A 121,896-nucleotide genomic window follows, 5' to 3' on the forward strand; every position below is an offset into this window, starting at 1 on the left:
TTTTTTTCTCATTTTTTTATTCAAGATTTCCATCTCCTCCCCCTTCCCTCCCCTCCCTTCCACCCATACCCCCACTCCACCCCTCTCGAAAGACAAAGAGCCATCAGGGTTCCCTTCACTATGTTAAGTCCAAGGTCCTCCCTGCTCCCCCTAAGTCCAGGAAGGTGAGCAACCAAACTGACAAGGCTCACAGTGAGCCCGTCCATGCTGTAGAGTTCATGCTCATTGCCATTGTCCTTGGTTTCTCAGTCCTCCTCCACCGTCAGCCACATTCAGAGAGTCCAGTTTGGTCCCCTGTTCCATCAGTCCCATTCCAACTGGACTTGGTGGTTTCCCGTTAGATCTGTTCCACCGTCTCAATGGGTAAAAGCACTCCTCGCGGTCCTGGCTTCCTTGCTCATGATCTCCCTCCTTTTGCTCCTCATCAGGACCTTGGGAGCTCAGTCCGGTGCTCCTACGTGGGGCTCTGTCATTTTCTCCATCCAATGCCAGGTGAAGGTTCTATGGTGATATGCAAGATATTCATGAGTATGACAATAGGATCTGGACATTTCTGGCACCCTCTCCTCAGCTGCCCTAGGAACTAGCTGGGGTCGTCTTCCTGGACACCTGGGAACCCCTCTAGAGTCAAGTCTCTGCCAACCCTAGAATGGCTCCCTTAACTAAGATATATAGTTCCTTATTCCCATATCCACCCTTCCTATACCCCAACCATCCTATTCCCCCAAGCTCTTCCCATCCTCCACTTCACCCTTTTCTCTCCCCATCCCCCCATCCCCCCATCCCACCCCACCCCCATGTTCCCATTTTTTGTCCGGCAATCTTGTCTACTTCCAATAACCAGGAGGATAACTATATGTTTTTCTTTGGGTTCACCTTCTTATATAGCTTCTCTAGGATTTTTTTACGAATTATAGGCTCGATGTCCTTTATTTATGGCTAGAAACCAATTATGAGTGAGTACATCCCATGTTCCTCTTTTTGGGCCTGGGTTACCTCGCTCAGGATGGTGTTTTCTATTTCCATCCATTTGCATGCAAAATTCAAGATGTCATTGTTTTTTACCGCCGAGTAGTACTCTAATATGTATATATTCCACACTTTCTTCATCCATTCTTCCACTGAAGGGCATCTAGGTTGTTTCCAGGTTCTGGCTATTACAAATAATGCTGCTATAAACATTATTTGCATTTATTGATGGCTAAGGATGTTGAGCATTTCCTTAAGTGTCTTTCAGCCATTTTAGATTCTTCTGTTGAGAGTTTTCTGTTTATGTCTGTACTCCATTTTTATTGGATTGTTTGTTCTTTAGATGACCAATTTCTTGAGTTCTTTGTATATTGTGGAGATCAGTCCTCTGTCTGATGTGGGGTTAGTGAAGATCTTTTCCCATCCTGTAGGCTGCTGTTTTGTCTTGTTGATCGTGTCCTTTGCTTTACAGAAGCTTTTCAGTTTCAGGAGGTCCCATTTTTAATTGTTTCTCTCAGTGTCTGTGCTACTGGGGTTATGTTTAGGAAGTCGTCTCCCATGTCAATGTGTTCAAGTGTACTTCCCACTTTCCCTTATATGAGGTTTAGTGTGGCTGACTTTATGTTAATGTCTTTGATCCACTTGGACATGAGTTTTGTACATGGTGATAGATATGGATCTATTTTCGTTCTTCTACATGCTGATATCCTATTATGACAGCACCATTTGTTAAGTATGCTTTCCTTTTTCCATTTTGTATTTTTTATTACTTACCAAAATTAAATTAAGACCAGATAAGCAAATTAAATAGACCTATAACTGCTAAAGAAAAAGAAACGGTCAGAAAAAGTCTCCCAACCAAAAAAAGTCAGGACCCGATGGTTTCAGCTCAGACACAACAGCCACTATGATCAAGTTGGCTTCATTCCAGAGATGCAGGGATGGTCCAACATATAAAAATCTGTCAAATAAAACTGAAAAATGAAAACCACATGATCAATTTATTAGATGCTGAAAAACTTTCAAAAATACAACATCCCTTCATGATAAAGGTCTTGGACAGAGCAGGGATACAAGGAACATACCTAAACATAATAAAGGCAATATACAGCAAGTCAACAGCCAACATCAAACTAAATGGAGAAAAACTCACAGCAATCCCACTGAAATTAGGAACAAGACAAGGTTGTCCACTCTCTCCATATCTATTCAATATAGTTCTTGAGGTTCTAGCTAAAGCAAAAGGACAACAAAAAGATACAAATTGGAAAAGAAGTCAAACTCTCACTATTTGCTGATGATATGATAGATAACATATATGACCCCAAAAATTCTGCCAAAAAGCTTCTACAACTCATAAATACTTTCAGTAATGTAGCAAGATACAAGATTAACTCAAAAAAATCAGTAGCCCTCCTTTACACAAATAATAAATGGACTAAGAAAGAAATCAGAGAAACATCACTCTTTACAGTAACCACAAACAGCATAAAATACCTCAAAGTAACTCTAACCAAACAAGTGGAAGACCTGTATAACAAGAACTTCAAGTCTTTAAAGAAAGAAATTTAAAAAGGCACCAGAAAGTGGAACGATCTCACATGCTCTTAATAGGTAGAATTAACAGAGGAAAAAAATGGCAATCTTACCAAAAACAATCTACAGATTTAATACAATGCCCATCAAAATCCCAGCAAAATTCTTCATAGACCTCAAAAGAATGGTACTCAACTTATATGGAAAAGCAAAAACCCAGGATAGCTAAAACAATACTGTACAGTAAAGGAACTTCTGGAGGCATCACAATCCCTTACTTCATACTCTACTACAGAGCTACAGTACTAAAAACAGCCTGGTTTTGGCATAAAAACAGACAAAAGGACAAATAGAACCAAATCGAAGATCCAGATATTAATCCACACATGTATAAACAACTGATTTTTGACAAAGAAGATTTTTTAAATTATTTTATTGATTTTTATTGAGGTCTACATTTTCTCTGCTCCCCTTCCTGTCTCTCCCCTCCCCTTCAACCCCCTCCCACAGTCCCCATGCTCCAAATTTACTCAGGAGATCTTGTCTTTTTCTATTTCCCATATAGAACATATCCTCATTGTTGTCTAGGTTCTCTGGGATTATGATTTTTGGGCTGGTTTTCTTTGCTTTATGTTTAAAATCCACTTATGAGTGAGTACATGTTCCACAGTTGTCATTGCTTCTTGCTTAGGTAGTCATTCTGGTACAGATTCATAGAAATAACAAATAGTAGCATGGGAACAAACTGAAATTTCAATCTCTAGTACTGGTTTTTAAACCTTGCTAATCTTAATATACTTTCTCTTGTTTTCATCAGTTATTACTTTGACACTTTAGAGACAAATATTTTGATGATTTCATGTCACGAAGAACAGTTAAAAACTAAAATTATTTCCAGTAACAAAACTTAGGACCAGCAAACTAAAGCTTTTGCTATTGTCATTGAAATAAATTAAGTCAAGGACAATTTTAACTAGAATTTCACAACACTCATTAAACTTATTCATGGAAAAAAGAAAGAGGCTAAGCTATTTAATATTGAGAATTCAAAGTACCCATCTTATGAAAAATTATGTTTTAAACTTCTTTTGTAATCAAAATTATGAATGCTTGGTTTAAATATATGTGGTAGAGTGTGAGAATTGATTAATAAGGAAAATGAAGTTTCCACATTACAATAATATGAAAAATAATTTCTTACTATTCTACTTTTTTGTTCTTCTGTTTCCTAGTTAATTTATAATTATAATACAAATAACGATATAAAATTATATCCAGCAAATTAGGGCCATAGTCTATACTATTATTAAGAAATTTAACAAAAATGAGTTTTATAAATTCTCATTATTAAAATGTCAATTATGCACTTTAGATTTGTATAGTATACATTTAGATGTAGTATTTTCTACATAAATTATCGATATGTATTTCTTTCTCACAGAAATATAAAATCAAGTTGACTACAATAATGCTCTCTTCTTTTTAAACAGGAAAATGTTTCATCTAGTAAATTATATTCTTTTGTGTTTTCTCAGAAAAAGAATAAAGTCTGCAAATAATTAAAGATACTTTTAGGAAAAATTCATATATATATGCATATTTAAATATGCACTCCGTAAAATACTAGTTGGCATAATCAATATAGAAATCCAAGTCTTCACATGTGCATCTCAAATACAGATCTAAGGAAGAAGTTTACATGTAGAAGTCATAAAATTATTGGTTGTTGTAATACTAACCAAAGATTTGACTCTAGTGAAAACAAGCCTTCAATATTTCATTGTCCACAATCCCTTTGTGTAGGCTCTGATCCTCAATCTGATGGACCTTCATCTTCCTCCACAACATCACTAGATAAGAACCAACATGAGAATGTCACTTAATCTTCTTCACCAGGTTCTACTGACTTTAGAGACGAGTTGGAGTTGATTTTCTCTTTTTTCTAGAGAGACTATCCTCCTTCTCCTACCTCACAACTCTTCCATCAGTGATTGCTGATTCTTCTCAGTTAGTGGGCCACAAGTGTCTGTAGCTCCTGCTGCTTTCTCTAACCAACTCTTTTCTCTAGTGTCATGTGTAATCTCTTTTACCGACCTTTAACTATATCTGGCAAATTAATGAATTTAGTATTTAGGTCCCCCATGAGAGATGCATAACTTCCCACTTGGGCAAGAACCCATTAGACAGTACTATGCAAGTAGTGTCTCGTCCATGGTTCTATTACTGCTCTCATAGTTCATGCCTTTACTTATACTTCTGCATTACAAGGCAACCATAAACCCATAGAGATAAGGAACAACACAGGCACCATTTAGCAAGCATCCTGAGGCATGTTGGGTTCTAAATACATGTTTAGTGAGAAAGAGAAAGTGCAAAACTTTTAAGCAGAGAATCCCACAGGGGTTTCCTGTAGTGTGAAGCAGCGGGGCTGTGTCCCGCCACCGGCCGCCGGCTAGCTTTTTACCCGAAATAATTACACGGAAACTGTATTTTTTTAAACACTGCCTGGCCCATAGTTTTAGCCTCTTATTGGTTAATTCTCACATCTTCCTTTAACCCATATTTAGTAATCTGGGTAGCACCACGAGGTGTGGCTTACCAGGAGAGATCTTAACCTGCGTCCATCTCGGAGAGGAGCAGCATGGAGACTCCTATGGCGACTGTCTGAAGCGTCTCCCCCACTCTACTTCCTTGTTCCCACAATTCTGTTCTGTCTACTCCACCTACCTAATTTTCTGTCTCTTAAAGGGCCAAGGCAGTTTTCTTTATTAATTAACCAATGAAAGAAACATAGGCAGATAACTCTCCTCCATCAGTTTCCATTTAGAAAATAAGCAGGAAGAACTGAGTTCTTGTGGAAATTGTGTGTGTGGTAGTTTTTAAACCAACGAGTACAGAATGAGAGGGAAGTTGGACACTGAGGCTCCATCTGGCTATTCAATATCAATAATTTCCCTTCTGTACTTCCCATACTTAAGTCAAACGACTTTCTAGGGCCTTACTACATTAGACTAGTTTACATGCATAATATTTTCATAATATTTGCTTAAATTGACTCACACTTTCATTAAACTTACTATAAAAAGACTTTTGTATCTTTACTATCTAGAGAAAATTCAGGTTTGTCTCAAGAGCGCAAATTATACATAAGGATAATGGGTGTTTGGTTTTAGCTAATTCCACAGTAGGTAATTAGGACTAATCCTCCCACAAAAAAACAACTAGGAAAGCTAAAGAGGATATTTTTAAAAGTAGTTTTAACACATTGGAGATCTCCCAAGGCTAGGACAAAATAAAGAGAAAAATCTTGGAGAATACAGGACAAGGGTTGAATCTCACGCCAGACTAACCCCCTCCAAACCCCTTCCCCCTGTAAACCCCAGTTCTGATACGTTTTCTTTGTCAGATGTTGATGTCTAATGAAGACAAATTAATTCCAAGCCTTCCATTTCTCCTTCATTGCTGTGATGAAGACCATAGCAAAGAATAACTTGTGACGAAAAGGGCTTATTTCAGCTCACATGTCCAGACCACAGTTCATCACCGAGGGGGCAACACAGGGAATGAATTCAAGACAGGAACCTGGAGGCCCGGTGTGAAGAAGTGTCAAGGAAGGTTGCTGCTTGCTGTCTTGTTCTTGGCTTGCTCAGTTTGCTTTGTTGTACCACCCAGGACAACGTGCCCAGAAAGTGGCACTGCTGATAGTGGTTGAAACTGCCAGTATTAATCAGTAATAAAGAAAATGCCCCGTAGACTTGCCTACAGGCCATGTGGTAGAGGCCATTCCTGAATTAAGGATTCCTCTTAGCTCTTCAGCGTGTGCCGAGTTGAAGAAAATAAACAGCACCCAGGCTGTTTTAGGAATGGAATCCACGGCAACTACAAGCTTTTACAATAGAGCCTTCCTCATAGAGAAATTACCTAGAGTCGCCCAAATTAAAGCACAGCCTTATTTGGAATGGTGCTTTCTTCCTTTGTCTGCATAGAGTCTCTCACGGGTTCTCTCACTTTCTCCTGTGTGTTCATACGCTAACAGCTTCCTGGCTCTCACGGATCCTTCTTCAGTAAAGATAACGTAGAACCACAGGGGTGCCATGGAGATGGTTTCGGATCTAACAGTTCTACAGCTGGGCCGAGTTCTAGAACTTAAATGAGAAACAACGTTCTGTTTCACATCAGTGCCAACCCTGGGATATGTTGATTCATTAAGAATCTCAGTCAAGTTAATCTGTCAGAAAGAGGATAAAATTAATAAATTGATTTCAGAGCTTTAAAAATATACAGCTATAGTTTTATAGAGATTAAAACATTGCTCGTGCTTATCTTTTGCCAGTGTTTTGTCAATGTTTTCCTGGAGTATTTTCAATTTTCAGTTATTAAATTAAGATTTCCTATTGATTTTTCCATTTTTGTTTATTCGGGGTGAGGAAAATATGACCAAGTTTCAGTCATCTATACGTAGAAATGCAGCTTTCCGTCACCATTTGTTAAAGATATCGTTTTTTCACCACAATATATGTATTTTTTCTATCTTTATTGAAAATTAGATGTTTGTAACCATGTGGACTTACTTCTTCTAGACATTCTATTTCTTTCTGCTGGTCTATATGATTGCTTTGGGCCAATAACAAAAAGTCTTTGGGTCTGCAGTATAACTTGCAGGGAGGTATTATAATGACTCTCGCATTGCTTTTTCTGCTTCTGATTACTCTAGTACTTTATAGCCAGTTGTTGGTCCATTTGAATCGAATTTTTTTCTTGTCGTGTGAAAAATGCAATTGAAATTTTGGTAAAAACTGTTTTGAATCTGAAATTTACCTTCAAACTATAGCTATTTTATAAAATTAATCATGTTAATCCATACACAGGGAAGATTTTTTTCTTCTCCGGTGTCATTTTATTTGTCATCTTAATTTTTTAATAGTACACACATTTTTATCTCCTTGGTAATGTTTTTTTCCTAGGTATTTTATTATTTTTGTAGCTATTGTGAATGAGATTTTTAAACCAATTTTGTATTTTTATATGGGATGATTACTGAATTTTGAAAGTTGATTATGTGTCCTGCTACTATGCTGAAATTGTTTGGGTCTAAGACTGTTCTGATGTAGCTTTTTGTACTTTTATGCAAATGATCATGTCCTCTAAATAGGAGTAATCTAACTCCCTACTTTCCTATTTGTATCTCCTTTTACCCCTTTCTCTTATTGTTCATCTCATACTTTGAGTACTTTATTTGATAGGATTAGAATAACAAGCAAGGGATTTTTGAAGAGAAATGCAATAAGTATTAGAAAAAAATCTCAAGCATTGAAAAATTGGATTTCATTAATTAAAATTTGGATTACTTCTTTTGGAGTTGTTGATCAGTAAAGTTCCAAAGATTACCAAACATTAGAGGCTATTGAGATGCTCATGGCTTTGTTGCTGAAGATACAACGTAATTGAGTCATAAAATATGGAGGAATTAATCCTGTACTGATCAAGAAGCTCCATTTATACTGGCAGCTTTCAAAAGTGCTCAAAGGTGTTAGACATTTTACTATAATTGAAATGTAATCATTAATCTTACCCAGTCATGATTGCTTTGAGCTACAATAATGACTTGTGTTGCAAGACACATTCATTGATATTATAGTGTCATGAACACCATAGGAAGTACCTAACTTCTTTCTGATTAGATTTACATTCTACTCCACAAATGAAACCTATAATAGGTACCATTATTGGGTCAAGAATATATGAGTAGACAGGTCATAAACATACTATTATTTGCCAAATTGCCACATTATTAAAACCAATTCTAATGATTTACTGTTATAATATACTATTATATATTAATACATCTCACAGCCCTCATTAGAGAAACTACTTTTTAGTAGATAATGATTAACACAGATATCCCCAACTGACCAAAGTACATAGAATAGGGGATTATAGAATGCTTAGCTCTAATTGGAATGTATATACCACAGTCTCTTCTCCAAAGTCTCAAATATAATTGTACAGGAGGGGAGGGGTAGAGCCAGAACTGGTGAAGGACTACAAGGAAACAGTGTCTTCAGGACACAATAGACATAGGCTCACAGCAGTTGTAGAAACCTTAGCCAGACCAAATCTCAGCATGGAAAGGAGAATTGGGCATGGAACTCCACCTCTAAATGAGGGGCTATTGGCAATTATCAACTAGCTTCTGGTAGAAGGAAGGCGAGATTTCTTTAATAGGGTGATCCCTGATAAGTGAACTGTGCATGCAAGACTGGAGCTGCACAAATTAGTCTTTATGGTAATACAGAACAGAGGTAGAGTTGGGTGGGTATAAAAGGAAGAATGTATCTGTGAGGAGTTGGAAGAGGGAGAAAGAATACTATCAAAAACGTATTTTATAAAATAGTCAAAGAACAAAGAATATGTATATTATCTTTTAATTAATTTTTTAAAAAAATTGACTGCATTTTAATGACACAGTGATTCAAATTTAGTCCAATATACTACAACTGAATTTAAATACATTAAAACTAGCAGTGAATAATATTTATTATAAAATATTATTCTGGAAATAATTCTATCTACACACAAAAAGCAATTACAATGTTGTCATACTATTTCTTTAAAAAATTCTATACTTGCATATGTATAAGTATAAGTATACACATATATACACATACACATATAAGTATACACATATATAGTATTTTTGGGGGCATCAACATACAGCTGTGTCAATGAATGCTAAATAAAAGTGATAAACTAAATTGTACATATGAATTTTTTATATACTTTGTTGTTTTTATCCGTTACACAATACAATTACAGCTTATGTTTCAATGTTAGTATACCATATCAAAAAATGAAAGTATTAATCATAGCAGAAACTATATAGATGATGTGGGATTATTTGTATGAGTGAGGAGAACACCTACTTTCATTTTCTAGGTGAAATATGCAGTGGTGAATTTTTTTTTTAACCATTGTTTAATAGAGAAAATGCTTTGGCCTATGGCAGGGCAGAATATAGCAATTCAGGAAATCCAAGCAGAGACAGAGGAGAAAAGAAGGCGGAGTCAGAGAAACACCATGTAATTGCCAAAGGAGATAGATGTCAGAACCTTATTGGTAGGCCAGAGCCTCGTAGTGATACATAAGTTAAGAGAAATTTTTTAACTTAAGATGTAATAGCTAGCTATAAATATTCCTTAGCCATCAGGAATTGATATAGTTGTAATTAATATAATTTCTGTGTGATTATTTAGGTCTGGCAGCCAAAAAATAAAAAAGCAGTCTCTCATTACATATAGGAAAATGAAAATTATGATATTATTATAGATACAAGAAAAATGGCTTGTGTTTGACTGCATATTTCACCTAGAAAATGAAAGTAGGTGTTCTCCTCACTCATACAAATATTTTTTTCACAGTTGTTTGATACTGTGCTTGCATTCTCCTTTTTACTGTACTTTTAGGTTGTTTTAAATAAAGCAGCAAAAAGCTCCACTTAGAAATATATATAATTTTCAACGTGTGTCATGTTAACCTTTGTACATTAAGTAGTACATGAAGAAGCCAACCCAAAACTCATTGAGTGTCTGATTAATATAAGTCCAATAATGTTTTTGATAATACCTTTCCTAATTCAAGTCCAAGATTCATTGAAATGCAACTACAATACTATCTTTTAATGTCGACAGTGATTGATGTTTCTAGGAGGGCTTTGGGATAATGATAAAATCAGTTCATTTAAGGATTGGAAATGGTTATTTTTACTTTAGATTTTATTTAATGCAAGATAATTTAAAACTCTTTTGTCTACCAAAAATGGGCATTTTAAAAAAACATCCACCAAACCAAAATAGATGAGCCTTCTAGATTACACATAAGTAGCTTGCATGTCATATTTGGTGATTATGTTCTTTCTAAACTGAAAATAGGCCTACTCATACTCACATGAAGACTTATATTAGGTACAACATTCAATTATATATTTAAGAAAAAGCAATTTTGCATTTAACTAGTTGATGATAATCACACAACTTGTCGTAAAAGTGCAAGAAGAGCATCATCTCTGAGATTCAAGGGACAGCACAAAATCAGGGATTCCTGTCAGTAACTATTAGGACTTTCTCTTGTTTTTTCTTAATATCTCACTTCCCCCAGCTTTTTATCTTTCTGTACTAACATATTTTTTTTGTTGTTGATGATAATGAAAAGAAAGAAAAGATGAGCTATTCAATGCAGTCACATGGAAAGTGAGACAGGAGATCAGGTGACTCATTGGGAAGAGGAAAATTGAGATCAAGTCCTTTTTTGGGATCTTAATATGCACGGTTAAGTACTAGAGTTAACTAATTTTTACATCTGAAATTAGCTCATAATTCTTGTCTGTTTTAGCCATGTGGCTTGGTACCTTTTATCAATGAGGCATTCTCATCTTGCTTCCTCTAGGTCTGGATGACAAATGAAGAGTGATCCTTTCTTCTTCCCAGAATTTTCCTATTTTGGTTGCTCTGCCTATATACTTGCTGCCTGGTCACCCCATCTATACTTCCTGACTGACTACTGGCCAATTAGTGTTTTAATAAATCAATACAAGTGACAAATCTTCACAGGGTACAAGACCATTGTTCCACAGCAACTCTCAGGCAAGTCATACATGGAGTTTCATTCGTCCTATGGGTGTTATTTTAAATATAATGTTCAAGTTTCTTTATCAGAGGTTACGTTTCTGTAGAATATTAACACACACATTGAAAAAAAAACGCCAATAAGAAAAACTAAGGAAGTGTTCTTTCTCTTTCTGTTTTTTTTTCCTTCAAATAATTTAAGAACTATTAGTTGCATATTTTTTGTGAAATTCCGAAAGACTTGTGGTATTAATGCATATGGGCCTGTGCTGTTTTCAGCTAGAAGAAATGCTATTATTTAAAACTAACTTAAAACTTAAATATTGCTTTACAGAATTAGCAAAGTTCAATATCATTTAATTATCAGGAGGCACTGCCTGGGGTTCTTGGTGTTAGAGATTGCTTAGTTATCTTTGCTGATGACAATAGTCATAATACCACTAGGAATACATAAACACAATGCCTCGAGAAGGTTAGCAACATTAATAATCCTAATTTAGAAGATGCAATTTCTGAACAATGTTTTCTTAAGCTTTGTATAATGCAGGATTATATAGTGCATATCACAAAAGAGCCAACAACAATTAATCTCAGTATGTAGAATTACACATATTTGTATATGTTTAATAAGCTTCAGTGACTGAAGTAAAGTCATAATCATTTTTAGATTTAAATATATTACAAGTTTTAAAAAAATTGGTGGAAATTTCATATATAGTTGCTGTATTTATATATTTTCTCTTTCCTCCCTTATCCCTACCCACACCCCTCTCAAACTCATGGTCTCTTTTTAAAATAGACTATATATATATACATATATGTTTATATATGTGTGTGTGTGAGAGAGAAAGAGAGAGAGATCTACTGAATCCATTTTATGCTATATGCATTTTAATGCTTTAGCACTGTCCACTTGGTATTGAGTAACTAATTAAAGGGCCTATTCCTGGGGCAAGCTGATTCTCCCTCTCTTAACAGAATCTTTAATAGGGTTACAGCATTTGCAAACCCAAAAGATTTTAGTATCTTTTGATGGATCATTATTAGCTATTATAAACTGGTTAGTTACAAGTCTGGCTTATACAAATAATAACAAAATATTTATTTTATTACAGAAAATAGATATATACCAAGATTTTTATAACAAAATTGTCTAAACACCAGATTCCTTACTTGAACACTTTTTGTCTGGAAGATACTAAGAGGGTGGCATTGTATCATGCATGTAATTAAACCTTCCCACAGAGGGTTCGCTCCATCTCTGAAGTCCCATCATTATCTAATTTAAGTAGACACCTGCTGGTTTCAAGAGTTAATAGCTAAAGGAACTAAAGAAGAATGTTTGCAAGGTCTAAAACAATATAAAAAACTTAAATTGTCTCAATTGTTCCTTTATAAAAGCAAAGTTGGGTACAATCCCTGGTCATTCTTTATACCTTTCTATAAATTGTCCCTTTTCTCTCCAAGGATGACACCATCAAGCTTCCTTCTACTTCTCCATTTTCAGTATAGTTAGTTCAAGATATTCATTCTGACCCAGGTCCAAGGGGAAGCAGAGTTATTGTTTGCCCTGCTTAGTTCATTGATCAGGCTTACTCTGGCAGTAAACACCATTATTGCCTCTTTCTTAGACATTCCTGCTTGTTTAGAAGAACTTGTGGTAAACAATGACATGTACCAGTTACAGTTACTTTACATGCAACCTTATATGCCTCTTAATTTTTAAACAGTTTATGATAAAGTTTAGATTCTGAGATATATATCATGGATAATATATATGACTTTAAAATGGTTCCTTAAAAGCTAGTTATTTAAAAGATATTAACACAAGCAGATACACAAATAAACTTTGACTTTGTTAAGGTAATTTTTTCCAGTAGCTCAAAATTTGAACATAAACACCATAGAATATCATAAATTTTCTCATAACAAAACATAAAATCTTGTATTTTAACTATAAAATATTAATAAGAAGAAAACAATATCTGTACTCAAGTTTAAAATGTCACAAGATGGATACAGCTATTAATTAATTAATGCAGATTACCTTACATCTTCTCCAGATTACCAACAGGTCAATAAACAAGACACAGAAATTATAAGTTTACTATCTATATTTAACCACTTCATGTTTTAATAGTGAAGAAATGAGCAATCAACTCTCAACATCTTCCTTCTTCGAACTAGTTAACAGATGACAAGGGTCAGATTTTCTCAAGAATCAAAACAAAGTCTAAAGGTTCACTTTTCTTCTAAATGGAGTTAACAAGCAATTGATGCTCAATGGAGTAGTAAGATATAAAAATGTACATGTAATGAAATTATTCCAGCAACTTCTGAGACCTTCTAATCTTTATTTCCACTCTAAGGTCACCTTCTGGCAGGTAGTAGGTACCACAAATGTGCTTTTCAGTCCCCTTATGTTCATCGTGATTGTTGCAGGACTAGGATCGTAACCTGCACTCCAATAATCCAGGTTTAGGTATGCCTCATCTATAAGATAATTAAAACAACAAATTTGATAATGAATAGCAGGAAAGATCTATTTTACTCACTGTGACCACATTGGGAAGAGAGACAGAGATATAATGACCCATAAGCTCATCTTCCTCTGTAATGATGCTTAATAAGTCCTCTTCTATTTTGTATATTTCCAATAGAGTTTTCACATTAACTTTTATTTGCATAAGATAATGAACTTGGAACCACTTGGAACAATGAGCCAATCCCAAGTTGATCTTTGATGGCTGTGATTATCCTGCATCTTAGGTCCTTGTGAGCTATGAAAGATTCTGTTACTCTCAGTAGAAGCAGCAGATACAGTGTAAGATATATTTCAAGGAACTGGTTTATGTCATAATCAATGTCAAATGGGAAAGACCAAAAATTGTTTGCCAGGTTATCAAAAAGGACAAGTGGCGCCGGGCGGTGGTGGTGCACACCTTTAATCCCAGCACTCGGGAGGCAGAGGCAGGCGGATCTCTGAGTTCGAGGCCAGCCTGGTCTACAAGAGCTAGTTCCAGGACAGGCTCTAGAAACTACAGGGAAACACTGTCTCGAAAAACCAAAAAAAAAAAAAAAAAAAAAAAAAAGGACAAGTGGGAACACTTTGGCTCATGGCAAAGTTGCTGTTTAGTGGCTATATCTTCTTTATCACAAGTTTTCGAATATCATTCAGTAGATTTAATTGGGTCTGCTCATGTCATCTAAAATATCTCTATTTCTTGAATTCAGTTTTATTGTGACAGCAATGACAGCTGCAAAATGTCTTTAAGGCAGCATTCACTTTTCAATTTGTAGCCCAGCCAAGCTAAGCTATCAATAGACACTAGGCTATATATTGTACATTAAAGATGGCACAGATACCACACTTACAATTGAAGTAAACACAATAGGTACAGCAGTCAATACCACATACATTTGTCTAAAATATAATCTCATATATTTGCCTTCTCTCATGGCCTTTATTCACATATGGTCCAGTCTCTACATGTTTGAACTGTCAACGACTGGAGTGTAATATTCATAACAGTTCCTGCTGAGAAGTTCTAACTGATACAGTATCTAAAGATAATTATCTTTCCCTAAAATGATAAATTACACTTTCAGAATACTTCCTTTGAAGTCCGAAGAGTTCTATCATCTTTTATACATTAAAGTAATAAGCCTGAATCTTAAGATTTGGGTGAATAAAGAGTGTACCATGACTGATCAATAATATAAAGATGCATTATTAAAAATATTAAAGGATGCTCTCTACCTTCATTCCTGTAACAGTAAAAGGATATTCCAACACTACACAGCATGATACTGCAACAGTCTTTTTTCCTGGAAGGGACTATTTCCACAGCAAATTCAATTGTGTTAAAGGCAAAATTGTGAAGTACCTTTAACATATTTCATATCAATTCATTTTGCTCTATAATCTTGTTTGGTCTCTGTTATGTTCCAAATAGTCCAACAGAAAGATTTTAAATCAGTTTCTTCACTAACAGTGGTTCATTTTTCCAGGAAATGTCTTTTCTGTCTCTTATCATTATAAAAGAAATTACCAGCTATTCCACCAGCAATTTTCAGTGTCCTTTGAAACAAACTCGGTGACTTCTTTTCAATAAAGATCTAGAGAAATTCACGTGCATTCTGAAAACAAATTTATCTAAACTAATTTTTGAAAGGAAAAAAATGCCGGTTTCCTAATTTAATCATATTATATAGAAAGCTGTCAAAAATATAATAGAAACAAGCCATATTTAAACAAATAAGGAATTTAAAATCAGATCCTACACAGCAAATAAGAGACAGGACATGATTTTTAAAATTCAGTAATAATTATTTAACAGGAAATATTTTCTTCCTACACCCAACATTGTTGGCTATTCTTGTATTACATTTTCCTTTACTGTCATTGTCAAAAATTAAATGCAAAACCTTCCTTCTGTAAAATTGGTTTCTAGGAATCACTGGTTTAAATGGACTTTTTATACTTGACCTCAAAGTACTTGTGGGAGGAAACTGTGTGTATTCAATTGGATTGTTTGTCTTCTGTGTTTGAAAGCACTGGGTGGAGTTTCCTGTCTCTGAAAGAGACTGATGAGACGCTAGCTAGAGTCTGTAAGAGGGCACTGCATTTGTCCTTGTCTCTAAGATAGCCATTCCAAAGATGGGTGAGGTGAACCAAGATGTCTCTATAATTCTTTACAGCCTGCAAATATCTTCTTGTCATATTGTACTATTTAAATGCTTAAGCATGATTTTCATGTTACTCCTCATGATTTTAAGTAGCTGAAGATTTCAGAGATTGAATCCAGTGTCCTAGAGCACTTAGTTACATTTCTGACTCTGAATCACACAGATCTTTATAGAAATGAATTTATGTCTCAAATTATATGTCATATTTATATATTACCTATTTATATATAATTTATATATCTACCAGAATGCTCAACCCTAGAGAAGACTGATTCTTCCTCTCAGCAGCCATTTATTGCCTGTAGTTCTTTATTTGGTAGTGTTTGGACCTGGGAGATCTCTCCCAGCAATGTAAGCATATCAGCTGTATTGTTACAGTTCAGGCCATGTTTAGACAACCATACTGTTAAGATATGAGGAACAATAAACTTGGTCATCAGTATTTGTGTGTGTATATGTGTGTGTGTGTGAGAGAGAGAGTGTACTGTCAGTATATATTTGTAAATCAGTAATTTTTTCATCAGTTTATATATATATATGTGTGTGTGTACATATATAAGCAAAAATAATAAAAAAATCATAAATTTGAGGCAAAATGGGGAAAACATGATGTGGTAGGATTTGGAGGGAGAGAAAAAGGTAGAGAGAAATGATACAAATATAGTATTCATGAATGATACATTTTAGGAAACAGGTTATATAAGTAAAGTTATATAAGTCCTGAGAAAGAATCAAAAATTCTCTAATCTAAATAAAAAGCGAATTTTCAGGTTTCATGGATTGTAGAGGTCTGAAGAAAATTAATTTTGTAGACAAATATAGATGCAGAAAAAAAGCTAGCACATTAATATAAAGAACTAAATAATGGAAGAATTAAGACTAGACATAGGTTCTTCTGATATTCATAGTAGTGCTGTAACCATTAAGCCACGTGCATCTTACAGTGGATTTATCACGATAAATATTAAAATAATATCCCAAAGTCTCTAAAAACCTAATTATGTAAAGAGCGAAGGCGTGTAAAGAAACTGAGAATAGAGGAAGAGAGATGTAAAATCACAATGAAATGCTATGTAACAGCAAATACACTGTGGGAGAAATGAAGCCCATCAGTGACAGTTCAGAAGATGCAGTACACGGCATCAGCGAGTAAGGGAAGAGAGCTTGGGAATAGCTCTTAAGGCATCTAACATCTTGCTGCCTCTCGGCCTCTACTGAGAGCTTCTTCCCAAAGCTAAAAGTCACAGAGGTACTGTTATCCCCTTTGTGCACTCTGTCTTGGTCTTACTTCCAAACCTCTTACCACATAGAAGTGCCTGCTACTATTATTTCCCTTATATAATGCAGTTGTCTTGATTCACATCTTTGGCCATATTTCATTTATATTTTAGGAGTTAAGGTATGAATACTACCTTATTTCTATATGGAGGTAAATTTTATGACTGTAAATGTATTATTTACTTCCACTTATTTTTTAATAAAATATATTTTATCAAATCCTTTCTCAACCCCTACTTCCCTCAGATTGTTTTCACCTCCCTAGCTATCCAATTTCCTGTTCTGTGCATAAAAATAAATAATCAAAACAAATAAACTTTCTTTATTATTATTATTATTATTTTTGAAAATTTTCACCTTCTCCCATTTCCCTCTCCCGCCCCCCATTCCCCCTCCCCATCCCTTTAAAGTTCAAAGAGCAGTAAGGGTTCCCTGTCCTGCAGGAAGTCCAAGATCCTCCTCCCTCCATCCAGGTCTTGGAAGGTGAGCATCCAAACAGACTAGGTCCTCACAAAGCCAGTACATGCAGTAGAATCAAAACCCAGTGCCATTGTCCTTGGCTTCTCAGTCAGCCCTCCTTATCAGCCACATTCAGAGAGTCCAGCTTGATCACATGCTCAGTCAGTCCCAGTCCAGCTGGCCTTGGTGAATTCCCATCAGATCAGCCCCACCGTCACAGTGGGTGGGAGCACCCCTCGTGGTCCTGACTTCCTTGCTCATGTTCTCTCTCCTTCTGCTCCTCATTTGGACCTTGCGAGCCCAGTCCAGTGCTCCAATGTGGGCAAACAGCAACAGAGTCTGCTTTTTTTTTTTTTTTTCTGACCAACAACTCTGGCCATGGACCCTGTCCTGGAGTGTGGCTGCTATACCCAGAGACAATCCATCAGAGAAAACGTGATTTTCCTTTTCCCCGTATGTACCAAGTGCAAACAGTGTCTTGGTTAAGAGTAGGACTTGGTTATGTCTCAGGCACTCAAAATTCACAATGGTGACTTTTGGTCACCAGAGGGCACTGCCTACACAAGGTTAGTGTTCTAGTGATATCACCTGAAACACATCTAAAGTGCCTTGACTTTTAAACCGCAACTGAAAGCAATGATTGGTCTCTCTGACATCAGTAGTGCAGATGATCCTGGCTGAACCCAGTGAAACTAATAAGAAAGAAGAAGGAAGGAAGGAAGGTGGGAGGAAGGGAGGGAGGGAGGGAGGGAGGGAAGAAAGAATGGAGGAAGGAAGGAAAGGCAACTAAGTAGAGCAATACTCACCAGAATCAGTACTCTCTCTCTCTGTGTGTGTGTGTGTGTGTGTATCTCTGTGTGTGTGTGTCTGTGTATAAGTAAATCTAGTATAGAAAAAGAGGTCATGAATTCAAAAGGATGTGGTTGGTAGGGATACAGAAGAAGTTATAGGGCAAAGATGGTTGGGAATAATGCAAATACAGTATAACTATATTCAAAACGTGAAGAGTTTATAAAAGAAGTCATGAGTGTGCAAGGAGATTTGTAAAGAGGAAGGGAGATAGTGAGTTGTGTGTGGGAGAGAAAGATAGGGGTTTTAATAATCAAAGTACACATACATGGATGAAATTGCCAAGGAAAATACTTAATAAAAGCTTCAAATGTATATACTATTGTGTATATTTTGCACAAACAATCATTTAGAAACCTAGAGATATCTATGGATTAGGCAAATAAAGTCTCCCACATTGGGTTTCTAGGATTTCACTTTGAAATATGATTTGAAATAACCATATCTGGTTAGGCTTTTAGAGTCTAATTTGGCTGGGTCATTTCCAGTGAGGGAAACAAGTTTCATTCTGGTCTCCTTCAGCCACTTGGCCAAAAGGTGTTTGTCAAAATCCTGCTATGTATCACATTGGGTTTGTCATTCATGCAATATAGAAAATGAGAAGAAATATACACACACAGTTTTAGATACCTATTTGTAACCAATGATGATTAGCTAAATTACACGGAGAAGTCACAGTGCACAAAAGTATGAACTAATAATCCTTTTTTAGAGTTTAGGAGCAGCTACCTTGAGGTGGCAAAATAAGCAAAACACCATCATAGCTAATCCAAAGTAAGTAAAGAATAATTTGGTAAAGGATTTCTAAGAAAACACCCCAGATGGAAGAAATTAAAAATATCCCCATGAAGTACAACATGATAGATAACAGGAAGAGGGAAAGGAATGTTTAGACTTAGAGTTTAGTCTAAAAGAATAGCTATGTGGGTGGTTATGCTAATCATTTGCATTCTTTTGAGATATATACCTGATATTCAGGCACTTGATTCAGTGTAACCCAGCCTATGACAGCTGTAATATCAATCTAGAGCCATATTGATATGTAACATGACCTAGAGAGTTACCACAAAAACGTGATAATATTCATTGAATTTAATTAAATTAAGACTTTGTCTTTGTGATGGTTTGAATAAGAATGAGATATGAGGATAATATTATGTCATAGACTGAAATGTTTGAATACTTGGTCTCCAGTATATGGAACTGTTTGGGATGTGATAGAAGGTATGGCCTTTTTGGAGGATGAGTGTCATTGGAGCATGGGCTTCAAAAAGACACCTGCCATTCCCAATGTGCTCTCTGCTTCTTTGCTGCTGGTCTGCATCTGGCTGTTTGCTATCTTTGCTCTTCCATAACAAACTCTATCCCTTTGGAACTGTAAGTTTGTGTGTGTGTGTGTGTGTGTGTGTGTGTGTGTTATAGTTTTACATTAAAAACAGACCTAAGAGATTTCTACCCATATCAGTGTTATGTCTCTGTCTTAAACGTAATGTTTTATTAAAATAAAATACGTTTTCATGTTTGTCCTTCTAAGAAAATAATTTTAAAACTAAAGAAAATACAAAGAACATGACTTAAAGGAGCAGGAGAAATAGTAGAATAGCAAAAAGACTAAGACATAAATAAAATGACTTTCAAAACAGTACTACCAACTCCATTTGTCCTGAAAAATTCTTGTTTTCCTACCCTTGTACACCCAAAAGTTCACAAATGATAGACTACTATTTGCTATCCAGTACTTAAATAAAAAATGCAAGAAGGTATAAGGGTTTTCAAAGACTATAACATTAAAAATAAAACTAGCTTTAGGATTTAAAGGTTTAAGTACAAATGATCATGTTTCTTTAATGATTAAGGTAGACAGCAACAAAGACCAAAAGCAACATCATTATATGTTACAGAATTGGGAGAGACTGGAGATGGCTCCTTAACTTAGCTGAGGCTAAGGCTAAGAATTCATAATTAATAATGTCTCCTTGTCTTTATTTGGGAGCTAGTTGGCAGTCCAGAAAAATTCCAACTACAAAGTACAGTTATAGGGCTTTGTCTGCCATGCACAAGGACCTAGGCTCAATTTGAGAGAGAGAGAGAGAGAGAGAGAGAGAGAGAGAGAGAGAGAGAGAGAGAGAGAGAGAGAGAGAGAGAGAGAGAGGGAAAAGTAGAACAAGAAGAGGAGGAGAAGGGGAAGAAGAGAAATAAGGAAGAGGAGACAGGGGAGGGGAGGAGTAAGGATGACCTAGATTCAAATTTGTATATAACCTCCTGTGTAACATGAGGACCGTCTTGCTCGTTGGGGTTCAGTCCCACCCCATACCCCACAGCTGGCAAGCCCTAAAGAAAATCACACAGAGATCTCCATAAGTTATCTCTGAGTTCGAGGCCAGCCTGATCTACAAGAGCTAGTTCCAGGACAGACTCTAGAAACTACAGGAAAACCCTGTCTCGAAAAACCAAAAAAGAGAAAACAAAAACAAAAACAAACAAAACAAAACAAAAAAAAACCTGATTGGCCCATTAGCTAAGGCATTTGTTAACTATTGCAGCTTATATTAACCCATTATTCTATGTTAACCACAAGGCTCAGTACCTTTCTCAGCGGGCAGTTTCTATCTTGCTTCTTCAGAGTCTGGGCAGGAGTGGGAGGAACGGGTTTTCTCCTTTCTAGCATTTTCCTGCTCATCGCTCCGCTTCTACTTCCTGTCTGGTTGACCCACCTATACTTCCTGCCTGTCCAATCAGCTTTTATTTAAAACATGATTGACAGAATACAGACAATTCTCCCACACCACTTATGTAGACTTAGATTCAAATTTGTAGAAAAGTAGGGTGAATTTATGTTTCATGCTAACTTTTTTCATTTTCCTTTTTTTAAAATTTTACCAAACTTAATCCATTTTTATGTTTTTTCGCCTTAAACATGAAACTCTGCAAACTTTACCCAATTTATGTATAAGTATAGTATAAATAAATAGAAATTTTTCTACTGATACGTTTATATTTTATAAAAGATAATATAAAATTTGTTATCATACATAATAAAATATTATATTTCACTATATTTGAGATTACTAAGACTATATCATTATAACCTTTGTGGCATCCCAAAGACTTTTTAACTCAGAATTAAAGCTAGATAGTATATGGAACATATATATTTTATATTGTACTCTTGTCTTCTGTATAATCTTTTACTCAATAAATGTACTGTATGTGAAATGTTTATAATAAAATGTTATATTTGTGTTAGTGTATGTAAATTGTATGTCTCTAAGTGTGTGTATATGCATTTGTGTTGTTTATATATATATATATGCATATGTTGTGAGAAATATAAAAAATTTTATAATTTTCTACTATGATGAGAATATGAATCTGATGCTTGTGCTTTTGTTCTTATTGGGCTAATGCATGTCTTAACAACTTGCATTAAATAGGAAGTCTCTTGCACTGCAATAATGGCACTGTCCTCATCAACAATGACCCAGAGAAGAAAGAATATTTCCTTAACTTAGTCCTCAGCCATTACTAGAAATGTGAGCCATTATTGTGTGGAATTTGTGTATTCAATATTTATAATTACAGATTTCTTGTTGCGTTAGAGAGGAATTATAGATAAGTAATAGGGGGCTAAAATAACCTACATGGAGATATATAGAGCTAGTGACATCAATGGCAATGCATTCTAAATTACTATAGTCTCAACTAGGTATACATTAAAATATGTACAGGTCTATGTGCACAACAAACACATAGTTTTATGTTATAGTTCATATAAACAAAAGTTATATGAAAACATAAAACTTGCTTTAACTGCTCCAAGGGCCTACGCATGGCCTACAAACCAGGGGCCATGAGTACAATGCTCACATCTAATGATTATTGAAGAATCAGCTGACTATAATACTGGATGTCATGTAAGGTGCAGCAAGAGCATCTTAGTGGCTGACAGTAAGAAACCTTTGGGGAAGAAAAGGCAAAGTGAACAATCCTATTGTTGGAGTATGTTGAAGAGACACAGAAGCCAGCTGATAACACTGTAAATTGACAAAGATGAAACAGTTTGAGTGACAAAATTAATAAGAATTTAATTACAACCCAAAGTATCAATTCGGACATACATAGATGGCATATAATAGTCACAATTTTCATATAGTAGCATTCAAATTGTTATTTTATCCTCAGGAGTGGGAAGTGTTTTGTAAATGTTAGGAGTTACATTTACTCTTCCTAGTGTTTATCCATTGCAGATTTATTTGCCAGTACTTCAGAATGTGACTTTACTTGAAAACAGAGTCTTTGCAGGTAGAATTAATTATGGCAAGATCACAGAAGAAGGAATCTCTATTGCAATCTGACTGATATCTAGAAAACATAGATACATATACAAATATAGTTGCCATGTAAGCAGGAAAATAAGTAATTTATCTACAAGCCAATAAATTCCAAAGCCTGGTAGCGAATTTCCCAAAGCCAGGTGAAAGTTCTAAAGTAGAACTCTTTCACCAATCTCACAAGCCATCAGTACCACTGACACTTTAGTCTTGGCCTTCAAGCCCAAGTATGCATCTACAAGATTTTCCAAAGGCTCACGGGGTTAATATTTCTTCTCAGCTTGGTAGGATTGGCAAAGATAAAACCTTTATGAGCTAGCACCTAGTAAAAGGAAGCTAGGTCATTAGGATTTTGCTGTTGAATGATATATGGGGATTTTGACTTCGCTTTTTCTCTCATTTCTGGGACTGTATCTGTGAACAGCTTTGCTCCAGACTTCCCATACCATACCAGAATGTTCAATGGTTATTGGTCAACCCATCATGAACTAAAACATCAGAAACCAGGAGCCAAAATAAGCCATTTCTCCTTAAAAGTAATGATCTCAGGGATTTTGTCACAATGCTGAGAAGTTGAATAATATCTCATTAAGATGAGGTGATAAATTTTTGAAAGCTACTTATAATGTGGTAATTTCTTATATCAGCTCCAGCTAACTAATACATTCACTTCAAAAAGTTCTAGTAGGAAAAGAGACACAAACAAATAAATAAATAAACAAATAAATAAAAACTGCATGGTAGAAAAACCTGTTGTATTAGTTTGAATAAGAATGGCACCCATAGGCTCATATTTTTGAATGCTTGATCACTTAATCTTTGAAATGATTAGGTGATGTGGTCTTGTTAGAGGAAGTTTGTCACTGAAGGTGGGCTTTAAGACTAAGCCAAGCCCAGTGATTCTCTCTTCCTGCTGCCTGTGAGTCAAGATGCAGAAATCTCAGCTACTTCTCCAACACCATGACGGCCTGAATGCCACCATGCTTCCTGTCATGATTCCAATGGACTAAACTTCTGAAACTATAAGAAAGCCCCAGTTAAATGCTTTCCTTTATAAAACTTGTCATGGACATGGTGTCTCTTCATAGCAATAGAATACTAAGACACCAGGCAAATACTTCTCAGCAAGGCTGCATGGTAATTACCATAGGGATGTGTCAATCAGAAAGCATGCATCCTTAATGTGATGTGGTAGCAGAGGAGTTTAGCTATAGCCCTCTGTAGATATTTCCAACTCAAAGGAGGGGAGAGCCTTATAATAGCCAAATATCTAATCTACAAAATCTGGTAGCTTATGAATCACAACAATGGTAAACTCCTTCCTCAAATATATATAAGTACTAATGACTGCTGAAAAGAGGAGACAGTCCCATGGAGCTGAATGTGAGTTACACAGACAGCTCGAAGTTTAGTGGTTTTGGAGGACCTCACTCATGTGGGGGTAGGCCTTTGTGTGATGTAGCTGTCTTAGCTCAGTCATGTTCCTGTGAGTAATCCCTCACTCATAATCTTGTAAGTACATCCTCTCCCATATTCATGTAAATAACATCTTATGTTAGAAGTCATTTACCATGGTCCTGTAAATAACACCAATAAACCCACGAGATAACTAGAGAAGGGTGGAATTCTTTATTTGGTCTGTTGTCAATATCCTGTCTGGGATGAATAAACATTTGTTTGTGTCACCCCAGAAAAAAAAAAACAGATTGATCTCACAAATGCTACAATACAATTTTTGTTGTAATAAATGTATGAGACACGTTTAAAAACATTCTACAAAATACCTGATGAGTATTTCCCACAACTGTCAAGTCATGAAAATATAGAAAAGTCTGGGGGACTATTGGAGATATAAAAAGAAGATAGGGTAACTGAATAAATTTTTTTCTAACTAGAGTCTAGGAATAGAAAATAAACATTAGGTTAAAAAGTAGTTATGTCTCAGTAAATAGGATACAGTTACTAATAGGTGAATATTGATTAATGTGTTATACTAATATAATGCATTAATAACAGAAAACTAGATGTGGAATGCATAAGAATTCTCTGGTTTAGCTTCTCAAATTTTATGTAAATCTAAATATATTTTATAATGATAAATTATTTTAAAATACATTTTAAAAGTGTGAGCTGCACATAAAATATTCTAAACACATAAGACAGTCTATTTAAAATTTAGGTATATTTATATGAAATACAGTTTCTAAAAATTTCAACATACTCATGAAAGTTAATGTGTATATTTAATAAAAAATAATATGATCATAAATAACTCACTCAAGTCATAGTGTTTGTTGAAGAATGTATATTTTTATCTTTTTGAAACCACAATGAGTAAATTTTCTAGGCACATAACAATCTTTGTTATACTATCCTTAGACAACTAAGTAAACAATTCATGCTTCATTAATTTCATTTGAGCAGTATTTCATGTTCTACAGTAATGAAAGAAAACAGACACATCAAAATTTCATCACTAGGCTTCATCTAATGTATTACAAGCAAAATCAAAATTGCCCATGTGTCTGGCACTGAATAGCCCTGTCATACCTCCCCGAGGACTTGTCAAACTATCACTTCTTAATCAATTGAAGTCAGTGTTTACAGAAACATTTGAGGCATTAAAATTCCACGTCATGTTTGGATGTTGTCAGTACGTGTGATGTTCTTATGATGTTCTTAGTTAGGCTTTCTATCGCTGCAATGGAACACCACGGCCAAGACTAATTTGGGGAGAAAAGGGTTTCTTTCTCTTAGACTTCAGCATGGCTGTTCATCACTGAAGGAAGTCATGACAGGAACTCAAACAGGGCAGGATGCTGGAGGCCTGAGCTAATGCAGAGGCCTTGAAGAGGTGCTGCTTACTGGCTTGCTTACCCTGGCTTGCTCAACCGACCCTTTTATAGAATGCAGGGACAAGCCACCATGGGCTGGACCATACCCCATTGAACACTAAATGAGAAAATGCCTTACAGCTGGATCGCATGGAGGCTTTTCCTCAACTAAAAATCCTTTCACTGATAGCTTTAGCTTGTGCACACACACACACAAAAAAAACAGCCGGTACAGATTACTAGTCTCGTTTGTCAATTTAACTGCATCTGGGATTAACTAAAACTCAAAAATGGAAGGGACACCTGTGAAGGATTTTTGCTTAATTTGAAATAGGAAGATCCTCTTCTGATGTGAATCTTTGAGGTAGGAACACACGCCTTAAATTCAGATCTTTTGATCTGGGAAAACACTTTCATCCAGATCATTTGAGCTGGAAAAACCCCCTCTAATCTGGGCCACACCTTCTGCTGGAAGCCCATATAAAGACATGGAAGAAGCCCGGCAGTGGTGGCGCACGCCTTTAATCCCAGCACTCAGGAGGCAGAGGCAGGATCTCTGAGTTCGAGGCCAGCCTAGTCTACAAGAGCTAGTTCCAGGACAGGCTCTAGAAACTACAGGGAAACCCTGTCTCGAAAAACCAAAATAAATAAATAAATAAATAAATAAATAAATAAATAAATAAATAAATAAATAAAGACATGGAAGAAAGATTTTGCTCTTTGTCTGTTTCCTCTTGCCTCATTAACAAATCCATTCAGTCACTGGCATCAGAGTCTACTTCTTTGGCATTCTAGCATACTGAAGACCACCTGTGTGTTTGTGTATGTGTGAGAGAGAGTGTATGAGCGCGCACGAGCGAGAGAGAGAGAGAGAGAGAGAGAGAGAGAGAGAGAGAGAGAGAGAGAGAGAGAGAGAGAAAGGTTCTTTCTAAAAGCTCTGTTACTTTAGAGAACCCTGACTATTACATTAGATAAACTCTTCTTTAAAAGAAATTAGGCCGGGCGGCGGTGGCGCACGCCTTTAATCCCAGCACTCGGGAGGCAGAGGCAGGCGGATCTCTGTGAGTTCGAGGCCAGCCTGGTCTACAAGAGCTAGTTCCAGGACAGGCTCCAAAGCCACAGAGAAACCCTGTCTCGAAAAACCAAAAAAAAAAAAAAAAAAAAAAGAAATTAGGAATGTTTTAAATTGCAATTATATAAATTCTGTCTGGTAATAATTAACACATCGAATCCCATTTCTCCAACTATTAGCACTCTTGTTTTGCTGATGAGTCAACCAAAGTCCTATCACTAAAGAGGTATCCGTCTAAAAGTTAGAGGAGAAGAAATTAGCCCAGGAAATAGACTGCACAATAGCAGGGAGTATGGGGCCAGAAAATAGACTCCATCAGTGATGGAGTATCAAGGCATGTCCTGCCAGATTCAGACAGTGAACTCCAAATGACAGGCATATGGAAAGCCAGTAGTATCCCCAGGTAGTCGTGATGAGCAGCTCCAAATGTTAGAGAAATTAATGAACACCAAGTGAGGCATCTGTGACCATCTCCCTAACATGTAAGTTTGTGGAAAACGTTTAATAGAATAATGGGCCTTCTCAAATATCTGTCTTCCAAATTCAAATGAATACTTCTAGTCAGCACTGATTTTGAAGAATACAGAGAAAGGCAGCTCTCAGGCAGAATCAGCTTAACCCCAAAAAGTACTATGTGCACATCCAGGAAGTGCTACAGTCCTTGAACTTGACATCACCATCCATCCTAATCTGTGTGGAGCTCTGTAATCATCTGACAATTAGAGGATGCTTTATTACACAGCTGAAAACAATATTTTAGAATTATTTACAAACTAAAGATCACCTATGATGCTGAATAAGATGTACCTTTACAAGAAATGTAGAAAACAAAATAGAGAGTGTCAATGATGTTTTATTAGTGTGTCTGTCTGGACTGAATAAGAGGATACATCATATCTGGAGGCCAGATTTGTTATGGGGTAGAAACACCTCAGGAAAAATCCAAGGTAACAAAAGCAAGATGGTGGCCTGGAGTTGATGACGTAGGGCCAAGGATTTCACAGAACATAAATGAGCATAGCAGGAGACTGCACAAACACCTCTCACAGCAGGCATCAGACCACAAGACCTCTAAGCCATGGAAGACTGGAGCAGGAGACAGCATTCACCACTGGTGCCCTGCATCAGGAATTCAATATTTCTAAGCCGTATCCATCTCATCCTGTAATTTCAACTACTTCACAACAGAGAAACCATTTCAAATGCTGAGAAATATTATTATTAATGTAATTATATGAATTAAATTAAAATTGATGACATAATAATAATAATAATAATAATAAACATGGCTATGAGACTATGAAAATTGAGCACACTCTCCAGAGCACAACAGCAACCCCAGAGAGTTTATGTGCAGTGATTTTTAAAAATCTCTTGTTCTAGTGACTCAGTTCCTGATCTTGATTACTAGCCTTTAAGACAAATTAAATTATTAATTACTGGCAGGTAATTGTATTGTGTTTATATATATTAGGATAAAATTATACCTTGCATGGTATTCAAAACATATATTAATACATTCATCTGATTTGTTGGTCTCAGCTATTATCCATAAATACCCTACGCTCAAAATATTTTAGAAAGTTAGATTTGCTGACTTCCCAATATTCTAGAACTCTTGAAAGCTTGGGTGTAGTATCAGGAATTAGTGTTTTCTGAGATGTTCTTTTCTCAACAGCAATTTTTGTCCTTATAACTCTTCACATGAATGCCCTTTTAAAGGTTTTTAGTGATCTCCTTTGATTTTTATTTCTGGCCTTGAGCATTGTACCATAACTTTGCAGAACAAAATTCTCTAATTTTCCAGAATTACTTTTCAACACTAAAAGTCATATGTCATTTTTGCATCTTATTTATTTTTCTCCTTAGCTTCTAGACACAGCAAATGCCACTGTTGTTTCACATAACCTTTGCAGTACCTTGCATATAAAGTGAGGGTGTAAAATGTGTCCTTTTAAAGGCTAAGCCATCTCTAAATTCTAGGGTGAATGTCAATATCCTCTCCTTGCTTCTCTAAGGGCATCTGTGGTGACCTTGTTTGTCCTATAGACTTAATAAATTGAACAAATTAAAATGTACAGGCCTCAGACCAATCCGTTGATAATTTGATTTTTTATTTAATCACATAAGATGCTTTATTGAGTGTTTAGATTGAGTTTTTCTTGCAGAGATTATGCTGTTAAATATATTGATTTTTATAGCTGAGAGCAGGTGATAAGGGCAGGTAAAAAAAGAAAAGAAACTCATATCAAATATAGCAAATCAAGCCCCTAAAGTTAGATAAGAGGACAGAAGCTGTAAAGATATGTCCTATATTCAGATAACTCAAATTCATAAGTATGTCCAGCATATGAGAGGTAGAAAATTATCAACCACTTTCATCTTCTCCTTTTTAACATCATAATTCTCTTTATTTTCAGGAGATAAGTTCTAGAATCTGATGATTGGGATTAAAACCTGGATAACTACCTATAAGTAATATATCATTGGAGGATTTATGTCACTTTTTAGCTCATCACTGACACATCTATAAAGTGTGGATAATCATTCACCTATCAAAACAATCACAGTGTAACTAAGCACACTTTGTTAGAAAGTATGCTACTGCATTTCCTCTGTATTAGTGGCTTTTCTGTTGCTGTGAGGCAAGACCATGATCATTGCAACTTATAAAAGTAAGTGTATAAACCAGGTGGTGGTGGTGCACGCCTTTAATTTCAGCATTCAAGAGGCACAGGCAGGCAGATCTCTGTGAGTTCAAGGCCAGCCTGGTCTTCAAGAGCTAGTTCCAGGACATGCTCCAAAGCTACAGAGAATCCCCATCTAGAAAACCAAAAAACAAGAGAAAGAGAGAGGGAGAGAGAGAGAGAGAGAGAGAGAGAGAGAGAGAGAGAGAGAGAGAGAGAGAGAGACAGAGACAGAGAGTTTATTTACAATTATAGTTCTAGAAGATTAGACTCCATGACAGCAGAGGGAATGCATGGCAGCAGGAACAGGAAGCGGAGGGCTCATATTTTAAACAGCAAGTACAAAAATAAGACAAAGGGCATGGTGTGAGTCTTCAAACTCTAAAAGCCCACTCCCAGTGACAAACTTCCTCCCCAAAATCATATCTCAACCTACACTGGTGGAGTCTGAAACTGAGGACCAAGTATTCAAATTCCAATGAATATGGGGAATATGGGAAATTTTTCATTTAAACCCCCACAGAGTAGGTGACTGTTTCTAAAACCAACTGCAAAGATAGAACCTGATAATAGCTATTTTTAGTGACACACTTTGGTAAAAAGTACGGTATAGAATGACAGTCGTCATTAGACACCAGAGGTAACTTTAGGGGATAAAAAGTGCCAAACAAAATAAGACAGATTTATATAATATGTAAGGGGGAACTTATAAAACTTTGGGAGGAGATCTACAGTTCCTGAAGCTATTTGCTGAGGGATCTCAGATTATGGTTGCTTGTGATGTGAGCTTTCCCTCTGTATGCTGTGATTACCATTAATGGATAAAGAATCTGTTTTGGACCTATAGCAAGGCAGAATTTAGGTAGGCGGGAAAAGCTAAACTGAATGTTGGGAGAAAGAAAGGCAGAGTCAGAGGGAAACCATTGAGATGACGTAGACAGATGCCAGTTAGAATCTTGCCGGTAAGCCACAGCCATGTGGCAATACACAGATTACTATAAATGGGTTAAATTAAGATGTAAGAGTTGGCCAATAAGAAGCTAGAGCTAATGGTCCAAGCAGTGATTTAATTAATACAGTTTCTGTGTGATTATTTTGGGTCTAAGCTAGCCAGGTGTCTGGGAACCAACAAGTGTCCTTCTACATGCTTGTGTGTTCAAAAACCATAACCATACCAGAGATATAGAGAACTTCAGAGTACTGGGGCTATCATTTTAGTTTAATCAAGAATTAGTTATAGCTGGGTCTAGTGGTGTAGTTCTGCAATCTCAGCTACTCTGTGGTTTGAGACTGTGGACCCCAAGTTCCATAACTACCTGGGGAACTTGGTGAGATCTTGTCTCAAAAACCAAAACTGAACAGAAGGCTGAGAACACAGTTTAGTTGTAGAACACACCTTTTGTATGCCTGAGGCTTTAATATCAGTTCACAATAGAAAAAAAAGATAATTATTTATGAACAAGACTAAGTCATTGCAGTAAAGAACAGAAAAACTATAAATTGTGATTGGTGCTCTTGAACACCAAGTGTCTTCTGAGTAGAGAGGTTCCAAACGGAATGCCTGATGAAACAGTTAGAACAAGTATTCAAATACGAGAAGGAAGAAGACAGGAAGAAACCAAAAGAATAACATACTAGGCAGAGTTCTTTCTCCCCCAAGATATTTTTATCCAGTCCCATGGACTTAAATTTATTGTATATTATGATGTGTCTCAATTTTACAATCCATAGCTAAGACTTCCACTCTGAATTTCAGAGAATACAACTGTCTATTTGCATCTTGTGCTTGGAAATTAACATCCAAAAGCCATAGTTCCCTCTGACAGCTCTATGTCTTAAAAAAGAGAGCTCCATTTCTGCAAATAGCAACTATTTTGTTTCTGAAACTTACTAATTTGTAAGTAGAGATTTCCTGTCCTGGCAGCTGCTTCCAAATTATCTCACTGAGGTTTATATTATTTATAAATGCTTGGCTCTTACAATTTAAATCAACCCATTTCTATTAATCTACACCCTGCCACGTTGTTCTGTCATCCTACATCAAATTTTGGGCATGCCTAATGTACTCCATTATGAAAGCATATTCAGAGATGAACTATTTATTGCCTTCACTGCAACTACCCCTCCTAAAAATACTATTATTTCTCCCCATTGCTTTGTACCCTTTAGTTTTTAATTCTTCTAAGTTCATGGTATCATCAACCACCAAAGAAATTGAAGATCATCACAACACACATTGATAACTTCTCAGTAACTTTCCTTTAAAGTAGAAATACAGACAAAAGTGATTTTTCTATAGTTCCTAGCCCTTACATCATTTGATATCATCTGAAAATACTAATTTCTTATTTAACTTTGCACCACTCATAGTGTAAACGCTGTTCTAACATTTTATCCTCTTGATGCCTAGATGATGCTTCATCTAGACTCATACTGCTAGTTCACAGATTGTCTACGGGCTGTCATCAGCCTGCAAATAGAAACCACATTAGGCATTTTAGAGAAGAAGATTCAGTGTGGAACTGGCTGTTGAAGGATGTTGACAGGAGGTGTTGAGGGATGGTAACAGTCCTAGGAAGCATAACAGTGAATGTGAAATAGTAAATGCAGGAAACAGCTATCACCTTTAAAAACAGAGAAATTTTAGAAAGGGTGTGAGGTTGTCAGAAGATTATGGTTCAGAAAACTGTGATTCGAAGATTTAAGCCTGGGCTATGCCCACTTGGTGGTGGAATCCGGGGAACCTGGGGGTGTTTTGGACTTGTTTTTGTTGCCTGTTGTGTGATTCCCATTTTCCAGGTGAGAAGATGTGGAAGCAATGATACAGACTGTGAGAGATTCCAAAGTAAAGGTTTGGCTGGGTGGTGGTGGTGCACACCTTTAATCCCAGCATTTGGGAGGCAGAGGCAGGAGGATCTCTGAAAGTTCGAGGCCAGCCTGATCTACAAGTGCTAGTTCCAGAACAGGCTCCAAAGCTACAAAGAAACCCTGTCTCAAAAAAATAATCCAATGTAAAGGTTTTTTATTCCAAAAGGGTCGGGAATTTTTGTGGGGTTAGGGTAATTAAGTTGCCACAAAAATGTTTTTGGTTGGTCCTTTTGAAACTAGCAGTCACTGATGGCATGTTATGATTGGCTAGGAGTGAGTGTGCATCATTAGTTACTGTGCTTTTTGTCCACTGAGTGGCTGTTTTGGCTAGTGTTGCTTATTCGTTGTGAGTTTGCATGCACTTGCTTGTGCTTGCTCTATTGCCCTGACTCACTGAAGGAAAAGCCCTATAAAATTTGTTGTCACATCCAGAAGAAGTCGGTTATGAAAAAAATAGTGTGTTTGTCAAAATTCACATATCAAAATCCCTAATGAGACTGTATATCAAGATGGGATACGCAAAAAGGCAACTAAGAATATACTAAAAATAAAGCATGAGGGTGGAGCCCTGAAGCAATATGACTGATCAGAAGCAGGTTATATGCACATAGAACAACAGGTTTGGGTAGCAATGGCAAGACAGTGGCTATTACAGGCTGCTGCAAAGGCAGTCCTCCAAAAATTCCTTGGTCTTGAACTTCTAGACCCCAGCATTATAGCAATCAAATCTTCATCCTCAAAGTCATCCAGCCTGTTGTGTTCTATTATGACAGTCAGAGACATTTAATAAGATCACCACCTGTCAGAGCCAGTGCCTCAGGAAATCAAATGAGGAGTTTGGAGGTGTAGGTATAAAATTCAGAGGGAGAATTCCATTAATTCAAACTTTACAACAAAAGCTGAGAACTGAGGTCATCTCTTGAAGAGTGAAAGGACCGGTCTCTAGAGTGGTGCCAACAGAAGCAAAACGTGGACAGAAGGAAGAGCTTTCTCTGCTCCACCAGCTTCCAGCCTCCATGTGCTGAATTCTCCAGTGCAACTGAACTAAACACTGAACAATAAAAATTAAACACAAAATCCCAGGAATTATAGACAAAATACTTCATCAGAGTCATTTGATTCCCATGCTCCTTGAAAGGAAATGAGTCTAAAAGGCTCAGGGAAATACCAGGCATGGGTGTCCACTCAATTCTGGAGACCATTTGTAGGGCGCCTCTGACCTAAAATGAAGGCCTTGTGTAGGTGGAGTTTTTATTGGACCATTGGCTCCAGAATAAACCACAGAGATTTATTATTATTATAAATGCTCAGTTGATACCTTAGGCTTTTCACTAACTAGCTCTTGCACTTAAAATTAACCCATATTCTAACTATATTTTGTCATGTGGCTCATGGCTTGTTACCTCTATATGTCCTGCTTCCTTGGCAGCTGGCTCTCATCTCTACTGACTCTGCCCTTTTTCCTTCCAGCATTCTCAGTTTCCCTATCCCAACCGTATTTTTTTTTGGCCTGGCTACCAGCCAATCAGTGTTTTATCAAACCAATTCAAGTGGCAGTGTACAGAGTGAGTATTCCATAGCAGATTCTCTCTAACTCTGAATGCAAAGTAATACTTAACAGCCTAAATATTTGCACATTACAATCCTTATCTGCTTAGGAAAGCCCATTTTTCTTCCATAATTGTTTTCTAAAAACCAGGTATGAACTGTGTGTTTTGCAATATATTTGATAAAAATGCCCCTCAGAAGTATTAGATGAAAATGATATACTGTCCTTTGTTCAGACACACTGGGTGAAAAGCTGGGTATTACAAAACTAAATATTGAGTCTCATGATATCTAGCATAACGTTCAAGACCTGCAAGACAAATATAACAGCATTGATGCAACATATGGGTAACATGAAGATTGGGATTGATAGAGCTGTAAGCAAAGCTAGGCATAGTTTAGTACTTAAATAAAGTAAACAAAGTAGGTGTCCATGTAGAAAATCCCCATCATAGGACAGCCTGACATGTAAGTTGTCCAGTAAGATATGAGCAGAATCAGACCAGACTCAGATTTTGTATGCAATCGAGGAAACAAGTATATTTAATTAGCAAATTTAGTAGTAAATAGTAATGATTTTTAGTTGGAGGCATTGAATCATACATCTTTATTATTTACTTAAAAATACTCTAAATAATTTATCAAAGGGACAAAGCCAGTGTCAGTGAAGGAGGCTCTAAACCTACTCTGCCCTCTGCGTATAGGAACAGCACAATCACTAAAAAAGATTAGCCAAACCCATGAGGTTCTGTAGTAAGGAGGGGTGCTTGTTTGTTCCCAGCTGTTCAGCCCCAAAATAATCAAACAGAAACTGTATTAATTAAATCACTGCTTGCCTCATTAGCTCTATCTTCTTATTGGCTAACTCTTACATATTAATTTAACCCATTTCTATTAATCTGTGTATAACCACATGGATGTAGCTTACGGGCTAAAGTTCTGGTGTCTGTCTCCAGCAGGACTACATGGCTTCTCTTTGATTCTGCCTTCATTCTCTCAGCATTCAGCTTAGTTTTTCCCACCTAGGTCTGTTTGCCAGATCTTTTTTTTGGGGGGGGGCTGGTTTCTTTGTCTATCCAGCCACATTAGTCTGGAATGAATCCACAAGTTTTTATTCTCTGTGGAAACAAAAGAAAAACCTCTTTTCAAAAGCAACATACCCTTAGACCCAAATTTTGAAATCATGATACCTTTAAAATATCTATGCTGTCTTAGCTTAGCAGTTCATACAATGAAATATCTCTCTGTACTTAGCTCCTTCACAGTCAAAAAGTTTAAAAGAAACACAATAATATACATAATCCAGACTCTCTGTGTCATTACATGGCTCATTTGCTTTAAATACATTACTTTTTAATATTTCTTTTATTATCTTTACTCCTTTAATCTATGACTCACAATATTTTTTATATTACATTCACTGTTTCTTTACTCTTTTTCTTTTAACTCTCTAACCTACATACATTTTTTTAAACATACTATGTCTTATTTAGAGGTCTTTTATGTCTGAATCTATCCTTATTGCATATTTTCTGAACAGGATGGCTTCTTAAAACACTAAGTGCTTCTTAAAAATCCAATTGGCAATGTTGCTAGGTCAAACACGGCCCTGCCTGCTTGCTCTGCCCAGTCCAACATGGCAGAAGTTCATTTATGGCCTCTGAGACTGTCCAGTAGGAGTTGAGATTCATCACCTCAACTTTGGTAACCAGTTGGCCCATTCTGCGACCAAGTAACTTGTGGCATACTTCCTATAACCCCATTCAAGTCATTGGCCTCCTGAAAGAGGCAGAATTTGTGCTGGCAGCACAGCCCAGGAAGTCACCCATGCATCTTTTTTGTTGTTGTTGTTGTTGTTGGTTTTTTTTTTTTTTTTTTTTGCTGAATCAGGAAGACCTCTCTTAAAGGAGCTACAGCATGCTGCCAGCAAGCAGAGCCCATCCGAAAATAAAATGTGGCTTAACTTTGTTTTTTTGTGTCTAGAATTCCTTTCCAAACCCTCTCAGGTTTTATGTGAATTTAGCTAGTACACATTGGAGTGCCAATTCTGGCCACCCAGATACCCAAAACAACCACTCAGAAACTATATTAGCTAAATCACTGCTTGGCCAATCACTCAAGTGTATTGCTATCTAGCTCTTACATCTAGAATTAACCAATTCCCATTGTTTTATATTTTATCACAAGATTCATAGCCTACTGGCAAGGTTCTAGATGCCAGCTTGTGTTTTCCTCTTCTGGTGCCTCCATGGTATCTCCTGACTCTCCCTCATTTCTCCCAGTATTCATTGTTTTTCCCACCTACTTCTATTCTGCACTACCAGATTCTTCATTCATTAACCAATAAAAGCAACACATATATAGAAGTATATATCAAAGTAGACATGGCCCACATCACCTGGCCATGTCTACTTTGTTGCCCCCTGTGTTAAAATATAAACTTTTATTAAACTTGTAATTTATTCACAATGACAAAGCTTGTTTTGCTGGAAAGATCCTGTGAGAATTTCCCCCTGAATTTCATACTCTGCTCCACTGACAATAATAGGCAGAGAAGAAACACATGTACTGGACTTCACATGACATCTGGTGGCTAAGTATGTGCATGGTAAACACCTTGGTTGTTTTTCTTCAAATACATAAACATAGAGCTTCCCAAGCCCACCTGCATGAGGACAGTTCCTCAAAAGCTTTCTTCTTTAAATAAGATTTCACTTTGTATAACCAAGAAATTCTAGAGTGAACAATAGTCCACTTGAAGCCTTTAAACTTTTTTCTATCCTGTATTTTATTAGCCTTGGAGATATAAAGTATGCTTCTCAAAACACTTTAACCAGGTACAGCATGAAAATGAAATGGCTTAGAAGATTTTGATTGATGTAAAGCAGGAACATATTTTAATAACATGAAAGGTTTGAGCTAGGGTTAGCAGCTTGTAGCAGCTTTATAGTCAACTTAAAGGAAAACATCATCATCTAAAAATATATCTTAACATTTTCTTAAAATTCATGTTAGAAGATTTTGCATTAATTTAGATAGTTCCCTAACGCTGAATATTGAAATAGTGAAGTGTTTCCTTCTGAATCATTATTTGAATATGTTTCATTTTGAAAACTTCTTATATACATCCTATCTCAGCTTTACTCACTGCAATGTTGGCCTAGGTCACCCAGGTTTGTGTTGGGAGCAGTGAGACCCCAGATCCTGAATTTCTTGTAATCGCCTGATCTGAGTGCCTACAGCTGCTCTGAGCATGAGACCTTCAGGAGTTCCTGATGGCAGGAGAGTGGTTTCTGGTGGGTTTGGCTGGGGCGTGGCTATCTCTATATAATCTGCCCCTGAACACAATAAAGGGGGCATTCTTGGGGAATTCAAGGATGACCCGTGTCGCTGTCTCTCTGTCTGTGTGTGTCTTGTGTATTTTAACCTCCAGCCCCCTTGCCTGAAGCTCAGTAACTGGGTAATAGTGTACAGAGCGCAGACACGGGGGAGCAGTGCGTGGCAGGTTTGCTTCTGGGTTGTTCTTAGATTAAATGGCCAATGGGAAGCAATGTAAGAAGTTGAGATACAGTGTAAGTCTTGTTCATGTCTCTCCTGCTCAAAGCTGTGTCTCTCAAATGAGACAAGTGTCTTCATGACTAAGGTTTCTATATAGGCTCTATCTAGGTCTAGCACTTTCTTCTGCTCTAGAACTTTCTTTGTATAGGTCTAGAAATTCTGTCTGTTGAGGAATTTGTTGATAGTTTCTAAGTGCTTCTGCAACCTTTTTTTGAGGTTAACTTTTGCTATGTCTTTTGAAAAATGGCTTCAAAAACCAATCCTCATTTAAACCTTCTGTGTACTTGATGAGACTTTTGAGGATATCTTTCTAGACATGAAACTATTTACATAAGGGGAAAAACATAAAAGATATAGCATAAAAAGAAAGAACAGTAAAAGGCCAGAAAGCAATAAGACTGGATGCCATGTGTTTTAAGTAAACACAAACTTCTTCAAAGTAACACATTTAGGTTCAGGAAGCCCCTAACCTGAAAATAGTATTATTTGTTTGGATAGGGGATGTTATATATTGTTTCTTTAAAATTTGACTTCCTGAAAGGGTGATATTAATATTGTTTATAGCTAATACTTGCCTCTTTAGTCTATCAATATCCAAATGTCTAGAACTTAAAATGCAACCACTACTTAATAAATATATTTTCAAATTGAAGAGGTGTGAGAGTCTTTACTTAAAGATTACACATTAACAGACAATTGAGTCAATGGTTTAATTTGTGGATTGGTAGATGAATGAACAAAAAGCCCTTAACTATTTTATTTAAATCAGCTTTGAAACATTGAATCTGATTTTGATTATTTCTCAAAAATCCAGTGAGGTATATTAAGAGAAACTCAGGAAAGATTAGCAGAAAAAGCATGCTGTAATTGAGATGGTTGCTACCAAGTATTCTGTTGCCAAAAAATTGCCCGAATTATATTTCCAGTTTTTTAAGTACACCATGACCAAAGCAACCTGGGGAGGAAAGGATTTATTTCTTATTAAAGTTTGTGAACCATCATGAAAAGAAGTCAAGGCAGAAAGTCAAGGGAGTACCCTGGAGGCTGATACTGAAGCCATGCTAGAAAGCTGTTTACTGGCTTGATCTTGGACTTATGTTCAGTTCAGCTACTTTTCCTATGTCTCCCAACATCAACTTCCCAGGTATAGCAAGCACTACCTACAGTGGCCTGGATACTCCCAATTCAATCACCAATCTGAAAACCGCCTTATAGGCTTGCATTCATGTAAATCTGATGTAAGCATTTTCTCCATTGAAGTTCCCTCTTCCTAGCCGAGCCTACCTTGTGTTATGTTCACGAAAAAGGATAAAAATCTAAAAACATGTTTATGTTATTTTGTCTTTTCTTTTTTTATTAACCGAAACCGAGGACTGAACCCAGGGTCTTTGTCTTGCTAGGCAAGTGCTCTACCATTGAGCTAAATTTAGAGGACTTCAGATTTACTTGTAAACTCATGAAAATTTGAATATAGGAGAGTGAGGTGTTGCCAATAGGAATTTTTCTCATAGATAATTTAAGTTTTCAGTCTGTTTATTTGATAAAGGATATAGTATAAAAGTCAGGTGCTAGCAACAGACAAAATCTGAGCCCGGTGAGCTTTATACATTGCTAGACAGGGACTGGGGTGTTTACACCTATTTTTTTAATTTGTTATCAGTAATTTTCCTGTTTCTTCTCTCCAATGTATATTGTCATGCATTGAAATAGGAAGATGTGTGAGCAGTGTGACGTTTTCATAGAATCACAGCACTATTTTCCGAGGCCAGTAGTCACATTCGAGACCACTCTTCCAGACTGTACTCCTCTTTTAGTCAGACTTGTTTGTAAAAATGTAGACTTTGAATTGATTCTTTATGATTGTATATGATCCACAGAAGACCTCATTTGTGAAATTTTATACTAAATTAAAAATGAAAAACATTCTAATGTTTTAATTACCACAAATATTTTATGAAACAACTGAATTCCATTTCATCCTATTTTATTCTCCATATTTCTATTTCCTTATAACTTTTATTAGAAAACACCATAATGAAATGATATGAGTACATGCTGGAATATACTAAATGTCTCCAATGGAAAAAATACCTCATTTACGACATTTGCTGATTTTGTGGTATAAATTCTGCCGGTACTCTCATTCATTGCGAAGTTGCTCATAGTGAAAGACATCCTTCTTAGACTGCATCTCTGATCATGCTCCTACTTTCACATCATTTTTTCTGCCCATAGGTGGGAAAGGGTCTCCACCAATAAGATCTCATTGATGGGAATACGTCTGTCTGCCTAAACCAATAACATTAACCAGCTCAAGGTCTCTTTCTGTCAAGATATCTTCAAAGTCCCCTTTGCCAGAAAAAGTAACGTAGCTACAAGTTTTGGATACTCAAAGATGCATTTTTTTCAAAATGAGATTTAATAACATAGATAATACAAGTAACTATGAAATATAAAAAGTCAATAGATGTTAACTACAGTTTTCATGATCGTTTAAAACATTTTTAAGTTAGATGTTAAAATAACAAGGAAGCTAAGCTGTAAATCCCCATACCAATAGTGATCAAATATTTAGAAAGCTCAAAGCTCATATTTTTCTCCAAGGCACTGTGATTTATGTTCCCAATGATTGTTATAAAGTGTATCAGCAGGATCATAGGCCTTCTGAAACTTCAAAGACAGATGAAATTGATCTGCTGTGTTATTGTTACTTCTACTCTGTACTAGCCAATTTCCTATGTGCTGTAATTGGAATTTTCTTATGAGTACAATATCAATTTTTAATAAGGAAAAGTGCCCTAAAATTTAAGAGTAAGGTGACTTTGGATACAGGGAAAATAATAACTCATGTTAGGAACATATTCTGTTCAATAACAATGTGAGTGAAACAAGAACCTAGGAGCCAGGCAAGAAATTTCCTCTAAGTTCAATAGGATTCTGACAGTGTATTTTGTCTTGAACACCTGTTTCCTTCTTACTCGAACAGGAAGTGAAAAGAGCAAGATATGAACCTGCCAAGCTCAGCATCCCCAAAAACTCATTTACCATGACCTGGTTCCTGTAGCATTATACCACCTCAGTTTTAGAACTTCACAAAACAGAGCTTCTGTTTGGGGATTAAACTTCTAACCATGAGCATATGGAGGGTACCACATATTCAAAACACAATCTGGGTATGTCTAGTCTTACCAATCACCTCCGTTCACTAGGAAATAAACATCATTTAGGCCTTGGAATCACAGGATAGATTTCCAGGCAGTAATCAGTAAGAGATTTGGATACATGTAAAATAATCCTCTGTTGTTTTCCCACTTCTATACAGATTTTCTCAGAGATGGTAGAGATCAAAATATTCACACTCATTTATCTCAATATAAGACAATTTCTATTATCACAGAAAAAGTCTCTTTGACAATTGTATTATTATTGAGAATGTTAAGTGGTTCAAATAAAAGGATCATCTTTCCCTCACATCTCCAACATACTTGATTTTCCCCGTTATCAACATCTTTAGTTGATGTGATGTATTTATTATCATCAATGAACCAAGAGTGACATAATGTTGACCTATAATTATGTAGAATAATACCAAGGCTCCACATATTACATTTAGTCATTATGTGATCCTGGACTTTTGTTTTCTAAGATGACTGCTCAGTTTAATTTTGATGTCAGGTTTCTTCATGTATTTCCAACAATGCCTCTTATCTGGGATTTGATTAATGTTTCTACATTACTAGACTGTGTACTGGGTTTTAGAAGGAAAACCCCAGATAAATAATCCCCTCATGACATCATATCATTGTACATATGATCAAGAGGACTTATCATTTTATAATTAATATTTCTTTTTCTCCTCTACATGACAATTTTGGTGAACTGTTGGTGTTTTGTGATACATTTTCACTGTCTTTTTTCTTTGGATTTCAGTGTGGAGAATGCATGCTGACCTAGCTCCAACTGTACCTATCTTTCTTCAGTCATGTCAAGTTCACTGAGAAGGAAGATGTTATTCTTCATCTTCATCACTGTTCTTTGGTTTCTGTTTGATTTCCTTTTTTAATTTTTTTTTATTTAAAAAATTTCCATCTCCTCCCCTCTTCCTCCCCCTTCCCTCCCTTCCTCTCCCTCCATACCCTCCCTTCCTCCCTTTTCAGGCCAAGGAGCCATCGGGGTTCCCTACTCTATGTTAAGACCAAGGTCCTCCCAACTCCCCCCAGGTCCAGGAAGGTGAGCAACCAAGCTGAGAAGTCTCCCACAGAGCCTGTCCATGCAGAAGAGTCAAAGATCAGCGCCTTTGTCCTTGGCTTCTCTGTCAGCCTCCACCGTCGGCCACATTCAGAGAGTCTGGTTTGGTCTCGTGTTCCATCAGTCCCAATTCAACTGGAGTTGGTGATCTCCTGTTAGTTCTGTCCCACCGTCTCCATGGGTGAATGCACCCCTCACAGTCCTGACTTTCTTTCTCATGTTCTCTCTCCTTCTGCTCCTCATCATGACCTTTCCATATTTGCTGAAATCCTCCATCCGTCCACCCATATGTCCCAACTTTTCCTAGTGAGTCTTACAATATCACCAACAAATATTCTCTGTTGCTTCCTACGTCTTTACCATAATTGAGCTTCGCTTTGTGTGTTGCTTTCCTTGTTCTGCAAGATTTTCCTTCCCTGACAAATTCCTTGGCACTTGCTATGATATTGTTAGTAGCTGATGGTGACAGATAGAAGTAGGGTTTCTGAAGTAAACTAGCATCACTGAATCCCGGGCTTTCTAAATGATCTCTGTCTTACTGGTTGTAGAACTCACGTGATCTGATTCAGATTTTCTGCTCATTCCATAGTGCAATACTGCATTTGCCTTTCCCTAGCCTCAATATGCCTTGGTCTATGTTCAGTGTATTGTGAGGTTTACTGCAGGTAACTAAAAGCTGTTTTCCAAGAAAGAAGCATAAGGTGGACATCTTGATCTTCCCTCAACAGGGATTTCTTCCATTTTCCAGGCGTTACTAGTGAGAAGCTGTTCTGTCTTGTTGCACCAGCCATTACCCTTTCTTGTAAGTTCCCAGTGGAGAGTCACAGAGACCATCTATCAGAAGGGTACAAATTGCTCTTTTGTGTCCAGTTGCATCAAGTTTTATATTCTCACACTTTAACCCATTCCACTTTTAACAATTTTTCCTTAAAATTTTGACTTTAACTCTTCCCACAACTTGCTACACAACCCTATGTCCAATCTGTGACCTTTTGTGCATACTGTTGGATATGGCTTGTATATTTTCCTTATAAATAACTGTCCTTTCTTCAATTTCAGCTCAGTTTATAACATAAAATCTATGTTACACTCAGGAATATTTATAATTTTATTCTGGCTTTTTGGATGTAAATAATGTCTTTCCCTACGCTTTATCCCTAAGCAGAAGTAAAAAAAAAAAAAAAGTCTTGTTAATGTTTAAGTAGATTTAAAGACCTTTATTTTTCACTTAAAATATCTGAGTTTATTATGAGGATTCTATACTGGATGGGGTGGGGAAGACTGTGAACAGATTTCACGAAGCCTGGACTGAAGCCAGTTAATTATGTGAAATGTTATTCCAATGATAGGGACTTTATTATCTACAAAAGGGAAAATATTTCTCTTATTTTCTCAAGACTCTCCATAATTTTCTTCAGTAGTAGTTTACAATTGTTAGCAAAACGCATATTTTCAAAGGCTTTTAAGTTCATGTCTCAATTTTATGTAAAGGAGGATTGAAATTAAAACCCAGAGATACATATTTTTTTGGCAGCAAATTCAGTCCTGATCAATTACACAAGATGCGATTACTTAGGAAGTGGTGCTGAAAGCCCTGAAAATTACCTGAGCTTCACTGGGTATTAACTCAACAGCTTATCAAGTCTCTTAACAAAGTGTAGAATAGCCTTTCTATAAATAGCACCCATAGACTTAGAATCCCAAAATTTTAATAGGAAGTGGAATTTTTATTTCACAAGAAGTGACTTCAGCTTTATTTGTTGGTTTTCTTTTTCTAAATGTGTTTTTAACTAATAGAATCATATAACTTTCCACCCTCCATCCAGATCCTCCAAACTACCCTGACTATAACGCATAAACATTCATACAACTCTCTCATAGATTCTTTCTTATATTATTATTGTTTATATACACATGTGTATGTATACAAAATATGTAAATACAGCCTGCTACATCCATTTTTTTGTTTGTGTGTATATATTTTCAAGAATGATCCTTTCCATTGGATCAATAAGTTGGTTTTATCCCTGGAACAGGATAATTCTTGTTCTAGCAGTTGTTAGTTGCCTTTAGTACTTTGTCTATAGTTGGGAGACCACAAAATTTTCTCACTTTGATGCTATCATCCCACTGATCCTGGCTTTTGCTCCAATCTTTCTTCTGCAGCTATTTCCAGGAGAGATTGTTTCAGAGCAAACTTTCTGGCATTTGCAATTGTTATGTTCCTTCTTCCTCAGTGACCCTTAGCCATAGATACTGGAGCTGTGATGTAAATGTACTGAGCTGTGATGGGCTCCTGGTAATCCACTGACTTCTGCATTATTCCCAGTTTTGATTTTCTTTGATAGTTTCCACTTGTCAAGAGAATTCTCTTTGATTAAGGGTTATAGCTACACTTATTTTTGTGTATAAGGATAAGAATTAAAATCTAGTAAGCTATTTGCTGGTCTAGCAAAGTGATAGTAGTGGGTCTTTTTTCTAAGGCTCATGAACTCATTATCCCTTGGAAGCTGGCTAGATTTCCAGTACAGGGTTTTATTTTTAACCTCTTGAGTAAGCCTTTTTTGATTAAACACCATGACCAAGACAACGTCTAGAAGTCTAGAAGAATGAGTTTATTTGGGCTTATAGTTCCAGAGGGTTGTGCCCATGATAGCAGAGCAAGAACATGGCAAAAGCAGAAAACTCTTGCCAAAGTCTGTGTGTTTCTGATTGTATGGCTGGTGTCCCATTGATTTTTTTTAGCTGTCATTTCTGGGAACATTGAAACTTGTGCTATAAAAAAAAAATATATATATAGCCGGGCGGTGGTGGCACACGCCTTTAATCCCAGCACTCGGGAGGCAGAGGCAGGCGGATCTCTGTGAGTTCGAGACCAGCCTGGTCTACAAGAGCTAGTTCCAGGACAGGCTCCAAAGCCACAGAGAAACCCTGTCTCGAAAAAACAAAAAAAAAAAAAAAACAAAAAAAAAAAGAAACTTGTGCTATGCATCCCCCTCTGTCTCAGGAATGGAGACAGTTCCTCCCCTGGAGTCTCTGTGTTCCAAATTTCTCTCCCTGCTCCTGCTGAAACAAACCAAATAAAGTTAATAAGTCATTACCAATAGTATAGTCTTATTTTAGATTTAATTCTGCTACACAACAGAAAAATAAGTGAAGTTCAACATGTTCAGAATATAAACTATAAATAATTTATGACAAGAAATTGTGAAATCTTGGGGATAATTATAGAAATCTGTCTACCACAGAATATTATGGACTGGAGAGAAAACAAGATTTGGAATAAGAGATAGAGAAACTTAAAAAAATATAATCTAATAATTTGAATGAAAAAAGCTATTTAATATTTATTTATTTATTTAACCATGAATGAGAGACTAAGTAAACAAATAAGAAAAGAATGTGCAAATGAAAAAAAACTGAGCATTTCAAAACCTACTTATCATGTCAAAAAGATAAATAATAACATCAAATATAAGGATACCTAAGAGAATGAAATGAGCTTATATATTAAAAGCCTATGGCATGTAACTGGCACTCAATTAGTTGCTACCTATTATTAATCATTTATAGTGGGAGTATTTGGACATACCATTCATTCCAGTAGCAATTTATTTCCAGTCCTGCAAAAGATTTGAATCTTTGCATGTTCCTTCCATTTGTCTTACTTTTAAAGCCCAGGTGTTTGCTCCCTTGTTCAACATTTCTTAAAATCTGATAGCCTTAACAGACAAAGTATGGTTGTCTTCCCTATGCTTGATAAAAGAATCCAACTGATAATGACAAGCTACAACGACAAAGATGTTTTCACACATTCTCTAATATATTTCCTATATATAGGGGGTCTCTTCCAGCCTTAGCTCCAGGTCCGTGAAACATCCTTTATAGAAATGGTGCTGTTATCAGAGCAGGAAGAAAAGGCAGAACCACTTAGTGATCTTAAAATTCTCACTCAAATGTGATTTTGTATATCGTTGCACACTTTGAAATATATAACAAAGCAGGACCTCAGTCAGCAAGAATAGATCACCAACCATCAGTAAGGAAGAAGAAACGCTCAAACACAACCACTGTGTTGCAGTAGTCCTTAGAGTAAAACAGTTGTTGCAGGTATTATTCTGTTTTACTTTCTTCTCAGGAATATCTGACATCATGGCATTGGTTTATATTTTTGAGATGCACTATGAAAGGAACACTAACTAAAAATAATAAGCTAAAAATTACATGGTCTAACAAAAATGACTTTATAATAAGAAATATATTTTAGTGTATAGATGTTAGCCAATTATATTTATTGCTAAACCATAATAACAGGTTATAATTCAGAATATTTTAAAAAATTAGAAATTAATTCTTGATTCCTTGGGATCAAATCAGTTTATTGACCAAATTTGTAAACATTTACTAGAAATTGAATGGAGTTCAGAGTCTATTTGTTCCTTAGTTGTTGTGGGATTCCCCTCTGTATGATCTGAATACCATTGGTTAATAAAGAAACTGTTTTGGGCCTGTGCAGGGAATAGAAGTAGGCTGGGAAAACTAAACTGAATACTGGGAAGAAGGAAGAAGAGTAAGAGAGAAGCCATGGAGCCTCTACCAGAGATAGATGCTGGGAACTTTACCTGGTAAGCCACAGTCACATGGCAATACACAGATTACTAGAAATGGGTTAAATTGCGATATGAGTTAGCCAGAAATATGCTTAAGCCATTGGCCAAACAATATTACAAACAATATAGGTTCTGTGTGATTATTTTGGGTCTGAGCTGCTGAGCAGCCGGGAACCAACAAGCAGCCTCCTACTACAAATTGGCTTCCACATGGCCAACTAAAATCCACTTAAAACCTGAGAGGGCTTGCAAAGGAATTCTAGATACTAGCAAAAAAGTTTAGCCACATTTTTTCTCCAAATGGTCTTTACTTGCTGGCATCATGCTATGGCTCCTTTAAAAGATGTTTTCCTGATTCAGCCATAGCATAAAAAAGCCATGGCTTTCTGGGCCATGCTGCCAACATGACTTCTAGCTCTTTAAAGAGACCGAGCATTTGAATGGGATTCATGAGCAACATGCTACAGCTTGCTTGGTTGCAACATGGACCCACTGTGTGCCTAGAGATGTGGCAGTGTGCATGGCTCTCTGAGGTGGCAAGCAGCTGTGCCATGCCAGGCTGTGAGGGGCAAGCAGGAAGTACTGTATTTCACCTAGCAATGACACAGCTTAATTTTTAAGATGCACTTAGCATTTTAAGAAGCGCTCCTGGACAGTAAAGAATTACAGATACACAATAGGACGATTCAGACATAAAAAACTTCTAAATGGGTCACAGTTTTGGATAAATGTTCATAGGCTTTGGAGAGAGAAGAAAAAATAAAGTATAGACAGTTATAAAGGAAGTAAATGGTTTTAAAAAATAAAACAATGTCTTTAAAGATAGATGAAAGGAGTAACAATAATAAAATAAATATTAAAAAGTAATAGATTTAAAACAAATAAGCCACATAAAGATGGAGAACACATAGAAAATCTGGATTATGTATAATATTGTGTTTTCTTTGAATTTTTTGACTGTGAAGAAGCTAAGTACAGAGAGACATTTGATTATATGTACTCCTAAGCTAAACCAGCATGTATATTATAAAAGTATCTTGAATTTGAGTTTAAGAATATGTTGCTTTGGAAAAGAGGTTCTTCTTTTGTTTCCACAGAGGATGAGAACTTATGGAATCCTTCCAGACTGATGTGGTTTGATGCACCAAAAACTTCTGATAGGTTGCTGTTAACACCCCCCCCCCAAAAATTACTCTGCCCAACTGCTGACTGAGATAAACCTAGCACACAGAATACACCATGAAATATCTGATTAACAGCGTCCCCAATCAGCATGAAGTAGTCTAGAGAATTATGCCCAAAATTCTCTAAATGATTGTTTATAAATGTTTGTTTGCATTTAAAGGGGGATATGCTATAGAGATTAGCATTGGCATGGATCTTGGTTTGTTGATACACATTAACAGTCAATTTTGCTTGTATATATTTATTACATTTATTTCTGCTCTTGATTAAGGTATTGTGACTGTATAGCTCATTTGAAAATGTAATGCATAATTAAGAAATATAGGTTAATAAATATAATGTTATCATCTATAATAGTCAAGCTTGTAACCATGTTAGGTTTTCTAGATTTACAGAAATGTATTTCAGATGGATAGGCATTCTTCAAATCTTTCAAAGACTACAGAATATAGCATTTCATGAACATAGGACTTTTCATGACACTGAGACACATCTGCTCCTTACAGCACCAATCTACTTCAAGAGGAAGATGGGCATTGAAGAGGCTCCTCATGGAATTGGTTAGTCATTTTGTCAAGAAACTGCTCTTGTTTGGACTACTTGAGGAACTGGTCATTCAGGACCCACAGAGAAATGACTATTGAACTTGCCTAAATGTGAGATGATCCTTCAGGGTCCCTGCTTGATGAAAGAGTTTGCCAGATATTCTGAATGACACAGAAGAAAGAGACTGACAAACTGCTAATATAGGCAAAACTGTCTTTGAAATTTTCTGCTTCATTGAAAAGTCTGCTAGATACTATGGGCCTGTATACTAAAGATGGATGCCCCCATGGTACAGAAGAACTTTGGGTGACTGTCCATGCATTGAGATGTCTCTGTCAATTCTAGGGTTTTGGAAATTGCTTACAATGTACTTTCTGGTTACTTAGGTAATATTATATCCTTCTGGAGTCTTTGATGGAGTTGAAGAATTTGTAGTTAGAGTTTTCCTTAGTTATGATAAAAGATAAAGTAGACATAAATATTGTAACTGTAATTCTTGCTTGATACATGTTTCTTTATATCTAATTTTACTATGTTAAGGTTTACTTCCTTTTTATTTAAAACAGAAAAGGAGAAGTGATATGGGATTCCCCTCTGTATGCTGTAAATACCATTGGTTGATAAAGAAGCTGTCTTGGGCCTGCACAGGGAATAGAGGTAGGCAGGGAAAACTAAACTGAATGCTGGGCGGAAGGAGGCAGAGTCAGAGAGAAGCCATGGAGCCCCCAACAGAGACAGACGCTTGGAACTTTACCCGGTAAGCTACAGCCACATGGTGATGCAAAGATTACTAAAATTGGGTTAAATCAAGATGTAAGAGTTATCCAGAAATATGCTTAAGCTATTGGCCAAACAATATTGCAAATAATATAGTTTGTGTGTGATTATTTCACATCTGAGCTGCCGAGCAGCCCTTCTCCTACACTTAGTGTCATCAATAATATTCGTATTTGCCGTTACTAGAAAATTTCCAAAAGTTACACATTGTTCCTATAACCAGTCCTACATTACATCAACAATACATTGCTTTGGTTAAAGAAACTAGAAATGTAAAGCACTGTACAGCAGTTTCTTTATGCTTTGTTTTGTCGTACCAAATGAGTGTGAGACTTTCGAGATAATCATTACTACTAGAACTGAATTTAGCAAAAAAAAAATTACATTTGTAGTATATTGACTGTATGTCACATTCTTCCTTTTATTCTAAAATATTATTACTTAAGTCCTATGCAAAATGTTTTTCTCAATATATAAAGGAATTTCTTCGTAAGCTCTTGCTGCTTGCTATTGTCCTCGATTTTGTGTGAGACGTGGGGTCCCTCTTGTGGTTCTTTCGATGCATTTGCACTGCCCGTTTGAAAAGGAAAGTCTCTGAATGTGATATAGACAGCGAATTAAGGCTGGGATCACTTCATGGTGGAGGCCCTCGGTGTCTGTACAAATGACCCCAAATGAGTCTAAATAGAAGGATAAAAATAGTGCATTCTACTTTAAGTCTTTTAGTGTGCAGAATGCTGGAGTATAATTTTATCATTGAAAATGGAACAATCAAAAGTGAATTCACATCAGCTATACAATAAGTGGCTTCCTGAGGAGTCAGCCCCTAGGCATGACCACAGTCAGCTCTTCTCATTTCAACACTGCTGACCTGAGTTTCTTTCTTCCTGGAGGGACTGGGTGAGGGGTGCTTCCCCTGCTCCACCCTCTTATCTTGGCTCTGGGCTCCACTCTGCTCAGCCTTGTGAACAGATAAATCTTCTCAAATGACATCTCCAAGGGAAAAACTCTTTGTAGTCAGCATAGACAGAGTTTTCTCTGTTCTCTTTCTTCCCTCCTATTACTCTTGGCACAGTGCTGAGTACAAAAGTTAAAAATTGCAAGAGTGCTTTGGGCAGGACATAGAACACAGTGAACACTGCCCTTCAACTTTATGAGCAAAAACATGACCTGAGGAACTTGGTGACTATCCATAGTACAAAAGTGATTTAGAGGGCTGAGTTCTCATTGTATGAAACTGATTTTAACAACCATTCCACATGCGTTAGAGTCTTTTTTTCCCAGAAAAGAAATCATTCTTAACCTGGCTGCCTGTGAAGGACTGCCATTGTGCTTTCTAGGGCCTACCTGGGGCTGAATCAAGCAAGATTTTACTAGAACTAGCCACAGATTTATATTGACTTAATATACAACTGTTTTGAAAATTACTATGTTATACAGGAGGATCATACAGATAACACAGATTGGGAAGGACCACCAGGGACACATCTGGAACACAAACAATTGGGTTTACTTATTCAGTTCAACAAAGGAGGTTGCACAACAAAGGGATGGCCAGTGTCTCATTACATGAATTAAAGAGTTATTTGAGTACATGGCTGTAAGTTTTTTGTTTTAATGGGCACAAATCAAAACAGAACTACACATGCAGAGGTCAGCATCAGGTCTCCTGGGCAAAGTGGACCTCTCTAGTAACATTAAATCTGAGATGGATATGCAGTAGTAGGTCTATAGGCCTTTTATCTGGACAAAACCTGGGTCCTCAGCTTGTAAATCAAGAATGCTTTTCTGTGTCAAAATGGCTTCAATGCTCTAGGCAAGCAAGAGATTTCTTCGTGACTGATACAATTTCAAGTGACAAATTCTTCTTACATTGGATAATTTGGAGAACAAAGTTTCTCTCTGTGTAAAGTATCTGCTGTCTCTTGCAGGGGATGCTTCAGAGCCATGATATGTGGGGCAGTAGTGATTCCTATTAAATCTGTGTTCAGCTTTACCTATGGCTTGTGACTTGTAGGGATAACTGTTAAAATCCACATACCTTTTTCTCTTTTCAGACACAATATTTTCCCCACAAAGATAACTTGGGGAGAAAGATGGAGCAGTTAAGAGTCCAGATGGCCTCTCAGTGTGTTCATGTGTACTTGCCTATTCATTAACTTGTTAAAAATACTTTTGAGTGCTTATTGTATGCCATGTCCTTTGCAAAACTCTGGGACCCCAGCAATGGACAAAGGCAAGGAATTGTGCTCAAGAAAGCTAAAAGGTGACTGGGAGAAAGTATGTATCAATACACAACTGTAATAGTGTACAGACAGTCTGCAGCTGTACTTGCAGGTAAGGTTCAATGGACATTAACCCTATCCTGGGAATTCAGGAAACAGAAACACATTGTCAAATTTATATGCTCTAGAAGACTGATAAGCAGGTAGGGGACTAGCTCAGGGTAGAAGTAAAAGGACTTTGGAACAGAATCTTCTAGGGTTTTGGCTATTGTTTCTGTTTGTTTTGGATTTTGAGGCAGGGTCAGTTAAAAGCACTGCCTGCTCTTCTAAAGGTCTTGAGTTCAATTCTCAGTAACCACATGGTGGCTCATAATCATCTGTAATGAGATCTGGTGCCCTCTGGAGGAAGAGACCTGGTCAGTCATCCTCATCAACTTAAACCATGAAACCAATACTGACAAGTTCAACAGAATCACCATATATGGGCAGCTTATGCATGCTTAAGCATTGTCAGGACATAAACTCCAATTTTGAAATTTCTTCTTATATTGCTCAGGCTGGCCTTGAACTTGATGTCCTGCAGTCTCAGCCTCCAGATTACTTGCAGTGATGGAGCTGTGGGCTGCATTCCCGCCTGGCTCCTGGCTGCCTGGCTAGCTTATGCCCTGAAATAATTACATGGAAACTGTATTCTTTTAAACACTGCCTGGCCCATTAGTTTCAGCCTCTTATTAGCAAATTCTCACATATCTTGCTTTAACCCATATCTAATAATCTATGTAGCACCACGAGGTAGTGGCTTACCAGGAAGATTCTAGCGTACGTCCCTCTTGGGCCAGAGCTTCATCGCATCTGACCCAGAGAGAAAAGGCATGGCAATTGCCTGAGGCATCTCCCTCACTCCCAGCATCCTGTTCTGTCTACTACACCCACCTATGTTATGACCTATCAGGCCAAGCAGTTTCTTTATTAATTAACCAATGAAATCATCAGATAGATAGAAGACACACCTACATCAGTTACTGGCATTGAGCACAGTTGCCACCACAGCCAGCTGAGTCCTGGTGTTAGAGTTCTGTGTAAATAGGAGTATCCAAGTGAGCAGGAGACAAGCTCCTGGTCTTTGTGTATGTGCACAGAAGAGGGTGCTGACTCACAAAATGTAAACAATGGTAAAACGTGAGTAAGCTATTTAATGTGCTAGATAATAAACTAAAGAAGATTGAACGAGGTAGTGAGTCAAAGATCAAATGACTGTCATGACATCTCTGAAAATGTGCAGAACATACTGTGACTTTCTTTGGGGTTAGATTACAGAAGCGATGCTTGGTTAAGCTGCTGGGAATCCCCTAGCCTACATCTGCCCTGACATTGACCTCACCCACTATTTCCTTCTGTTGCCTTTTTAATTTGAGGGGACACGGCCTTCAATAAATCTCTCACTCCACAACAGATCTGGATTCCTCACTGATAAAAAATCTGTCTGAACAAAAACAGTTTCTTGAAGACACCAATAGTAGCTGGAAAGTTTAACTTGGAGCCTTCAGAACTTAAATATTTTAGGTTTTCCTTGGCCTGCCCATACTTTACATCAAACCAAAGGTTGAGTCAAGTACTTACTTCTTACCACATTCACCTTCTCACTCACCCACCCCTGTCCTTATGGGGTAAAACCTTGTGGAAACCATGTTACTAGTCATAGGATCTAGGGGATCTTCAACCACTTGGTGTGGAGAGAGGTTTAATGTCCTGAATTCATGAACCAGTTGAATTAAGTATTTTTTTTAATTTCTTCTCTCATATATTATATCCCAGTTGCAGTTTTTCATCTTCTCTTTCCTCCTAGCCCTGCCCCCCATTCACTCTTCTTCCATTTCCCTTCAGAAAAAGGCAGGTCTCCCAGGGAAATCAACCAAACATGGTAAATCAAGTTACAATAAAACTAGGCAGGCTCTTTTACTGGGACCCGTCAACATGGGCCGCGTCTGCACCAAGACCGTGAAGAAGGTGGCCCAGGTCATCATCGAGAAGGACTACACTCGCCGGGGCAATGACCTCCACACCAACAAGCGCGTGTGCGAGGAGATCGCTATCATCCCCAGCAAGAAACTCCGCAACAAGATAGCCAGCTATGTCACGCATCTGATGAAGAGGATTCAGAGAGGCCCTTTCAGGGGTATCTCTATCAAACTGCAGGAGGAAGAGCGAGAAAGGAGGGATAATTACGTTCCTGAGGTCTCAGCCCTGGATCAGGAGATCATTGAGGTAGATCCTGACACCAAGGAGATGCTGAAGCTTCTGGACTTCGGCAGTCTCTCCAACCTGCAGGTCACTCAGCCTAGAGTGGGGATGAATTTCAAAACACCGCGTGGAGCCATTTGAGTCTGTTCTGTCATTTTCAATAAACCTGGAAACAGCAACAACAACAACAACAAAAACTAGGCAGTTCCCATCATATCAAGACTGGAGGAGGCAACCCACTAGGAGTAAAGGGGTCCCAAAAGCAGGAAACAGAGTCAGAGATATCGCATGCTCCCCCTATTAGGAGACCCACAAGAAGACCAAGCTACAAAACTATAGCATATATGTATAGAGCCTAGGTTAGAGTCAAGAAATTTCCATGATTTTTGGTTCCGTTTCAATGGGCTGCTATGAGTCCAGGTTTGTTGATTCTGTGTGGTTTCTTGTGGCAACCTTGATCCTTCTGGCTCCTACAATCCTTCCCTCTTCCTCTGCCCTTCCACAAAATTAACTGAGCTCAACCCACCATCTGGTTGTGGGATTCTGCACATCTGTTCCCATCAGTTAATGAATGAAGGCTCACTGGTGATCATTCTGACAGGCTACTGTTTCTGAGTATAGCAGAGTATCATTAGTATGATTTTTTTTTTGCCAACCTGTTTGGTTCTATCCTAGATCTCTGAGCTGTCTGGTCTCTGGTTCCTGGCCCTCCAGGCAGTATCTGTGGTGGGCTCCCTCTTGTGGCATGGGTCTCTAGTAGTATCAGTCTTTGGTTGGCCACTCCCACAGTTTATGTGCCATCAGGTTAGTTCTTTCTTTATGAAACACCTTGAATTTTGTACACCAGATACAACCACCTAATCAAAATGACTATGGTTAAGCACCATAGGTTTTGTTAGCTTGAATAATAAATGTTGATTTTATCTAATTTGTAAAACAAGGTGCTCAATATTTAGCAAAATGATGCTGGTAATAGGCTTTTCACTAGTGAAGCTGGTGACTAATGTAAATGGTAAAGCATCCCCAACCATGAGTCATATAAAACAAGCATTAAGGATAAATTAACTTTTCCAGCCTACTTTTTACTCTCACTCTTAGGTAGAGGAAAGAATACATATGCTTAAAAGTATGCTAAAATAAAAATGTATGCCTATATATGCTGAAAGTATGCAAAGAATTTTCATATTAGCACTGTATATGACAACCTGAAAATAGAGTTCATTTCAGTGCCAATCTACAATAGAATATATGAATAATTTGCTGGGTGGTGGTGGTGTGTGCCTTTAATCCCAACATTTGGGAGACAGAGGCTGGCGGATCTCTATGACTCTGATGCCAGCCTGATCAACAGAGCAAGTTCCAGGACAGCCAGGGTTACACAGAGAAACACTGTCTTGAAAAACCAAAAAATAAAAATTAATAAAAAGAATATGTGCATAATTTTATTTTTCCATAATGAAATATTGGATGATTATGCAAATGACCAAACCATGGCCATACACAGCAAAATGAGTGCATTTCGCCAGCATAAAATTGAAATAAAACTCAGACATCATGTTACATTTCTCAATTTAAATATTTTGTAAAATTAATGATGATATGCTATCATTCATGTAAAACACTTAAAGGAATTGAAAACACACATAATTAAATAAGACATTAATATTTGAAACTATGAACTGTATACAAAATATATGCCTCCCCTTGTAAATATACACTGACATGTTTCTAGAATGGAAGGTGAGGTTGAGATTTCAATAAGAAAGAAGTGGGATAATTGAGTAGACACAATTAAAGGAGCCTTGTCTTAAAAGAAAAGGGAATGCATGGAAAGCTGATATGGGATTCCCATATGTATGCTGTGAATATGTTTTATTGTCATTGGTTAATAAAGAAGCTGCTTTTGGCTAATGGCTTAACAGAATACAGTCAGACTGGAAAAGATATATATAGAGAGAGTAGACAGATTCAGAGAAGACACCATGTCACCACTGCAGGAGACAGATGCTGGATACGAGACAGAACCTTTCCTGTAGAGCACAACCACGTGGAGATACACAGATTAATAGAAATGCGTTAATTTAAGATCTAAGAGATAGCTAGGAACATGCTAGAATCATTGGCCAAGCAGTGTTGCAATTATATAGTTTCAGTGTGATTACTTCGGGTCTGGGAAGCCAGGAAATGAACAAGCAGCCTCTGTCTACAGGAAGCAGAAGCAATAGTTCAGCTGTTCCTCACAAGGAAGCTGGTGTAAGCTCCAGACCTAAAGAAAGTAGCAAAGCTGTTACCAAAACCCAAGGCAGTGTGGTTTCCTGGGGAGGAGTTTAGATGAGAGACAGAGCTTTATAACCATAATCACAGGGAGGAAAACTGGGACATTGTGTAACCAGCTCCCTCTCTCCAGGCTTTTGCTAGGTCTCACCAGTAGGCAAACCCAATTGGGAACGAGGGGTTCTACTAATGTGATCCAGTAGATTAGCACATCAGACAGAAGGCAGCAGCATAGGACTAGGGTGTGGCTGTAGGGAGTTCTGGAACATTTTTATGTGTTTCCTTATTGTTTTAATGTTACAATAATATGAGAAATGCTTTAACACTGAAAAAACAATGTCAACATATGCTAAGGGATGTATGCATGTATTTCCTTTTTAAATGAGTATTTAAAAGTATGTGAGAGAAAAAGAGGTAGAGGAAGAGTAGACTTTGTAAGAGAATGTATGAAACATAAGTGTGCAGGTACAGATTTTTTGTGTGTATGTTTGTGTGTATGCATGTGCTTGAGGATATACATGTTGAATATGTATATGAGACATGGGAATAGGATGCATATGGCAGAATATGCCTGTGAGTCTATGTGAAAGTATCCAAGTAGATTCGATAGTATACGCATGTGTATATATGTGATTATGTATATGAAAATGTGTTTGAATAGGTGAATATATTAGTGGTATGTTGCTTACAGTATTCAGATACACATGATGTACAAAGATAGGTGTAAGATGATGAAGTAAAAGGTATGTTAGACAGTGAGATTTTGAGAGGGGTTAAAAAATTGTGCTTGTTATTGTTTTTTTTTTTTTTTTTACTCTTTTGGCTCTTTTGGGGGGCCCCACCAAGCTCCCAAATAATCACAGAGGTATATTCTTACTTGTGAATGCCTGGCCTTACCTTGGTTTGTTTCTAGCCAGCTTTTCTTAACTTAAATTATCCTGTCTACCTTTAGCCTCCAAACATTTATCTTTCCTAATCTATATACCTTTCTTTACACCTTACTTTGTGGCTTGCTGTGTAGCTGAGTGGCTGGTCCCTGCCATCCTCCTTTTCTCCTTTTGTTCACGTATCTTTCTGCTCTTCTTCTCTTCCTATTTGTTGTCTCTGCCTGACAATCCACCCATACTTTCTCCTGCTTATTGGTCATTCAGCTCTTTATTAGACCATCAGGTGTTTTAGGAAGGCAAAGTACCACAGCTTCACAGAGTTAAACAAATGTAACATAAAAGTGGCAGAATAAAAGAAACATTAAATCTTTCTGCAGTTAGAAAGGCACTAAATATTTTACTTTGTTCTCTTCACTTCAAGAACATAAGAAAATATGCATTGTACCTTTTGGATGCTCTGTAAAAGTATTTTTTGACTATTAAAATGTAAGCCAGTCCATTGTAACTGTCTTAGAGAAGTTCTCAATATGCTGTCTGTGTAGCTTTCATTCTGAGAATTTCTCTTCTCTTTTAACCCTCATGTTGATGCCTATATTAAAATATCTTTAGCTAACGCCACCTCTGCTTAAAGCTGACTAGTTATGAACTTCTTTTCTGCGTTGAAGCCACTAACCCCAGTTTGACCTGAGTTCAGGTCCCTAATAAAGAGAACATCTCAGCCTGTAGTATTGTGCCTCCTTCTCTGGCCTAAACCCCAATGTTTATGTAATAATATTTCTTTTAACTGTGTAATAAACAACCTCTATAAGGAATTGAAAGAGACCTTGGGTTACTGTACACAACTTCATATTTTTGTGTATTGCTTCATTTCCCTGATAATGGATATGAAAAGCCACCAATTCTAAGCAATCTTGTTATGAAAGAGCTTTTGGTAGTAAGTGGCTGAAATATTTTATACTTTTAACTTATTTTAAGAGCTTCAGTTTCCTAAATTTAACATGTTACTGCCTATGATTGGTACCAATTATTTCACATTGTCATATGTGGGCCTCTGTCATCATGTAACTGGAATTGATTGCCTGGAGTCATGAACACTTAGTTTAATTTTATATAACAATTTTTAAAAGTCATTCTCTATATCATATATTTACTTCACACTTAGTAAACAACCTTATCTATTAAACTGCAAACTGGTTGTTGTGATTTGCAAGTGAATGGCCCCCAAAGTGTGTGGCACTCTTAGGAGTTATGGTCTTGTAGTACACGTGGGCTTGCTGGAGGGAAGTATGTCACTATGAAGGCAGACTTTGAGATTTTATATGTGTTCAAGCCATGCCCAGGGTCTCAAATCATTTCCTATTTCCACTGACCTGTAAGTCAAGATGTTGAACCCCCAGCTACTTCTCCTGTATCATGTCTGCTTGCCCACTATCAAGTCGCATCATGATGATAATGGACTAAACTTCTGTAAAAGTAAGCCAATCCATTTAAATGCTTTCCTTTATAACAGTTCCCATGCTCATGGTGTCTCTTCACAGACACAGAAACCCTAAGACACTGGGAAAACTCTGCTGCAAATGCCTGTAAGCTTAGTTGAACTCCTGGTGTTATTGGTTACAGAAAACATGTCAGTCATCGTTGAAGGTGCAGACGCCCAGAGATGCCTTTAGTTGTTTGAGGAGTCTCCTTTGTTTCCTCCAATCACTTCAATATCAAGTCGACTCACTTCAAACTGTCTTAGTAACTGGAAAAAGTGAACACCCAGTCTTTAAAATCCATGAGTCATTCTCCAGGATAAAAGAAGAATCAACACACCTTTAATCGGCCGCCACATCCAACCAGGGCTGACGTTCCGTGAACACCTTATGCTCCCACTTGAACTTGAGCTCTTCTGCAAGATCTCCCCGGCCTAGCTTGCGGAGATGGCGAGCCAGGAGGCGAATTTTGTCCATGGAAGTTGGGAGTGATCGTTTCCAGAAGCAAAGCAGGTCGTGGATCTGCTCTGTCAGATCATCTGGGTGCTTGAGTTTGATGAGCTGAACTGTGCTGCGGCGCAGAGGAAGCGATGCGGTGAGGATCTCGACACCTTCTTCCGAGAGCTCCTCTGCCAACCAGTGAAGTAAATTATCCCAAAGAGCCTCTGTAAGGACACATGTAAGGTTAGGTGAGGTTAGCGAGGTTAGGATTCTTATTTAGTCACTTGCTGATTTAACCCTCCTCACCAGGTCATGTGAAATCTATCTGTTCTCAGGTCTAGCCTCCGAGAATGGAAACTATGAGACAACCCAGGGAGGCTGCCGAATGTCTGCCAGTACTGAGGTCATCTGAGGGTACCAGCTACTGCAGAGGCTTAGCAATGCTATCATCCCTAGGAACCAGAAGGGCTTGTTAAAATGATTTTTATACCCCATCCATATAATGGTCTAGCAGTAAGTACTAGGGTAAGAAGGGCAGGTGGTGTTTTTAATGAGCTTTCAGTAGATGCTGATGCTGAAGTCCAGACCGCTGCTTGAATAGTACTGTGTTGGAGGATGTTTTCCAGGTACAAGCAGATACTTTTTTTAGTACTAATATGATGAATAACTACGTCAGCTAGTTACTTTTCACAGGGATATAACTACACATATATCCACAAAAGCCAGAGTACCTGGAATGCATTTCTATGGAAAGTCCTTTAACAAAAATTTCCAATGACCTCTGCACAATATAGACCTGCAAACATCTTGAGTAGATTTGGTATGATCAACACAGCTCTGACCAAGTCTGGAAACCTGTTCGTCTCTTGCATTTCTGATTCCACTTTGCAGTCATTACTGGTTGTGGGGTGTAATTTAGACCATCTGCTTCATAGTCAATGAGATTGCTTCCTCCTATGTGGTCTAAATTCTCAACATTATTACTTTCCTCTACACACTAGACTTCCACAGCTCCAGCTCCTCTGCTCCTGTGTAGTAAGCATGTCCCTCCATCACTAGTAGCTATCCGCCATTCACTCTCTTGTCAATGGAGAGTCCTACCTTATCCCAGCGCTGCTCTCAAGGCTCACCTCTCTATATCCATTCTGGTCTTAGAATCAACCTAAACTGTGCTTCCTCTTTCTCTTCATTGTTTCCTAGTTCCCAACCTTAATCCTGCTTTCTTAACATTTTCCAAACTACTTGGGCTTCCCAGAGACATGAAAAATATGTTGAATGCAACAAGCTATGCTACTTTTTATCAAACATCTTATCTGAGATATTGACAAATGCACTTAGAAGTCTTATTGCTCTAAAGTCAATTTAAAATTTTCTATACCAATGAACAGCAAATTCTTTCTTCTGTCCTAAGCCTACTCAAACTGTCCTAGAGACATTTGGTTACTATTTACAGCCACTGGCTCTTGGTCTGCATCTTCCATGACACCCATTGACCATGTCATCATCATTATTATTATTATTATTATTATCATCATTATTATTATATGCAGTAGCAGTATTTCATGGCTTCCTTCTTTTCTCTTTTTCCTTAGTTCACTCATCTCCCCTGTGTAACTCTTTGTAATCTTCCTGTGTCAGTTCATTTGAATTTTTTAAAAAAACATATTTTTCTAAATCTAATTTTTATTCAATATTTATATATATGTATGTGACTATGGTTTACATATGAGAATGTGGATGTACATACGACATAGTGTTTATTTGTAGGTTAGAAGATAACTGGAATATGGAGTCAGTTCTCTCTAGCTGTGGAGTACAGGGATTGAACTCGGGTCTTTAGGCTTATATGGAGAGCACTTCTACCTGCCAAGCCAACTTGCCAACCCCAGATATTCAATTTCTTATGTCTCCCCCCAATGAAATCATATAATCTTACTTACCTCTCTCTTACAGGTAACATACCTCAATCTACTATAGATTCATCTTTAGCTTTGTTTTTCTTGAACATACTCTAGAACTGAAATATTTGCCTCTTTGTGAGTGATGAACTTATCTATATGGCTATAGAACAGACAATTGAGATACCATATTTATAAATCTGAAGCTATCAACCTTTGGCCTTTTCTTCTTTCCTGCTGCCTGGGTCTTGATTCCATTTGTTTGCTTCTTTGATTTTTTTATTGTGGTAGTTTGGCTGAGTAAGCTTAAACACTGCTATTATTCAAATTTCTCAAAGCACATGTCACATACTCTTATGTCTAAATACTCTCTCAACTTTACAGATTTCAAGTGTTTCTTCTGATTTCCAGCCATATTGACACCCTATTAACCATTCTTTCTGTAGTTGGGATCTTAAATATTTTACTCAAAAGACCCATGTTTCTTGGCCAGTGGTATTATTTGGAGATGGAGTGATTTTTTGAAGGTGGAGCCTGGTGAGAAGTTAGGTCATTGGGCTTTTCTTGTTGGGGGAGCACTATGACCCTGAGGTCTTCCTGTTTCTCTCCATTTTTTCCTGATGGGATGAGATGAACAAAACTCCTCTGCCATATCCTTCCACCACAGTGTACTCCACTGCCAGAAAGTCATGGTGAAACCGAGCCAAAACAAGATTTTCTCATTTTAAATATTTTTGAAATTTATTTGTTTTGTTTCACATGTGTTTGTGTTTTGACTGTGTGTATGGCATACCATGTGCATGCAGTACTAACACGGGCCAAAAGAGGTCATCATGTTCCCTGTAACTGGAGTTACAGATAGTTGTTAGCCACCATGTGGATACTGGGAATCAAATGAGTTCCTCTGCATAAGCAACAAGTACTCTTAACCACTGCGCCATTTCTCTAGGCCCCTTTCCCATTTGAAAATTGATTTCCTCGGTTTCCTGTCACAGAATTGAAAGACTGACCACGGCAAAGTTCTATCTTCTGGCTGAAAGGAATTAAAGTTCTCATTCTTGCTATTAATTTTGGCTTGCTTTTGAATTTGACACAGCTAACAAGAATTGGAGACTTGATCTGCTCTTGTGAATCACCTTTTATAAATCTATTGAAAGGCAGTCCTATTGTCTAAGCTTTTTAATTTGAGTATTTTAAGCATTTAATAAGTTTCTTTTTGTGCAGGAAAGCTGTGAGCTCACTGTGCACTGTGGATAGGACAGAGTGCAGAATATTCTTCCCACAAGGTGGCCTTCTAGGAAGAATCGCATCAAGTTTGATAAGTGAATGCACTGGAAAGCAAGGTCATGGAGGGATTGCCCTGGTCTGTTCTCATTAACCCCATGACATGGACCAGATGATAAGGCACAACACCAGGTGTAAGCACTTGTATTATCTACCTGTAAACATCACCCTATCCTTTGTTTGCCTTAATAAAATTGAGAACTGTTTTGTTCATACTACTCTATTAGAATTCTGAAGCCTGGGGTCCCCTAGTTTGTCTCCATTCAGATATTTAGAATATATCCTTTTGTCTTTCAGACTTAGCCTTGCTGGTCATGGGACAGGTCAACAACCCAAGTCTAATTCCATCTACGATCCTTCTTCCATTTGAAGCTTGATGATACCCGGAACTTCCTAATACACATAATGAGGAGTGCCATATTTTTGTACAATCTGATGGGCATTGACAACAACAACTATTGTGTTTTTATTTAACCATTAAATGTCTTTAAAAATTAACATCGTTAAACTTTCTGAGATTTCACTCACTTCAACTATGAAAACTTCACCTGCTCTCTTTTAAAATATATTTCTTTGAGAAAGTATATAAAATAAAGTTTATTTCTATTCTCTATACAATGCAGATGAGGAGTGCCTGTATTTTCTGCACTAACCCATAAGGACTGCTAATCAGGATTCTGGTCCATTCCTGGTGGACCTAGTAAAGTATGGTGAACAATATGATAAATTTGATGAGCACAAATTACAGAATTTGTAGACTTTACATCATTAAATAATATATTTAAAATGTAGATAGAATAAATGTGTCAACTGCTATTTGGAAATTTGCATCTTTGTCAGGTAACTACATTCTTATTAATATGAAACCTAACTAATTATGAATAACCACAACCAAATATTTTCCCTCTGCTTTCAGAGCTCAAAGTGCTCAGCATTACACAGTGAAACCTTTTCTTTCTTGTTGCAGTAGAATGCACACCTCAATTTCACCTTTACTGACATCTAAGGCAATCCTTAATTGACAACATTTGGTTACTGACACATGGAAATTAGAGTTGAACAATTTTGTAATGCTACAAAACTATAGTGTATTTACCAAATCTAGAATTTCTATGTGAGCAAAATGCTTTATAAAGATCATATTTCTATGAATTACAATATAGTTCTAATCATATATATTAGTATATATGTATATACATATGTGTGAGTGTGTGTGTCTGTGTAAATGCTATTTGAGGTTACATGTACATGAATTCTCAAAGAAGTCCATTGATGGGCTTTCCTGCAATGATTAAGTGTTACTCTCTCAATTCTTTTATATAAAAGAACTCAGATACATGTAAACTATATGACAATAAAAAGTAATTTGACCAGGACAAAGTGAAGGGTCCTTACCTAGAGGGTTTGTGGACACTCTTTTGGTGCTCTGTGGTCGGCTGATTACTTTTTCGTGCTGCTCAGAGAAAGGGAGGCACAGTAAGTGAAGGAAGTTACACACTGAAGAACAAGCTCAGTCTCCACCCAAACTTCACCCTTGTGGGCAAGACTCAAGCTGCACACCTTGCAAACTGAGACTGTGTGGGGGTGTTCACCAGCAGTTCTCCTGTGTTAGGTCAAAGTACAACAATCCAGATGTTTCAAAAAATTTACACTTCGTCACATTTAAGTACCACCATAGAAACCACATGAAGTCCAAACAAAACTAAAATTGAGGATAATTTAAAAGACAGCTTGCATAAAGCATCCCATGAACTCTAAGCCCAAGCCATGATATTTCATAAAATCCATGTATGCCAGGAACTGGGCCTTAACACTCAACTCGGGACTTGGTACCCAGCAGAGACTCAAACAACAGTTTATGTGGATGATATGTGTATAGGATACAAGAAGCAGTTAAGTTGTTATGCATATATCTTAAAACATATTTTTCAGAACTAATCACATGGTGACTCATTCCTTTTGAAACTACCTGAATAACAGTTTGTACACAGTTAGTGTGGAGGACTGAAAAATGACATGAAGCAAACATGTCTGCTTTTCAACAGCTAAGCAGAGGCTGAGAAGCAAAGTTTCTTTGAAGCATCTGACACCTCAATCCATGTGAAAGATAGTTACTAAGACTGCATCAGAAAATCTTGAACACGGTTCATTGCAGCTTCATCTACAATGACAAAAACATAAACGACCAAGACTGGCTTAAAGAAGTGAGCACTACTCCAAATTATGGAAGAGTACTGACTAAAAAAAATCAAAGACAAATAATTGAAGGATAAAGATGGATAAAAATGGAAAGTTGCAAGTTTTGTTTTGAAAAGTTACATATTCCAGTTTCTCTGAGATCATGTTCCTAAAATGACGTTTTTTTTTCAAATATGGGAAAAACTGCTAGTGATTTCTGATAGGTAGGGATCAGGGAGACATGACAATAAAGAGGAATAAAGAGGGCATTGTGGTAATGAATTAATACTGAATCTTGATGGTATGATGGGTATGCCATTCATGGAGCTACAAGGTAGCAGAGCTACACACAAACATGTGCTGATGTCACCTTCCTGGCTTTGACAATATACCGCATTTACATGGAATACAGATGCTAAGGAACATTGGTTGAAGAATAAATAATTCTCTCTACTACCTTTCCAACTTCCTAAAAATCTATCTTCCCCCCCCCTCTCTCTCTCTCTGTGTGTGTGTGTGTGTGTGTGTGTGTGTGTGTAATGGGAATGAACCAATGGCAACATGCATACTAGCGAATATTATTCTAATACCAAGGTCGAAGTACACTGCAAGCACCCTATTTTTTTTATTAAGAAAACCTACCTCACAGCAATGACAATAAGAACAATAAATGTACTATATGTCAATATGTAGCACACCTTATGTACTTAAAACAATAAGTTCACTGAATCTGAATACTTGCTTTGTAGGAATGTTTTTCATAGAAGTTCTATGGAAAAATATAAAACAAATTAAGAAGTTTCAATAGGAGGAAATTAAGAAATAAATATATGTTCAGGTATATTGTATTGTACCACTTCAATCTAAATTAACTTGGATGTAACGACTATTTGACAGACCCTTTAAAACTGAAATATAAATGTCAATTTATTCATACTTTTAAATTTAGTTTATGTGTGTGTAAACATCTGTGTGTGCTTGTGTGCACGTACACACTCAAACATGTGCAGGTACCCATTGAGGCTTTGTTGTCAGATGCCATGAAGCTAGAGTTACAGATGTAGGTATCTGCAAACCAACATATGTGGGTGCTGAGATCTGCGCTCTGGTCCTTTTGATTAAGCAGCAAATATTGCTAAACGCTGAGTCATCTTGTCACCTTCATAAACAGTGCAACAGAATCTGCCTCCCCATCAATGGACCTTGCATGGAATAAGTTAATGGTAAGATATAGGTATCAAATTGCTTTCTTTCTTTATGTATCAATAAATTTTTTCCTGCTCCAGGATATTGTTCCTTGTTCACAGAAATCTCATAGCATCTTGATGCATTGACAAATGTTTCTGGTGCCTAAATACAGAGGGGTTTTCACGCATATGTGCCATCCAGTCTTCCCATAAAGGATACAGTTTAATATTTGGGATTATAATATGATTACATTTCTTTCTTTGATTTCCTCTACCCAAACTTTCCTATACACCCTCCCCACTCTCCTTCAAATTCATGACCTCTTCATTCGTTAATAGTTACTGCATGTAAATATATATATGTATATATATATATATATACACATATTCCTAAATATAACTTCCTCAGTGTGTATAATATTACCTCTGTATGTATACCAAGTGGTCAGTTTTGAAATCATAACGGATGTTTAATGTCACCTTCCTGTGCTTTACTTGTCCCCCCACTCCCTCTTACTGCTTACTACTCCATCCATTCTCTCCATGGATTTTACTCGTGCACAGTTCTTGTTCTTACGCTATTTTGCCTGGGGCATTGCCTTTGAGACTTCCTGGTGTCCAGAACTGCCCCCAAGGCCAAATAGAGTTGCATGCCCTCATTCAGTCTTTGTAATGATCCCAGTGTCCCCAAGCCCCACACCTTCCTTTACAGAAACAAACAGCTCCACTTTTATACTTTCTGCTTTCTCTTTTTCCTTCTCAGACGATGCCAACTTGTTACTCCAGACACATACTAAAGGAAGCCATGTTATTTTTATTAGTAGCCTTTTTGTATGTTAGCTAGTATACTTTGGCATGTTGACTATAATTTCTTCATCACTTTCAACTTTCGTGGCACATTGTTGAATTGTTGAATAAATCAAGACATGGCTCTAAGCTTTCAAAGTTTTTTCTTCAATACACTACTCTCTTACAAAGGAGACTAGCAACACTTGTGTGGGGACATTTACCCACAACAACCCTCTTAAGGATATCAGCATAAACCATAAATAATTTGGATATGTGCAGGTACATATTTATACTGCTATTTATAAGTCACTTCTCATAAAAAGTCAATAAAAAGAACTGAAACCCAAAATCACCACTTAGGCTTGAAGAGGGTATGACTATTGAGTTTTACGTCTTCTATTGTCAGGATTCTAAGCATTGCTGACTATTCTTTCTGTACTGCCTAAGAATCATCCTCTTATTGAACTATTCAAGTTTACTAAAGAATTTAGCGGAGCTCATATCTGTGAGTTGAGTTGCTTCTCTGTGTAATTTTCAACAAACTGACATAGTGTTATCTATTAAGCTCTCTAGTTTTAAGTCCTTTAGCACCTCCCATTTTCTCCCTTGTAGGTCTTTTCACTTTCTAAGAACAAGTCTGATCAGTCTTGGCTCTCCTTGTTATGTTAGTATTTTCTGTACATTGGCAATCCCAAACTGTTCTACTATTGCAATATATGTATATATGCATATTTATATTGATAGATAGATGAGAGAGAGAGAGAGAGAGAGAGAGGTCATACTGTTTTATAGACCCTGGAATTAATTGCTCCTAATTGTTCACTGGTTCTGTTTATAGCAATGGAGATTCAGAGAGTCTGTAAAGCATTTAAATGCCATGGCTTGGGTCAGTTCTTGACACATAATGTATGTTCAGTTTAAGTTACCTTTTTTTAATCACACAAGTTTGGAAAGAACTGGGTGTCATTTTTTGCATGTATGAAGGGTTTCTAAAGCACTAACATTCTAATAGGTGAGTGTCCGAAGTTTCATCTGCAATTATGATGTAAACAAAGGTTTGGGTAAACAGAAACCCCATCTCAATGTCACCATTACACAGTAGCCTCAGAAATAGTGTTCTATCCTGTGTCTCACAACAGCTCTGCACTAAGCTTTCACGGACAATTTGAGCTCTGACAGTACTTTGATCTGGAAAATACTCAGCATTTCAGTATCAGTTATGACTTACATCCATTGTAATATGTTTTCAGGGAGCTTATGATGGTGCATTCAGTAGCTAAGCCAGCATCACTATAGAAATACATGAGTGAGAATAAAGGAAAAAACATTGCAGAGGAAGAATGAGCCATTGTGGGCTGGTTTTAGGGCGATTTGTTTGGTGACATCATATCATCATTGCACCCTCCAACCTAAATGGTTGAATGTGGGTCATAGTTGAGAACACAGCAAAGATGATGGGGTGACCCAAGTCCAAGTTCTACCACAATAACTGGCAAAACCCAAAATAAAGCTTTAAAAAGAAAAAAAAAATGGGGGAAAATAAATCACTTAGAATATTTCACTCATATCTTAAGTGGCTAAGTAGAAACAATGATATAAAAGTATATCTTTGAGACCTGGACCAATACTCTATTTTAATTACACCTTAGGTGTTAAACTAATTTCAAAGGCAGCTAGGAAAATATTGTTGTGATTTGGTAAATGTACAAGTAATAAATGATAAATTTGTCTTAGTTTCTAGTGCATTCCAATATGGGTTCTCCACGGAAGAATCACTTTTATCAGATAGTTATGCTAGAGATTCCCTGTTCTTTTGACTATCTTTACACATTGATGCTGTATAGTAGAATGAATAACAGCACTTAATCATGAATAAATTTGAAGGTCCTTATTATAGTGTCTGTGGTAACAGCTTCATTATCTAGTTCTACCTCACACTCCTCACACTTCAAACATCTTGCCACAGATTTTTTTGGTAACCAAGTAATTGGTTATGTTATTAAAATACACACAAGTTTATTTTAGCAATAGACAACAGACAAAAGCTTGTATCTAATTAGTATGTGTCTGCATATCTTTAGGATATCTCTAATGAACTAGCAATAGACCCAAAATACACCTAACTAGTACTCATCTGCACTTCTTTAGCATGGGTTTTTATAAGAAGCTTTAAACCACAAAACAGGCAAGTTCTGGCCTCGACTGTTAAGATAATTTGAATGACAATGGCCTCCATTGGCTTACATATTTGAGTAAGTGGTCTTTGGTAGCTGTTTGGAGAGCATTAGGAGGTGCCTTCTTGTTGGAGGAAGTATCACTAGGTGCCAGGCAGTTACAAAGCTTCCAAACCCTTCCACTCTTTCCAGTGTGCTCTGTCCAGCTTCTGCTGTGGGATGGGTCGTGAGCTCTCTGCTGCTATTCTAGCTGCTGGCCTTCATGTCTTCCCTCTGCCACCATAAATTTTAACCCTCTGAAACTGTAAACCCAATTAAACATTTTATTTTATGAATTGCACTGCTCATAGTGTTTTGTCAGAGCAATAGAAAAGTAACCAACACAACTGCTTACTTTAATCAATTTATTTTGCGTGAAAATTCTTTAATAATAATTATCATTTGCATTTGAGAGCAGCTATAGCAAAATAATTATAAGCCACTTTCTTAGGTTTGTAACTGATAGTTTACATTGATTTCTTAATGATTTCATATTATAGACAAGCTAGATAGACTATTAATCAAATAAGTAATCTGTTACAAAACTAATACTAGCAGAAATTCTATGATCTTTATAGGTTCATCATAACTGTCTGTGAAACAATAACTTACTGCAGTATTGTCTCAGTCTGTGCTTTATTAACATTATTTCATTCCAAAATAAAGCAGTAGTTTGATTAATTATCATTTCTAGTTCACAAACGTAAATTTATAAAGTCAACATGGCTAGGAAATTACAAAACTAGATTTAAAACCCGGGTCTTTTTAAAACTCTAATTAGGAGATAATGTTCTCTGATAACGTATTTGGCAATGATTTTGATTAGTAACCATATGTTAGGAGTTACTCTAAAGGGTATAACCTGTAATCTTTGCAGCAAAATACAGTTCTGTGGGTATCCGATGAAGTGGTTATTATGTATACTTAACAGATGAAGAGAACAGATTTAAAGAAAGAAAACAATTTGGTCAAAAATATACATTCAAAACGACAGACATACCATTCAACCTACTATCTATAAGAAAAATTTGATCCCACATTTATAACTGTAAGTTAAAGCTTGCATATAAAATGAATATAGCGTCTAACTTTGCATTTAGTTATTCCAGTAACTTCTACATTGCATGCATATTCATACATGCTAACTTTGCTTCTCTGGACTTGGAGGTAGTATGTTATGGAGGTTTAAAACCAGACTTCTGGCACTAGTACTCATTTAGTTGTGACCTTGAGCAAAATATTCCCTTTTTCCTTGTTTCCTTACTTTAAGCAAGACTAATGGCAACTGTTCCCCAGTGACACTGGAAGGAGCCACTGAATTATACCATGCTCCTTTAAAGCATGGCATAATCTACAACAACATGCTCAAAATATTACCAGCCATGACTTGTTTATTCTTAAAAAATTACTATTTGCTGCCTACTTAAGAGGAAGTTCACTTATATAAACAAAAAGAAGCTCTAAAAATAAGTGCAATTAAAACAAAACAGCATTGCTAAATTCTGTTGCTAGCCAAGATTTCTGAACCTAAGAACAATTCTCAGCTAAGAAGGGAGTTTTGCAAGTGATAGAGACATTAACACCAGCCTGTGTTCTATTCACAAGATCAGAGGAAGGGACTAAAAAGAGAACAGCTGCATCAACACGTGGATCTATTTTTTATTTAAAGGTAATTTATGCATTAATTAAAGAAATAAATGGAAACACTACCAGCAACTTCAAGACTTGAGGACAAGCATTGTGTCACAGAAGCATTCTTTTTTTTTTTTTTTTTTTTTTTTTTTTTTTTTTTTTTTTTTATTTTCGGATAATGACATCACTCAGGATAAATAGGTATGGACAGTGTTTATGTCTTTCCAAGCTCTAGAGAAAACATTTTAATGGCATGGGAGTAATGAGTCACCAAGGGAATTAGACTCTTTTACATAGGGAAAGCCAGATCCAACGGGTAGAGGGATGGCTGCTGTGTCTGCTCAACTGTCCCTAAGAGCTGTGTCCCTATAGAAGTAGAACAAAAAAAATCTTACCAGCATGTCCACAAGTGACTAAGCTTTTAAAACCAACATGATTATGAAAGACAGCTTCTGTTGTGTGAGCTGAGAATTCCCAGGTGAGCAGATTAACCATGATCCAAGACTCTACTCCAAAGCTGAGTTTCAACAAAAGAGTTTGGTTATGGTGTCTTGGAGGCCTGCTATTTTTCTAAAGGCAAATGGAAGGGTAGTGGATCTGGGGAAGAGGAGAGATGGAGAGGAGCTGGGAGGAGTGGAGTGGGGGAAAACTACCGTCAGGATGTATTGTTTGAGAGAAGAACCTATTTTCAACAATAGATAAATAAGCAAACAAACAAGCAAATAAATCAATAAATAAAATTACTCATTCCCTTCTCGGGGGTAGAAAAAGACTCCAAAAGAGGATAGCAGAATCTAAATGCTGTGATTGGGTCCTATTATGACCTTGTCTTTTACAAGTCAAAAGTAAAGAAAAAAATACTGGTACTTATTACGGAGGAAGCGAATGTATTGTGATCATTTACTGTACTCACCCTTTAGAAATGTATTTGCAAGTATTTTTTTTTTTGTAGATGAAATGGTAGGTCATATTTTATTTTCTTTAAAATTTTTCTACAAGAAGAAATAATACCATCAAATCAAGGTGGAAAATGACGGAAGAAATGTTCAGTAAAGTTCTTTCTGCATATTCTTTATTTTGTAGCACACTTATGTATTTACACACCAGTATACTCAAAGATTTTTAAATAAAAAAATTAAAAGGCACCATCATGTGCTAATAACCTGTGGTTGTTGTCACACAGACATTCTGATAACACTATAATCAGCATAGAACTTCACTGACCACCTAGAAAAAGATAATTTGCACTCACAATGAAAGGAAGTACCATCCCATGCAGGGGCCTAAAAATCATCCTGAACCTACAGACAAGTAAGATCATCAGAGACCAAAATATCAAGAGTTCAGAGCCATTTTTTTTCTTTTAATTTAAATAGATCTCACAAGGAAATAAATTGAACAATTAAGGTAGGAAGTGAAAGCCAGGTGCTGCCAGTGTGGACGTACCATGAAGCGTCACTGGCCTTGCTCAGATTATTCTTTGTTTTAAGCCCATTTATATTTCTATGCAGCAGGTTTTACAATTGCTTCTTCATTACTTTTACCATTGTTTAAAATTGAAATTTAAGTTCGTTTTAAAGGTTTAATGTTATTATGCTTTTTTGACTAAGAAAAAAATGAATATGTTCCCCTTGCCTTGATAAATCTAGTCACAAAAGAAGATAGTTTTCAGGCCCTTTAAAAGATGAATCAATTCAGGAAAAAGTGAAGGAATCTAAGGAACTTGGAAGGTGGGAAGAGCTACCTCTACCAATGGCTGCATTTGTAAAATGAGAAGATATCTAGATAGTTCAGAAAACATAGAGGAGTATTTAAAGACAATCAAAATATAATCAGTCTGCAATAGAACAATCTGGGTCTTAAATCGGTAATCCTGGCTTCGGGGTTTCTCATTTATTTTTATTGAAAAAAATGAGAAAAGCAGAAGATATGTTATGGGAGTTAATGGAACACTTCACATATACCAGATTTCACACTTGATAATATGAGTTTTTAGACCTACTCAGAATTCCAAGTTGCTTTTGCAAAAATCAGGTCTCTTTGACCCACAAATGCAGCTATATGAAAGGTGTTATTCATTTTTATAAAACTGTTCAAGAAAAACAGGAAAGAAGCAATTCATTTGAATTTATACTACACCCAACAACTTTTTTGATGGCTCCGCTTTAAGATTATACTCCTTATAGATTTGTCAATCAGAAGATCCACCAAGGTGACACAATTCTGAGAATAATTATTTCTAGAATATTTTAAATGATTTTTGATTTCCTGATTTGTTTTATTTTGTCTTTAATGGGCTTATAGGTAGGAATAGACTTTCTGATAACAGTGAAACGAAAGTTACCAGAAAGGCCTGGACATTCACAAACGTAGTCCTAGGTCCTATACAGAAATTCCCACAATAACCATGACTTCCCAGTCATGAGAGGCTTTTGCCTGTTAGTTGAGTAGAAAATGGATTAAATTTTTGTCAGTTATTAAAACACACTTCAATTATTCAAGATTGTTATTAGTATGTATTCATTTATTAAATAATGAGTTCAGTAAAATATTATGGAAAGCATCTGAGAAGAGAATATTAAATTGAGTGAGGTCCTCTATCCCTGATGAACTTAGTCACACATGGTGAAAAGGGGTGTAATGATCAGGTTACTGACACTCAAATCAGACCAGTCTGCTCTGTTGTACTATTACATTAGATGCACTATTTCTCCTGAGGGTAAAATTTCACTGTTCATCTATTTCTTCAGCAATATACTTTTTTCAGAAAATCATATAACATGAGTAAATGTTTAATCCGATTTCTATCAGAGTACGGCAATCAGTATTACTAATTACTTTGTATAAATAAAAATGGCAATGGACCATACACTAGTATATGTGCACATACTTTGGTAACAGTTGCTCCTCAGCACTCCTCAGTTTCCTTGTTATTGTTTAGTAGGTGTAAGGGTTTCTCTAAGGAGGTGACAGCAGAGCCAAGTGCAAAGGTCATTGCTGATGTAAGAACTTATGGTAAGAGATCATGAGGTGGTCATGATTATAATGAGTAATAGAAATGGAACAAAAGATGTTACTCAGGGCAAGGCATCTTGTAAAGGCTATAGGGGCGAAAGGATGGGAGTTATGAAGGGCTTCAATGCCAAGGTGACCATGGATACCTACTGCCTATGGAAGAATCAAAGTAAGAATGATAAAAATGATAAATTTTTCACTGAATTTTGAGAAATCCCATGCTTTCAGTTATATAAAAGCTGGTCTAGAGTAGAAAAGGGCACTGATCACAGGTCTTCAAGGGAAAATAGTGCCAGTGAGTCTGTACTAAGAATAGAGATGAATGCAAATATGAATAACACTTCCAAAGTAATTCAATAAAACACTGCATTGATCATAAGACAACAGTCACACCAGTTGCCAAGAGCCCCTTCCCACAGCTTCCTCTATTTCCCAATGTACTTCTTCTACTAGCTCCACCCATATTCACAAGTACTGTTGTCTCCATCCCTAAACGTCTGTGTCCTTGTTCTCTCCTTACCAATATCACCATCTCATCTATGAATTATTTAACTATTCTTTGATTTACTGATAGCAACTCATCTCCTGAATATATTTCCATCTATTACAATGATACTGCAAAGTTTTACCCTTTACTCTCCTGGTTAAACTTCTCCAATGGCTTGTTATTAGTTATTCCTCTTCAATTAAATTCATATAAATTAAAATTAAATAAAATTGCTATAAAATTAAATTTGGTTATAAAGTAGAAACCTGGGATGATTTGTTTACTGTGTACTACATACTGTCTCCCTGGGTGCATTTTTACCTGATTGTGTTCTCTGTGTCATAGAATCCATCACATCCTCCTGAAGCATTAGATATTCAGGTGACCCGAACAAGGAATTCAAATCCTTCCATAATCAATCCTCAACTGATTTCAATATGAAGTTTCCAGGCCTTTCACTCAGTCCTCAAAGGTCTCATTACAGGTTCCTGAAACACACCTGGTGCGTTCCCAGTAGAAGTTTCTATTCCCACTGTGCTACTTTCTCTTAACCCTCTCTAGATTCCAATTTCTTTTCCAATCACTGTGACACATCCCAAAGTTACCCTAGCCCATGTTGTGTGACAAAACATTTTCTGAAGGAATGCAGCACACCTGACTATTTATCCCAGATATTTAACCTGTGACAGACCAAAGTATGAATACCATCAAAGTCCAACTTGGTGAACCAATGAGCTTTATTGGGTTCCATAGAGGAATGTGAGTGAGAGGTTACTTACAAGAGGAGAAGAGTCAAAGACAGCTGCATCAACAAGGCCCAGCCCAGCATGGGTAAGAACTCACAAAGCTGAGAATGTAGAGCACACCGCACAGCCTGCAGGCAGCTAAACAGGTTGGAGTATCTTTTTCAGGTGCCTCAGTTGGTCCAAACTTAGAAGTTGTTTGACTGGTTTCTGCTTCTTCCAGACTGGCATCAGAGTCTGCTTTGCTTAACTGAGAGTTCTTTGTGGCTCAGCTTCCTCCTCTGAGGGGACTCTCAGCTTTTATTGCTTACTCCAACAGGGGGAGGCCTAGTGAGTCCTGTCAGTTTTAGGCACTTTCTAAAGTTATTTTGAATTACTTACTTCCTGTTTAAAGAGTTTCTCAGGATAGAATGCTTCAGTGTGAGAGAAAACTGTTACATAATAGCAAACAAGATTTAGCACTTCTCTGAAACAGTCTATCTTGGCTCTATAGGGCAGTTTATCATAAGTCCTTGTCTGTGGATTTGTATTTGTATTGTATTTGGTTCCTATTTATATCTTATATTGTTTTATAACTTTAAAATGTTTTCATCTTAAATAAAAGCTACCTTGAGGTTTTGTCTTATACCAGTCAAAATGACCAAGATCAATAAAATAAATGGCAGTTCTTGCTGACAAGGGTGTAGGGTAAGTTCTTGCTGGTGGTAGTGTAAACTTCTACAGCCATTATGGACATCAGTTTGGCAGTTCCAAAGAAGCTGAGACTCTCACTACCATAAGATTCAGCTATACCACTAGTAGACATATATCCAAAGGACAATTTATCCTACTACAGAGACACTTGCTTAAACATGTTCATTGCCATTCTATTCATAATAGTCAGAAGTTTGAAATAGCCTAGTTGTCATCAACATATCAACGGATAAAGAAAATATACATTTTCACAGTGGCTATTAATCAGCTGTAAACAACAAGAAAATGAAAACTTCAAACAACAATAAGTAAAAGTGATATAAAATTTATAGTAAATGGATGGAACTATAAAAATAATCTTGGGTAAGGTAACAAAGACTCAAAAAGACATATATAGTACATGCTTGCTTATATATGGATGATGTCATTAACTCTTCAATAAGTGAGCTATAATTTGTATATCCACAAAGGTTTGGTAGGAGCAAGAAATTGGGTGGAGGAATCTCAAGAAAACGGATATAGAATGGAGGGTAATAGATAGATGGGAGAGTTGACCTGGAATGGTGGAAAATGGAGCGGGGTAGAAAGAAGGTGTTAAAGAGTCAATATGGAGAGGTTTAGCTAAAACTAGGGCCCACCAGAGGAGTTGTACAGAAAACTAATACAGTGGAAGCTTCTTAATATATTTACATATATGAAAGGAATCCAAATTGAATCCCCAAATAACCCAGGAGACAAAGCTCCGATGAGACATCTTTCACCAACAAATGAAATCTCCCTTGCCCTGGAATGTGTTACATAGAATGGAGTTGTTGGTCAAAGGAACGCCATGGAAACTCCCAACAACTCAGGCTATTGCCTAGATGGTTCATTGTGCTCCACAAATAGATAGTAAGGCTCTATTGCTGAAGATAACGTCTACACATCTCATTGAACACGGACAAATCATGCTGATTTGAAAGCCTTGTTTCCTTAGCATCCTCCATCCCCTCTGGCTCTTACAATTTCTCTGCCTCCTCTTTTGCTTGATTCTCTGATCTCTGATGGGAGGGATTTGATGGGGTCATCCAATTTAGAACTGAGTGTTCCAAGCTCTCTTTCTGAACAACTTAACATAGTATTTCAGTTTATCAAGATCTTAGGAGTTTATTCTCTGACTGACAAAGGCTGGAGCATAAAGCAATGGATACATTCCTGGAATTGCCTTTACTATAGAAAACATATAGAAAATTCCAAAACTGCCATAAATTCAATGTTTCTACAAAAATCAAATTACACTTGGTTTTCTGATAGGCTTTAAGTATGTATGTATGTGTGTGTGTGTGGGGGGGGTTATGTTTTCCTAACTTTTTTCTTATTATCCAGAAACAGAATAATAAAGTCCACTTTTTCAAATAGTATGTTATTTATTCTGAAAATTTTACACACATATACTCTATATCTTAAGCATATCTATATCTCAAAGCTCCACTCCTTTAACTTTTCCCTGGTCTCCCAAAACATTTTCTTTCTAACATTTTTTTTAATTTATAACCCACTAAGTTCAGTTGGTACTACCCATTTGTGCTATTGAGTTTTTAGTTATTAATCCTATTTAACTTTTATAAAAGCCCCACATTTGAAAATTGTAAGAAAACTAAGGTGTCTGTGACCATAAGCATTTCTTCTATTCCAAAATCTATTCATCTGTTAACTTAAGAACATGTTAGTGGTTCAGGCTGTTAGGAAAAACACATTTTAAAAATCATCCTTACAGGGTAGGGAGAGTGCAATGAACATTCAAAAATCAAGAGAAAGTGATGCTGCCTGCAAACCAAGGATGCAGCAGCATCCACACCCTTCCGGCCCTCAACATGGTGTGCTATTTAATGTGGTGGAAGCACAAATGCTGACAGTACCTTTTTTTTTTTTTTTTTTTTTTTTTTTTTTAACTAGAAGTGGTGTGATGAAATGTCATGAGTTCACAGGGATTTTTTGACTGTTTTTTTTGTTGTTTTTAAGGAAGTTAAGTCTCAGCAGAACTCGGTCTGTGTTGCTTATATAAGCCTGTCATTGAGGTATTACTGGGAACTCCAGTCTCAGGTACACTTCAGCCACGAGACTGAAACCTTCCCTATTAAAAGCAAAACCGCTGAACAGGTGGGAGAAAGACAATGTAGTCACAGCCCAAGCTGACGAAAGCAACCAAATGTCATATAGTCAGCCATCTGGGAAATTTCAGAAGCACACGCTTTAGCACCAAACATTCTAACCACTTCCTTCCACCCCAAAACTCTTCATCTATTTTTTAAAGGTGCTTTCTTTCTTCCAGCACACAAACGCATATAATATCAATAGAAAGTTCTTGAACATCTCTGAAAAAGCGTGTTTAAGGCACAACTGAGGAAATAATTTATAGGCAAACTATCGTCCTTTGTGGCCACATATTTTACACATACTGCTGACATGGCCTTTTAAAAGGATATCTTGATTACCAGGTACCACTAAGACCCTCTGATTTTTCTTGTAGACTTTGTAGCTACCATTGCATATTATCCATGATGATGTTTCTTAAAGGCATCACAGAGGCTAGAAATCTACTGTTTTCTTTACCTCATCTAAAACTCTCTGAGGAACATAGATAAAGAGGCTTCTCATCGTGACAGCCCAGAAGTTAGTTAACTCACTGTTGGCCTTCTGTGACTGTCTTAATTCAACAAACATGCCACTAATTTTGTTTATCCTCTGATGCTAATTTGTTTTCTTCCTTGACTTTTCTAATTTTCTTCTTTCATTTTTATTATCTATAATACGAGCTATATTTAGTAATGCACTCAAGCAACCAGCATTTGTTGAACATGTAATCTAGGTCAAGCATTGCTCTACATCCGTGTTACTAAATAATGATGGAACAGAACAAAACATCCTGCAGTCATAGAGCTTATTTACATTTTTACTGCTCGTTTGTCCGTGTTCCTGCAGCATACCTAACCATGAGGCTCCAGTGCTTTAGAGGGAACAAAGTTAAAGTAGGCTAGGGAAGGGGCTAGAGAATTGGATTAAAAGAACAGAAATATATTGCCTATTAAATAGATTCAGAGGAGGATTTAGAGAATGTGAAATTTGACCAAGCAATGAAAATTGAGCTATTGGCATATAGGTAGATATTAGGAGGACCATTTAGGTCAGATTAATCACTAACACAGAGATTTAAATCAGAAGACTGTGGTGTGCTCTAGAAGCAGGAACAAAATAACTGTGGGATTGGAGCTGAACAAGTGAAGGGGATAGGATACAAGGATCTGGAATCAGTGGGCACCTAAGTCACAGAGAAACTTTTGCAGTAGCTGCCCCTTATGAGTGGTGTGTAGTTTCTGGTCTCAGTATCTTTCAGCCTCTCTGGTAACATGGTCAATTAAGGTTAATAGAATTAAATGGAAATTCCCAAAAATAAAAAAAATTCATAAATCTTAAGGAACTTTTATTATACTAAATTATCAATTGTTCCATTTAATTGTTAGTTGTGCTTGTTCATATCTTACTCTGTGTAATTTATAAAGTACAACTTTATCATAGCAATATATACATAAAGAAGTCCATTCCCTTCGGTCTCCATCATTTCTAGCACCCACTGGAAATTTTGGAACGTATTTCCGTCACATGAGTGAAGCCCTTTCTCTAAGGGAAACAAGAGTCATTGCAGGGTTTGCAGCAGTCATGTGATCTGAATGATACTTTAAAGATACCGCTTCCTAAAAACAAAAGATGGACCACAGAGAAGCAAAGGAAGGTTTAGACTGTTATCATTTTTCTTCATTGTCATCTTAGGGGTATTTGGAGTTGCCTGGGAGACACACCTCTGGTGTCTTGGAGAGTGGATACATTGAAGTTAGACGGAGAAGGGAAGACTCACTCTGAATGTGGGCTTCAAAATCCCATGCAATAGGGGGTCTCACACTGGATTGGAAGGTAAAATGGAGAAAGGAAGTTAAACCCTGCATTTGTTTCTGTATGACTCCTGAAACACACCAATGCAAGAACACGCCAGTGCTCTACCTACCAACCACGCTTGTCACCAAGCCTCTGTGTCGCGATGGACTTTCCCATCTGTGAACCAGAACAAATCTTCATTTCTTGCTTTTCACAAGTTATCTGGTTGCAGTGACAAGAGAAGTAAATAATGTACCATCCATACTGGATCACTATTGTATATGTGACCCTTGGCATACAAAACATGGGTTTTTTTTAGGAATTAATATATGAATGAGCAAAGTAGGAAAGTTGAAGGATATAAGGTATTCTCACAAGCAGGAAGTAAATACATAAAAATTACAAATGATCATCATCGTTTGAGGAGCCTCACAGTGCTTATACCTTGTGATTACTTGTGTGCAAATATGTGTGACTGTATACACACATAACACATAGTGACCTCCTGATGAAACAGTGTGTCTTTGAGAAGCTTATTTTTCAAATATTCTTGAAGTCTTGACCTTACAGGTAAAAAGGACATTCAGATTTTGTTTACCCTGTAACAATCACTTAGCTCGCTAGACCTTCCCAAGGCACTAGGATGGACTTGTTTGTGGTGGAGTTTATGTGTTAGTATACTTTAAATTAGAATCATTTCAGGGGATACAGTTTTCAAACTGTTCTAAGTGATACTTAATATCACAGTTTCTTGTATTAAGGGAAAGTAAGCCACAGCATTTATTCTGTTAGAAGTATTTACTGTTTGCCTTCTGTGCGTACTTCTATTCACTGAAAAGTAACACATTTTCATGCTGCTTATCTGAGCTGGAGATTCTTTTCTTACTCTAAATTTTTTGGGAGTAGTCTGTTCTCACGAAACAAAGGTCACAGTTTCAGTTCCCGTTGAGGTACACATTAGTGATGAAAGGGGAGAAAAGCTTCTGCAGCCACAGATTCTTTCTCAGCCCTGAGGAACTCATTTGCAGAGGCTTTGTGTAAAGGTATGGCCGAGAGTGTGAGTCTGGAAAGCCCTGTACAAACCCATCCGGGAAGAAAGTAGAGTACAGATGGCATATTGATAGTCAATTAGTCTATGAAAAGCAGCAGATATTTAAGACACTTTATCTTTAACATGATGATGTAGTTTCAAGATGGTAAGTTTCAAGTTTGCAGAATTTTAACACTGGTAGAAATGACCTCATTGATCTAGTCTCTTATAAAGACACTCTGAAATTGTGCTGTCAGATGCATGGTAGAGTTGTGTAGAAAAACTTAAAAGTTTGTGTTGTCAATTATGCCTTCCCAGGTGGAGAAACAAAGCCCTCCAGGAGAGGTGTCTTCTAAATGTGACTGGAAAAGAACAGGGTGGCAGAAAGAGAGAAGGAAAGATGAGGAGATTAGAAGAAAAGAAGAAAAGAAGGGAGAGAGGGAAGGACATTCTGAAATATTCAGAAAGTAGTTTTACAACATGCTTATTTAGAAAAATACCAGTTTCTTCCCAGGTTGGAGGATGTCTTCTCTAGCCATGTGCTTTTGATCAATGTTATAGTACCATGTCTGTATTCCTACATATAGAGTGGCCTTCACATCCGATTTTAGAGCAGTTGGTTATCTCTAGAATAGTAGGGGTAGTGGCACTAGAGAACCAGGAGGTATCTTGCCTGGCAGGTCAGTATTGCAGCAAACATGGTCCATAGCTGAGTGTTTCCCAGAAACTTGAATAGCACGTTCTAGCACTGTGGCTAGTTAGGAGAGGGAGGGGTAGAGTGGGGGAACCCTCTCTCAATTCCATTTTGATTTCTGTGTCCTATAACCAGAGCATGTAGTATATTCAAGATACAGTTTTATCAGCATATTCTGGTAGGACAACAAGATCAATGACAATAGGCTGTATTGTTTTGGAGCCTCTGAGACTTCTCTGGTCAACAACTCTTAGTGAGGTATTCCACATCTAATAAGGGTTTTTCTTAAAAGCCTATGGCTTCTTAGAACAGAATTAGCCATCCATAAAGAAAAAGTACATCCATTCCAAACTTTTTTAAAACTTGTTTTTTAATTGTATAAGGCAAGGCCATAGGCCTTTACATGCTTTTACATGTACCTTTATCTTTGGTAGCCCTCCAAGTCCCACTGTTTCCCCAATCCTACTTAAGTGTTTTCATGCCGATGCAGCAATACTTTGCTATTTATTATTTATTTTAGATTTGTCAATTCCCTGACTTAGTGCTTCCCTCCCAGTGTTCCTTTCTTGATTCCTAGTAGATATTTATATTTTATCCGTAACTAGTTCTACTTTCAATATGGGACCGATATATGGATTTTTGAGGAGGGTGGCAATTAATTCAGAGACTCATATTTGTTCAAAATAATGAGAATCAGTGACAAATGGGTGCTCATTCTTAAACAACATGATACACACACACACAAATGCACGCACACATGCACACACCTGAAGATGCAGAAAACACTGCAGAAGAGAGGTCAAAAAGAAGTTAATGAACAGAGGGTGCATAAGTGGACCATGTATTGCTGTCATCCAGATCTGACATTATTCTTGCAAGCCTGAGCAGTAGCTATAGACTGGGTTCTCGCCGTTTCCACCATGGATACAGGAGATCCTCAAGAGGCCTGAAGAGTGAGTGACTGTTAACAACTGCTAGAGCAGCAGGTATCTTTTTCTCTGATGGTGTAGCCACTAGGGGACTAAGTGGAAAGAAGAAGGTGATTGGAGGAAAAGGAAGGGGGTGTCACGGGATAAAGGCGAGTATGAAAATAAAAACAATAAATAATTTATGTCTATAAAACATTAAAAAAAGAATTTATGCGTCTCTCATTTAAAACACACATACATTTGTGCATATAACATACATAAGCAGATATCTGTTATAGAATTTCTGAAGGGGTTGATAATGGCTTGAGAAAATGTCTAAAAGATTCCCAATGAAGGCAAAAGTTTTTGTTGAGAAAGAATAAGCAAGGCATTGCCATGAAATGCGGTAACCAGAAAGAGATAAAGTACAGAATCTGCTCCTGCACATCTGAGGAACACTGAGCTTAGACTAGATGGTGAAGTCAGGACAGTTCCCTGTGAAAGGTCATACTGAGGCAGAGGTTCAAGAGGAAGCCAACAGGAGCAGGCTACTGGGTGAGAAGTGTGTGTCAGAGTCAGAGCAGGAAAAGAGCTTGTGACACATTTATGGTGATCACTTACAAACTCTCACAGGTGAAATTTACTTTAACTCCTAAATTGACTACCTTGGTTAACCCACCTAATGATTTCAAGAGTCATAGAGGCCATAGAGAAAATATGGATAACTGAAAGTTCAATTTAAGTCACATTTGTATTGAAATTCTTTTTTCTGTACACAAGCTCTCTCTTCCCACAGCTTGGCACAGTGGAAGTAAAGTCCTGGCACTTTATACAAGAAGGTCCTACTGTGCTTGTTTTTGTCTCCCTCTGATCATGCCATAGCTGCAGAAGAACGACCCCGCTCTCTGGAAGAAGCATGCTCAGCCTGGAGAGCAGTACTCATGGGCATTCTCCACTCCTAAACTTTATGCGTCCACGTACATCATCTCCTCAGGGTGACAGGCAAGGGTTTGCACAACTAAGCTCTAAGACCTTAGTCTGAGAAAGTTCAAGTGCTCCATCCAGTCCACAGTTGGGATCCCCAGGGAAGCTAATGAGGGCTGTACACCAAGCACCTCTCCCGTGTAATCACACATATTTAGTGCCTGATCTGAGTCAGGTTGTCTTCTCACCACTTAGAACAGGAACTCGGCAGGACAGACTTGGTCTAAATACAACAAATAAACCTAAAGAGAGTTGAAAGTCAAAGATACCTAGTAGATGGGAGATAAGGACAGCAAATAGCATGTGTGCAGGGACTTGAAAGTTGAAGAGCCAAATACAGGAGATTATTCAAATTCTTCCTTCCTAGGTATTCTGAAACAATTAATGTTTGAGGTGACGGCTGTACTAATTATTGCAACCTGATCATTACATGTTAGGTATGTATCAAAAATTCTACATCATAATTATATATTTCTCAGTTACTGCTGATGGTGATTGAAGCCAGAACCTCACATATGCTAAGCACATGCTCTATAACTTAGTACATCCCATATAGTATGTAAAATTGTTATGCACATTAGACTCAAAATAAAGGCTAAGAGACTGCTGAGTGAGCAAAGGAGAGAACCAACTTCCCCAAATTATCCCTAGACCTCCTCCACTATGGCATATATATGTATATATATATATATACATATATATGCCATATATATACATATGGACATACAACACACTATATATTATATAATATATTTAATATATGATATACATATATAAAATTGTGCTGAGTGTTCATTTAGATGACTATACTGTTCTCAACATATAACAGTTTCTGTCATCAGTGGTTTGACAGCATGTCCTTCTCTGCTCTAGTACACTCCTTCAATCCAGTAAGGAAAGGGCTCACATGGCTCAGTGCTTGCTTTTTGCCCTTAAGCTCCTCTTCACGAAGGCTGCTTTGGTTCTGTTTTGGTTTGGCTGGTGTCCATGACATGCTATTTGCTAATTTTTTCTAATAGTTGGCCTATACTCTTTCCTTTTTTTTTTGACGTGTCCTACAACTTTTAGGGAAAAATCTAGATACAACTCTATTCTGCTTTCTGGTCTAAGAATAGAAGAATAGAAGTTATGTCTGCTAAGAAGCAGCAGCAAAGTGATTGCTGAACACCTGAGGATCAGATTTCTTGAGCTGGCATCCTTCCTCTGCACTTGGCTCTAGGACCCCAGACAACGTGACTGAACCTGCTCTGTCTCCACTTCCAGTAACACAAGAACAATGGCTCTGAAAGATTCGGTAAGAACTTAAGGACAGTGCATGTAAAAGCACTTAAAAGCATTTTCTGTTTTAGAAATTATGGTAATGGCTTTAATTGAAATGTGAATTTCTTTCTTTTTTTTTTTGGTTTTGCTAAGATATTTCTATCATCTCAAGCAAAAGCATTCCATTTCCTTGCTATAGACCAGTTTCCTCTTTGTGTCTAGTGGTTAAAGTCCCAAGAACAAAACAGGTTAGACAAAACCGATGCAATTATCACAACAGGTTCCTGCAATGCTCTCTTCAACTTCTACAAAACTATTAAGGCATTATTTATACCAATATTTAATTAGTTATAATCTTCTAATGTATTTTCATATACATGTGTTACATACTTCATTAGGTTCTATTTATCTAGGAAAGTTCTGGTCCACAGAAAATGGTTTGAGATGTATATTTCAATTTAGCAGTTACTTAAGGAAAAATAAAATTGATTTATAGAATATATTATTTAAACTGATCAAACCAAAAATATTACAAATATGCCATTTCATCATTATAAACAGGTTATGATTCATTTATATCTCTTATTTGATCTATCTGACACAGGAGGTCCTTTTTGAGATCGAGCCTAGCCATGTGGGCAGTAGCTACCATTCCTGACAACACAGCTTCTGGTTACATTTTCTATCTATAGCTCTGTATTAATGATTACATGTAGAAGAGCATGTCTCTTTCAAAAGTACAATTAATATTCATTAATTAAGGGCAGTGCAAAGGCTAACTGTGATGGTTCACACCTGTAATCCTAACACTTGGGATCTAAGCAAGGGGATTTGGGGTTCAAGGTCATCCTCAGCTATGTAGTGAGTTTATATATAGTCTGAGCTATATGACACCTAAAAGGGTACAAAATCTATATATGTAAAACATGTTCTGAGATTCAAAACACAGACAGTAAGAATAGAATAAAGTAATTTAGTTTCTTTTAAAAGTAACAAGCATCTTTGCAAGACAGTAATAACATTATTTTTCAGCATTTTTCCATTAAGAATTTAGTTAGTTATACTTATTTATAGAAAGAAATTACTTATACAATGATAACATGTTTATATATTTTTATGTTTTAGACTTTTCTGGGAATAGTTTAACTTGACTTTCTGGAAGGAGGCAGATTATTAGCTAATAAAAATTTGTAAATGTGCTGTAGTAATTTAGTCTTAGAGAAGTTATTTTGATGGTAGTCCCATGTTCAGAATGATCTGTCCTTCAAGTACGCTCTGAAATGCACTCAGTGTTTTCACAAATGATGTCTCAGCTTTTCAAATGCAATTACAGAAGATGAATGACATTGTTTCCATGGTCATTGACAACCTGTTGTAAAGAACCAATCAACTTCCATTGCTCTAGTGAGAAAAAACTAAAATCAGCAACAGCAGAAACCTGATACATATTCCGTCATTCTAGAATTGGCCCTGCCTACTCCTTTATCAAATTTATTATTATTATGTTTTAACCTTCTGTATCCATTTGCATCCCGAACTGATTGTAATAGGGAATTACAAAAAAGCAACAAAAATTGTTACATAGGAAGATCAGTAACTTACCTTGGGCAATTTCAATGGTAGTTTGCAAACTGGCAACTGGTAAAGATTTTCATGAAGGGATTGATCCAAGCTGGGAACAATCGTCTCTTTGGGTAACTTATAGATCACAATGGCGCCTTTATAATGAGGGCAGCTATAATTCCCAAATTCATCCACCTCTTTGATGTGGAGTTCTAGCCTCGGTTTTCTTTGCAGGTGGAATATGAGTTTGTAGTCTTTCCCATAATCCTTCCCATTGCCTAAAAAGAGATGCATTTGTCACCAATAAGATAATCCACTTGCTTTCGTTTTTGAAAATTCAAGTGACCATTCATTTATCAAATATAGTTACAGTGCTTGCCTGTGCCATCCCCTGTGGACATATAACCTAAGAGCAATGGCGAAGTTATTGTAGATCATTAGGAAGATTTCTCACCTGTGATTGGACCACATATTCTCTCGAAGCTCCTACATGGAATCATTTTTGCTTCTCTTTTGCCTCTCCATGATTTTTCATCAAGAGACTTTTGGAGAAACATTCACATTTTCCAGTATGTAGAAAGTTTCCCTCACTTCCCAAGAATTGTCTTTCCTCTCCCCTGTGCTGTTCCTATCACACTGTGCACTGCCATGACCTCACATTGAATATTTTAGTACTGCATTCTCCTGGGACATGTGGCTACTTAAGTGTAAATTAAAATTAAATTAAAGACCATTAAAAATTCAACTCTTTGACTTCCTATATGGTTCAACTTGTAAAGTTGTGCTTGCCACAATGTGTGATTACCTGACTTCAGTCCACAGATCCCATGTGATGGAAGGAGAGAACAAACTACTATAAATGTCCTATGATCTACACACATACACACACACACACACACACACAGAGAGAGAGAGAGAGAGAGACACACACACACAATGTTTAAAAACTTACAGGAGGAGGGGTGTTTCTTAAGAAGGATTCACATTAGCATTTTTATGATAAATTGTTTGGGGTGATTAAAATGTGACCTAAATTGTCAATTAAAGATTTCAGATCCCTTGAGTAAGGCCAGGTTAGGTCTGTGTTTCCCACCCCAAGAATTATCAGAAGAAACAACACTACTCCGGTCCTAGTAAACTATGACTTAGGAAATTGCTTTGTTGTTGCTGCTGCTGTTTTATCTCTTCTTTCCCTGTGAGATTTACAGTTACTTATAAGTGATGATTAATATGCAGGATACATACAATATAGATAACCCTAAATTGGTTAAATTCAGATCTAGACTCTGTAACCCTATCATTGCCAGTCAACACCTTATAAAAATTAGTAGTATTTGGAAAGGAACTCTAAAGGTCACATCTATGAATCAAATAGTGATACAACTATTGGTTTATTTATCACTAACAGATGGTTGGCCTTATAAACAACTTGTTATGTAATTTTTAAAAATTTGGGCTGTGTCATTAAGAGAGAACACTATATTCTGAGGGCCATCAGTCTCTAATAAAAAAGAACAGAAGGTTAAAGACATAAAAGGAATAACAGTATTTTTCCTCTTCCTCTAACACATACAAAGAAGTAAGAATGAAAGTGACATTTCAAACTCACAAAGGACAGTTTTGACTGGTTGACCTTTGGAGAGCGTTTTCCCTTCTCACCATATAACACACATTAGTTTTTAGTAGACAACTGAGACAATCACTATTGCAGAAATACTTGCCATGTTAAAAAAAATTATTTATCTTTTGCGAGTAACTGGAGTTTTCTTACAGCAATACATAATTGTTCTCAGAAGCGAGGGTTACATGTCTTTTTGTATGTCGTAGGCAGTACACACACATGAAGAAGTGCTTTCCCAAGAAAAGTGAGATGAGGAAGCAAAAGTGCCAGTTATACCAGGAAACTAGGTCTCCTGAAACAGTGCTTCTGGGTGATTTGTTGATGCTTACCCACTATCCACAACTTCTACTCGATGGTCTGCCAAGGTCCTACAGAAATGGCTCAATTACAGAAATGACTCATTAACTGGTCCCTTCAACGCTCACAGTGACGCTAATTCTTAAGAGAGCTGTGGTCTAGCTTGTCATGTCAGCCCTCTGTGGAGCACTCCTCACAACTGGTACAATCTTCGCAACGGTCCTAGGGATGATCATTCTTCATCCCCTGGTACCGCTCCTCATGCCTTCTGATCCTAGGTGCTGGGGGTTGCATGGTGCCCCCACCACACTGCCTCCTTCCAATGGGGGTCTTTATAGAGAAACTCGCATTAAGTGAGTACATAGAAAGTGGCATCTGTGGCAGAGGACGCAAAAGAAAATAAAACAAGCAGAAACGATGAGATGAGAAAGAATAAGGAAGACTTCCTCGAACACGACCACTAAGAAGATGAAATGGGAGTCATTAGGGTAGGAGAGAAGGCATCAGGGAGGAGATGAGGGCCCAGCAGGCAGAGAACTCTTGGGGTTATTTCTTTCAGCTTCCCAGATTCTGATGAAGAGATAGGGATCAGCTCTTTGTGGAGAGTCCTGTTCCTCCTAGATCCAGAAATTTCTAATGAGGATCCCAATATGAAAAAGAATCTCCTGGAAGTGGACAATAGAAAGAATATGGCATCTTGCCTGCCTCAGTTTCTTTGAATGACAGTTAGATCATCTCTATCCCTTATAGACAGGCTGGCATACATGCTGCCAGTCTCTAGGTGTCTTAATTTAGCATGGGACCCTTGATTGACTCTGTGAAGAAAGTTCCCTGCCTGGGAAGACAGCAGCTCAGTCCTGTTTAGCTGTCTCTTAGGTATTACAGAAAAATCATTTGTACCATTAGTTAGGGTGGAGTACTTCTGAGCTCTGACTATCTCTCTGTAGAGAGTTGCCTTGGGTTTGCAGTGTGGTTTCTGCTTTAGAAGTTAAGTAGGAAGGTGTCATTCACATCCTGCCTTTCTCCCCTCCTCCAGTGACAGAGCTGCTGTATGTAAGAATGGTAGAGACAGTTTAGACTTGGAGATATTGGGTAATAATGAGTCTCACTTATCCTTGTGAGGGCCAGGACTGGCTTCAAACCTCATTTTCTTTGTGAGCTACAACTAGCACATAAGGTTTCGGGGCCCTTTTCTGAATGAGAGCTAGTAGGCATCATGGATTCAATGTTATGCATATTGATTTATAAATATACAACAATTACATCAAGTCAAGGGTGTAGCAAGGTTCCTGATTTAGAAATTGCCACAAAATTTACTCTTCATTTTTCCCTCATACCATACCCTTATAAATATACCTTTGATATTCTATTTTACTAAAGGAAGGAATTGGCAATTGGGTAGCTGATGAAAACAAGCACCCAAATAGCAATTCCTCTGAAGACCTTTAGTTCTGTGCCTTTAGCTATCTCTTTACTTCTCTTCTCTTTTATTCTTTCACTTCCCCTTTCACTGCCTTGTATCTTCTTCACCTCGCTAAGCGCTCACTTCTCCCTCCCCTCCAGTACTTCCCAAGGCCACCCCCTTGTTCTTTGTTATCAGCACTGTCATATCTTCATACATTCTTTACAGCCAATGAAAGATGAGGCTCAGACGACATCAGACAAGGAAGTCCCCTGAACTTCCATTCCAGTGAAGAGCATCTCCTGAGAATATAAATAAAACCTAAACCTGGGAGTCAATAATTTCTCATTTGAATGAGGTTTATAACAGGAATAAAATTAACACTGGGTACATGTGGGATTGAGAAATCTGAAGGGTGTATCACTCACATACAATATTCCTAAGAATCTTTTGTACCTCAGACCACTTTCCAACTGCAGAACACACTTCTGAGAATATACTTTAAAATAAGCAAAATAAAACATATAATTTAAAATAAGGAATTCTATGGTTTATTTCTAATCATTTATCCCATGGGTGTCTACTGACCCATGCCTCATTCTTGAAGGATACATTAAAGGCTATGTAGATAATTGTAGGTGCAACGGAAGGCAATACAGTTAGGAAGAGTAACAGACAGATGCTCCTGAACTTGTGATGCTGTCACTTTCTTACAGACGTAACAAATTGAAAATATCATGTCAAAAACACATTTAATATACTTCAAATACTTAATACCATGGCTTAGCAACCCAATATACAAGAGAATTTTAGTTCTTTCTCCTTGAGACTAGGTGGCCAACTAAGACCTGTGACATCACAGACTGTATCATTCCTGAAACCACTAAACTGGAGAAAGATCAAAGCCTAGAATGGGCCATTTCTACTTGAACATATACTGCTATTGCATATCATAAAGCCAACTTTTCTATGTCAAATCATCATAAGTGAGAGGTCATCTGTCACATGACATGGTTCTCAACAGATTATTATTTCTGTATGTAAACATTCGCATTACCGAGTGGAAGCAGGGAGCATTTAGAAGAGAAGCTGTCACAGGGAAGAGGTGAGGCTAGCCTAAATTGATGGGGGCAATCACAAAGAAGACTGTTTCTAAAAGAATGTCACTTACAATCTGCCTGTAAAGACACATGTGCCCCTGTGCAGAAAAAGAATAGGGTCTAGATAGACTAGTCTCTAAATGTTTCCCAAATTCTCTAAAAGGAAGTCTTTCTTAGTAATTCAAGTTAAAGGTATTCCAGCTAAGGTGTGTGGTTTATAGTCTTTAGAATATATAAGACAATTTCCTCATACTTACTTGAGCCAAATATGTTTCCAGTAAACCTTAAAAGAAGCTGTTCTCCTTCTCTTACTTGGAAATGTCTAGATGATTCTGGAAGCCCTCCAAATCCTTCCGAGCGCAAGTTCTTCAGTGCCAGGTTTAACTCCTTAGAAGGTACCACTAAAATAACCACTCTGTGTGGATTGTCCTTCTGGTGGGACAGAACAATGCAGGCCATGGTGCTGAGGGAGGCTTCCTCTAAAGACTTCACAAAAGAAACCAAGTGGCTATTGTCCACTGTGGAAGACAGGTGGAGCACAATAAACCTGTGCAAAAGGAAAGAGACAAGAATCGAGGGAAATAAGAAGCATTGAAATACCACAGACCCAAGGAAAAAGTTACTTTTCTTAACTCGCTCTTAAAGCAAGCATTCTGATGATCAACTACCTATAATAATGAGAGACTTTAGTGAAATCCCAGGCAGTCAAGAAACTAGTTCAGATCAACTAAGTTCTTTGTTGTCTTTGTCTGTGTGTTTTATATGAATGTTGTTTGTGTGGGTGTGTACATCTGTACATTTGGTTGTGTGTGCACATGGATGTGCATGCATGTCAAGGTCAGAGATCAATGTTAGATGTTGGTTATCTCTCCATCCCTTTCCACCTTATTATTTGAGATATAATGTCTCATAGAGTGTCTTGTTGAACCTAAGAGAGTTCCTGGCCAATGAGTTCCAAAGATCTGCCTGTCTCTGCTCTCTTCAATACTGGAGTTGCAGATGTGAGCTGTCATGCTAAGGTGTTTGAATGCTGGGGGACTGAACTGAGGTCCTCTTGCTTGCATTGCAGTAACTTTACTGACTGAGGCCTCTCCCTAGGTCTCAAGCTAAATTCTAAAACATGCCCTTGACTATTGCTGAGTGGTTTGTTCTTGCTCTGTAGTCCAGCTAACTTTGAACTCACAACAGTCCTTCCTCAGGCTGATGAGATTACAAGTCAACATTACCATATCTCTTCTAAAACATAACCTTAAAGTAATAATCCTGTATCAGCTGGGTTCTAAAAGTGGTCCCTTGTTTTAATTATAGAGTCATGCATTCCATAGCATTTCAATCAATGACTGACTGCATATGTATATTTCTATAAAATATAAATATAAGGGAGCTGATTAACTCTATAGCTTAGTGATGTTGTAGTCTTAACACCACAGTACAAGCATATTACCCATATCTCTATGGTGATCGTGGTATAAGAAAACTATTGCCCTGCCAAGTGTATGAAATTTCAGCAATATAATTATGTACAGTATATGATACTTGATGATAACAATAAGTAACTATATCACTATATTTTGAATTTAATATATTTTCTTATTAGTTTAGATTGTACTCCTATCTACAAAAGGTTTTCCATTTGCAAGGGGTTCAGAAAAGGCACTGCTATCATAAGAGATGGCAGTTCTAGCTATGTTGTTGCTCCTGAGGACCTCTTAGTGGACGAAGTAAAAAGGTAAAAGGAAGTATTTGGGTGACTCTGATGCTATGTAATCCTAGGATAATGTCTATTTGTGCCTTAAACTTTAACAACAACAAAATTAAATTAAACAAATCTATATGGATCGGTTTACATCGGTAATTCCAGCAGTAAGGAGGTAGAGGCAGGAGAATTGCCATGAATGTGTAAACAGAAAGTTCCAAAGTGTACAGGGAGAGCTAGCAAGATTCTGTCTCAAATAATACGAAATAAATAAATGAATAACAATTTAAAATGAAAATGTGCAGAGAATGATAAGGGTAAACAAGGGCATATAGAGATGTCTCAGTGGTGAAGATCACATTCTGTGCGAGCATAGGACACAAGTTAGGTTCCTAGCACTGATGTCAGGATGCCCAAAACCACCAGTACTCTCAGCCTCAAGGAATCATACACTCTCTTCTGGACTTCATAGATCCCTAAACTCTTAAAAAAATAAAAGAAAACAATGTAAGGGAAACAGTTTTATATAGCCAAACAGTATGTTTCTGTTTTAAGCTAATTGATAGTATAAATAATCCAAAATTCTAACATTTGAAATATATGAAATAATAAAATAATAGTAAGCAATATTGTTTATGATTGAAGAAAAATATAATACACTTAGTCTCACCAATGTCACAGTGTTTATAAATCGTGCACAGTGTGGACTCACTTCCTGGGTTAAGATTCAGTGTTCACCGATTCTCCCAGAACCATGCTCTGTCCTGCAAGCTCCATTAAGGGTAAATGCACTATATAGCTACACTTTTAAAATCATCTTTTATCCTATATTTTTAATATGCTGAAAGTCGTTTGATAAACCAGCTATTTTATGTTTAAATCAGCTGCAACCATGTACACTTAGATTTATTACAGACTAAGCCACTTAGGTTTGTGTGAGTATGCTGTGTTCTTTATAAGAATGTGCAGTTGGCAAGGTTTGAAATTTTCATTATTCAATAATTAAACAGGGTAAGGCACTTACACTCTGTTGCAGAGTAGTAAAGTAATACTTCAAAACACGGAAGCAAACTATGTTCAAAAAAATCTATTTTTGTAACACATGTAGGTGGGGATTAAATACTAATCTCCAAATCTGTAATGTGAGAATTTTTGTGACAGATCAAGTTTTGAGATTAATTTTTGTCCCACCCTAAATCTTATCCTCAGATACTAGTGTTCATGTATCATTTTATGTCACTACAGAAGTATATAAATTAAGGTAAAGTCACTAGGATGACCCCAACTCAGTATTATTAGTGTGCTTCAAGGAGGAGTTTTTAACATAACAAAAAGCATTCAGAAAACACTGTGTGAGGAGGAAGAGGGCCATTTATAAGCCAAGGACAGGCTTCCAGTAGATTCTTCTCTTGAAGTTCTCAAAGGGAGCAAACCCTATGAAGATTCTGATTGGAGACCCTGAGCGTCTAGAACTGTAAGATAATAGATTTGTGATATTTTGTTACAGCACTCCTGGGAAGCTGATATAGACTTGGATCCCAGAAAGGGACAAGTTAACCATTGTTTATTCTCCAGAGAACAGAAGCCCTCATCCAGAGCAGCCTTCTCTCACAGAGGAGGACTATCAGGTGTAACTTTCAAAGCCAACCATTGTGGTATTCCAGAGCTCCCCTCAGGCACCAGGCTGGGGGAAATCCAACCAAAACCAGCTTTCCCATCATCCTCCATGGTTTCCTCTGCTTCTTTCATTCCCTCATAGGGTCTTCCAGAGAGGCCTTCCTCAACCAGTCCCTTGTCCTCTCATCTCACACTGTGCTTCTGCAGAATTGGGCCTGGGATAATCATAGAGGTAAGGCCGTCATTACGAAATAAAAGCTATCTTTAAGCATGTATGTGATTGCCTTTCCTCATGAGTGTTTACTCCTCATGTACCTTAAAACCATCTAAAATGCTCCTTTAATGGGCCGTCTAGAAAACATGGAAATGAGAAAGCTAAATGAAGGAATTGAAATAACAAATTCAGGTTATATCTACATAGTTATGAGATGAGCATCATACGAACAGTTAATTACTATCCTGTGGAATTTAAGAAATGAAGGTGCTGTTTTGAAACGATTTTGGTGTTAAGAGAAAGCTATAAAAATAAACCTATGCTGCAAGTTGTTTCGAAAGTCCTAGTTAAAAATCGCAGTGCATTTATGTCAATTGTGGTTTGTCTTTTAGGTGCACTCCAAAAGACAGCTTATGTTTCTATCTGAGTAATAAAAATATAATCCTTGGATTCCATGCCTCCCCATTAATCATAGGCTGGAGTAGAATGTCATCACCTCTGATTGTTTCCTATGGTCTTACCTCTCTAAGTGTTCACATAACTCAAAAGATACCAAGCCATTCTGAACAGTTCTCACCACAACGTCATCAATCCCAAACCAACCACTGTCTCTGCTTCTGAATCCTAGTAGTTTCAAATTGTCACAAGCATTGTTACCAGGTTTTCTGAGGGAGGCACTCTTGGTCCTATAAAATGGTAACAGAAATGGGTAAAAGTTTACATAGCACAAATCACACTTAAAACTTTTACTTTTCATAAAGTGACTAAGCCAGTAATAACCCATCATGAGTAGGCTATGTATTATGAATTACTTCTGACATCAAAAATAGAAAGATGGGATGGTTATAGCTGTTGCTTACCGAAGTATCCATATATTATCATAGTATTACCTCTTTACAGCATGGACCATCAGGGTGGTACAAAGAAGGTAGAATGAGTGAGTTAGGAGCAAATATAATATTCAAGGATATTTGCAAAGTAAAATGCTGGTGTGAAAAATAGATCTGAAGAATGAAATACATTTTACTAATGGTACAAAGAGTATTAAAAGGGGACTCTTAGAAACATAAAAAAAACCCAGAGATGAAATGTGGATGCTTTAGAGATATTCAAGAATGACTGTATAATATGCTAGGTAAAATCATAGACTCCAACACTATTTCTTCTCCTGGCTGGGACAGAAGTCTCTTGTAAATGACCTTATGTATGGTTATTTGGTTATCACATTAGAATAATACTGTCTTTATTATAGGATTACATATGAAAGAATTGATACTTATGAAGCAGTCATTGAAAATATTAAGTGGTATTAATATTCCCATACCACTTTTTACAGCTAGCCAATACACATTCTTTTTTTTTTGTTTGTTTGTTTTTTTGTTTTTTCGAGACAGGGAATACACATTCTTAAATGCTTTTTGTGTTTATAGAATATGTCCCTCCCAAAGATTGACAGCTTTAAGTGCTGCATGATACTGCTTGCCAACTAGAGATCATTCAACAGACCTATTTCTAAGAGTCAGGTAACATGGTTTCCTTTCTCTGGCATTTGGCTATGTAGGAATGCAGAGACTGTGGCTCATCATTTTCCTTTGGTTGCAATACTCCGGACTAAGGAAATTAATTAAATATTTGAATATTAAGAAGAACATCTAGATGTTAGGGGAATAAGGAAAAAAAATCAATGTGAAAGAGACAATGGAATCTTCAGAGACCAAAGAAGAGGTCTTTCAATGAATTTTCTTCTTGCATTCATTTAAGCAGCATCTGTTCTTCCCTGCCAAAATGAAAATCCATTGATACTGGACATTTTTTGAGAAATTTATTCTGCAACTTGCTGGGAGACAGCAACAATCTAGCTAGCTACTAAAATCAAGATTTCTTTCTGTCTCTGTCTCTGTCTCTATGTCTCACTGTCTCTCTCTTTCTCTTTCTGTCTCTGTGCATTTGTGTGGTGGTGGTGGTGGTGTGTGTGTGTCTGTTTATGTGTGTGTGTGTGTGTGTCTGGGTGTGTGTGTGTGTATCTGTTTATGTGTCTGTGTGTGTGTGTCTGTTTATGTGTGTGTGTGTGTCTGGGTGTGTGTGTGTATCTGTTTATGTGTCTGTGTGTGTGTCTGTGTGTGTGTGTGTGTGTCTGTGTGTGTGTGAGTGTGTGTGTGTGTGTGTGTGTGTAGATAAGTAGAATTATAAAACTTACCTCAGTTTCACAGACCAATAAGTCCCATGACTCAGAAACAAAGAATTGGTCTAAACTTAAATTATTTTGAAAATCCTCTATTGGTTTTTCAGGACTTAGACAGAATAATATAGAAATTAGGAAAATTGGCTATCGGACGTTAGAATATAATCACAGATATAGTAGATTATTTTAATCCCTGAAGCTAAAAATTAATCCACACAGGAGGATATATTAACACTGAATCAGACTCTTGGTCATTCTAGAAATCAATTCCATTAAACACATTGCTAATCCTTCCTTAAACCACCCGAGGTAGTAACTATTCACTTTTTTTCTACCAATGCTCTTCGTTTCCATGAGGCTGTAAAGTGTATTGAAAGCACATACTTCCTGACTCAGGACAGACAATATCTTAAGTCAAATTGTGCATCGGGCATTCATGAGCAATGGCCACTAAAATTGTGGCTAACCCTTTGTTTGAGTGCACAATGGGGTTGCATGTCTCCATCACAATAGGTGAGTGGGACCATATAACTATTTCCAGTTAACTAACTGGAAATTAAAGAGGTATTTGCCACCTTGAGGCCATCAAGATTACTGCTGGTGGGTCTATCCAAAGCTGTTCTACAGCTAGGATGGCAGCCAAAAACTGTTTATTCTATGTTTAAGTACATGCATTATAAGCGAGAACCAGCCTTTCATAGCCATGGAACGAGATAGAAAGACTTGTTATATAAGTATAATGAGATAGAAAGGACTATTGAGAGTTTTGTTATCTCTTCATATCATAGGCTAGCCTGTACTGTATATTCCTTCTGGATCCAGTTATGAGTTTCTGACATATTTGCGATAGGCAGCCATACATATAAATGTGGGAAATTCCTGTCTTTGTTTAACTTGAATTATGAAGATGTAGTAAGTATCATCTGCATGAGATAAAAACATGTCAGGAAACATAACTGTCTGAAGAAAGAACACAAATGAGAAATTATGTTTTATTCCCAGCACACAAAACATAAATAAACAAAGTTACAACACTTTTTGATTAAAGACTTTTGTTTGCCTTTCTGTGGTTTAAAAAGTATTCTTAATAGCCAAAGGTAATAGCATATACCTGTACTCTTAGTACTGGGGAAACTGAAGTAGGAGAGCGGAGAATGTGAGGCCAGCAGAGCTGCACAGCAGATACCAGAAGAGCTATATAACAAAAGTCTGTCTCAAAAACACAAGAAAAAAACAGCCCTGAATTATCAATCAGAATGTGAAGAAATAGACACACAGTATCTATAAGTCAAATAACCACATGGTATATCCATATCTCCTAGGATTAACAGCTCTCTAACTAGACTGTACCCTTAACCACTTGTGCACTATGAGCAAACTTTGAACAATAATGTTTCCTAGCAATGACAGGTTCTTGATCAAAAAATGACAACATTCTGTTGTTAAGGCATTCTCCAAAATATATGAACAAGGACTGGAGAGATAGTTCAGTAAGCACTACATGGAGAATGAGCCCCCCAGGACCTATAACAATGACAGGTAGGTAGATTTGCCTGCTCTTTTATAATCCCACTGGTCAGGAGATGGACATAAAGAATCCTTGAAGCAAACTGATTGGACAGTCTAGTTGATTCAGTCTGTTCCACATTCAGTCAACCAAGTTGGTACCATGTCAGTCAACAAAGTGAAGAGAAATCGAGGAAGATACCCAACATCAGCTTAGGATCTCCACATGCATGTCCAGATGTATACAAACTCTTATAGCTGCACTTAGGAAAAATTAAAATAAATAAAATATATACCACTTTCTAAAAATGGTTTATTTAAGAATGTTCATCTCTTCCCCAAACAGAATCAGGCTCTTTGAAGACACTGACTAAAATAAATATGCTACTAATGTCTAAGAAAACATGTACTGCATGCAATTACATCATCAAATTCTCACATCACATTTGACTTTCAGAACATTCCCTTTGTGGTTTACATAATGTATGAGCCTTTAAATGTGAATGTCATTAATGTATTAGGATCAGCTTTTTCTCAGAAAGCTAATTTAATTATTAAAGTCCTGATTTTTACAAAGAACTTCTTTACTCAAAAATTGAAAACAATTCTCATTTTAAATTATGCATGCATATATATGATGGAACTGTTTTAAAAAGAAGTGTTTCATGACTATTACTTTTGTTAACTTGACACAAGATAGAGTTACCCAGGAAGAAAAACCTCCAATGCGAAAATGTTTCCATCAGATTGTCTGTAGGCAAGTCTGCAGGGAGTTTTCTTGATTCATGATTGATGTACAACAGACCACTGTGGGTGGTGCCACCCTTGGACAAGTGGTCCTGGGTTGTATACAAGTTATACAGGCTGGACAAGTTATGGAGAGGAAGACAGAAGCACTCCTTGACAGTCTCTATTTCAGTTACTACCCAGTTTTTCTTCAGGGATGATACACTATGATGTGGAAGTGTAAGCCAGATAAACCCTTTCCTCCCCAAATTGCTTTTGGTCACAATGTTCATCACAGCAATAGGAACACTGAGACAGAAAGTAAATAGACCAGGAATGTGTGCAAGTCATATTGGCTAGGGTGTATGAGATACTGAGGAATTTCCAGTGGTCTATTTTCTGCATAGCTTTGTATTTAGTCCTGGGTCAAATTGTGTACTCTGAGTTTAATATTTGTTACCAGTATAATCCCTATGAGATCTCAATTCAAACGATTGATATTAAGAATTGAGCTTTTTTTCCCCTTTTCCTGACTCAACTATTCTGTTTAAATTATCAAGTCATAAACTTTTGGGGTCTTGCTTAATTGGCAATGTTCCTAGTCCCATTTACACTTATCATGGACTCTATAATACAATCTACCACATGTCTGTTCGTGATAGCTGAGGATTCCTCATGATCTGTCAACATTAGAACAACCACCAACTCATTCCTCTACTCCAAGCATTATTTTTTAAAAACATAAGAAGTACTCTTCAGGGTTTAGCTCATATGTATGTCAGGTACTAAACCCTAGACTGTGCTCCCAATCACACTGCATGTTAAGCACTAACATAAACGTTTATTTTTTCAAAAGTGAAATTATGCACATTGCCAACCTGTCTTAATGATCAGCATGATCTACCCATTCAAATTCCATTCTTTGTGTTTTTTTTTTCCCCAGTAGGCTTTACAATATCTAACTTAACAAAGAAGAAATATTTCCATAATGCTGTACTTCAAGGAAAAAGAAGGGTTATGGCCCCAATCAATTTTCATTCAGAAGTTTCTTTTTCTAGCCTATTTATCTACCCATCCCTAGGGCAATGAATACCGCATACCAAGGAGTATACAAATGAGGTAACATTTGTTAAGATTCTTTTGGGTAGTGTGGCGGTTTCTCAGGAAATTCGGGATCAACCTACCCCAGGACCCAGCAATTCCACTATTGGGAATCTACCCAAGAGATGCCCAATCATACAACAAAAGCATATGCTCATCTATGTTCATAGCAGCATTATTCGTAATAGTCAGATCCTGGAAACAACCTAGATGCCCTTCAGTGGAAGAATAGATGAAGAAACTGTGGAATATATACATGCTAGAATACTACTCAGTGGTAAAAAACAATGACATCTTGAATTTTGCAGGCAAATGGATGGAAATAGAAAACACTATTCTGAGTGAGGTAACCCAGACCCAAAAAGATGAACATGGGATGTACTCACTCATAATCGGTTTCTAGCCATAATTAAAGGACATCGAGCCTATAAATTTGGGATCCTTGAGAAGATAATAAGAAGGTGAACTCCCAAAAAAAGATATAGTAATCCTCCTGGATATTGGAAGTAGACACGATCGCCAGGCAAAATTGGGAACTTGAGGGTTGGGCGAGACTGGGCCAAGGGAAGATGGGGAGAGAAAAGTGTGAAGGGGAGAGCGGGGGGAGCTCGGAGGAATGGGGTGCTTGGGATATAGGAAGGGTGGATATGGGAGCAGGGAAGCATATATCTTAATTTAAGGAGCTACCTGAGTGTTGTCAAGAGACTTGACCCTAGAGGGGTTCCCAGGTTTCCAGAGAGACTCCCCCAGTTAGTTCCTTGGGCAGCTGAGGAGAGGGAGCCTGAAAAGGCCAGTTCCTATAGCCATACTGATGAATTTCTTGCATATCACCATAGAACCTCCACCTGACGATAGATGAAGAAAATGACAGAGCCCCACATTGGAGCACCGGACTGAGCTCCCAAGGTCCTGATGAGGAGCAGAAGGAGAGAGAACATGAGAAAGAAAGTCAGGACTGTGAGGGAACCTCCAGCTGGCGACAGATGGGGAAGGTGACTGAGCCCCACATTGGAGCACTGGACTGAGCTCCCAAGGTCCTGATGAGGAGCAGAAGGAGCGAGAACATGAGGGGGAAAGTCAGGAACGTGAGGGGTGCGATCACTCATGGAGACGGTGGGACAGAACTAAAGGGAGATCACCAACTCCAGTTGGAATGGGACTGATGGATCAAGCGACCAAACCCGTCTCTCTGAATGTGGCCAACAGCGGGGGCTGACTGAGAAGCAAAGGACAATGGTGCTGGGCTCTGATTCTTCTGCATGGACGGGCTCTGTGGGAGCCTTCTCAGCTTGGTCGATCACCTTCCTGGACCTGGGGGGAGTTGGGAGGACCTTGGACTTAGCATAGAGTGGGGAACCCTGATGGCTCCTTGGCCTTGAGAGGGAGGGAGGGGAGGTATGGGTGGAGGGAAGGGGAGGGAAGGGGGAGAAGGAGGGGAGGGAAGGGGGAGGAGGAGCGGAGGGAGGGGGGAGGAGGAGGGAAGGAGATGGAAATTTTTAAATATAAAAAAAAATAAACCATGAGAAAAAAAAAGATTCTTTTGGGTAAAGTATGAGATAAATCCACTTTACCAAACTATAAAATGAAGCAATTAATATTAATGCATGTTTGTTAGTGGAGCAAATGGAGAAAGTAGAAAAATTCTATATAGAAGAATCATCTTTACCTATTTTTCTCTTCATATTAACTTTCTTTCTCTATGTTACCAGTGAGCATATATTTCTAAGCAACAGAATATTTACTTTTTATGTTAAAATGTAAACAAACCAAGAAATTGATGTTGCTGTCTCTTGAGTCCAAAGCTCTTCTCATGACAATGACCGTGCATTCAGAGGAAAAGGTTAGCACACTTACGGTTAAAAGTTTCCTTATCACCGTGACATCAACTAACAGAAAAATCTCCTATTGAGTTTGCTTAGACAGAAAAGGTAATCTCTAGAAACTAGGCAGAGGGATGATAGGTGCACAGCCCAGGGTGCACTGTCTCAAGCCCAACAGTCACCTATTACTACATGGTTGTCAATTTCCCTTAATTCCTTTAATACCACATAAAAGACATTCAAAAGAGTGTCCCATTATAAAATGTTCTGCTTATAGTGACTTCAATATTTTACTTCTGTAAATGGAAAGACATATTACTAAAGAGTGTTCAAAGGGAGTTTCCCCTTGATTTTTCCAAACAGGCTTTTCAACTCACAGAAACTTATTACTCTTGAATGCAATAGTATATGATATATTTGAAGACTTTACAAAACAATAGCTTCAGGTTGAACCAATGGAAAACATTTTATTTACTCCATAGTTGACAGAGCCAATGATTCATGAAGATCATGTCATTATTCTGACATATGGGACTTTCCTGTATGGATTAGACAATACTAGCACCTAAGGATAGAACAATATGTGTTGTGTTTCTATCTAAACATTACCATTTCTTTCTGGAGTTGATTCTCTAAATGATTTTATATTTAATACATATAACACAGAATGGTAAGTAACAAGTTGGGAATTGGTAATCTGAGGGTCTTTCCTCAATAAAGCGAACTGGTTATATGATAATAAATATGATTTTTAAATATAATACTTTGGCTATCATAAGACAAGGGACTCTGAAAAAGATTTCCCAAAATTTTCTACAATAAAAATATGTGTAAGGTCAGAGTTACAGCAGAAGAAACAATCAGACTGGAATGAGGGGATTTCCATATGGACGAACACCCTTCCAATAACCAAGAAATAGGAGGCAGCAGCAGTAAGCAATATTTGAATAAGCAGAATATGAGTTGTGCATCCTTGTGATCCCAGGCACACTGGAAAGATGAACTTGAAGGCTTAGCATATTGAAACTTTTGAAAATAGTCCCTTTGAAGTAGGAGCTGGAGCTCAACAGAGACAGAAATAAATGCCATCTGAGGAAATTGGCTCCATTTCATGCCAGCAGAAATCCTATGGTACACATCCAGGCATTAAAGTTCCCAAATAAAGATATAGAGCCATGACTGACAGTTAACAAAAGAAATAGCCACAGATAAGAATTCTCAAGACTAAGTTGTAAGCATCAAGGAACTATTAAGAATCTAGGAAATTTTAATAGGTGACAAATAGAAATAAGAGAATTTAGAAGAAGATATTATAAACAATTCAAATATCATCTTAAGAGTATATTTTACAGGTCAGAATATTTTTAACAATGGGGTGTGTTGAACTGGAATGGGAAAAATTATATGTCATATTGCCATATCTCTATCTATCTATCTATTTATCTATCTATCTATCTATCTATCTATCTATCTATCTATCTATCTATCCCTTCAGCTGCTGAAGTTGAGTAACAAAATTAATGTCTACTTCTACATTCTCTATTATTTGTCTTAGAGTAAAGAATGTTTATTTTCCTCTTGTCGTCAGAAACCAACATATTGTTGCCCAAGCTTCTGAAGCTGCAAGCATAATAGGAACAAGAATATAAATCTTAACCCAAGCAAATCATGGCAAGTCAATGGACAGGAAGCATGTGGGCTCAGTTCATGACTGCATCATTCACTAGTCAGCAGACTTGCAATGGTTCTTCGTGTCACTACACCTAAGTCTCACATTAATGTGATAATGCAGGCAACAATATACAAAACAAATATGCTGCAGAAGGACTCTTGGGTAGTAGTAGCTATTACTCTTGTTTTTCAAGACAAGTCCTTTCATGTTTAATGAACGGGAGTATCCCCTTTTGCCTTCTCTATTAGCAAAGAAAATTAATGCTAAATTAAAAAAATACAAATTAAGATCAGGTTTAAGGTCCTACAATATGTTCTATTTGTTAGCCTTTCATTTTTTGTTTATGTTGACTGGTGAGTTAATATATATATTTGACTTTATTCATAAAGATGTTGTTTGATTATATAACTTGGGAAAAAGGAATACACTTGTAAATAGATAAGAATTCAAATTTAATTAATAAATTAATTAAATAATTTTGAGACAGGATTTCTTTATGTAGCTTTGGCTGTCCTGAAACTTGCTCTGTATACCAGGCTGGCCTTGAATTCGCAGAGATACTCCTTCATCTGACATAAGCCCTGGGATTAAAAGCATGCATCGCCACCACCTGGAAATTTTAATTTATTTTTAAAGGATAAAATTTATCTTATTTGGTTGTTGAATGAAAAATTATAAGTACTATGTTGCATTATTATCATTAACCATATCATAAATTCTTAAAAGGTTTAATCTTGTATTTATATTATTTAAATGCACCATTTTTTCACAACCTGCATGAGACTGAACAAGGCCCCACTGAATGTAAATGACAGTTGTATGGCTCAGGCAGTTGGTGGAGCCACTAGCAGTGGGATTAGGATTTATCCCTAGTGCATGAACTGGCTCTTCAGAGCCCATTTTCTATGGAGGGATACCTTGTTCAGCCTAGAGTCAGGAGGAGGAGTTTGGTCCTGCCTCAAGTGACGTGACAGACATTGTTGACTCCCCAAGGGAAGACTCACCCTCTCTGAGGAGTGGATGGGGGGGTAGAAGGTTGGGGGAGTGAAAGGACTGGAGGGAGAGTGAACTGGGATTGGTATATAAAATAAGATTGTTTTAAAAATAAAAAAAAATTAAGTTAAAAAAAGCATAATAGTTTCACATGACACAGTTTTGAGTCCATGAGAACTGAAACTCTTTCCTATTGTGGGTCAACAATGAGAACATACTTCACACTGCTTTCCTCATATATCTAAATATAAGCCATCTGATTATAGCTAATCATGGAAGGTTCTTTGTCTCCTGTAAAATTCGTTAGCAATAGGAGGTCTCTGACTCACCTGTTGAAGTATGAAGGTGTTAGCAGGCTTCTGTGCACTGTGGCACTCTCTGGTCTCCTGTGGTCTTGTTCGGACTCAAGATTCTGTTTCTCAGGGAAAGGGGAACACGGCAGAAACACTGTGACTGGTTTCTGAAAAGGATGGGTCGATGGCTGCTGGATGTGGATAAGAGGACTTGTGGCCTGTACTGAATAGGAAGAATCTTGATTTGCTTTTAAATATGACACCAGAGAGGGATCGAGTGGCTGAATCTAAACAAAAAGGAAGGCAAAATATGCCCACTTATATACCCTCAGACACAGATATGCACACATCCATTCAGAAGACACAAGTATTAGTATGTTCCTTAAACAATTTTCTGTAAATTTAAGGGAATACATTGTTATATGTTTCTCTGCACATTCTTGCCTGGAAATAGAACTCTTTATGGAAAAAGCACACAATTGAGTAAAATCTCTTAAAATGTTGTTTCCTATTCACACATTCATGCACACACACACACACACACATACACACAAAAACTCATGCATGGACTCACACATACACGCACACACATGTATACACACTCACAAACACAAAACACATGTGTTTATTTATGCAGATATATGTTTGTGTATGTGTATTAGAAACACTCTTAACTATAAACAATATGATCAAGAAAACAAAAATGACATTTCATGTAATTTTTAATTATCACGATTCTTAGATCATGTAATCAACAAAAGTTGAAGAATAGCTACCATACTCAAAGTTTGTAGAAAATATTTTCAAATGAAATATTGCAATCAGGCTTTCTTCCCAATCTTTCTCCTTATTTACTTTTGTGATAGGAACCAGGAGAAATAGGAAAGAGAGAATGGGGAAAACAAGGCTGGAATGAGAAGGAACATCATTGGAGAATATAAATGTATATTGATATAGTATTACATGTTATGAATATAGTGTTTGTGTACATTAAATCATTGTTTCAAATAATCTGATTTTTCTTTAGTAGATAGAACCCAAACATATAGGTAATAACCATTTGAACAGACTAGTACCTTCTTTTTTTAATTTTTTTTAATTTATTAGATTTTTTAAAAAAATACCAATTCAAGTTCCCATTCCCTTCCCTCCTCCCATTGCCTCCACACACCCTCCCACCCCACCCCATTTAATCCTCAGAGAGGGTAAGGCACGTTGCTTTGTGGAAGGTCCAAGGCCCTCCCTACTACATCTAAGCTGAGGAAGGTACCCTTCCAAAGAGAACAGGATCCCAAAAGACAGTACATGCAGTAGGGATAAATCCTGGTGCCACTGCCAGTGGCCCCTCAGTCTGTCCCAGCCATGCAACTGTCAGCCACATTCAGAGAGACTAGTTTGGTCCTATGCTTGTTCCTTCCCAGTCTGGCTGGAGTTGGTGAGCTCCTGTTAGCTCAGGTAAACTGTTTCAGTGGGTGAACCCATCATGGTCGACCAGTAGCTTCTTATCTTTCTCTATTAATTCATTTAGAAATCTGGATTTATAGAAATGTCCCCAAATTTGTCAATAGTTATCTTGTAGGTATTCAGCAAATGTTTATCAGCAAATATAAACTAGTAATACATAAAACTATTTAGAAAAGCCTTGCAAAGAGAAGCAGAGATGTGCTTTCAGATGTGCTAAAAATGTTGAGTGTGTCACTCAACTCATCATAGATGAGCCCAAGTACAAGAGAAGATGAGCTTTATGGCTACAGGAGAAACCTGCATCCTCTGCCTCTTTAGGACCATGCTTGACCCACGAGAGAGGATATAATTAATTTCCCTTTTCACTTTTTACCTTTAGTTGTACAAGCACTGGTGAGCTGAAAACTCCTGCAGGGTAACTGAAGGATACTCGAGCATCCACAGTTGACTTCAGAGTGAGCCCTTTTTTTGTTACCGTGAAAGACTGTTTCTTTAAACACGACACTACTGAAAACATACCCAACTTGTAAATGTTCACAGCAGCACAAGCTCCCTATATGGAGTAAAAAAAAAAAAACACTTTACTCAAGCAAGCAGTTAGCATTATTTTGGGGAAATACTTATATAACACATATTCTGTTGGCTGTCAAAACAAACAAAATATGTGTATGCTATCCATAAACCCCCCATGATGTGAAGGAATCTCATTCACTGAGTGTGGATGGCCCTCTCCGAGGCAAAAGATAAGTAGATGTTAAGACTTTCTTAAGCTTGGTCTTTTCAACAGAGAAATGAAAAAGAAATGAATTTGTTTTGTAACAAGTTAAATCTTCTTCATATAATAGGTAACCATATCAGCTTCCCAAGTTTTAGTTACTGCTGGAATCTTAGCCATTTTGGCTAGAATGATTTTCTTTTCTTTTCTTTCCTTTTTGGACAGAATAAATTTTATTTGTAGATCTTGTCTAGAAAGAAGTTCCAATGGCATTTTACAGAATTCTAAGGAAGAGATTTTATCACTTGAGCATTTTACTGTAGCATTGCAGCAAATGTGCTGTTGGAAAAATTCTTCCTTCTGACAGATCACAGCATCTTCAGATGACATAATAAAGGCATTGTCTCTATTTCTTTCTGCAGTTGAAACAGACAACGGCAGAGTATCGCACTGCTCCTTTTCTGTGTATCTATATTCAAATAAATAATCGTATATCCAAGCATGCACTCATCAGTTTTTATCATGCAAAATGGAACTGAGTCCATTAAAGAAAGGAAATGATCTATGTATATAATGATCTGTGTATATAATGACCAATGCATTAAACAAGGAGGCAAGCTAAGAAGCAATTTGCTCTCTTCATGCTCCTTACAATACCAGCTAGTCTCCACCCAGCATGAGTGGATAAGAGCGTATGCACACACACAAACATTTCAGGGTTCTTCACAATGGAAAATAATCTATCATTTGAAAGCTGACTAAGAGAAACATTTCCCAATCTCACGGTTGGGAAAATTCTGAGCACAATGATCTCTCTTCAGTGGCCAGAGGGAAAGTAGTGAGAAGAAAAGGTCTCCTGGGAACAAGTGGTGGTTGCTCAGCACTGAGGCAACATTTGGCAGATACTGGAGAAACTAAAAAGGCTTTTGGGAATTAGAGCGTTTAAATGTCATAGGACCCACATAAAACTTTGGAAGGAGTCCAGAATTCAAATGTTGCTGAGCTAAAATTAGCAGTAACTCTCATTAGATTACTATGTAAAGAAAAGTACAGTTTTTGGTAGACAATGATTCTCTTAATTTTTCTTGTGTCTTGATTATTCATTTACAAAACATCATTTGAGCCCATTTGGGAAAGGCTCATACTGTGAGCCGTTTCTAAAGTACTTGTTATAAAGGACACATAGACTCGCCAAGATTAAGAAGCCTACTCTAGAGCAATGCTAATTAGACTTCCATATTCATAGGAGGCTAGTCTAAATCTAATAAGATGAATATGAATAATGAGAACAGACATAGCTTTCTTATCTAACTATATAACCTAGATTTGATTTTTAAACAAACCATAAGGACAAAATGTATTATTTGCATAGAAAAAGATAAACACCTTAATTAGTTAAAAATAAATTCAGTAGCCTACAGTAAACCCTTAACTTGAGTCCTCATCAACTCTCTAATACTAAATGTAGCAATTCTGGGTTCTGTCTCAGCAACATTTTAATTTTTGACATAGATATCCTTAATAATATTACAATAAAATCCATTTCAAATGGTGAAACATATTAACAACTCACTTTGTAAAGGCTTTCCCCATTTTCTTCAGCAGTTTGTTTATTTAATTTTTGCCATATTACCAGGCAGGCATTATTATAATATTTTTCCTATAAAACAATTAGGTCACTGAGGGGTGTCTTGATTCAGTTAAGTTCATGCTGCAGCCAAATGTGAAAACCAGATTTCTCCCTTTACTGCCCACAAATAACTACCGAATATAGATTCTTAAATGTTTAGACTAATCCCATTTATAAATTTAATAAATTAATCAAACCATGCACATATACAGTGTTTCCATTTTATATATATTCTTCCAACCTGTGAATAATAAAAACCAAAACTATAACATCTTAAGATTCTAATGCTTCAGTATAGGCAGTTGTCAAACACGTTATATATGTTTATGAAGTTAGTATAAACCATGAAGTTAATTAATTAAACTATGATGTTGGTTGCTTTCTAGGAGACAAAATTAATACTTATTGAGTGAGTCCTAGGCCCATTCTCTATTACTATAATTTCTACTGTTTGGAATTCATAGATGGTATTTAGAAAAAAAATCATGAATGTTCTAACACAAATGTGTCCACACTTATACAATGGAAGAATTATTATTACACTACAACAAAATATTTTGAATTATAAGAAGAAAAGAAAAACGACAAATGTAGTTGTCGTTCAGGCCATACTAACCTTATAACCACCCCTCATTCCTTCCAGTGAATTTGGAGTTAGGTAGCTTGACTGAAAGCTTGTGTCAGACATTTTCACCATTATGTCTCTGTAATTTCCCTTGTAATTTGCCTTGAATGGAATCGCAATGCATATTGGGAATGGAATTTTCTTTTCCTCATCTGAGCACTCAACAGTGATGACATTGCTGACCAACTCTTCGTTATCACTCACTATAAAGGAACTCATGCTGTTAACTATGTGGCAGTGAACCTGCTGCAGGACATGCAATGGGGCAGTGATGTAACAAGACACTTGAGGGTCAGCTCCATCACTCAGCACGTCAAGATACCTGCAGGGGAAAAAAAGTGAGCTTCATTTTCAACTATTGTATGCATGCACTTTATACGCAAATGCACAAGGTCACAATGTTTGAGGCACATTGCTTGATGTGAACTTTAGCCCTCCCATTTTTTATCTTTGTACTCAAATACCACAATTTTCTCTAATATGGGGTGAAAATGATAATCTACTTCACAGGAAAGGTTTGTGTTAAACATATTATTCTACAATAATTATAAAGAACTATGCCCTCACATTGTAAGGAAGCTATCTATACTGTATTGACTGAATTGGCTAAGAAGATAAGTTATAATTGTTATTGACTAATTTTATTATCAGAGTTATTGCTTTATTCCTCACTATTATTCATTCTATAATAAAGTGAAGAACAAATAATGTTTTTAAAGAAATGAATGTAAATGTGGAAAGCGATGCCTTTATGGATAAGTCCTCTAATATTGCAAGAATGGATTCTTTTTCTGATGATCTGAAAGTGAAAAACAGAAAAGAGAGAAGTCCCAGCAGTCATCCAGTTTTACTGAAAACAAAAGTACACATACACGTGCATGCACACGAACCCTAGAGAGAGAGAGAGAGAAAGAGAGAGAGAGAGAGAGGCAGTCAGACAGAGAAAGAGAAAAAGAGAGAGATAAAGACACAGAGAGAAAGGATTAAAAACAGTGCAGTGTGTATTCAGACTCTATACAATTAAGGGTGGGGTGGATTCCCTTCCTTCCTAAGAACTGGCTAGTTTGGGTTATTACAGGACCCTCAATAACCCAGAGAAAGAAAAGCTACCGGCTTCCTTTCACGGGTTCACCCCTGACTCCCCACCTCTCCTGGGAGACTTGAAAATTCTAAACAGTTCCTTTTGTAGGGAAAAAGGTCAGCAAGTCCTTGACTTGGAGAGGAAGAAGAATGAGGAAGTTGCCTATCTTAAATGCTTAAGTCTAAAGTACACTTATCTACCTAAAACCTCCCTTCAGTGGAAGAATGGATGAAGAAACTGTGGAATATATACATGCTAGAATACTACTCAGTGGTAAAAAACAATGACATCTTGAATTTTGCATGCAAATGGATGGAAATAGAAAACACTATTCTGAGTGAGGTAACCCAGACCCAAAAAGATGAACATGGGATGTACTCACTCATAATCAGTTTCTAGCCATAATTAAAGGACATCAAGCCTATAATTTGGGATCCTTGAGAAGATAATAAGAAGGTGAACCCCCCAAAAAAGATATAGTAATCCTCCTGGATATTGGAAGTAGACATGATCGCCAGGCAAAAATTGGGAACTTGAGGGTTGGGCGAGACTGGGCCAAGGGAAGATGGGGAGAGAAAAGCGTGAAGGGGAGAATGGGGGGAGCTCGGAGGAATGGGATGCTTGGGATACAGGAAGGGTGGATATGGGAGCAGGGAAGCATATATCTTAATTTAGGGAGCCACCTGAGTGTTGTCAAGAGACTTGACCCTAGAGGGGTTCCCAGGTTTCCAAGGAGACGCCCCCAGTTAGTTCCTTGGGCAGCTGAGGAGAGGGAGCCTGAAAAAGCCAGTTCCTATAGCCATACTGATGAATTTCTTGCATATCACCATAGAACCTCCACCTGGCGATAGATGAAGAAAATGACAGAGCCCCACATTGGAGCACCGGACTGAGCTCCCAAGGTCCTGATGAGGAGCAGAAGGAGAGAGAACATGAGAAAGAAAGTCAGGACCGTGAGGGGTGCGTTCACCCATGGAGACGGTGGGACAGAACTAATGGGAGATCACCAACTCCAGTTGGATTGGGACTGATGGAACATGAGACCAAACCAGACTCTCTGAATGTGGCCGACGGTGGAGGCTGACAGAGAAGCCAAGGACAAAGGCGCTGATCTTTGACTATTCTGCATGGACAGGCTCTGTGGGAGCCTTCTCAGCTTGGTTGATCACCTTCCTGGACCAGGGGGGAGTTGGGAGGACCTTGGTCTTAACATAGAGTAGGGAACCCCTATGGCTCCTTGGCCTGAAAAGGGAGGGAGGGAGGGTAGGGAGAGAGGGGAGGGGAGGGAAGGGGGAGGAAGAGGGGAGGAGATGGAAATTTTTTAAATAAAATAAAATAAAACCTCTTATTTATTTGCCTGCCTTCCTGCCTACCAGGGATCTGTATGACTCCTACTGCCTCAAGAAGTAATGAAGATGAAGTACGGAAATTGTCCAGGTACACTAGATAAAATAGTGATATTTATTTAATTTTTGTACATTAGTCCTATTAAATAGGAATAGATTATTTCTAATCCTCAGATTGTCAGTTGAAAAGTTTATTGTAACTATTTTATTTTCCTCAACATCATCTTTGCAAAGATTTCTAGAGTCTTATAAATTTAAATTCAAATTGAGACCAGGCATTTCCTATTTGCTTGCCTATAAATATCATAGTCGTTCAGAATAGTCAGTAGTTTAATGCTTTCTGTTGGTAAGGTTTGAACCACAAAGTTTTATCTAATTTGTATAGCTTCTATGTCATGTATTACTATCTTAACTATTTTACAGATAGGGAAATTGGAGGCTGAGATTTTTTAACTTGCTACAAATCTCATAGATGTTCCGTTTTAGAACTAATAGTTGACTCCGTGCATCTTTAGTGTGGAAGTAGGAGTCTCAAATATTGTCACGCCTTTCTCAAATCTTTCCTAAGTATTGATTACTCTATCCATTGCAACTTGACACTCATATCTAATCTATGATCTTGGGAAGTTTGAATGAGATCTATTATTTAAACCTCTTTAATACTAATGGATATTCAGTAATGCTATCATCTCTGTGTTAATACCATCAACTTGGAGTTCTCTTCTTGATGATATTTATTTCACATTAGAGAAATTATGAGAACAAAGGCAATAGTGAAGATAAATGCCAGAATCTGTGTTGTCACAGCATTATTTCTTTCAGTTATAGACTAATAAAGTTTTATCTGCTTTTTGTTTACTGTTAGTACAACTTGAAGTTTACTATGAAATACAACTTACATTTTCATAAAGAAATGTAATACAACATTTAACTCATAGAGGTTGTTTATTGATGTAAGCAATTCTGAACGTAGAAAAAGATCTCCAGCTTGCTGATCTGCTTAACATTTTTGTTCGAGATAATGATAATTGAGAAAAAAAATTATTCAGCAGAAGATTCAGTAAAGCAGTTTCATAGAATTTCAGAAATGCTCTCTTCTGTATCCTAGAAACAATCTCAGTGGAGCCAACCTCTGTGAGGTGTGGTTCCCGAATAACAGACAAAATGTAAGGGAGTGTGTAAGTAAATACATTCTCCATAGTCCTAATCAAATATGACTTGTTTTGGTATTAAATAGATGACACTGGTTTACTTCCTCCTTTTGCTTACACATTAGTACGGCTACCTCCAAAGGATGGGGCTTATGGAAAACTAAAGGTTGAAAAACCACAGAAGTTCCCAAGCAAGGTTTTGTTTATCACATATATTCTTATGTGCTGTGTGATGGCTTAGTAGCCTGGGAACTGCAACGAAGAGGAAGAGTCATCTTCGTAAATATGCAAGCCAAGCACAATTTGTTCAATGCCACAAAGGAAGTCGCTAACCAGGGAACACCTAAAGGAGGTGTTAGAGGGAGTGGTGCAGGCAGTGACTCACTAGCTGGTGTTTTGAGTCATTTCTCAATGGGAGGATACGAAACATCAATGTTTTTCTCAAATGAAATGGGCAACCACATATTGACAATTTTAGAGGTTGTTTGTCAGGGGCAATAATTCTGGCAAACCACGGAGGTCTGCATGCATTGAGAGATTCATCTATAGAACTCATTAAATTCTCTTTGCTGTAGATACACTACTATCTTTTTTCCTTTGTTTATAGCGTCCCACGGTCAGTATAGGCAAATTACTTGCTAAAGAACATAGACACGGTGATGTTTTCCTGGGAATGGTGCTGTGCATCTATATAGTGGATCAGCAGCATGTTATGGATCCAGGTGCGAACAGAAATGAGGAGGGATAGGATTGTGAAAGTAGCTGGGCATTACGTCAAATAACACACTAAAATTTAGCTTAGTGTGAAATCTGGCTGAGTGACTCAACGCTAGGCCCCTCTGTGATTGTCTCATTTGCTATCAAATGCTCCACGGAAGGAGAAAGTACTCTTATAAATGAGAAACTGAGACCAAAGAACAAGCACACAGATAAAAAGAAAGAAAAAACACAAGTTTCCCAGTGAAAAAAGCTGACTCATAAGGAGACAGCAAATAAAAAATGAATTTTTTTCCTGCTCCCTAAATATTTTCGCACTATAACACATTGCTAAGGAAGATGTTGTATTTATATGGGAAAACGTAATTAGAAACTATCAATTTATACAAATCAAAAATTATCGTTACCTTACAGTTGGGGGGGGGGAGATAGCTCATAAAATACATCATTCTTTTCCCCCTTTTTATTCCATGAGCTTTTAAAGAATTTAGTAAGAAAAAACAAAAGACTTCTGAAAATTTTCTGCGCTAAATAGGTATGAGCATCACATTTGCCTGTAAGAATCCTGAAAAGCCTACCCACAAATACCCTGGAGCTCTGAAGACAGAGTTTAAAGACTGATAATTATCTTGAAGATATCCATAACATGTATTTTGTAGTTATGACATATGTATTTATTAGTTACATGATCACATTAGCAAATTGTCTTTTAATATTCTTAACAATCTGAAATCTCTTTTGTTTTATTAAAATTGAATTTTGTTTAGAAAAGTGTTCATGTTCTGAACAGTTGTTTTGAACTATCATAACTAATGATTTTTTTCACCAGAGCACCAGTTGATTTGAATGTTTCCTGAAACTATGAAGAACAGAGTGATATTAGCAATAGCAGCTACATAAATTTCTGTGGGGTGGTTTTAACCTGAATCCCTAGTTTACAGCAACTTTTGGAGACCTGACCCAGAATTATGAAACTTCATTGCGTATTCCCTCACATCTAATATGTTGAGATTTTATCCCATAGGGAACTGTGTTAGGACACAGGGCCTTTGAGGGACCTAATTAGGTCATAGCACAGTCCTCGCGGATGGGATTAGTGTCGTTAATAAAGAAAGGGCCTTGAAGCTGGTTAGTCCCTTGAAGCTGATTCACACCATTTGAGAACACAATAAGAAGGCACTGTCTGTGAATCAGTGAGATGTCAGTAGATACCGAATCTCCCGTGCCTTGTTTGTCTCCCTACCTCTAGAACTGCAAGAAATTAACTTCTTTTACTCAAAACAAACCAGTCTGTGGTAGTTTGTCATAGCAGCAGGAGTAAGGCATTTAGGAATAACAGAAGTAAAAGTAAAAATAGGCATGTATAACCATTTCTCATGGTGCCTTCACTTACTCCTTTTCCATGATGTTATTCTTTTGTTTTAGACTCTCTGACTCATTATGGAGACTCTTCCCGTCCTTACTGGAGACATCCCATGCTGTTGGGGATGTGGTAATCTCTTCTCCTTGGCTTTCTGAGATCTCTCGAGTGTCTCTTGCTGTTGTCTGGATTACGTCATGAATGTCTCCCTTGTTGCCATTTATGTTCTCAGCAGTCATGTGTTCTATTTGCTTTTCATCTTCATTTTCTGCATTATCTGGGAACACTGTGCTCTGTGACTCTTCTTGCCCTATTACATTTCCACTCAATGATGCATTGTTTTCGTTTTCCCCTGATTCAGAATGTATCTGAGTTTTAGTTTCTTTTAACTGGACCTGGTTTGTGTAATGACTTTCCCCTGCATTTGTAGGAGAAACAGTAGCTGTTTCCATGACATTTAGTTCCCTTCTTGGAGCAATGTCTGTTGCTTTGGTGTCTTGAATGGCCGATATTGTCTGCTGTGGAGTACGGTCCTCATGCATGCTGCATAAATTACACATCTCCTTTTCTTCTTTCCGTAGAAGCACAGCAGTGTTCCCCAAATGTTCATTCATTTTCATGAGGCAGTTAATGAAAGCAATAATTTCTGCACATGTACACGCAAAGAAAAAGTAAAAACTAAGTCAAATTACGCTTCTGCACAGATGAAGGAAATATTTGCACACTTTGCCAGCTTTTAACACTTATGTAACTAGAAGGAAAGCAATCTCTGCTTTAAACATAGTAGCCAAAATGTGAAACTGACCCTTTTCACCCACGAGTATGCCTTGAACTTCATTTTTTTAAAAAAAAAAATGAGCATACTCCAAAATAGGAAAACAACAAGTCCTCAATGATTTGGTATATTTGACAGTTGTTTGTTTGCCTTGGAAGATACTATACAATATCAATTGTCCATTTCAAATATCAAACATAAACTTATCTGAACACCCCCAAGAGAGGTTAACAGCAGAAAAGCAACAGCTATGTTATTTATGATGACACAGATGTTGTATTTTGGCAAGAAATTCAATCCTCCCCCTACTGGGCATGTGATTATTAAAATATGTCAAATTGTTCATTCAAAGAGTAACTTTGACCATATTCTCTGACTGGATCCTGCAGTGGCTAATCAATGACAACCATACTAAGATGAACTGCTTTGCTATAAGCCAAAGCAGCATCAATATCTGAGTCAATCCGCTTCTCACTCCATCCCGAGTTCATCCCAAGCTCCCATCTTTGCAGCTTGCTTCACCAGCTTCTTTCGGGCTGAACCTTTCCATCCTCTTGTCTCTGAGTTGGGAGTCTGTATCTGATGTCTACACATCTCACTGTCACCAAATCACCTTGCACTAGTCTGGGCTTGCCTCTGCACTGCAGTTCTGACAACTTTGTCTTTGTCTTGCATCTGAGATCCCATGTTTATTTTGAACTCATCCCTTTTGGTAGCTGACTACTTGCCTTGACTTGTCTAGGACTGTGTTCAATCCTTCTAGAGACTGACTGGTCCTGAGCTCCTGCTGCTGATCCGTGGGGTCACACAGGTTTGGGACAGATTTTCTGAGGTTCCCTATTTGTCCTTTGTGTTGTCTGCTTGGGATTCCTGTCTGATGAGAACTGTCTGCTCACCGTGACACTGTATGTCTGAGAGCTGGATTTCATAATGCCACCTAGATATTCTGAAAACATTGCTGTTAGGATCATATTCTTCTGATGCTGCTTTCTCCATCCTTACGTTACTTTTTAGCACACACACCTGGTTGTATTCCCAGGAATTTACATCCAGCCTTCAGTGTGTGGGCATCCAGTTCCTTCCAGCTCTTCCAGTCTTTCCAGTGTTTTTGTAATTAATAGGACTAGGCTCAAATGACTCTGGAGTTAGAACTAGAACATGCTATTCCAATTCAGAAAAACTGCCTCTTCTGCTTTAGTTAGTCCTGAACTTTTCTACCTCTAAGGCTTGGGTCTTGCACATAACAGACAAAGCTCCCGCATTTCCAGTTCCATGACTCCAGTTCCTTGTTGAGTTTCAGTTTAAACAGCACTATTTACTAGCAGAGTCTAAATTCCCTACCTCAAAATGTGATCCAGCTACCGGAAAGAACTGAAAACGCTTCACCTGTGCCCAAGCAGGAGGAGCATCTGAATCCTGTGAAATATTGCCTTCCCTACTTTCTCTATAATAGCATCAGTCTCTTCTAAACAGATTCTACCTTCATTGTGTTTCTATACATAGCTCCTCTTAAATACTGACTAGATGAGCATTTCAAAAGAATGTATAAACCCAAGCAAAAAAAATAATAATAAACTACTTGCCTTGTCTCCAGATACGTTGATTATCCTTGTCAAGTAATATATACAGCTGCTGGCAGGTGGACTGAAGGGTCCCCGCTGTGTGTTCCAACAGTTGAAGAAGGGCTTCATTGAGCCCTTGCCCCAAAAAGATCACTGTGGCTACCCAAGTGGCTCCACCAGCCACCTCACAGAGATTATCACCCAGGAGCGCCTGCTTTAACATATGGTTTTGTCTCCAAATCTGCTTCAATATTTGCCCTAATTTACCTAGGCCCATGTCTTCTGTATCCATTTCTAAGCTCCGAAAATAATATATTTGTCTCCTGCCAAGAAAACCTAAAGGTTTAGCACATTCAAACTTGGCAACGGTTATTTCTCCTAAAATCTCGGAGATGATCCAAGTCAGCTAGCCAAACATTCTTCTGCAACCTAAGAATTTATTCGGCTTGTTGTTGACGAATGAGAAGTTCCTAGGTGACCAGAAGAGGGGCGTTCCTGAGCCCAAGTGCTATGTGTACACAATAGATTAATCACCAGGACAGAGTTAGCTAGCACAATCATATGTCCATGTAAAATTTACAAATTAAATATGCCATGGAAACCCCACATGCTCTTTCATTTTTGCAATAGCAAAATATATATCCCAGGTTGAGTATCAACTTCACCAATGGAAGTAAACAATTATTTCTTTTTTTTCTCTTTTATTACAACACTGGTAAAAATATTCCTGTGTATATCTTTATAAGTACTTATCAATTAAAAATATGTTTGCTTTAAAATGACTTGGGCATATAGAAATAAGATTTAATAAGATTAGCCTTAAAATTAGAATTTATTGGAACTAGATGTAGCTTCATGTGGGGTCTTTTTAACTTACAGACATGTTAAATTAAGTTAAAATAAAGAGTTAAAAAAGGTCCAGCATAGTGACTTATGATTCTAATCACAGCATTTTGGAGTTAGGGGCAGGATAATTGCTTCAAGTTCAAGACCAGTCAGAGTTCTATAGTGAGACATAGTCACAAACAATCACAGCGAGAGTTAAAAGAAAAAACTTTCCTCTGCTGGAGCATAGCCCAAGTACCATGGTTTAGTAAGTATAATTACTACTTTCTTATAGGTAAGTGTACATCAAGATTGCGATAGGAGCTTGGTCTCCGCTCTTCCCTTTGATAATTTCTCTCTAATTGTGTCAAGTGCTTCTTTACAAAGAGAAAGCATCCTTGAAGATTGGCTTCCCCTGAGCTGCCAAGGAGTATTTACTACCACTATAATTAAAATTCGGATGTAGCATGTTCTCACCATGAGCCTGTCCAGTTGGCACATTATCCATGGGATCATTGCACTACAGAGCATGACACAGGGGAGGCTGAGGTGTACTGCGAACAGACTGCCTCCTCTCCTCCAACACTCCCTTTTCTAAGAAAAGAGAACACACAACCAAGGGAGAAGGGTCTGTGAGTTTAAAAACAACACATGTTCCCTAGAGGCCCTGGATGGAAATGAAATCGTTCGGAAGGGGCCTAGAATGCTTTTCTCCCGCCAGCAGCATCATTTCATCCCAAGTGTAGAAGTTCTTAGGGCATCACTCAGGATATGTGAACTACTGGGGAAAACAGTCCCAGGGAATGAAGCAGGAAGAATGAAAGCTCAGACCTGTAGCCTGCACAAATTGCCATGGTTCATAGATTCCAAAGGGCAAGGAAAAGAACACAGAAGAGCTGGGGCTCCAGAATGCATCTCCTTTTTAGATAAGTAATAACTGCTGAGAGAGGAAGGAATTGTCGCCCGCAAAGATGAGTCCTCCCTCATTAGCTATCCAATACCAAAGAGTCAACACTGAAATCATATACACACAAGCAACACTAAATAGATTTAAGAAGTTGTATCTATATACTTCTGTGTTTATATGTGCGCATAGACACACACACACACACACACCTGTACACACAGGAAATACAACAATAATTGAAGATGGAGCTGCAAATTTGGGAGGGAGAGAGGGAACATGTGGCAAGGAACTTGGAGAAAAGAGAGCCAGGAAATGATGCAATCTTATTTTCATTTTACCATAGAACCTTCACCTGCTGATGGATGGAGATAGAGACAGAGCCCCACATTGGAGCACCGGACTGAGCTCCCAAGGTCCTGATGAGGAGCAGAAGGAGGGAGAACATGATCAAGAAAATCAGGACCCTGAGGGGTGCGTTTACCCTCTGAGACTGTGGGACAGAACTAACGGGAGATCACCAAGACCAGTTGGAATGGGACTGATGGAACATGCGACCAAATCGGACTCTCTGAATGTGGCTGACGGTGGAGGTTGACTGAGAAGCCAAGGACAATGGCGATGGGCTTTGATTCTACGGTATGGACAGGCTCTGTCTGAGCCTTGTCAGTTTGGATGCTCACCTTCCTGGACCTGGGGGGAGTTGGGAGGACCTTGGACTTAGCATAGAGTAGGGAACCCTGATGGCTCTTTGGCCTGGAGAGGGAGGGAGTGGGGGTATGGGTGGAGGGGAGGGGAGGGAAGTGGGAGGAGGGGAGGAGATGGAAATTTTTAATAAAAAAATGAAAAAAATTACAAATTATATCTTATTTTCCAGTGAAACTGTCTTTTTTGACATTTTAAATCACATCATAGGAAAGATTACATTAAAGTGTTTCACATTATTTTCAGATTATAGGGCATGCTGGTTTGTATCTTATCCTGCTCTTTTGGCTCAGTCCTAAAATGCATATATAATCTCCCAGATCATGTACAAATGGCTTTTATTCAAGACTTAGTCTGAAAATCTTTCTTCCGTATGTACTGTGAGCCATGATTTCAGGCCGTTCGTAAGAGGCAGATGCACGAATAAACAATTACAATACAGTTTAGACTGTTGAAAGCTAGATCCAAAACATGAAAGCTATATGATGGAGGTATTCAGATTAGGAACCTAAGGACTGGCAGGCTATAAAACCCAAGGAAAGACTGTTTTAGATTAGAAATTCCCTTATCGAAAGTATGGGTGTGAGAAACGACAGAGTGGGATGGGAGTAGAAAGGTATGGCTTTAGGGGAAAGCTGAGTCAAGAGGGATGGAAAACATTGCAGCCAGAATTCTGGAGAGACTAGTGAAATCAGAATTTGGTTTTGTGAATAGAAGGGAGAGGTTATATATTTTGAACCAAGTAAGAAAAATGACCAATCTGTGCTGCATGTTGCATATGGCCCTGATGTCATAGATTTAATTGTTGGGAGGCTTCAGGGTCTACATTAAAGCAGTTTCAGGACAAGCAATAAAAGCAGAAATCTTGAAAGCAGACTGAATTTGGATTAGAGAACATAGAGTTTACTAAACTATCAGACAGACTGAAAGAAATTGAAAGCATTGGCTATATACCCTTTAATTTACTGGTAACTGATAAAAAAAAAAAACACCTACTTTTGGCAATTGAATAGAACTGAGCCATTTTACCTAAGTCACTTCCTTGTTGGTAGTATTAAGAAATATAGGGGAGACTGTAGGTTTGTTGGAATGGAATTTGATTGATTTTATATTAGTAGCTTTCAAGTTAGTTCAGGAAACTCATCGTGACTGTGTTGGAAATATAGAGACTATGGCAGAAGAGTACTGGCAAAAGTTTGAGCATTTTTTGTAAATATGTAGTGAATGAATCCTGAGTATAAAAGGCAATGAAGAAGATCTTATACCATATATACTTTAAATATTGAGCAAAACAACATTAAATACAAGATCACTAGATATATTTATGCTTATTTCCCCACAGATGTGTGAAAAACCCTCTCTTGTCATGATAAGAACACTTGAAACCTTCTTCCTTTTTTCCAACACCACTTGCTCATTTCAGGTCTACACTTGTTTTCTGTCTAGTTTCTAAAGAATAGGAAATGTTTGCAAAATAAAATCTACCAGAGATCATGCTGCATGCACTTGTTAAAGCAGGCATCTACATGTTTGTGCATTTTGTTGTCAATTAATTGATGTCAGTGACCACAAAAACCCTGACATTTACAGTAGAGATGCCCCAATAAATCAACTGCAAAAGTTCACCTGAATGGTTTTCACACTTCTTTAGACACATCATTGCTAAGGCTTATTAAGACTGCTTTTGATTTCCTACAAAGCATCCTTTATTTCACTAACGTGAATCAAATTAACTCATGGTCTTGAATTCATATAAAATATAAGGTTAGAAAGGTAACAGTGCTTGAAAGTACCCAATCAGATATAAAATCAGGGGAAGAGGATAGTTACCAGTATTTTCTTTAGAGAAGTAAAACTACAATAGTAGGATAAATTTTTGATTCAAAACAAAGGAAGAAAACAATAAAGTGTTTATTGTTTTGGTATCCTAGTTTTATAGAAGTCATGATGACGACTGGTGCATAATTCAGATGTCAGCACAAGAACTGTAAACATAAACTAATTGTAAATATTGTCAATGTGCTTATTAGTTTTAAAATGTTTCAAAAGATCACAATATGGAGGAGGGAGGGAATTGATGGAGGGTGGTGACGAAGGAGCTTGAGTAAGAACTAAGAGTAATGACGTATGTTTATGAAGACATGAAGATGCCTTGATAAATCGCATTATTATGCATACTAAAATAAATAACATAAAGTAAGTAAATAAATCAAATAGTAAAAGTCAAAGTCAACACTCTGGTTTTAGAGACATATTTGATGCTCCTCTTTTTTTGTTTTACTCTGCTTCTTCTTCGAATCCCCAGAAAAGTAAAAAAAAAAAAAAAAAACAAAACACTATATAAATTCCACTAGGAAAAGAAAATGAACTATAGAAGAAAGCTGTCAACAAAGGCCAAGACATTTGAAAGTAGTGAACTATGTGACAGTGCAGGAGCACTGAAACTCAAGAACATAAATGGTGAAACACGGGCCGGCATTCACCAGAGATGCTCACCAAGTCCCAGCACAGACAGTAGATAGTTTTTGTTGTCAGTGCTTGAAGCAGGAAGATTTCTAGGACCGGACCGCACCATCTGTTTCACATAGTCAGGTCACTGCCTTTTCCCTACTCACTGAACCTTGCGATTCTGTCTATAAAGAATATCAGTAGAAAAGCTGAAGCCCTTGTTTTAGCACCTATTTGGTGAGAGATGCCATGCGAACCACAGAGTTAAGTGAAAACCTAAAGGCTTTGTTTTTCTTTTGTCCTTCCCTCCTTCCTTTCTTCCTTCCTTCCTTCCTTCCTTCCTTCCTTCCCTCCCTTGTTTCTCTCTTTTTTTCTCTTTCTTTCTTTTTTTATTGAAAACAATTTTCACAAAATAGATTCTGATTATGGTTTCTTCTCCCCCAACTCCTTCAAGAACCTTCCTCCATCCTGATCCACACCCTCTTTTTTCTCGCATTAGAAAATGAACTGGCAATTAAAGAAGTATTAATTAATGAGAATCTGCTCTGTTGTTCTGCTCACCACTGAGAGCATAGATGGATGATTATAACCTCCTAGACTAGAATGCAGAGTCTTGGCCATAGCATCTCTGCATGGTAAGAGATTAACAACTGGGATTGAATCATTCAATGCCCCTCTCCAACTCCAAGCCCTTCAGAACCTAAGCAGCCTGCACAAGGTTGTCCAACCAACAATGAGTCTCTTAGTGTTAAGCCCTACCTGTGAATGTCAAACTTGCAAACAGTCCATTTCATGCCCCACTTTTAAATATGGGGAAATAGCCAATGAGGTCAGGCATCTACAAAAGTCTCTAGTGTAAAGCTAGCGACTAAAGTAAGGAAGCCCAAATAAAACATTTGAAAGAAATAGGGCCAACACAATGAAGAGAAGAAAACACCAACCTGATGGGGGAAATCAGCCAATCGCGTGCTGTATAAGGTGCCCCCCCCAGGGCCCCAAATAGCCTATAAACCATCGATATGCACTTGTTTTTTCTCTTTGGTTCCCTGCGCTCCTGGTGTTCGTGGGATCTTTGGTCGTGTAAGTTTTCCCTTTTTCCTCAATTATTAAAAACTAAATCTTTTGTATTGCGCTGGTCTGGTTATTTATCAATTGACCACGCCCCTACACCAATCAGGTTTTTAATTTTACAAATACCAGGTACTTAAATGTATCAGACTCTAGGAAAATGTACATCTCCCATCAAACCAAAAACAGATTTTCTTTGCAAAAATGATAAATGTGTCTTTTGAGAAAGAACTCAGAAATTAAAAATATTAATGGCAAAAAAATTGAAACTAGTATATGGTCAGGAAAAAAAAAACTGTTAAGAAGACCTGTAGAAAGATCAGAGGAAAAAGTCAGAAATTGATACTCAGAGGTAGGAGAAAGAAAATTAGTAAAATTAAAGATTTAATGAGGTAGTCCAATTAATACGAATTCTAGGAAGAAAAACAGAACAAATATAAATGTGTCCCAGAGTAATTATTGGTAAGCTCACATATAAAACAGTGGTGATGCCAGGATAGAATTAACTTTTGAGGAGGTTGTGCACTTATAGTCTACTGTGTAGCCCCAATATGACTAATATTTACAAAGCAAAATTGATAAAAAAGATTTATCATTGTTTAAAA

The 121,896-nt window shown here is 37.3% G+C and overlaps 2 protein-coding genes across 2 annotated transcripts; one reads left to right on the top strand and one right to left on the bottom strand.

Annotated features, from left to right (window-relative positions):
• Positions 1 to 52,864: 52,864 nt before the first annotated feature.
• On the top strand, positions 52,865 to 53,306 carry LOC119801071 (40S ribosomal protein S17-like). The gene has a single exon (XM_038311530.1). The coding sequence runs from the start codon at positions 52,865 to 52,867 to the stop codon at positions 53,270 to 53,272; it is 408 nt and encodes a 135-aa protein (XP_038167458.1). The 3' UTR covers positions 53,273 to 53,306.
• A 4,803-nt stretch (positions 53,307 to 58,109) lies between these two features.
• Dthd1 (death domain containing 1) lies at positions 58,110 to 115,633 on the bottom strand. Its single transcript, XM_038317717.1, has 10 exons — positions 115,363 to 115,633; positions 113,038 to 113,650; positions 107,341 to 107,671; positions 104,753 to 104,932; positions 102,952 to 103,202; positions 93,144 to 93,308; positions 89,353 to 89,642; positions 84,715 to 84,953; positions 62,786 to 62,843; positions 58,110 to 58,432 (listed from the first exon to the last, which is right to left on the bottom strand). Exons 1-10 carry the CDS (start codon positions 115,631 to 115,633, stop codon positions 58,110 to 58,112), a joined length of 2,721 nt encoding a protein of 906 aa, XP_038173645.1.
• Between the last annotated feature and the right edge of the window lie 6,263 nt (positions 115,634 to 121,896).

This window comes from Arvicola amphibius, chromosome 1 (assembly GCF_903992535.2).
Source record: "Arvicola amphibius chromosome 1, mArvAmp1.2, whole genome shotgun sequence".
NCBI classification, from domain to species: Eukaryota; Metazoa; Chordata; class Mammalia; order Rodentia; family Cricetidae; genus Arvicola; species Arvicola amphibius.

Excerpts from the sequence above, each read along its gene's own strand:
- LOC119801071 (XM_038311530.1), top strand. The coding sequence starts at position 52,865 with ATGGGCCGCGTCTGCACCAAGACCGTGAAGAAGGTGGCCCAGGTCATC.
- Dthd1 (XM_038317717.1), bottom strand. The coding sequence starts at position 115,633 with ATGGATACAGAAGACATGGGCCTAGGTAAATTAGGGCAAATATTGAAG. Across the intron at positions 113,651-115,362 it reads TCAACGTATCTGGAGACAAG|AAATTATTGCTTTCATTAAC; the intron begins GCAAGTAGTTTA and ends GTACATGTGCAG. Across the intron at positions 62,844-84,714 it reads TACCATTGAAATTGCCCAAG|CACGAAAAAGTAATCAGCCG; the intron begins GTAAGTTACTGA and ends TTCTCTGAGCAG.